Source organism: Dermacentor silvarum, chromosome 10 (assembly GCF_013339745.2).
Source record: "Dermacentor silvarum isolate Dsil-2018 chromosome 10, BIME_Dsil_1.4, whole genome shotgun sequence".
NCBI classification, from domain to species: Eukaryota; Metazoa; Arthropoda; class Arachnida; order Ixodida; family Ixodidae; genus Dermacentor; species Dermacentor silvarum.
In genome coordinates this window covers 42,150,723-42,294,901 of record NC_051163.1, presented here as the reverse complement: position 1 = coordinate 42,294,901, position 144,179 = coordinate 42,150,723, and the positions used below count along the sequence as shown (strand labels likewise).

General features: G+C 46.9%; 6 protein-coding genes across 8 annotated transcripts; 5 read left to right on the top strand and 1 right to left on the bottom strand.

The window, feature by feature from the left end:
• Positions 1 to 33,491: 33,491 nt before the first annotated feature.
• LOC119431485 (uncharacterized) lies at positions 33,492 to 45,812 on the top strand. The gene has a single exon (XM_037698965.1). It carries the CDS (start codon positions 33,492 to 33,494, stop codon positions 45,810 to 45,812), a length of 12,321 nt encoding a protein of 4,106 aa, XP_037554893.1.
• Positions 45,813 to 45,909: 97 nt separating this feature from the next.
• LOC119431484 (titin homolog) lies at positions 45,910 to 56,844 on the top strand. Of its 3 annotated transcripts, XM_049657548.1 has the most exons (4): positions 45,910 to 47,749; positions 51,191 to 51,346; positions 52,490 to 52,621; positions 52,910 to 56,844. In XM_049657548.1, exons 1-4 carry the CDS (start codon positions 45,910 to 45,912, stop codon positions 56,461 to 56,463), a joined length of 5,682 nt encoding a protein of 1,893 aa, XP_049513505.1. In that variant the 3' UTR covers positions 56,464 to 56,844. The 3 variants fall into 3 exon arrangements, with proteins under 3 accessions (XP_049513505.1, XP_037554891.2, XP_049513506.1); XM_037698963.2 differs by having other exon boundaries at positions 52,490 to 56,844; XM_049657549.1 differs by lacking the exons at positions 51,191 to 51,346; positions 52,490 to 52,621 and having other exon boundaries at positions 45,910 to 47,480; positions 52,785 to 56,844.
• Positions 56,845 to 57,383: 539 nt separating this feature from the next.
• On the top strand, positions 57,384 to 66,838 carry LOC119431483 (uncharacterized). The gene is made up of 3 exons (XM_049657878.1): positions 57,384 to 57,593; positions 61,797 to 62,177; positions 66,371 to 66,838. Exons 1-3 carry the CDS (start codon positions 57,384 to 57,386, stop codon positions 66,836 to 66,838), a joined length of 1,059 nt encoding a protein of 352 aa, XP_049513835.1.
• An 858-nt stretch (positions 66,839 to 67,696) lies between these two features.
• Positions 67,697 to 70,624, top strand: LOC125940896 (uncharacterized). Its single transcript, XM_049657552.1, has 2 exons — positions 67,697 to 67,975; positions 70,107 to 70,624. Exons 1-2 carry the CDS (start codon positions 67,709 to 67,711, stop codon positions 70,398 to 70,400), a joined length of 561 nt encoding a protein of 186 aa, XP_049513509.1. The 5' UTR covers positions 67,697 to 67,708; the 3' UTR covers positions 70,401 to 70,624.
• Positions 70,625 to 79,228: 8,604 nt separating this feature from the next.
• Positions 79,229 to 119,487, bottom strand: LOC119466516 (thiopurine S-methyltransferase). Its single transcript, XM_037727035.2, has 9 exons — positions 119,318 to 119,487; positions 119,009 to 119,107; positions 115,956 to 116,048; positions 114,005 to 114,134; positions 109,266 to 109,318; positions 105,140 to 105,214; positions 102,109 to 102,194; positions 96,222 to 96,267; positions 79,229 to 86,496 (listed from the first exon to the last, which is right to left on the bottom strand). Exons 1-9 carry the CDS (start codon positions 119,338 to 119,340, stop codon positions 86,493 to 86,495), a joined length of 609 nt encoding a protein of 202 aa, XP_037582963.1. The 5' UTR covers positions 119,341 to 119,487; the 3' UTR covers positions 79,229 to 86,492.
• A 9,293-nt stretch (positions 119,488 to 128,780) lies between these two features.
• LOC119466515 (zinc finger protein 64) lies at positions 128,781 to 129,755 on the top strand. The gene has a single exon (XM_037727034.2). The coding sequence runs from the start codon at positions 128,781 to 128,783 to the stop codon at positions 129,753 to 129,755; it is 975 nt and encodes a 324-aa protein (XP_037582962.2).
• Positions 129,756 to 144,179: the final 14,424 nt, after the last annotated feature.

Sequence of the window (144,179 nt, the reverse complement as noted above, 5' to 3'; positions counted from 1 at the left end):
AGCAGATTATAAAAATGGCATCGCGCCGCATAGCGGATGCGAGGTGGAGAGGATGAGTGAGGCAGGTGGTATTCGGAGGCGTAGAGCTGCTGCCGACGCCGACCGCCTTTCCCCGCGTTCGCGCCGAACACTTCCGGCGTCAGTGACTGCAGCCCATGCCTCTGGCGGCGGCTCGGATGATTTGTACAAGAGAACTGAACACTAAAAAAAATCAAATTATGAGGTTTTACGTGCCAAAATCAATTCTGATTATGAGGCACGCCGTAGTGAGGGACTCCGGAAACTTGGACCACCTGGGGTTCTTTAACGCGCTCCTAAATCTAAGTACACGGGTGTTTTCGCATTTCGCCCCCATGGAAATGCGGCCGCCGTGGCCGGGATTCGATCCCGCGACCTCGTGCTCAGCAGCCCAACACCATAGCCACTGAGCAACCACGGCGGGTAGAACTGAACACTCGTCGCTTCCGAATGACTGAAGCGAGAGCTATAGGGAAGCTGAAACCAAGCGTCGCAGAAGAGAACATCCCGAGTTTAGATTGAGGGAAGCCGAGAGTTCGCGTAGGCAGAGAAGCCCAGCACAATTTAGAATAAGTGTGTGGTTTGCGACTACTTTGCTAGGCTTTTCCCAGCTCCGCTGGGCTCTGGTGTTTGCGATAGCAGAGCTGCGCATAATTTTTCTCTTGCTATCACACGGCGAGCGATAAAAGGCGGCCAAATTAAGGAGTCCTTCTGATGCGGTTTTCGGGTTGGCTGACGGGACCCATAGCTCTTGCTGCGAGGTTGGTGAGCTCGTAAGACGGGAGCAGAATTTTGTACCGATGCCTTTTGCGATGCTATTCCTTTCCGCGCTTGTCGCACTGCGTCAGTGATGAAAGTGACGCTCTGCCAACGTTACCAATGCGATAAGTGGGCCGTGAATGGTGGATGACAAGAGCAGCACAGAATTGAACTGAAGACACCGCTGAATTGAAGACATTTTGTAGGTTTGAAACTATGCATGCACATACCACATTCCCGGTCGGCGCAGTACCTTACACCATCCTAATGATTAAACGACGGTGCTCACCAGAAGCCGGCTTGTCAAGCTTCAAGTCACCTGCATAGAAAAGGAATGCGCATTGATAACGCTTCGGTAAAAGACCCGATACCATGTGAAGATTACCTGTGTGGTTTCGCGCTAGATGATAAAACGACCATTCATCATGCACCGTTATGCGATGCGGAAAGTGTCTTAAAGTAGGAGCAAGCAACTTTAAGTGACGCGCAAGCGTGCATGCCCGGTCTGTGAAATCGGCGAGGTTAAGCCGGAGGCCGCTGAGCTGGAAGAGGTGAAAAGGACTTCTACTGTTGCGGGCAATACTTCCGAACCTTGCCACTGCTACGGCACTACTGCTTCGGATTACGCTTCTACAATGGGCGCCAGGGACTTTGCTGCTACTGAGACGCATCCCTGTTCTGCGTGTACTTCTGATGTTGTGAGGCGTCCAAATTGCTGTCCATGCTGTCTATGAAGAACCCCCTGCTATATACTGCTGTGACGACTGATATTACGTACCTCGGATACTACAGAAACGCGCCCCTACTTTCTGCGACCACTTCTTCGGTCTCAAAACGGCTCAGACGCTAGCCCGGCGCTAACTGTACTTCGAACGCTGCTGCTGCGACGCGTCCACTACGTCCATGGACCCCAGGTATGCCTCTGATGCAACGCTACTGCTGATACCCGGGAGTGCCCTTCCTACTATTGCTTCGGACCACGGACGCTGAGCGCTACAGCGCATTTCATTGATGTGGACTGGAACTTAGACGCTTCCACGACATTGACTGCTCGGATACTGAGGCTTAGGACACTGCATTCTTGCCGCGTTCCAGTGTACCCTACTCAAGCGCCGACCATGCTTTGTGGAATTCCGCCGCCTTTTTTTTTTTTTTTTGCAGACGCTGGGTCCACCACCCATACCGTGGGCACATTGGTGTCGCGTTTTCCAAATCTACGTGGAACTGGCCGGAGACACTACTCCTGATTTCAAGAAGAGGATTCTTCTTACCACCCTAGGGGTTGAGGACCTGCTTACATATTTCGAGCTCCAAGGGGCCCAGACCCAAGCCGGGAATTCCAAATATTCATCGAACGATGAGTACACGGACGAGTACAAGGAGACGCTAACGATGCCGGAGCGACACTTCGGAATGTAAGACACCAACACTCGAGAGACGCCTACAGTTCTCAGCACCTCATGTACTACAGGAGCCCTTACGAGTGCCGAGCGTCCCAAGGAGACGCCTCCGGGTGTCCGTTCGACTACGATTATTCCTCCGACACCGTCTCCTCTGACGCCGTCGACGACATAACACACAGCCAACAAAAGAGTACACTTCATCGTTACTATACTCGCGGACAACTTTCTGTGGCAATGAAGGGGAAGCTACGGAGGCAAAGCGCGAACAAATGAGAGCGCTTCGGAAAAGAGTTCCGCGTTTTAATTCATGTTGGTTTAGGCTGGGGAAGAGAAAACATACGCAGTTTATTAGCAACAGTTAAATAAGACAGAACACACCAGTGAAAGTAAAAGTTTGCTCATTTGGCGGCTTTTCCCTTCCGCGTCTGGGCAAATGCTAAACCGTCGCACGTGGAAGCTGCGGCGATTCAGCGTCTGTTCCAAGCAACCAAAAGCACTGTCAAACGCTGACGGACTACTTGGCGCGGTAACACATGTGCAGCATCCACGCGCCTGTACCTTTCCCTTCATTGCCACAGAAAGTTGTCCGCGAGTATAGCAGGTTCAGGTATATAGCGGAAAATGTGTATGACAAAGGAAGCAGGAAGGTACACATATCTGTTAAACTCCACCAACTCCTCTTCCGTCGTCCTCTCGCATTACTTAAGTCAGCTACGGCTACAACAACAATAATAATAATAATAATAATAAAGGGAAATATTATGGCAGCTTGCACGCAACGCCCAACTTTCCTTGGCATCAACATTAACTTGTCCTTGTTATGCCGTCGAAGGAATAACTAGTTCGCTGCGACCAGCAAGAACTGTGCCAATACATCAAACTAAGCCAAACTAAGGCTACAAAAGAAAGATATAACCGGTAGTTCTAGAAATGAGTTTCTTGCTACGCCAACGTTCCAATTTTCTAGTGCCTTCGCCTTAAGGTGCACATCTCAGCAACACAAGCCGGTACTTAACATTGAAGAGCAATTTAGCTTAACTGCAGCAAACCCGCGCGGACCGCTTAAGTGACGCACAGCTATTGAGGTAAGCAAATGAGAACGCTTGGTTTGCGCCAAGCCGTTACTGAACTGGCATGACGATTGCTGGTTCACGTATAATAGGGAGACAAAACGGGTATTTATGACCCAAGGGTCAAAACGAGAAAAGAACAGAGGTGTGCTTACGTGGAATCGGCTGGTTTTGATGCCATTGCACGAGACGCGAGGGCTCATGCTGCTGCTCCGACCCACGACAATGACGATGATAATGACGCAAAGGTAGTGGCACTCTCGATCCAAATAAGTCGCGAAGCTTCGGGCGAATCGTGGTTCAGAACAAATTGTCACAGACATGAACAAGGGCGGTTATGGGAGCAGCGATTGAAGTGCGACTGCATGAGGAGGGAACAAACATCGAGAAAGTCAAAAGAGTTTTTTTTTTAATTAAAACGAGACACAGTTAGATTCATTCAAGAAAAATAATATTCCTGATCAATTTTATATATGGTGGACGAAAAAATGAAAGATAGCTCTATTTTTCTTTATCATTATCCATGAATATCTTCTTTCAGCGCCCACCATAATACGCCGTTATCACTTGAAGCTAAACATTTCGACAGAATTACCTGTCTGGTTGGGAAAATTGATTAAGACTTAGAGATTGACTCCAACCAAATAAGGAAATTTACTAGCCCGACGTTTCGGAACCAATTCGGCTCCTTCTTCAGGGGGTATTCTTCGGAGGTGGCGGTGTGCCGCTTTTAAAAGGTCCATCGTAAGAAAGGAGTGGAAGGGGGAGAAAGCGTAAGGTGCGGAAACACTTGACCTGTTCGAGACAGACAAAAGAGGGGGTGGGGGGGGGGGGGGGGGGGGGGCTTCGGCGTCGCTGGTCGGCTGGGTTGACCGATGCTGGGCGCCCTTTAGTCGCGGGAATGCGTTGACAAGGGACAGGGGGGACGAGTTGTTTTGGTGTTGCTGACCTAGACTGACTTTCTTCCCTTCGTCGCGTCTGCAAGGCCTTGAACATACAAAGAGGGAAGGATGCCCTTCACGCGGTTTATATTACCCGCCGTGTTCTGACTGTGCCATGACTCCAGTAGTAGCCTTTTTCGCCAGTTTGTCTCTGTTTGAAGGATTTGGGTTTCTTGGAAAGAAATCTTGTGGTCGGCGTCTTCGGAATGTTCAGCGACGGCGCTGCGTATTCGGTTTAATGTTCTGACGTCATTTTCATGTTGTCTGATTCTTTCTTTTAGATTTTTTGGTTTCCCCGATGTACGACGCCGGACAGTCGGCACAGCTGATTTTATTGACCTTTTCATCGGGCGAGGAGGAAAGGGCGCGCGACGAGCCTTTCCTGCTCTCTGGCTTGTGCGAGCCGGCGCGGCGTGGCTTGAATGTATTGCCGGTCGCGCACTGCGGAACGATTCGGAGGTGTTTTAGCTAGTTCTGAGTGCAATTTACGGGATGTCAGTTCTTACGAGGTCGTCTAACAACCACTGTGTAGCCTTTAGGTGCAGCAGTAGCTACAGTATCTCTAAATTTCCTTTGGATGTGCAAAAATGCGACGCGCATCATCAGCCGCGGTGTGTGTATGTGTTGTGAACTATGCTGGTTGTATCGGTTTTCACTCGACGAAGAGTTGTTGTAAAACATTTGCATCAGCCACCGGCATCGTTCTCACGCATTTTAAGTCTAGTAGACTTCAAATTAGTATGTCTACGTTAGCCTCATGCAAGGCTGAAGGCTTTGCTAAATACAGCGAGAACTGCGGTTGGCAAGCGAACATGATACACACAATTGCTTCGCACTTAGATCGGCATTGCCTTTTTGCCCTGTAAAGCACAATAATACAAAGGGTATCGCATAAAGAGAATCCAACAGCTATTTGTATAAGGCCACAATTTCCGTAACGTGGGTGAATGCGTCGTAAATTCCTGAACTTACGAGACTGAAAAAAAAAAGAGTTCATATGTACTCCTTTTTGCGGCAAAAATAAAACAGAACACGGGATAACGACGCAATAAGACTCCGCATGGTCGTGCCGCATGCTTGGACCACTTGGACCATACGCTATATAGAACAAACATATCTAAAACACACCATTTAGTACTGCCTCGGGCGCTCGCACAGTCTGCAGCTGGTCGTTCGACCACTCGTAAAGTGTCATTCACACTGTACGGCACGCGGTTATTAGTAACTAAACAAATTTATTTGTGGGCGAAAACCTTGCCCAGCAAACAAGGCAGTCACCCAGAGTATATAAACATAACAACTTCAACGCTTGTCGAAGTAAACAACACGACTTTTTTTCAGCAGGACGGTACCCACGTTGTTGGGATCGTCAAATGTTTCGTAAGTACTCGTTGCAGCTAAACCAGAGCTTAGAATTACAGTGCTGCGAATGCTGCAGTAAGGTAACATTCGGGATACGAATTTTCAGAAGTACCTAACTGATATCCGAGGCTGATTGTAAGCTCGAACAAACGCGCACACCTCGCGCTGGGTGCTGCGTCCTGCCCTAACACCAGCAGTTACTCCAGCCACTTAATTACTTCAGACTTAAATTCCTTCACTACGACTCACAGGACCATTCCCCACGTAGAAGACGCCATTTCATGCTGAATAGACCGCGCGAGTGCGAAAAAATCCACCAGAAACTGCCGCCGAGCGTATATCACAGCATACAACACGGGCGTTCGCCCAAGCCAGCATGCCAACTGCCCATAGATGGCACCACTGCCTACGCAATGGCGGCGCCCATGAAAAAACGGTCTATAGACGACGCCTTGAGCTTTTTCTTTTGGTGGACGGTCTTTTGGTTTAGGAATGAGGATATTCAAAGTGTTCATTGGTTTATGCGCGACTTTGAGGCCTTCTTTTTTCAATATTCGGCTGAGAGCTTCACTGGTACCTTTGACGTATGGGATGGACACTCGTTTCTGTGGTCGAGGGGGAGTCAACGGTTGGAGGTCTCGTAGTTTGTTTTTTCTTTTTTGTTGGCGGGTTGTTTTTCGAATGAATTCCGTTGTATAGCCGTTCCTTTTGAGTTCCATGAGAACCGTTCTCCTTTCTTTCTTTTGATCTGATTCCAATGTGCAATGAGTTTCGACTCTTTTCAATAAAAAATTTACGACCGATGCCTTGTAGTTTGCCGGATGGTTGGATGCGAAGTGTAGGTAGCGGCCTGTGTGGGTTGGTTTTCGGTAGACTGAGAATTTTAGATTGCCGTTGGTTCGTGTAACTTGTACATCTAGGAATGGTAACGATCCGTTTTGTTCGCGCTCCGACGTGAACTGTATATCCGGGTCTATGGAATTTAAATGGCTCTGCAGGTTTTCCACTTGCGACTCCTTCACGATACAGAAGCAATCATCTATGTACCTGAGGAAAACTTTTGGCTTCGGGGAAAAAGTACTCAGAGCTCTGTCTTGGATATTTTCCATAGTTAGGTTAGCCATGGTGACGGAAATTGAGGCCCCCATGGGAGTTCCTTTCACCTGCTTGTAGTAGCTGCCTCGGAAGGTGAAGTAGGTATTTGACAGGCATAGCTGAGAAGGCGGCAGATCCCGTCTACATTCAAGGGGGTTCTCTCGTCGAGTGTGTCGTCGCGTTCCAGGGCATCCCTTGTTGCGGATACAGCTAACTGAATGGGTACTCTGGTGAACAAAGAGATCACATCAAAAGAGACCAGGCATTCATCATCTTCGAGGCGTACATTTGATATGAGCTTGATGAAGTGTTCGGGGTTGCGCACGTGGGATGCTGTCCTTCTGGTGAGGGGTGATATAATCTGGTGCAAGTATGTGTATAGTGATCGAAGTGGGGAGCACGAAAAGTCTACGATTGGCCGTAAGGGGATTCCGGGTTTATGAAGTTTTGGCAAGCCGTAAAAGGCTGGTGCGGACCCGTTCCTGCACATTAAATTTAGATAAAGATTTCGAGAATTTGGGTGGTTTCGGAAAATTTCGACCAGCGTCTTATTCAGTACTGATTGGGTCCTTGTGGTGGGGTCCTTTTTTAATTTTTCGTAGTCTTGGCTGTTAAGGAGGGTGGACGCCTTTTCCTCGTAGTCCTGCATGTTCAACGCGACGGTTGAGTTGCCCTTGTCCGCTGGCAGAATTACAATGTCCTTATCTTCTTTCAGTAATCTCAGCGCTCTTATTTCGTCAGACGACAAGTTTCTTTCTCTTCTGTAGTTGTTATTGCACCTTATTATGCCTATTGCTTTTAATCTGAGCGGTTCCCGCACTTTAGGGTCCAGCTGCTGGATGCCGCTCTCGAAGGCGGCGACAAGATTGTCGTGTCGAGATTGTCGTTCCTCCGCCGGGAGTGTCCCCCACTCCCCCACCCCCCACAGATGGCGCTAAGCCCCATGAACTTCCAGGGGCTTTATGAACCGCCCATGAACCGCCATGTTTTGAACGTGGGGGCTTCTATGGAAGCTTCGCTACCAGGTATATTTATCTTGCTAGTGTTGTACGCCTTGGAGGTTCCTGCTAAAATTAATTTGTATATATGGTGCCGCGAGTGTAAAACTTCCACGAAAATAAAAGAAATGTTAGGTTCGGATAATTCAACAGGCTAGGTCTAGGCTGCCCCGCTCTGCTTCAAAGGAGATGCAATCAGAAATAATCGCGTTCAATTTACCTGAAAACGCTGGGCAGTACCTGAATTTGCCTATTTTTCGTGCTTGCTATTTAAAACATTCTCGTGGTGCTATTTATACATTTTATCTCTTTCAATTTCCAAGCATTTCTTTTTCTAAAATGAGAAGCATTCTCTACGCATGGATCAATGAGCAAACTGATGGAAACATAAATAATATTTCGGTGAGAATGACAGAATTTGCAATGACTTAGAGTCGTTTCAAACCACAAGGATGGAGTTTAGGCAAATACATGTACTAATTCTTTTTCCCCCTCTGGCTGAAGCTTCCCTCTAGTAACTTCATTGTAGGGAAGTCAACACGGACGTCCACTGTTATGAATATGGTGAAAGATCAGGTGGCATAGGATATATTCAAAGAACTTATTTTCAAAAGTTTCATGTTTATTCTAACTTACTTATTAAGATAAACCTTCAAATGAAGGAAAGATAGTGAAGTGAATGAATAGTAGAAAAAGAAATAAAGCGCGCGAGTGAGCAGGTTCAGAACAAAGCCTGCATGCCGATTGCGAAAGAAAGCAATCGGACGCAATCCGTCGAGCGTACGTCAGCACCTGCAACCTCAACTTCAACATTATTTATTCTTCTAGTATACATTTGAAACGTCCTCCGGGGCTAAAAGCTGCTGTAAGCAGCTTGACTGCAGTACATAACAGCTATTACTTCCGCAACGTGCATAAGTCACAACACGATCAAAGAAACTTCGTTGCGAAAATCGAAATCCGTCACGGTTCTGAATGTTAAGGGGTGGGCCAATGCTGAACAAAGATGCAAACACACCCGCCGGCGTTCCGGGGGCATGCAGGCTTTCTTCTGTCGAAAGATCAATTGAGAGCTCTGCAATCGAGACGCTCAAAGCACACAGCGACATTTTCTTCTCTCTTCAGATTTTTTTTTTTTTGTCAGCGCAGCTGTTTATCTCTAGCCCCAGTATGCATCCCCCGCATGCATTCCTAGGGAGGGGAGGGGGGGGGGGAGAATACCCCCGGCGGCTTACGTCCGTATCACGGTGCGTGGACAGGAATGGAGACGGGTGAGGAAGAGGGTGCCGAGTGTGGCGACCGTAGAGTTTCTCAATAAATACCCTAGAGGAAAATGTGGCGCTAGCTTCTACGGGGGCTTCCTTGAGCGTTGCCTCATCCTACGTGGGAATGATGGAATGTACAGGCTTCGGATTGACTTCAGTCTTTGAACTAGTCGCATTTGCTTGCGGCACATTAAACGAAGATATATAAATATTTTCACGAAAGATTTAATTTTATTTCTGCAGTATTTTATATAATGAACAATACATTGCATAAGTTTATATGACTTTGAGATCGTAGCACGGTTCACCAACAGGGTAGTCATTGTTCTGCAATCCTGTTCCTGATTTCGCACCAGTGAAAAATTATTTATTTTTACAACAGCAACAACAACCGTGCATATGCTTATATAAAAGATACTATGCAAATATTTATGGAAATAATTTTATATTCCGAGAAAAGTGTTGCGCCTTTGAGAGAAATGCTACAAGTGTCCTCTGCTGTGATGCTTGCTCGCTGCGAACGCAAGAAAAGTGCCTTCATCGCAGACGGCAGCACTTGCAAACTGTCTCGCTCTTTCGAAAGGCTGCGTCGGCTGTCACGATTACTGAACGTCTTCGAGTACTTTTAAGCGCATCTGCTGCAGTGCTAGCTGGGACGCTTGTGGCCTCCTACACGTGCTTCATTATATTGTATGTTGACATACCGCTTCTTCTGAAGCGCGCGCCATCAGCTCTTATGTCGCGGCTTTGCGCATACCCGCTTTGCGACAGCAGACTAAAGCCAGGAAGCAGCAACCTTTCCTACCACAAGTAATTTCGTGTTCTCAAATGACCTCAAGCACTAATTTCAGAGCACATAAACGAGTAATGTTTAATGAAGTTCTCAATCTAATTTGATTGTCAAGTCACTAAAAGTACAACTATGTCGTAAACAAAATCGGTTATGCAAGCAGTCTTCGCATTGCACTCTGCATCACTAGTAGAAAAAAGTTAGTCGCAGGTTATTAAAACACCCAGCACATGTCTGCAGCTAAACTTTACAGCTTTAAGGCCCGTAGTGCGAATATAAGCATGTACAAGAAGCCAAAGAGCTGTAGCAAAGCAGTAAGTTGCATCTGCATACTGACCACGCAAGAAGCGACTGAACTAAACCTGTTAGGTGCAACGGTAAGAGACGGGAAGAGAGCAGTGTGGATCACAGTGCAAACGGGAAAAGTCGATATTCTGTTTGACATTAGGAGAAAAAAAGGAGCTGGGCAGGCTATGTAATGCATAGGGCAATAAGGCATATAACCGTTGGACCATTAGAGTTGCAGAATGGGGTGCCAAGAGAATGGAAGCACAGTCGAGGTCGGCAGAAATTTAGGTAGGGTGATGAAATTAGAAAATTTGTGTGTGCAAGTTGGAATCAGCTAGTGCACAATCAGCTAGCAATTGCCCCACAATTGGAGATTACTAGGAGGGGCCCTCGTCCTGCAATGGACATATAAATAGACTGCTGCTGGTGATGATGACTGACCACTTCCTGCCCTTTTTTTGTGTTGAATATACAGATTTCCCATTGACAATTCCATCCTCCTGTAAAAATGGCTTCAAGGCATGGGTCTTAGAGGCTTTGCCCCAACCAGACGTAATGCTCTGTGCTCGGCCCACTTCGAGCAATCACACTTTTGGGGTGGTCTACAAAGACGCTGACTGCGTGAAGGGGCAGTGTCAACTTGGTTTCAACCAGCCATTTACGACACAAGGGTAGAAGTATGTCTGTTTATTTCATTTCAATTTTTAATTTATTTTCACTGCATAGCAGGGAAGTGAAAGGTGTAGCAGATCCCAGAACACCAAAGTCTCTCTCACGTCCTAAAGAAACATGGAAAGAAATTCACAAAGATTGTTAGCTGCAGCAAAGATAAAAACTGAGATGAAAGAGTAAAAATTGTGAATAATGTTGCACAATATAAATGTTCTAGCAAACTATGGCAGTCCCTTCCAGTTCACAGTAACTATGATTTGACATGGCTGCGTTTTTGTCTCGAACTCACAATTTCATGCGAATGAACTCATCAGGGAAGAAACTGCCTGATGGGATCAAGAACACTGAAGAGTACTAACACAATTATTGTCCCCTTTTTTTCTTTGTAGGTCTATTCTAATCTAATAACCAAGGTATAAAGCTTCATTTCAACCCCTCAGGCACACAACCAATAATTGTAGGTTCCTTTGAGTTGACCAGTTATAAATACATGGCAAATGACATGTGTCTTCATACCAGTGATAACTTCACAGGAACAGCCTGTGTGAACTTGTGGGGTTTTAATCTAGTGATGCATGTGGCAATCACCGGACGAAGTATACACTGAGGCTGCATTGCCTCAGGGAAATATATATATATATATATATATATATATATATAGAGAGAGAGAGAGAGAGAGAAATGTGATTAAGTAATTTTGGGGGGCTGCTATTGCCCTTATGGCATACATCTCAGTTTCCTCGAGGCGGTAAATATAGATGCAGATATGCACATTAGACTACATAAATTTATAAGCAGGAACGCTCGACGATTGATCCCATTGCAAGATAAAGTCTGCCATCCGGGGACTTCATAACCGCATGAGAGCATCTGATGTTGCTATTATAATAGCTTGAGCGCAACACATTTCCGTCCATTATAGCTTGACAAGTGAAACTGTCCAATAGCGTAACTGTGCTGCGGTCTGAAGCTGGCTATAGCCACTCCTTCTGTTACACTGACGGAAGGTATTCCTTGGTGGCGCGCCTGTGGTGTTTGCAGAACACATATTTTGAACATGCCGCGTATCGTGCTTGAAGCTCGAAAGATGTGTTTCCAATTTAAGAAACATTACAAGCAGAATCTCCTGTGGCAGTTATCTAAATTATGCGTAAGCATTTGTCTATTAGTACGTACACACTTGTGTCACGTATGACGCCTCAAGCAAGCGAGATGGTAAGGCCACTCACTTCATGGTCACTGGACAGTGAGGCGTTAAGTCTACTCAGCACAGGCGCCTGCTATGACCCTAACTGTTGTGCTCTTCCGTCGTTCAGTTCCGGCTCTTTGGCTGAAAGCTGCTGAAATTTCTAGCACTGGCGAAATTAGGAGCATTAACTACATATTAGCCCACCTGGAAACGGGTATGATACCCCTTAGGTCTGATGATAGGGTAGTGTGCATGATTCGTGGTGCATTTTCTACCTCTAGATTTTTTTAATAAATACCTCTGGGCTGAAAGCATTCCCGAAGGAACTTCATTTTGTATCTTGGCTATAATGAAGACATTTCGGATACATTCTTTACAGACCCTCTATGGTGATATATATATATATATATATATATATATATATGCGATTCAAGTATACTCTATACTCTGCGATATATTCTGTTTTTATGTAATACTATTAAAGAGATACGGACACAAAAGTTGGCGGATGGTTTTTTGCGTCGGAACAAAAAAAAGCTCAACTGTTGAAAATGACGAATACAACAAGCTGCTTTGAAAAAAAAAGGAACGAGAAACATCTTTTTATTTTAGCGATTTTCTGTTGCACCTTGCCTCCAAGCGGCCGCCGGCAGGAGCTGAAATTTGACGTCATAACAACCACGCGCGCGCGCGCGGCCAAGGTCGGCCACGGCCGTCGCAGTGTTTCCGGTGGTGTCGGTACCTTGCAGCGTTTGTTTAACCTCTTTCGGCAATCTTCGCACGTGGTGCGTCTGAAACGTTATCCCCGTCGGCGCTCCACGCAGGTGGTACGTCTTACATGCGCCTTCCCGCGATCGTCGCTCGGTATTGACGCGTTCGTCGCGGCGGAAGGAAATGCCCAGACATTGCTGTTATAACAGCATCGTCGGCCGTTACACGCCATCGCACACGTTTCCCAAAGTCGAGAAGGAGCGTAAACTTTGGATACCCGCCTGTCAGCTATCACGCCAAGCCTGGAGACCTCTAAAAAAGGACTTCATTTGCGCGGACCACTTCGTCGACGATGATTATGTGACCAGTCCCGCTGTGCTGAAAAGCCTTGGCATGCCGCTGAAAAGGTAGCGACTAAAGCCTGACGCTGTGCCATCGGACTTCTCACGAAAACGCAAGGCAGAAATGATCAGTGGCGCGTTTGAAAAGAGGAGGCGAAAAGATGTCGGTACTGTTTTCGTTCACTTGTAGCCTTCTTGAGCAGTGTGAGGGCGAGGCTCGGACGAGATGCCCGAGGCTGGGCACGAAGGCAGTAATGTCTTTAAAAATGTTGGCAAAGCATATTAAAATAATAAAATGCTAGCGAGCGCGGCCCACGAGATCAGACACACACACACAGCTCTGCTTCTCCACAGGCAAAAACAGAAAAAACTGGGCAGAACGCCAGACAGGTGCTGTCTTCTGTCGGTCGGCTGGCGAAGTGGACGTGAGAGTCTCGGAGATACTGATACCTCACAGCAGTTGCTCACGCCGACGGCATAATTAACTACTATGAAGTCATCCACGCAGTGCTGAAGTACCCCGCAGCTGCCTTGCGTGCGTGTGCTCTTGAAAAAGCAAGTTTGCAGAGGAAATGACAATTCTTGCACAAGTGTCAGGCGCAGAGCGAAATCTTCGCGCTACGTTTCGCGAAAACCTGACTGGCACTTCCACGGCTGCCTGCTCTTCGTCGCTTGACGCGGAAAGTTCGTAACCGTAAGCGGTAGTATTTCTTGTCAAGTTGGAATGGTCCTCGTCTTCAGACGTGTACTCATCGCTGGTAGAGGCACAAGAACTCGAAACCATGCTCGCGATAGCGGCGTCGGCACGCTTCGAATGACCGCGGCCGGCCGGCTGACTATCCGACGAGGGTGTCGTGACGTCACGCCTTCCAACTCCCGCGGGTCGGGCGGCGAGGCGCGGGCTCACAAAAACGCCAAAAATAAAGCCATCATCTCAAAAATGAGCTAAGTGACTACGTCTTTTCGGTGTAACCACACACTGAGGATTTATTTTCAGCATTTTCGTAAAATTTTCAGACTTTGTGTCCGTATTCCTTTAAAGGTGTGTTGGAAAGTACCGTCAAAGTAACGGATTAGTAGTAGTAGTAGTAGTCAAACTTAATTATATTCAGAAACCGGACAGGCTCCTACCCCAGTCCCCAGAGGTGGTAGGGGGGTTAAAGACGGAGTTTGTCAAGCAGGGTGGTGCCCCTATTCCAAGGCCCCACTAGCACGCGCCATCCGCTCAGCTCGTTGGATCAGTCGTAGCTGATCTTCCAGGGCCGGACTAAAGCCCCTTGATGTTAGAAAGTAGCGACACTCTCCCCCGCGCGCGCGCTTTCCTCCTCAATTCTCCTCGGATTTCTCCCCCTCACCGGGCCGGCGCGGCGCTGAACCCTCCAGTGGCTCGCTGCAGCCGCATTAGAATCAATGCGCGCGCTTGTTTATTCGGCCCTTTGAAGCGTTGTACGGGAATTTATCCCTTGTGAAACTGTCATGACGAAAGTACGTTTCCGATAGAACGTCGTGACATTTTTTTTTTTTTTTTGAGGACGCTTCGATAAATACAAGCGGAAGCGCTCCGAAAAAATCATTACCAAGCAGTGGCTGAGCTGTTTACCTCTACGTCGCCACTTGGGTTGTCCGTAACGCGGAGGTGTATTGGGTGCATACAATATAATCAGCGTAGAGTATAAACGAGAATTTGGTTCGCAATCTTCGCTCTTAAAAGGCTCAGAGAAGGTAACCAAGAAGAAATGTGATAGTTTACTTAAAGTGAATTCGCCAAAATGAGTGGGCCAAAAGCCTTTGTACCAATGCCACTGTGCAAAATACGTGCTGTGTTTGCGAAACAGCCAAAATAGAACTTTACACACGCGCCTGTATTCCGTCACTATGAAACGACGAGAAATTAAATTCCATCACCTCTGGGAGTAACCTAAGTCTCTCTCTCTCAAAAAAAAGGCTGATTGCTTACACGGAAACCGCTAAGACTGGCACTTGATTATTAACTTACAGACTTCAAGATGTCAAGTTTATCAGAATTGAGGGAGATTGTCAGAAGCGCGTGGATTGTACTTAATGAGCATGCGCGAATAATACATAATACATAATACCACTTATCTGCCTATATATTGCGGTTCATGCCTTCGCAACATAAAGTACGCAAAGAAAAAAAATGCTCGCAGTATTGAAACTTTGGAAAGATACAATAAGCACGCAATAAGAGTAAAATAGTTCCTTGGCTTCATAAGTATCAGGCGCAAGGATCACACGCACACACACACGCGCGCACACACATACATGCACACACATACACGCACACACGCACGCACATACACAAGCACGCACACACACGCACACAACTACAAAATATGAGTTACAGGCATTAACTCACAAATTACATACATTTGAAAACTAACGCACGCACGAAAACACAAAAAGATTTGTCACGGCTCGAAGAGTCAACGAAAATTTCAGCCGACTCACTTAAAAAAAACTATATGCACAGTTATCGGTGCTCTGTATTGAACTGAACGAAGAGTCCGGCTATGCGAAGAGCATTAAAATCTCCATGCAACTTCATCCGCAAATATGAGGAAAGCTGCAATTCATTCACCTCGCAAAGAACGGCGTGCTTAGAAGGGGCGAAATCCCTTCTCCCGATGTTATGGATCCACTGCTTCCGACGCACGACATTCCGTTCACCTCGGGGGATATAAAATAAGGCTTGCCCTTTCTCTGGCCTGCTGCTGCATTGGAACGCGCAGCAGCAAGGCATTTTCACGGAGAACGAATGTCAGATTCCTACGAAAGGATGGAAAAACTTGGGAAACACACGTTCGGAGCGGCAGGGCGACCACCACTTGGACTGCGCATGACGGGCGGGAGAAACTAAAGGCGCCCGAAAGCAAGTTTCGCGCCGTTTTCGTGACGTCAGGGTCACCTGACGGGGTAGTCTCGCGCGCAGCAGCCATTCAGCGTGGCGGCTGCGCTGCCTCCGCGAAAGAGGGGGAGAAAAAGAGGAGGTTGACCGCACCGGCGAGGGCGTTGCGGCGTAGATCAAAGCGCGTCGCTACTTTCTAACATCAAGGGGTTTTAGGCCGGACTAGACAGCAGCGCCTCCCACGTTACACGTGCCGTTTGTTTCGTGTTCTTCTCCGTGTTGTGCACACTCCCACGTGATGTGAAAGAGTGTTGGTGTTGCTCCACACCACGGGCTCTGTATGCCGTGGGGTAGATCAGGTGGAGTGTGTGCAAATTTATGTAGGTGTTCGTATGTAATCTTCGCAACACGGTTGCCTCCGCAGCGCTGAGTTTGCCATGTGGGGGTGGATAGATCGTTCTATTTTCTCTGAAGTATTTCAGAATTGTTGCAAAGCAGGGATCTAGGGGTGTAGGGTCCTCTATTGGAGAGTCTGGGGCGGCACGGTGATTTGTAAAGACTCGAGCTGCCTCGTGCGCATGCAGGTTCCCAGTGACGCCCTCGTGCCCCGGCCACAGTTTGGATGTACTGAACCGTGGGGTCCCATCCAGTCCCGACAAGTATTCGGAGCGCCTGTGCTCCAACTTTGCCCCTTAGATAGTTTCTGCAAGCTTTCTGTGAGTCTGTGATTATCGTTAATGGAGCTTTTCGCGCCCAGCCCTCTTTTATTGCGAGCGCAATTGCAACCTCTTCTGCTGCTGTTGTAGAAGCACGATCTATTGAAGCGCAGGCTGTAATTTTCCCTCTACGGTCCGTGACCACGGCCACCGTCTTCCTTGCATCTGTCTGATAAGGTATTCATGTATTTTGTCATTTTTTCTATGTATTGTGCCCTAGCCGTTCTTCTCCCAGCATGCAGGGTAGGATCCATGTTATTTGGTATGGGGTTAACGTGTACCATTCTCTAAGCTCGTTGGGTATCTCATTAGTTTCTTGATGTTTTTGTATTAGTGCATCACGCCGTAACTTGCTTAAGACTTCTCTGCCTGTTGGAGTCTGGAGCAGGCGATTTTCTTGTGTTCGTAGCTGTGCCTTGGTTAATTCTTCAATCGTGTGGTGTAGACCAAGCGCCAGTAGCTTGTCGTTTGAAGTATTCCGAGGTAATCTTAGAGCAGTCTTGTAGGCCATTCTTATTATTTGGTTTGCTTTTTCTTTCTCATCCCTGTTCATGTTATGATAGGGGAGTGAGTATGTGATGCGACTGACGACGAGACCTTTTACTAGTCGGAGGGTATCTTGTTCTCGCATCCCCGTACGATTGATTGCTTTTTAGTAATTTTTCAGTTACTTTTGTAGGGCTGTTATTGGTAACGGTAGTGTATTACTTTTTCAATAAATAATTGTAATTGTAACCTGTTACTTTTTTTCCGTCATGTCCAGGAGTTTTGGAAACTGCCCCTTTGAATATCTGTTGAACTTCACCGCAATACACCAGTGCAAGTCAATGGGAAACATTTTCAAAAAAATATATTTCAAAGTATTGGCCGAGTTTCAGCAAGTTTAAATTAGCAATGCAGAGGGGTTACTTCCTTCTAATAACATGCGCATTCGTGGCACTTAGTCCTAACTTCGCTGCTGCTTTAAAGCAGTGTTTCTTTTTTTTTTTTTTTTTTTTTAGGCAGGCTTGTGCATTCGTTGGCACAGATTCGTTGCCTACACACCAGACTTGTACACGGTAATGCCTGGAACTTTTGTACAGTGCCCCTTCGGCAAACCAGATCAATGATTAGAATCCTGCTATCTGTCACAGGTGATTAAAGAAATATAAATATTCGTGGAAAGACCCAGTCTGTTACAGGCTTTTTAAGGGGAAATATTGAAATCCACCCGTTTTTTAGCACGAAAATACAAAGGAATTCCCATAAGGGTCTCTCGGGAAAGAAAGATCCGGGAGCGCGATTTTTTTCTTGAACAGCGAAGGCTTTCTTTCTGAAAAGCCCGTATGGCTTTCTTTTCTAGATCCTTGCTACAGGACGGGTGGATGTCAATTTTTTCCCTTTCATAAACTGGCTTCCACCTTGCGAGCTTCCGCAGAACTGATTTGCCATCATAGGCTTTTGTAACTAGCAATTTCCAGCGAGTTTGCCAGCAGTTTAGGACCAGAATGCGAATGCTGTCTTTAAAGCAAATAGAAAAATCGCTTTGTGTGACTGTATCCTGGTGTTCACACATTAAGTGGATTCCACACCGAAGCGGCATGTAGAACACGGAACTTGGTGGAAGACAACTTGTGGAGTGACTTCTGGTCCGGTCTATACGCCTAGGCCGGTATTTTGTAGCGATTCGTTATGCTTTATTCTATACTAGTCTTATCATCCACCGCTCACGGCCCGCAGATACCGTTGATAACGTGAGCGGAACATCGCTCCGACCACTGACCAAGCGCGAAAAGGCATTAGCATCGGAAAGGCATTGCCACAAAATACCGGCCCTGGAGTTTTCAATTCCTTTGTATTGGAAAAAATGTGGTTGATCCCTCTTATATAGGAATCGGTATAGAACACGAAAGTGAAACGTGTCTTCACAGAAGTAGTCTAATGTTTATTGCACATTGATATATAATGTCTATTGGTGTTTTGTGGCTAAAGCGCCCTTATGCGTTGATGCACCCACGCTGACGCCTGGTGGCACGTCTCCTCCATCACGACTACCAACGTCGATGACCATGAGCAACCGTCGTGCATATGGAAGCTGCACTACGCTGCACACGCTAGCACAACGCGAAAGACGAAGCACGTAACTGACACACTAATACAACGCGCAAGACAAAGCACGTAACTGAATCGTCACCGAGTCAAATCAGCGCGTACAGCGCGTCGTAATTGCAGCCTCCGCGATCAACTTCAGAAACATTTTCAGAGCTAATTGCGGAGGCCACGCTCCGCTGTGCTGAGTACGGTGAACGCCACCTTCGTTGGCGTTGGTAGTGCTTCTTGATGCCAGCGTCCCTTCGAATGCTGGCATCGAGGCGTCGTAGTGCTGAGACCACCGAAGCGTTCACTGTCGGTGCGCGTTAGTGTCATAATGCAGTACTTCTCTTTTCTGCTCGTAGGCGGCGGCACCGCCCCGAGCAAGAGCGCGGGTACACGGAGGAGTGTTAGATATATAAGGCGCGTCTGTGTAGCTCTCTGCAAATGCGTTTGTGGCGCAATGGGTTAAACGCTCGGCGATCTATCGTCGCGGACCGAGAGGTCATGGGTTTGATTTTCAAATTTTGCATGTTTGTGGAACTTTTTCTTCTGGTTTCTTTCTTTGTATTATGTTCGTGTACATTGTAAGCTGACGTATTTCCGTGACGGAAATACGTCAGTGAAGTCTTGGTGGACCCCGGCATAAAACACTTTCGTGTTAAAAAAAAGAAAAAAAAAACAATTACACCCTACTTTCTTTCGGTCATCATTACCGGCTTGTTTCCGACTGAATCTTTATTTCTTAGAACTTATACGGACGATATGCTAAAGTTCGCAACAAAGCTTTTAACGCATCTAAACCAGTTGGCACAGCTCCGGCTAATTACCACTCTTGAGGATAGCACCGTCTGTGTCCCTGTGTGTCTTCTTTCGTCCTGTCTTGTAATCGCACTACCGTAAACCCTCCAAGATACGTTAGCAACAAGCCCACATTGCAACCCTCTTGAGGATAAGGAATGCATACTCAAACGTTGGATGACGATGAGGAATGAAGGTAGCAGGAATGCCAGCACCTGTCCACACGCTGACGCATTATGTGTGATACGAGCTTTAGTTCCGTCATCTTGGTTGGGTCGTACGAGATGTGTGGAGATGCGCATTTGCGGGTTTTGCATATCGGCTTTTGGTTACCCATTGCGGAGTACGCGTTTGTAAGCAAAGTTTTACCCAGTCCGAGGCGCAATGTTGATAATGCTTTACTTGGTTATGCAAGGCTGACTTACAATTTTATTATTGCGATAGCAATCATATGGACACTCCAAGCGCATTTTTGCCGTCGCCGTGAGGTTCCGTATAAAGGCACTAAAACGGCGATAAAACCGTCGCCGCGCGCCGTACGCTGTGTGTGCGAGTGAGAGCATGCGAGCGTGAGCCGGCAGCCGCAGCTTAATCTCGCGCACGCGAGATTAAGCTGCGCACGCGCACGCGCCTGAAGCGCGTGCGGTCTTCGTTCGCGCGTGACGCCCGGGAAGGAGGCGACGGAGATGTTGGGAAGGGGGGGGGGGGGGGGTTTCCTCTTGCGACTGCTGCTGCCGGAGCTACCACGCTTATCTTGAAAGCGATCTGCGATGTGACCGAAGTGTGCACACGCGGGAGCCTCATCTTCAAAGCGATCTGTGATATGGATACAAAGTGAATGCGCCGAGTGCCGGTAGATTCGAATGCGCTGTGCTTTCGACGTTGCTTCACGCTGGCTCTCGCTTCAACGCGAAGGTCAATTTGCTCGCTGCCGCTGGCGCGCTTTCTCACTCCAGCGTTTTGACGAGTTTCCGCAGTCATCGAGCTTACCTGCGTGTTCATGCTTACCTGCGTGTTCATGCTTACCTGCGTGCGTGACACCGTGCTTAATGAGGGCAGCATTGCGGGCAAGTTGGTAGTTCATTACTAAGGTGTTATTGCGCAACAAAAGGACATGGACGGCAGAGAAGAATACACACACCAAGCGCACACACGAATACACACACCAAGCACACACCATGCGCTTGGTGTGTGTATTCTTCTCTGCCGTCCATGTCCTTTTGATGCGCAATAACACCTTAGTAACACCGTGCTTCTTTCTTTAGTTAGTAAACGAAGATTGACAATCTTATACGCCCGATAAAACTATTACCCTTACTTCGTATAGCTGTCTACTAATTTGCTATCGCAATCGATGCTTCGCTTTTCGGGCGAAACTGCGACTTTTTTTCATGTATTATTGGTTTCTCTCACATCTAGCTTCGATTACTTTTTCCTTGTTTTGTATTGTATTACCACCCGGTTTGTGGCCTATTCCCCACAGTGTGTTGGCGCCATTAACCAAGTAATTGTCATCATCATCATGCGTGAGCAAACGAGTGCCAATATTAGCTTCAATCATGAAGAAAAAATAAGGTGAAGGCCCCAGACGCACTAACGGATTTCGGTGAATACCGGGACTGTACCAAAGCCATGGGGAAGATTAACTATGAATGAGAAAATAAAAAGACAAACATGGGTACATCAGTGAACATACGGAAAAAGTGCACTACAAGTGAGAAGTCTAAAATGCATTGTGAAGTCAAATCATTCGATGCCGATCGGTGCTCGAAGCACAGTACTATAGAGGTGCGCGCGTTTTACATGCAGTAAGCGTGCTAATGTTTGTAGGATATAATTTATATGCCGGGGAGTCTTCACCCTAAAGAGAACTGGCTAGGACAACCGTCAGCCTACTGGGTCCCTATTTCGTAAGGTTTGTAAAGATGAAATGCATAGGGCAGCGCGGAGAATGAGAAAGGAAGAACGAGGACGACGAAGAAATTACACCGGGTGTTCCGATGGACGTAGTCTTTCTGCTTCCTTTCATTTGCACAGTCGTCGAAAACACTAACTTATAATGTATTATTGAAAAACTAAATTTTCCTTAAAGTTGTGGTAATATGTTGGGTTATTAGGGGAGATAACTCAGGTCAGTCAGTGAATATAGAATATGTGCCCTCTAGGGAAAGGTTTACGGCAATAATTTTTCAAGTTGGTTCCTTATTAGCAGAGATAGAAATGTTTGAAGTGTCGCGAACACATAATTTCAGGAGGCGAGCTTCACTCCCGACATCGACGCTGTCGCCACATGCCCCATCTAGCCTCCGCAAGCGAAATTCCTTCCCTGCGTTCTCCTATGCCGGAGCAGGAGGATCGCGTCACATTCACGTCACGTACACGTCCCGGTCCGCGCCTTTTTTTTTTTTTTCTTCTTCTTCTTTTTTCCACCTGTCGTGTTTTTGTAGCGCAGCGCACTTCCGGTTACGGTCTCGCATGCGAGCCCGCGAGCTGTTGCGTTTCTTTCGATTCGATCTGTGCACATTCGTGCGAGCTGTGCCCGATAACACCAGCTTTGTTGTCTGTCTGCTTCGGTGAACTTGATCTTTCCGTGCGCACACGTTTGGAGAGGCTGACCAGGCTCACGGATCCTTACCGCGATACACCTCGTTGTTGTACCGCTGACACCAGAGTAGCGGTATAAGTCAGTGCCACATGAACACTGAGGTAGACGCAAGCGGATCACACACCATGATCGCGCGCTGGGACACGGCAGAAAATCGCATAGTTTCGTTCCCAGCACGCGCGACTGCACGACGTGGGAACAAGCAGACGAAATGGAAGTACATCTCTCCTGCTACGGTACGAAGTAAAACAACAGATATTCGGTTTGTATGTTTTACTACTTCTCTAAACTTTAACTCCTCTATTGAAGCAACAAATGAAACAAATAACTGCTGCTGCCTTGAATTATTCTCGAAGTAACGTGTCACTATGAGTGACGTCACAGCACGGCCATGTACGTAGACGCACTTGGGCGATTGACGTCGACTCTCTCTGGCTGGGAGCGCGGCGGCCGCAAGGAGAATTCAAAGGCGTTTAGTCTGAAATTTAAGCTGTTCTCGTGGGGCATAGCGCTGTAATACTTTGCAGGCACAATCATTAGCGCGCATTGTATGCACTGCACGCTTAGCTCAAAATGGCCAGACCTGGTGAGGGGCCATCTAAGAGGTTACATACATAGATATCCAGCTGCCAGATACACCAAACGTGCATGAAGTCAGCAAGGAAGGCGTTGACTTCAAAAACGCCTTCATGCCACTTTGAGAGCACGGCATTTACTCTAAAAGCCCGTAGAACCGGAGCACCAAGTAGACGCTTCCCGACCTGCGTTAAGAGCACCATAAGTATGGGTAACCTTGAAGGTATCAAATAGCTCAAGAGACGGGACGTAAGGGGAGACGATGACACTTACGTGTCGTCTATCGCGCTGTTTGATCCCCGTCTACATGCAACAACTAGCCCAGTTCAGCGATGTCCATGGGTATTTTTACTCAACGCAGGACTGCTGATGTGGCACTCAGCCTATAATGCTGCCTAATCCATCTAAGTGTACGGTATGCCGCCATGCTTGTTTGGTTACAACGTTGCATCTCGTCAAATAGCATCTTTGCAAAGGTTGCAGTAGCAATCACGTACGATTGTTTGAAATGCAAGTTGACGCCTTATTGATAGGGTCCATATACAGTTAAAGGGACACTAATGTGGAACATTGAATCAATTTAGATTGATAAAGTGTTCTTGAAAAACTCAGATTGGACGCTAATAGGTTATTTAGTAGAAGAAAAAGCGATGACAAAAACTTAATTTTTGAATTTCGCGCTGACCCCCCAGGGCCAGATCGTCAGTCTGACGTCACAGATTGCAAGGTATACTTTTTTCGCATTTCGGCCATTGTGGTTGAGTAAAACATTTTGAAACTTTCTATAATCATTCTTTGTCCTTTTTTTAGAATACAACGTACTCCGTTTTTACGAATAAAATTTTAAGTAGGCCGGAGCAGACGGCGTCAAAAATCTATGACGTCATGGTGGGCTGGTGCGGGAACTTCAACACGGCGTCAGCCACCTCTCCTTTGTTTTTGCGTCTTGTCTGGCTTTTAAGCGTCCTCTCGCAGGAAGAGTGCCTTTTTTTTTGGTATAGAATACATCCACACAACGTCACAGATGAAGTTTTTTTTTTTTTTTTACCTTTTGGTTCACCAACATGGAGCCTAGGATGACGTCAGTGTATAATATTTACTATCCATAGGCGCATCATAGCCTTAGTTGCTTTTGCGCCATAAAACCTTACCTAACTTACCTAACCATCAAAGGCCGCCCTGCATTGTCTGCTATCCGCTCTACGTCGTGGACAACAAGACCAACTTGTGCTGGAAATAAGGCACCTTTGTCACCAACTGGCAGAAAAAGGACATGACATCACTTTTCAGTGGCTGCCAGGCCACTGCGGCATCATGGGCAACGAACAGGCCGATGAAGCTGCGAGGAGGGCTCACGAAAATGCTGTGAAGGAACCCATCCCGCTATCAAGAGCCGATGCAGTAACAAAGCTTCGCATAATCGCGCGTGATTCCACACGAGCCATGTGGAACACACCTGGTTTCCAACATACTCGACTGCACCGCCTGGACCCATCCCTCCGACTACGCATTCCATCTGGACTTCCTCGAATCGAGACAACTGCTCTCTGCCGACTGTGGCTTGGAGTATCCTTTACGAATGCTTTTGCTTGTCGCATCGGAATGGCCGACAGTGCTGCCTGTGATACTTGCGGCAGCGAGGAAACACTCCAACATATCCTGTGTCATTGTCCCCGCTACAGCTCCCAGAGACAGTCGCTCGTAACGGAGTTGGCACGCCTCGACGACCGGCCGCTTTCTGAGCAGACGATTTTAGAATGCCGACTGATACGGTCTTCACAGCAGAAGGCGACGAGGGCGCTACTGAAGTTCCTCCGGTCAAGCGACCTGTTTGAACGACTGTGACGCTCCTGAGTTCCTTTGTGTGTGTGTGTGTGTGTGTGTGTGTGTGTGTGTGTGTGTGTGTGCGTGTGCGTGTGCGTGTGCGTGTGCGTGTGCGTGTGTGTGTGTGTGTGTGTGTGTGTTTTTCTTTTCTTTATCTCCCTCTCTAGGTGTGTGCATTTTTCTTTATCTTTCTGTCTCCCCTTACCCCTTCCCCAGTGTAGGGTAGCAAACTGGATATTTACCTTCCGGTTAACCTCCCTGCCTTTCGCATCTCATTTATCTCTCTCTCTCTCTCTCTCTCTACCTAACCATCCATGGGCCAGTGAAAGCTTAGGAGCGGCCCCTGCCCTGTACCAACCGTGTTATAAAGTTTTCAAGCCGAGAGAGACGCCGGCAGACGCAACTGCTCGCCGTGCTAGTTCACGAACATGGCACCTAGGAAAGTGATCTGTTGTGACAGGGCAATTTACGAACGCAGTCCGAATAATTTTTTTCTCTTTAAAATCCCTTTAAGGTGCGTGCGTGTAACTTATCGAGTGTTGGTGCCAGCTTTTTCCGGGGTAAGCCCACCTAACGAAGATTTTTCCAACAAGTATGGCTTTTTGGGCTAGTTGGTTAGATACATCAGAGGTGGTCATATAGCGCTAAAAGACACGGACAAGAACGAGAGAACAGGACGAGCGCTAACTTTCAACACTCAGTTGAAACACTCAGTTGAAAGTTCTCTCGTTCTTGTCCGTGTCTTTTAGCGCTATGACCACCTCTGATTACTTTTCCGTATCTGAGCTCGTCTTCACCGCCTGGCCATTTGCCTGCGTGTGAGCGCGTCGTCAATGTCGCTTGAGTATCGCAGCATGAGCATTGCGGCCTTCAGGGAGGACTCGTGACGTCAGACCACAGCGCGATAGCGTCCTTGTGTAGCCTGCGTGCTTGGGGTGCCTAGAAAACTTCAAGGGGAACTGCAACGAAATTTAAGACCACGTAAAAAAAGCCTCGCTTTGGATAACGTGAAGATAAAACAGCCTCTGCGTAAAATTTTTTCCAGTACAATAGGAACAGACGGGTCGCGCAAATGTCGCAACGATGCACATATGCTCCACAGAAACTCCTTAAAAAAGTTATCGAATGCCCGCTCGCCGAAAATTACGTCGGATCCGGGACGCTGGGAATCACCGACACCCGCGGTGCGTTGAGATCACGGAGAGAGGGCAAGTTCTAGGCGTGACCTGCGAGGTTGCACCGGCGCGCCCATGCGTCGCTGCAATCTCGAAGGCCAATTCAGGGATCTACGTTATGTCCGCTAACCACCAGGTGTCCGTGTTGTCTGCTAAGATGTTGATTAAAGGCTGTTCCTAAAAACCACCAGCCCTGCACTTTGTCAAGGTTGTTTTCACAACCAATTTGCCGAAAGTGATATTCCATTGCACTGAGCACTCGGACAGCCAATATACGTATGTAGATCGGCTATCGGTGAAAGGAAGCGCCAGAAACTCCGCCACCTATGCTCCCAGCCGGAGAGTCGACGTCAACCGCGCAAGTGCGCCTACGTACATGGCCGTGCTGTGACGTCATTCACAGTGACACGTGACTTCATGAATTATTCAAGGCAACATCAGTTATTTCTTTAATCTGATGCTTCAATAGAAGAATCAACGTTTAGACGAGTAATAAAATATACAAACCGATTGTCTGCGTGTTTTTGTTTTACTTCGTAATGTAGCATGAGAGATGTACTTCCGTTTCGTCTGCTTATTCCCACGTCGGGTGGTCGCACGCGCAGAAAAACTTTGTCATTTTCTACCGTGTTCCAAGGCCGCTATCAGGCTCTCATCCTCTCGCGCTTGCCTCAGTGCTCGTGATTGTGACACTGACTAATACCGCCAATCATTTTTTCTCACGCAGAGCGCGCAATCACGTCCGCTGCGTGAAACGAGACAAACGCAACAGCTCGCGCGAGAGACCGTCACCGGAACTGCGCCACTCAGCAAAAAACGCGAGAGAGAGAAAAACTACGGTCTGCAATCCACCATGTGAAGGTGGTTGCACAGCGAAGCTGCAAACGACAACCAGAACAATTCTCTATTGCGACGTATAGCTTGGAATTACTCACAAGGCGACATTCACTTTCCCCAATTATTAGCCTAAGAGGTTTCAACGTTCTGCGACTTAGCTTGCGCCGCTACTTCATGCATCTACAAAGAGTTGACCACACAGAATGGAAATGCACTTAACCACACTTTCACCGCGCCTTGTATGCACGCTGTTTTTCAGGAGTCCTCACTATGCGTGTCCTTCCGATAGCACGGTCACAACATAAATCATTTGCTAGGTGGGTTCTTCTTTTACATACGAAAATGTAGCTACGTCACTCCCTGCTTCGTATGCTACAGTTGCCGCTTCTCGGCAGCTGCCGCTTATGCAACTGTAATCCTAACCGGGAAACACTTGCAGCGAATGCATGCGCGAAGACGAGCTTTCTGGTTCTTATCTTTTCTTTCCCCCGCACGGTGGGCGCAGCCTATGCCGCGGATGCATGGAGGCGAGCGCCGCCCGAATGTTTGCCTACGGTGACGACAGACGCATTCGGAGGTAGAGCTATACAGTTGCGCTGTAAAAAACTAAGGCGTGGCCCATGATGTACTTGTCACGCGATCCTCCGGCTCCGGTATGGCAGAACGCAAGGAAGTAATTTCGCTTGCGGAGGCCAGACGGGGCAAGGGGAGGCAGTGTCCATGTTAGCGGTGACGGTCGCCTTCTGAAAACATGGGTTCGCGGCACTTCAAATACTGCTATCTCTGCTATTAATGAACTCTTCCGAAAATTCTTGCGGTGGAACATTCCTTAGAGGACACGTAACAACTTTCAGCGTGTACCCAAATTTTGTTATGTGGCCTGGTGAGGGGCGCCTTAAGGTCCCGTACAAGAAAATCGTCTATGGCAGCGTAAGCCTTCCCGTTCCTGTGCAAAGTAAAGCTCCTCAATGTAAAAGTATCGCCATTCCTAGATCTTGCCGCCACCGCGCTCACCCCGGCGTTTCTCCTCGCCGCCTCCTACCGCCCCAACCTCCTCCTCCTCCCCCCCCCTCCCCCCCTTTGGCCAATCCGTGTCACGTGGAAGCACGCGATGCGCTTTTGTATATACATATATTTTTTTTTTTTTCATTCCAGCTTGCTCCGACTGCCATTCTCGGACCTGTGCGACAAAATAGCTGTACACACAAGCGGATCAAACGTGTTAGGGACAAGAACTCCGTTGTGATGGCGTGCTGCTGGGCCTTCAGTTGCCGCAACCGACAAGGCGAGAACAAAGGACTTTTTTGTTGTTGTTGTTTACCATCCGGCGAGCGCAAATGCAGGGCGCGATTTAAGTTTTCCGCGGATTTCCTCTGGTAGCGCTTTAGCTGTCGTCTGCTACGGCAGGTCCGACGTAGGCGTGGTCACTGTCGAGATCGGGCCTCGATCGCGCTGGCCGCGCCGAGCGCGACAGTGGAACGGAGGAGGAGGGAAGTGGTTGGCGATACTTTTTTACATTGAGAAGCTTTCGTGCAAAAGAGTCGAGGTCCTCAAGGATAGTGGCACACATAAATCTAATTTAAGGCGTAGCGGTATGTCTATGGTTATTTTTCCTAAAATATAAAACCTTTGACAAGCAATAAAAAAAATTACACCATCTTCCCGAGGGGAATCATGGGCTGATGCGGAGCATCACGGTCGTTATAACGGCGTTAATTACGTTGTTATTACGGTGTTATTAACGTTGTTAACTTGGTGTTATTACGTTTTTATTACGTGTTAACTGGCGTCGGTCACCATCACATCGCGTGAACGCCGTGCTGCTGCTCGACGTTCTCGAACCCACGCTGCTTCACGTTGCCGAAGCTCAGGATCCGCTGCTCGACGTTCACAAACCAACGCGGCTTCCCGTTCTCGAAGGTCGGGTTCCGCCGCTCGCTTCGTACGTTTACGTTGAACTTCACGGTCCCGAACCTCAGGTTCTGCTGCTCGACGTTCACGAACCAACGCGGCTTCCCGTACTCGAAGCTCAGGATCCGCTACTCGACGTTGACGTTTCGAAGCGGCTTCGCGTTCTCGAAGTGTGGAATCCGCTGCTCGACGCTGACGTTTCGAAGCGGCTTCGCGTTGGCGAACTTAATCTGGATCCGCTGGGCGTCGCCGACGTTTACGTTCTGCGTCGCGAGCTCTTCTCTGCGCAACCTTGTCTTCAGAGGTGCTCGCGGTTCTGTTAATGAACTGGCTGCTACTGTTTGAAGATGTGCCAGACAGTTCGTTGACATATTCGTTGGCGTCCATTCAGCGCATCGGACGGCGCAGCGTGACTAAACCGAAGCAGCAACTGAGGCAGCGGCGCATCCAACGGGTTTATATAAGCAGCTGGCGCGGAGAGTAGGAGAGAGAGAGAGGCGCGCATGCGCGCGCTATCGCACAGGTGGCGGATGAAGACACGGAGGGAGAAGCGCGGGATCGAACAGATGGCGTGGAGAGGGGGAGAGGAGGAGAGAGGAGTTATCGCACAGCTGGCGTGGAGAGAATGAGGAGAGGTGCGGACGGACGCCGACGCCAACGACGCTGCGGGACAGGCCGCCGCTATAAGATGCTCCGCATCTAAAAAAATCTGAGGACACCTAAGCCCATCTTGTGAGCTGTGAATGCAAAAGTTCTAATGTGAAATGGGACGCCGCTGAGCGATCCTTGGAATTTTGCGCTGCGAGTAATGTACCATAGCGGTACGCGTTGCCCGAGCCAGAAAGCAGCGGCAGCCTGTGATGTCCGCGCCGCATGCCACCAACGTCCTACGCAACGGGAGACCGAGGAAGCAGCAACGACCATCAAGGCCGGCAGGCGCGCGCCGCAGCTAAACCCAGCAGGGGTGAGAGAGATGGACATACGGACCGCGCGCCGGCTTTCGAGAGTGAGAGCGAGTGTGACGTGCGGTCGAGGCAATACCCTTTTCCCTCACTCAACTCCTGGCGCGCTACAGTGGCTCGGCGCTGAGCCGTGCTCCCTCAAGGGCTGCAGAAGATAGCGCCAACCTTTCCCTTTCCCTCAAGAACCACTTATCATCATCATCCGTAGAGGCGCGTTCGTGACGTGGCGTCGCAGCCAATGGCAATACGAGTATAAGATCCGTTTCGCCGCTACAGGTGACCGACGTCGGCTTTTATGGGCGAAGCACCTTATGGTAGAGGCTTCTCCGTCCGTCCACGTTGTCCGTGCTCTTGCATGGGCCGATCCCGGAGGTGGTGCACAGCCGCGCCAAAAAAAAAAAAAAAGTGGCTCATTTCGAGATCCCATACTAACGAAAGCAGACGTCCTTTGCTTTACCGAAACGTGGAACGCGAGACCGCACATCAGTGGATTCTTCACCGTCGTCTGCACAGAAGAAGCAGAACGTTCGGCGGGTGGTGTTGGGATGTACGTGAAATTCCCAGAGACCGCGGTGGATCTCGACCTACCATAACGAGCCAATCTCACAACGGCGAACACGCTGCAATAAAACTATCCGACGGAACCGTCGTCATGACAGTGTACTTGGCCCCGAATCTCTCCCGAGGCAACGTAGAAAAGTACATCGATCTATCCATGCGCGAATACGAAATAAAGTTCAAGAACAACCCCTTCGTACTTGTCGGAGACTTCACCGTAGACATCACGGACAGCGACTGGCTTGTGCAGTATATTACGTCTCGATACGCTCTACGATGCATTTCGTATGACTGAAAACAGCCAACAATCACCAGGGGAACGTGCATTGACCTTGTCTTTGCCAACTTCAGGCTAGATCCGATCCAAGAACCATTGGCTCTACATTTCACGGACCACAAAGCAGTGATAATGAAGGGAAAACGGAATCGAGAACTCAACACGACATACGAGTTATGACACAAATGCAACATTGTATATACTGTACACACGCGTTGTCTTTCATTTACATGCCCGAGTTGGCAATGTCGTGAGTGATTTACGGTAAGAACGATCCCCAGTGCATCGCCCACTGGTCATGATTCACTTCGTGGAGATGCGTGTTTTTAGCTCAATGGGGCATTTAACGCTTTCGCATCAATTGTGATTTATTGTCTGATCTTGCCAACAAAACGAACAACTCGGTGAGGGTGCCAGACTAGGGCCGGTAATTTGTAGCGATGTCTTATGCCTTATTCTATACTAGTCTCATCATCCACCGCTCACGGCCGGCTGATCCCGTTGATAACGTGAGCGGACCGTCGCTCTGACCACTGACCAAGCTCGAAAACAGTGAAAAGGCATTAGCATCGGAAAGGCATCGCCACAAAATACCGGCCCAGCTCTGTGTACGTAAAGGTTTAGAAATTGTATTCGGCAACGTTGTGTAGTGCTTTAGACATCGGGTGTTCGCGTTTGACAGAGTTTACTGTTCCACGGAGGCGAGAAATGTTGCAAATCTAAGCAGCTTATTAGAGACGGGGCACAAAACTCATGCAGTATCATTTGTCTCCAAAATCTAGCCTCCATGTTGTAAGCTGATGAGAGCAGGATTCGATTAACCGTATCGTTCAGGGAAGCGTACCTTCACCGATGAGTCTGCTTTCAGAAATTTCGCAAAAGCTTTCAAAAATTTCGTTCAGAAATTGTCCTCAATGACCATCCACCTAAACCAATCTAATCAAACCGAAAGTATGGGGCACTAAATGATTTGAAAGCTCGCAACATCTGCGAGTCACCAGAAACAGTGAGGGATTCGCACAAAGAGAGAGAATCCGTCGCGAGCACTGCGGAACGTGTCAATGAATTAAGTTTACGGAGGGTTAAGATTGGAACTAAAAAAACAGCAGGGCATCCATCCTTTAGAGATTTTCTTCTTTTTTTGCGCTTGCATGGCCAAGCGGCATAACGTCCTAATGGAGCTAAACATAAGCGTGCAGGCCCGTTCCATGGAGATACTGCAACATTGACAAGCAAAATGTGTCTTTATCGGTGGTTATTAGTGGCTTTTATGCTATTAGCGATCTATCTTATGCTTAGTGCGTAATTGTCGCTAATTTGTTTTATATAATGATTATTGAGAAACACAGCACATGAGTGACGCGTACCTAGTGGCCAACGTTGGCGCCAATGGAGAGAGATCATTTTAATGGCGCAAAATTGGAGAGGTCGGCCTGAGTGAAGTGCCTCTGGCCTGCTACTCCACGCTAGGCGTTCATTAACTAACAGTGTCACATATCCAGTGACCCAAATTGGCGTGAAAGAAGTTAAGCGTGGACATACACACACACACACACACACATATATATATATATATATGTGTGTGTGTGTATATACATATATATATATATATATATATATATATATATTGCGAGACAGCTGTTCAACCTCAACGGTTTATTATGCAGGCCGCGCGCTGAAGCGAATGACGCTGGCCATGATGATGAGTATATACAGATGAAGAAGATGAAGGGGTAATATAATGCTCACACAATATATATATACTTATATATATATACATATTCCTCCGGTGACCGCGTTTCACCTTCTAACAAATGTTATCGCTCAAGGCAGGACTCGCCTGCGTGTATTCTTCTTCTTTCTGGAGTTTTAGTGCCAAAGCCAGTTCTGATTATGAGGCACGCCGTAGTGGAGGGTCCGGGATTAATTTTGACCACCTGGGGTTCTTGAACGTGCACTACAACGCAAGCAAACGGGCATTTTTGCATTTCGCCTCCGTCGAAATGCGGCCGCCGCGGCCGGGATTCGATCCCGCGACCTCGTTCTCAGCAGCACAACGCCTTAGCTGACTGAGCCACCACGGCGGGTGACGTCCCTGCGTGTATTGGAAGTTTCTCGAATGTTATGGATGGTACTATTCGCTGACTGTTGTCACCGAACGTTGTGTAATCTGACTGCATGCATACGCAACGCGCATTGTGTAGCATTTTCTGGAAGACACGCGGACACCAGCGATTACTATGGCACCTTCGATGACTCATGCATAAATGTCGACGCGCTTGACCCGGAGATCATATTTTTGACGACCGCCGAATGTGTTCGCCGCTGTCGTTGTTCTTTGAGTGTAGTCTATTTTTGTGGGCACAAGTTCGCCCAATATAAAGCTAGTTTCGTCATTTACAGTATTGCTGCTGTTTCATCTTCACTACTACGCTACAATACATACACATACATACATACATACATACATACATACATACATACATACATACATACATACTACATAATACATACATACTCATACATACATACATACATACATACATACATACATACATACATACATACATACATACATACATCATACCATACATACATACATACATACATACATACTACATACATTACATACATACATACATACATACTACAGACATACATACATACATACATACATACATACATACATACATACATACATACATACATACATACATACATACATACATACATACATACTACATACATACATACATACATACTACATACATACATACATACATACATACATACATACATACATACATACATACATACATACATACATACATAAACATGCATACATACCGCAAACTGAGTGAAGTTCCCGCAGAATGCTAATGGCATTAAAATTCCGCTGGAAAGTAAGGTACGAATACACGAAAGCTAGCAGGAAAGAACAAACAGGGTATAGGAGAAATTTCCATACTTCGCTTTGTGAAGCGTCAGTGGCAATTCCATGCTGTGGGCAATGTCCTGTACTGTCTTCTTTGTCTTCGCGTCTTGCTAGTTTCAGTTAAAAGGAATGCAAGCAAATTATTCCTGCTACTTTACTCGTTCTCTCCTTTCAACGCCGCACTAAACATGTTCTTCCACTCTGACACTTTTCGCTTGACTCTTTTCGCTTGTTTTGCCACGCATAAGGGCGGCAAAACAGAACATGGCTTAAAGAAGAAAAAAACGAAGCAGCTAAGCCCGCTTGTCCCAAACAGTGGGCTGTGGCCCCCAAAATTAACCCCCATGCTGGGGTCCCTTAACGACCCCGGCTCAAAATTCCGCGACTCAATTGAGTTTTGACGAGAAATGTCACTACCTCCAGCAGGGTAACCAGGGCGTTCCTTCTGAGTGCAAACAACGGCAGCACCGACAACCATGGCGGACAACGAGGACAGAAAATCGGGCGGTACCTTCGATCAGAAAGAAAAGAATGCCGAAGACAACGCCGGAGCCACTGAGGACGCGCCGCCGAGGAGCACCAGGGAAGCACTGGGCAAGTCAAAATCCCTGCCCGCGCTGGAACGGCCGAGCGCACGCAACAACACACGGATCAGCCAGTCCGAGTCGAGCTTCATCGCGTCGCTCAAGCAGCGCAGCGTTGTGCCCGAGGAACGCACGGTAAGGAGATTCGGTGAAATTAAACTGGTGCGGACGCTCTCGCAGCTGGTCGGCTCCGAGCACAGCTTCGTCGAGGAAGAAGGCGCCGAGGGGCAGGAGGCCGGCGAAGCTCCAGGGGAGACGCAGGCGGGAGACACACTGTCCTACATGGACTTTCCCAGCACTATCGGCACCGACACCAAGCTGGACGCCGAGCTCAGGCATCCCGTGCGCAGCGCCGAAACTGTGGGCGAGGGCAAGACCGAGGACGCGCTGGTTGTGACGAGGCTCCAGGGGGAGGCGACCGTCGCACCGACAACCATGGAATCCAGTGTAGGTGAGCCCCAAATCGCTAAAGTGCTTTCCGATCTAGAGCGCGAAAAGAAACCCGTACTCACTAGCGCCGACGAGGTCACAGTGTACACGTCGTTCTCCGATTCGTCTGCGCCCAAGCGGGAAGCAGACCACAAGTTGCCTTTCCCAAGTGAAGGCGCCGAAGAAGAAATGGCCAAACTCACCGCCCCTGGCACCTCCCGGCCGGATGTCATCAAATCCGCAGAGGAGGCGCACAGACCGGTGCCCTTCAAGACTCCCGAAGAAACAACCGCTGGTTCTGAAGTCGAAGACACCCTCGTCGAACGAGCAGGACTGGATAAGCAAGTCGAGGAGTTGCCGTCGAAGACGATGACGCGCGTCGAGACTGTCGAGCCTCGCGGAGACTGGGAAGGGCCCGCCGGAGAAAAGACTGAAGAGGAAACGGCGCTCATCAAGCACCCTCCAAAGAGACGCGTCAGCACGCAAGTGTCTGAGAGCCAGGCATCTGAGTGGCGCATCGTTGAACGCCCCGTACCGTTTGGGAGTGAGGACCAACAAATACGAACGATGGACAATCAGGTATTGCGGGCGACCGAAGACCACCCTACAATGGTTAGCCCGACAATTGCAGAGATCCTAATGGAAGTTGAGCTTTCGGTCGAATATGAGATGGAAGGACTTCCGGCCGTGAAGGAACCACATGCCATGCAAAAATCCGAATCCCGAGAACTAGCTGAGCCTTTTCCAACCTCTGTCGTTGATACAGCAGAAGGTCCAGCATTAGAAAGACAGATTCCGGAAATTGAAGCTGCAGTTACCGAAGCAACGACAGCTGAAGTAGCGAAGAGAGAAGAACCACTGCCTCCAACAGTCCCTGAGCCTTGTGAAGCACTCAGAGCAGCTCCCGGTGTACTTCAAGTAGAAACTGTAAATACGAAAGATGGAGCACTGGGGGAGACAGCACTACAAGAAATCGATGCAGACAAACAGCTGTCATGCGTTAAGTCAACGCTAGCCGTTCAGCCCTACCCAGATGAAGCTCCACCCATAGCATCTTACGACGAAACCACACCCTACATCGAACCACTTGCTCCTCAGACACTGCTTACAGAAGCTCAAGAATTAACACAAAAGCTTTCAGAAGGAAAGCTGATGCTCCATGAGGCCGGAGTAGAAGAGGTGTCAAAGGTAGAAGCAATACCTCAATCAGACACAACACTGCAAGTTCGGCGCCGTTCTTCAGTCTTGCCTCTAGCAGAATTGAATGTACCAGGGTCTCGCAGAAAATCGTCAGACAGAGCGACAGTGGAAGCTGCTGAAAAAGAGCCCTCATACATCGACACCACACCATCCCTCGAGTCTTACGCACAAGAAGCACTGCCGATACCCCCTTACGAAGAGACCACGCCCTACATAGAATCGTTTCCTCCTGAAGCTCTCGATACAAAAGATCAAGAATTGAAGCGAAAACGTTCGGAGGGTAAAGTGGTCCACCGGGAAGTCGGGGGTAAAGAAGAGATTACAAAGGTCGAACCACCGTCTCCATCACTCACCACATTAAAAACGAGACGGCGTTCTTCAATCATGCCTCCAACAGCTGCGGTTGTACCAGGCTATCGTAGAAAATCTTCAGCCAGAGGAACAACAGAAGCTGCTGCAAAAGAACCATCATACATCGAAACTACACCATCGCTCGAGTCATACCCACAAGAAGCACTGTCTATGCATTCTTACGAAGAGACCACGCCCTACATAGAATCGTTTCCTCCTGAAGCTCTCGTTACAAAAGATCAAGAATTGAAGCGAAAACGTTCGGAGGGTAAAGTGGTCCACCGGGAAGTCGGGGGTAAAGAAGAGATTACAAAGGTCGAACCACCGTCTCCATCACTCACCACATTAAAAACGAGACGGCGTTCTTCAATCATGCCACCAACAGCTGCGGTCGTACCAGGCTATCGCAGAAAATCTTCAGCCAGAGGGACAGTAGAAGCTGCTGCCAAAGAACCATCATACATCGAAACCACACCTTCCCTCGAACCATACCCACAAGAAGCACTGCCTATACCCTCTTACGAAGAGACCACGCCCTACCTAGAACCGTTTCCTCCTGAAGCTCTTGTTACAGACACTTCACTGCCAGGTCGGCGCCGTTCTTCAGTCCGGCCTCTAACAGAATGGATTGTACCAGGGTACCGCAGAGTATCGTCAGACAGGGAGGCCGGAGAAGCCGCTAAAGAAGAGCCATCATACATAGACACCACGCCTATCCTCGAGTTCCACACACAAGAAGCACCGCCAATACCCTCTTACGAAGAGACCACGCCCTACATTGACTTCAGTCTTGCTACAGATGATGCAGAACTGAAGCGAAAGTATTCAGAAGGTAAAGTTGGCCGTCACGAGGCAGGAGCTGAGGAAGTGGTGTCAAAGGTCGAACCATCGCCTCCTTCATTCACCACATTGAAAATGAGACGCCGCTCTTCAATCATGCCTCCAACAGCAGCGGTTGTACCAGGCTATCGCAGAAAATCTTCAACCAGTAGGACAGTAGAAGCTGCTGCAAAAGAACCATCATACATCGAAACCACACCATCCCTCGAGTCATACCCACAAGAAGCACCGCCTAAGCCCTCTTACGAAGAGACCACGCCCTACCTAGAACCGTTTCCTCCTGAAGCTCTTGTTACAGACACTGCACTGCCAGTTCGGCGCCGTTCTTCAGTCCGGCCTCTAACAGAATGGATTGTACCAGGGTACCGCAGAGTATCCTCAGACAGGGAGGCCGGAGAAGCCGCTAAAGAAGAGCCATCATACATAGACACCACGCCTATCCTCGAGTTCTACACACAAGAAGCTCCGCCAATACCCTCTTACGAAGAGACCACGCCCTACATTGACTTCAGTCTTGCTACAGATGATGCAGAACTGAAACGAAAATATTCAGAAGGTAAAGTGGTCCCTCACGAGGCAGGACCTGAGAAAGTGGTGTCAAAAGTCCAACCATCGCCTCCTTCATTCACCACATTGAAAATGAGACGCCGCTCTTCAATCATGCCTCCAACAGCAGCGGTTGTACCAGGCTATCGCAGAAAATCTTCAACCAGTAGGACAGTAGAAGCTGCTGCAAAAGAACCATCATACATCGAAACCACACCATCCCTCGAGTCATACCCACAAGAAGCACCGCCTAAACCCTCTTACGAAGAGACCACGCCCTACCTAGAACCGTTTCCTCCTGAAGCTCTTGCTACAGACACTGCACTGCAAGTTCGGCGCCGTTCTTCAGTCCGGCCTCTAACAGAATGGATTGTACCAGGGTACCGCAGAGTATCCTCAGACAGGGAGGCCGGAGAAGCCGCTAAAGAAGAGCCATCATACATAGACACCACGCCTATCCTCGAGTTCTACACACAAGAAGCTCCGCCAATACCCTCTTACGAAGAGACCACGCCCTACATTGACTTCAGTCTTGCTACAGATGATGCAGAACTGAAACGAAAATATTCAGAAGGTAAAGTGGTCCCTCACGAGGCAGGACCTGAGAAAGTGGTGTCAAAAGTCCAACCATCGCCTCCTTCATTCACCACATTGAAAATGAGACGCCGCTCTTCAATCATGCCTCCAACAGCAGCGGTTGTACCAGGCTATCGCAGAAAATCTTCAACCAGTAGGACAGTAGAAGCTGCTGCAAAAGAACCATCATACATCGAAACCACACCATCCCTCGAGTCATACCCACAAGAAGCACCGCCTAAACCCTCTTACGAAGAGACCACGCCCTACCTAGAACCGTTTCCTCCTGAAGCTCTTGCTACAGACACTGCACTGCAAGTTCGGCGCCGTTCTTCAGTCCGGCCTCTAACAGAATGGATTGTACCAGGGTACCGCAGAGTATCGTCAGACAGGGAGGCCGGAGAAGTCACTAAAGAAGAGCCATCATACATAGACACCACGCCTATCCTCGAGTTCTACACACAAGAAGCACCGCCAATACCCTCTTACGAAGAGACCACGCCCTACATTGACTTCAGTCTTGCTACAGATGATGCAGAACTGAAACGAAAGTATTCAGAAGGTAAAGTGGTCCCTCACGAGGCAGGAGCTGAGAAAGTGGTGTCAAAAGTCGAACCATCGCCTCCTTCGTTCACCACATTAAAAATGAGACGCCGCTCTTCAATCATGCCTCCAACAGCAGCGGTTGTACCAGGCTATCGCAGAAAATCTTCAACCAGTAGAACAGTAGAAGCTGCTGCAAAAGAACCATCATACATCGAAACCACACCATCCCTCGAGGCATACCCACAAGAAGCACCGCCTAAACCCTCTTACGAAGAGACCACGCCCTACCTAGAACCGTTTCCTCATGAAGCTCTTGCTACAGACACTGCACTGCAAGTTCGGCGCCGTTCTTCAGTCCGGCCTCTAACAGAATGGATTGTACCAGGGTACCGCAGAGTATCATCAGACAGGGAGGCCGGAGAAGCCGCAAAAGAAGACCCATCATACATAGACACCACGCCTATTCTCGAGTTCTACACACAAGAAGCACCGCCAATACCCTCTTACGAAGAGACCACGCCCTACATTGACTTCAGTCTTGCTACAGATGACGCAGAACTGAAACGAAAGTATTCAGAAGGTAAAGTGGTCCCTCATGAGGCAGGAGCTGAGAAAGTGGTGTCAAAAGTCGAACCATCGCCTCCTTCATTCACCACATTAAAAATGAGACGCCGCTCTTCAATCATGCCTCCAACAGCAGCGGTTGTACCAGGCTATCGCAGAAAATCTTCAACCAGTAGGACAGCAGAAGCTGCTGCAAAAGAACCATCATACATCGAAACCACACCATCCCTCGAGTCATACCCACAAGAAGCACCGCCTAAACCCTCTTACGAAGAGACCACGCCCTACCTAGAACCGTTTCCTCCTGAAGCTCTTGCTACAGACACTTCACTGCAAGTTCGGCGCCGTTCTTCAGTCCGGCCTCTAACAGAATGGATTGTACCAGGGTACCGCAGAGTATCGTCAGACAGGGAGGCCGGAGAAGCCGCTAAAGAAGAGCCATCATACATAGACACCACGCCTATCCTCGAGTTCTACACACAAGAAGCACCGCCAATACCCTCTTACGAAGAGACCACCCCCTACATTGACTTCAGTCTTGCTACAGATGATGCAGAACTGAAGCGAAAGCATTCAGAACGTAAAGTAGTCCGCCACGAGGCAGGAGCTGAGAAAGTGGTGTCAAAGGTCGAACCATCGCCTCCTTCATTCACCACATTGAAAATGAGACGCCGCTCTTCAATCATGCCTCCAACAGCAGCGGTTGTACCAGGCTATCGCAGAAAATCCTCAGCCAGAGGGACAGTAGAAGCTGCTGCAAAAGAACCATCATACATCGAAACCACACCATCCCTCGAGTCATACCCACAAGAAGCACCGCCTATACCCTCTTACGAAGAGACCACGCCCTACCTAGAACCGTTCCCTCCTGAAGCTCTTGCTACAGACACTGCACTGCAAGTTCGGCGCCGTTCTTCAGTCCGGCCTCTAACAGAATGGATTGTACCAGGGTACCGCAGAGTATCGTTAGACAGAGAGGCCGGAGAAGCCGCTAAAGAAGAGCCATCATACATATCAACCACGCCAATCCTCGAGTTCTACACACAAGAAGCACCGCCAATACCCTCTTACGAAGAGACCACGCCCTACATTGACTTCAGTCTTGCTACAGATGATGCACAACTGAAGCGAAAGTATTCAGAAGGTAAAGTGGTCCCTCACGAGGCAGGAGCTGAGAAAGTGGTGTCAAAAGTCGAACCATCGCCTCCTTCGTTCACCACATTAAAAATGAGACGCCGCTCTTCAATCATGCCTCCAACAGCAGCGGTTGTACCAGGCTATCGCAGAAAATCTTCAACCAGTAGGACAGTAGAAGCTGCTGCAAAAGAACCATCATACATCGAAACCACACCATCCCTCGAGGCATACCCACAAGAAGCACTGCCGATACCCTCTTACGAAGAGACCACGCCCTACCTAGAATCATTTCATCCTGAAGCTCTTGTTACAGAAGATGAAGAATCAAAGCGAAAACGTTCAGAAGGTAAAATGGTCCACCGCGAAGTCGGGGCTAAAGAGATTACAAAGGTCGAACCACCGCTTCCTTCACTCACCGCATTGAAAACGAGACGCCGTTCTTCAATCATGCCTCCAACAGCTGCGGTTGTACCAGGCTATCGCAGAAAATCTTCAGCCAGAGGGACAGTAGAATCTGCTGCAAAAGAACCGTCATACATCGAAACCACACCATCCGTCGAGTCATACCCACAAGAAGCACTGCCTATACCCTCTTACGAAGCGACCACGCCCTACCTAGAATCGTTTCCTCCTGAAGCTCTTGTTACAGAAGATCAAGAATTGAAACGAAAACGTTCGGAGGATAAAGTGGTCCTCCGGGAAGTCGGGGTTGAAGAAGAGATTACAAAGGTCGAACCACGGCCTCCATCACTCACCACATTGAAAACGAGACGCCGTTCTTCAATCATGCCTCCAACAGCTGCGGTTGTACCCGGCTATCGTAGAAAATCTTCAGCCAGAGAGACAGTAGGAGCTGCTTCAAAAGAACCATCATACATCGAAACCACACCATCCGTCGAGTCATACCCACAACAAGCACTGCCTATACCCTCTTACGAAGCGACCACGCCCTACCTAGAATCGTTTCCTCCTGAAGCTCTTGTTACAGAAGATCAAGAATTGAAGCGAAAACTTTCGGAGGAAAAAGTGGTCCTCCGGGAAGTAGGGGTTGAAGAAGAGATTACAAAGGTCGAACCACCGCCTCCATCACTCACCACATTGAAAAAAAGACGCCGTTCTTCAATCATGCCTCCAACAGCTGCGGTTGTACCCGGCTATCGTAGAAAATCTTCAGCCAGAGAGACAGTAGAAGCTGCTGCAAAAGAACCATCATACATCGAAACCACACCATCCGTCGAGTCATACCCACAAGAAGCACTGCCTATACCCTCTTACGAAGCGACCACGCCTTACCTAGAATCGTTTCCTCCTGAAGCTCTTGTTACAGAAGATCAAGAATTGAAGCGAAAACGTTCGGAGGAAAAAGTGGTCCTCCGGGAAGTCGGGGTTGAAGAAGAGATTACAAAGGTCGAACCACCGCCTCCATCACTCACCACATTGAAAACGAGACGCCGTTCTTCAATCATGCCTCCAACAGCTGCGGTTGTACCCGGCTATCGTAGAAAATCTTCAGCCAGAGAGACAGTAGAAGCTGCTGCAAAAGAACCATCATACATTGAAACCACACCATCCCTCGAGTCATACCCACAAGAAGCACTGCCTATACCCGCTTACGAAGAGACCACACCCTACATAGAATCGTTTCCTCCTGAGGCTCTCGTTACGGAAGATCAAGTATTGAAGCGAAAACGTTCGGAGGAAAAAGTGGTCCTCCGGGAAGTCGGGGCTGCAGAAGAGATTACAAAGGTCGAACCACCGCCTCCTTCACTCACCGCATTGAAAACGAGACGCCGTTCTTCAATCATGCCTCCAACAGCTGCGGTTGTACCAGGATATCGAAGAAAATCTTCAGCCAGAGAGGTAGCAGAATCTGCCGAAAAAGAACTGACATACGTCGAAACCACGCCAACCCTCGCGTTCTACCCGGAAGAAGCACCGTCGATACCTTCGTACGTAGACACGACACCGTACACAGATGGATATCCTCCTCAAGAAATTCCCACAGATGCTGTGAAACTGCAGCCGAAACCTTTCGCTAGCATGCCCGAACTTCGAGAAGCAATGCCTGTCGAAGAGCCGTCCAAGCATGAAGCGATGATTTCTGCACCACTTTCAAGGGAATTGCAGCATCCTTCCTCTGGTACGCCGCCATCGACCGCCCTTGTCTCTTTGTACCAGTATAAGTCACGAGTCGAAGAGATAATCGAGGGACCTGTTGCAGTGAAAGCAGAAGGTGCCATCACTGAGTTGATAGCACCTCAAGTGCCAACTACTGTAGATGCAGGCGCCGTAATAGATTCGTACGTCGGAACCACGCCAGCCCTCGAATCCTTTCGACAAGAAGCTCCGCCCATTCCCTCTTACGAAGAGACGACACCCCACATCGAATCATTTGCCCCTGAAGCTATTGCTGCAGATGATCTAGGATTGAAGCGAAAACAGTCAGAACGTAAAGTAATTCACCATGAGGCCGGGGCTGAAGAAAAGGTATCAAAAGTCGTAGCGCTGCCTCCCTCGGCCGCTGCATTTAAAATGAGGCGCCGTTCTTCAGTGATGCCTCCAACAGATTCGGTTGTACCTGGGTATCACACAAAATCTTTAGCCAGAGAAGCAGCAGAAGCCGCTGCAAAAGAACCATCATACACCGAAACCACGCCAGCCCTCGAGTCCCACCCACAAAAAGCTCCGCCTAAATCTTCCTATGCGGAGACATCTTATATTGAATCTTTACCGTCTGCGTCTTCCGTGGTAGAAGCTAAAGCGCTTGGACTCCCGGTATCTGTGGAGGAAGGGCCTGCACTTGATCTGCGCAAGGTGTCTTCTGTCGTTCAGGAGTGGGCTCTGATGGAGATAAGGCCCCCAACTGGCACCGAAATCACCGAAAAGAAAGAAACCCGGCTCGCAGTTGTTGATCGCGAGGAGGTTGAAGGACGTGTTGTGCCGGCCTTTCAAGCGGGAGAGTCAGCGGAGGGGTCTTTGGTTGCTTTCCCTACGTCTGCTCAGGAGAAACCCTCCACGGGTGGCATCTTTTCGCACGTCTCAATGCCGTCTTCTCGCAAGCGGTCGCGGCAGGTGAGCGATGTTACGGGCTTGAAGCACGCGCAAAGGGCCACGCAGCAGGGAGGAGAGGAAATCACAGTAACTGTGCCCGATTACGAAGCTGATCACGAAGAGCTGCCGTCAAGTACTGGAACACAGTCTTCCCAGGAAGAAGAAGAGCTCGGGAAGGGCGTGAGGAAGGAAAAGGTGGCACTAACTCTCTATGACGAGAAGGCACCAACTGTTGTTCTGGAGGCGAAAAAACATGCAGAAAGGCTTGCGCCAGAAGAAGCACGTATCAAGTCTGTCGTTTTGAAGCCGGAAGTGAAGGAATCACAACCGTTTGTGCCTATGCCAGAGGAGGCATCGTCCTTAGTCGAACTTGCACAGCCGCTCGTCCTCAGGCCTGAATCTGTGATGACCCCAGCAGAGCAGCCGCTTTCGGCAGGTGAGCTTCTGCCATCTACTCATCAGGTCGTATCTGGAGAAAAAGCTGTGGCAGAATGGAAACCCGCAGCAGTCATCTCCGTTACGCCTGAGCCGGCCGAATTGTCCGAAAGCGTTGCGCGCCCTGTCGCCGAAGAAACATCAAGAATTCCTGGCGAAGTCGTTGAAGTGGGAGAGTTAGAAAAAGAAAGGCCTAAATTTGCGCCCGTACCCAAACCGCCAGATTCTGTCTCCGAGCTCCCGGAACAAGGCGTTTACGCGACTGTGATCTCTCCTAAACGTGATGAACCCCTCAGAGTTTTTGCGGGGATACATGCCATCACAGAACCTAAAAAAGTGCCGCCTGCTGGTGCGATAGAACGAACGCATGACATTTCGGCACCGTGGTCAACAAGGTCGAGCGTCGCTGCCGCGGAAGAGGCTTCCAGGGGCCGTGCGGCCTGGGAGAAGGAGCTGACCAGAGCGGCTGGTGCCGACCGCCGAATTGAGCGTCTCCACGAAAAGAAGACCGCCAAATACTCGGTCATTATCAAGGATGGACAACCGGTGAGAAGCATCTCCAGCTCGTCGGAGTTCACAGAACCTGTAAAAGAAGACTTCACAGATAATCTGGCCTATCAATACGTAGCCAGCGAGGAACAGGTACTGGAGAGGATCGTCACACTTGGCGACACCGCGCCTACTGCCGTGACACCTCACCCGCCCTCGGACAATCAGCCTCCCGGAGCGGGTACCAAGGGTGATGCATCAGGACCCCATACATTGCCACCAAGACCAGATCGGTCCGAGCCCAAACAAAGAGAAGAACCGCACAGCGAAGGGCCCACGTCCGAACCGGAATTTGAACGGAAAGAAGCAGCGCCATTCACGAACGTTCCCGATGAAATGGTGGCCGCATCAGTTCAAGCGGTGGTACAGGAGGACAAGCAGGGGTCATCGTACGAAATAGGTATTCCAATCGACGAGCAAACGGAGTTTCCTACGATGAGAGAGGACCTAGAGAAGGAAGACCAGCAGCCAGAGGAAACGACGGCGGACGCTGGTTTTGAAGAATTTTCTGCTGCAGGCCACGCAGAAAAGGTCCCTAAAGCCGGGCAAAGTACTGTGGAGTCTTCGACAGCTTTGGAAAGCAGCGAGCAACCATTGGCACTTGAATACCTTCCTGCACAGGTAGACACACATGTATCCACGACCCAGACACCTTCTGGAATGCCTCTGTTAGCCCAGCTTGTTAAGATGCAAGACGAGACAACATTTGAGCCTGAGAAAGATGTACCGACGATACAGGCTTTCGAAAAAGATTATATGATCCCCACGGCGAGTCAACGGTCTGACCAAGAAGAAGCTCGTATATTGACCGCAGCGCCAGAAAAGATCGCCGTGGAAACGACAAAGCTCCAGAAGCTAGAATCTGGCCCTGAGCTACCTCAGATAGAGCACATTTTTTCCCGGGCAGCTGTAGTTGAAGAGAAACCAAACACCGATACTGAGCTGACGGCACTGGTCGTATTACCTCAGCAGAAAGTAAAGGACGAAATACGCCACGAGGAAGCCGCTGGTCAGCCTGACATAACCACTGCCACCGTTCCGGAAAATGATGTCCTTCGGTACGCTCTGATCGAGCAAAACTATGTCGAGCCTACGTGCCCTCCGCAACCAGTAATTGCAGTTGAAGATGAAATACCGGCGCTAGAAGCAATCTCTGAGAGGGCTCAACCACAGCTGGTTCAAGTACCTGCGCACGCGGAGGCTCTTGCGGAAGCTGCATTATATGTTCACCCGGCGTTAACGGAGCCTCAAGAACGTGCAGCGTTCGGTGAAATAACCACTATAGCTGAAGTTAGACAAAGTGGTTTAGAGCCCACAAAAGACACGCCGCAGGTTGACGATCATGCCCCAGTGCAGGCAACAGAGGGAGAACGGAGGGAGCTGCGACCAACGATTGCCGAAAGCGAAGAATTCAAAATATACCAGCCAGCCGAGCTAGTACTTTCCGAAGTCGTTGAGAAGCCATCCCAAGCCTTGGTTCCCCGAACGGCGCAGAAACAGATGAGTGAAGCGCCGAGTATTGGTGCCGCAGACGTAGAAGCCACGAAACAGCAAACTGCAGCAATACTTTTCATCGAAGCGCCAGCTGGAGTTACAGCAAGCCGGTCTGAAAAAGAAGCCCCTGTAAAACAAGTCTCTCCGGTGGCAGCCGAAGAGCAGATGAGGTGCACTTACAGAGAAGCACTTACAGAGCCAACTTTTCGGCCAGCCATCACAGGACCTGTCGAAGAACCAAAAGGCGAGGTTACTTCTGACACTATCCCGTCCATGGAACGCATACCTGGGGCACCAGCAGCGGTTACTACCGGCGCACTCGTACCCCGAATCGAATCTGCGCTAGACGTCCACGCTACTCAGGGCGCCGACCTAACGGCCACTCAAAGCGAGCGCTGGTCAGTGCAAGCGCTGAGAGCGAGACCTTCCGTACAGCCAGGAGGAGCACTGGCAGGCGCTGCTCAAGTTAAGGAAGAAGTCACTGCTGAAGACTAACGCACGTACATCATCGCCTTCTGGAGCAGTTCTTCTGACAAACGTCCCACAGAAAGAAGAGGACGAAGAAGTCAGTGAAGAGCCTAAAGCTGCCACCATGACGCCCACGATTCCCGAAGCCAGACCGCTTCTAGAACCGGATACCGGAACACACGGTGTTCCAGCGGAAAAACAAGCGACAGAAGGCGCATCATTGTCTTACGCACAATCCGAAACTGCAGCTCTAGAAGAAACCAGGCATAAAGATCGCGAGTCTATTGGGGAAAGGCTTGCAATTCAGCACCACACTCCGGAAGCCGATACAAAGGAAGTGAAACTTGCAACCGCCAGCGTTGCGGCTGTTAAGGAAGAAATAGCAATACATCAAGTTGCGCAAAAAACTGCGCAACCTCTCGCACAAGTCACAATGCCTGACGCATTAGTAGTTGCGATGGACAAAAAGTCGGGATCTGTCATTTCAGTTACAGAAGAACAGGTTACTGAAATCCCCGACGCTCTGTCTGATATGACGCCCGCCACAACAGGAACAGTCCAATGGGTTACCGATGACGCCAAGTTCAAAAAGCTCCAACACCCGACGACCGATAAAGCACCGGAACATGAATTTACGCCATTAACCGAGCAACAAATCACCGAAATGCTCCAGATTTGGACTGAAGATCAACTACTGTTGAAACCAAGCCACGCAACTGCTGTTACAGAATCAAGATCAATGTCACCGACTGAACGAGCGCAAAGACAACAAGGTTTACAGGCCTTAGAGGTACCCGGCATAGAAGTCAGGTCAGCGGGAGACTTCAGCTCTGAAGGTGCTGCCGTTCTTGTTGATGTTGAGGACGTGGACGAAGAACACGAATACCACGAGGAAGTGCGAGAAAAGCGCTCGACTTCAATCGCATCCATGCTGAGAGAATCGCCAGCAACTATAATGGCACAGCTAAACGTCGCTTCATCAAAGCCTGAATCGCCGGCCGAAAGAGAAGGCGAAGCAGTGTTGGAGCCCAGATTTCACACGCCGAATTCGGAAGAGGAACTTGACAAAGCCATGATTGCAGGTGCCATCACGGATCTCTCTACATTACCAGAAGAAGTTACCAAATCTCTTACAGACATCACAGAAGCGACAATCACAGGACCCCTTCCAGCGTTACGTCAATCCAGTGCCCCAGACCTTCAAGGTTTCCAGGAAAGAGAGCCGGAAACAGCAGCACTCAAAGCGCATGATCAAATCGCGGAAGTATCCACTGCTGATGCGGTCGCTGAGAAACCACTTCCGGCAACTCTTGCAGAAAGGCCGTCAAGTGGTCAAGCCTTAGAACCACCTTCCGAAGACGCCACTCTATCATCTGCGCCTTCCGCGTACATCGATACTACACCATACATGGCAGCGTGTCCAGTGGAGCCGGCTCCAATTGTAGCTCGACCAGAAGTGGCTGGTTTGCTACAGGAAAACATCGTCGTAAAAGCAGGACCTCGGGTTGAGCCCCCGATGTCTGTATCGACGGCCGCTGGTAAAGAAGAGAGGGAACCAGAGCCAGCAGTGGAGCCAGCTCCAATTGTAGAGCGACCGGAAATGGTTGGTTTGCTGCAGGAAGGCATCGTCGCAAAAGCGCCTCCTCAAGTTGAGGCACCGATGTATCTGACAAGATCTACTGCTGAAGCTGAGAAGTTACCCGAACCAGCAGTGCAGCCAGCTGTAAATGTAGAGCGGCCGGAAGTGGCCCGCTTTCTACAGGAAGACATCACCGCCAAAGCGCCTCCTGAAGTAGAGGCCCCAGTGTCTATAACGACTGCCACTGCTGAAGGTGAAAGGAAACATGAACCGGCAGTGAAACGAGGCCTAATTGTAGAGCGACCGGAAGTGGCTGGTTTGCTACAGGAACGCATTACTACGACTACGCCTCCTAAAGTTGAGGCTCCAGTGTATCTAACAACAGGTACTGCTGAAACTGGGCATAAACACGAACCAGTAGTGGCGCCAGCTCCAATTGTAGAGCGACCGGAAGTGGCCGGTTTGTTACAGGAAGACAGTGCCGCGAAGGCGCCTCCTGAATTAGAGGCCCCGTTGTCTATAACGACGACCACTGCTGAAGGTGAGAGGAAACATGAACCAGCAGCGGAGCCAGCTCTAATCGTAGAGCGACCGGAAGTGGCCGGTTTGTTACAAAAATACAGTGCCGAGAAAGCACCTCCTGAAGTAGAGGCCCTGGTGTCTATAACGACGGCCACGGCTGAAGGTGAGAGGAAACATGAACCAGCAGTGGAGCCAGCGCTTATTGCACAGCGACCGGAAGTGGCTGGTTTGCTAATCGCTACGACTACGCCTCCTGAAGTTGAGCCTCCAGTGTATCTAACAACAGGTACTGCTGAAACTTGGCATAAACCCGAACCAGTAGTAGAGCCAGCTCCAATTGTAGAGCGACCGGAAGTGGCCGGTTTGTTACAGGAACACGGTGCCGCGAAAGCGCCTCCTGATGAAGTAGAGGCCCCGGTGTCTATAACTACGGCCACTGCTGAAGTTGAGAGGAAACATGAACCAGCAGTGGAGCCAGCTCCAATTGTAGAGCGACCGGAAGTGGCCGGTTTGTTACAAGAATACAGTGCCGAGAAAGCGCCTCCTGAATTAGAGGCCCCGGTGTCTATAACGACGACCACTGCTGAAGGTGAGAGGAAACATGAACCAGCAGCGGAGCCAGCTCTAATCGTAGAGCGACCGGAAGTGGCCGGTTTGTTACAAGAATACAGTGCCGAGAAAGCGCCTCCTGAATTAGAGGCCCCGGTGTCTATAACGACGACCACTGCTGAAGGTGAGAGGAAACATGAACCAGCAGTGGAGCCAGCTCCAATTGTAGAGCGACCGGAAGTGGCCGGTTTGTTACAAGAATACAGTGCCGAGAAAGCGCCTCCTGAACTAGAGGCCCCGGTGTCTATAACGACGACCACTGCTGAAGGTGAGAGGAAACATGAACCAGCAGCGGAGCCAGCTCTAATCGTAGAGCGACCGGAAGTGGCCGGTTTAATACAAAAATACAGTGCTGAGAAAGCACCTCCTGAAATAGAGGCCCTGGTGTTTATAACGACGGCCACGGCTGAAGGTGAGAGCAAACATGAACCACCAGTGGAGCCAGCGCTAATTGCACAGCGACCGGAAGTGGCTGGTTTGCTAATCGCTACGACTACGCCTCCTGAAGTTGAGCCTCCAGTGTATCTAACAACAGGTACTGCTGAAACTTGGCATAAACCCGAACCAGTTGTAGAGCCAGCTCCAATTGTAGAGCGACCGGAAGTGGCCGGTTTATTACAGGAAGACGGTGCCGCGAAAGCGCCTCCTGATGAAGTAGAGGCCCCGGTGTCTATAACTACGGCCACTGCTGAAGTTGAGAGGAAACATGAACCAGCAGTGGAGCCAGCTCCAATTGTAGAGCGACCGGAAGTGGCCGGTTTGTTACAAGAATACAGTGCCGAGAAAGCGCCTCCTGAATTACAGGCCGCGGTGTCTATAACGACGATCACTGCTGAAGGTGAGAGGAAACATGAACCAGCAGTGGAACCAGCTCCAATTGTAGAGCGACTGGAAGTGGCCGGTTTGTTGCAAGAATACAATGCCGAGAAAGCGCCTCCTGAATTAGAGGCCCCGGTGTCTATAACGACGACCACTGCTGAAGGTGAGAGGAAACATGAACCAGCAGTGGAACCAGCTCCAATTGTAGAGCGACCGGAAGTGGCTGGTTTGTTGCAAGAATACAGTGCCGAGAAAGCCCCTCCTGAATTAGAGGCCCCGGTGTCTATAACGACGACCACTGCTGAAGGTGAGAGGAAACATGAACCAGCAGCGGAGCCAGCTCCAATTGTAGAGCGACCGGAAGTGGCCGGTTTGTTGCAAGAATACAGTGCCGAGAAAGCGCCTCCTGAATTAGAGGCCCCGGTGTCTATAACGACGACCACTGCTGAAGGTGAGACGAAACATGAACCAGCAGCGGAGCCAGCTCCAATTGTAGAGCGACCGGAAGTGGACGGTTTGTTACAAGAATACAGTGCCGAGAAAGCGCCTCCTGAAGTTGAGCCTCCAGTGTATCTAACAACAGGTACTGCTGAAACTTGGCCTAAACCCGAACCAGTAGTAGAGCCAGCTCCAATTGTAGAGCGACCGGAAGTGGCCGGTTTGTTACAGGAACACGGTGCCGCGAAAGCGCCTCCTGATGAAGTAGAGGCCCCGGTGTCTATAACTACAGCCACTTCTGAAGTTGAGAGGAAACATGAACCAGCAGTGGAGCCAGCTCCAATTGTAGAGCGACCTGAAGTGGCCGGTTTGTTACAAGAATACAGTGCCGAGAAAGCGCCTCCTGAAGTAGAGGCCATGGTGTCTATAGCGACGACCACTGCTGAAGGTGAGAGAAAACATGAACCAGCAGTGGAGCCAGCTCCAATTGTAGAGCGATCGGAAGTGGCTGGTTTGTTACAGGAAGACGGTTCCGCGAAAGCGCCTCCTGAAGTAGAGGCCCCGGTGTCTATAACTACAGCCACTACTGAAGGTGAGAGGATACATGAACCAGCAGTAGAGCCAGCTCCAATTGTAGAGCGACCTGAAGTGGCCGGTTTGTTACAAGAATACAGTGCCGAAAAAGCGCCTCCTGAATCAGAGGCACCGGTGTCTATAATGACGACTACTGCTGAAGGTGAGAGGAAACATGAACCAGCACTGGAACCAGCTCCAATTGTAGAGCGACCGGAAGTGGCCGGTTTGTTGCAAGAATACAGTGCCGAGAAAGCGCCTCCTGAATTAGAGACCCCGGTGTCTATAACGACGACCACTGCTGAAGGTGAGAGCAAACATGAACCAGCAGCGGAGCCAGCTCCAATTGTAGAGCGACCGGAAGTGGACGGTTTGTTACAAGAATACAGTGCCGAGAAAGCGCCTCCTGCAGTTGAGCCTCCAGTGTATCTAACAACAGGTACTGCTGAAACTTGGCCTAAACCCGAACCAGTAGTAGAGCCAGCTCCAATTGTAGAGCGACCGGAAGTGGCCGGTTTGTTACAGGAACACGGTGCCGCGAAAGCGCCTCCTGGTGAAGTAGAGGCCCCGGTGTCTATAACTACGGCCACTGCTGAAGGTGAGAGGAAACATGAACCAGCAGTAGAACCAGCTCCAATTGTAGAGCGACCGGAAGTGGCCGGTTTGTTACAGGAAGACAGTGCCGCGAAAGCGCCTTCTGAAGTAGAAGCCACGGTGTCTATTACGACTGCCACTGCTGAAGGTGAGAGGATACATGAGCCAGCAGTGGAGCCAGCGCTAATTGCACAGCGACCGGAAGTGGCTGGTTTGCTAATCGCTACGACTACGCCTCCTGAAGTTGAGCCTCCAGTATTTCTAACAACAGGTACTGCTGAAACTGGGCATAAACCCGAACCAGTAGTGGAGCCAGCTCCAATTGTAGAGCGACCGGAAGTGGCCGGTTTGTTACAGGAAGACGGTTCCGCGAAAGCGCCTCCTGAAGTAGAGGCCCCGGTGTCTATAACGACGACCACTGCTGAAGGTGAGAGGAAACATGAACCAGCAGTGGAACCAGCTCCAATTGTAGAGCGACCGGAAGTGGCCGGTTTGTTACAAGAATACAGTGCCGAGAAAGCGCCTCCTGAATTAGAGGCCCCGGTGTCTATAACGACTACCACTGCTGAAGGTGAGAGGAAACATGAACCAGCAGTGGAACCAGCTCCAATTGTAGAGCGACCGGAAGTGGCCGGTTTGTTACAAGAATACAGTGCCGAGAAAGCGCCTCCTGAATTAGAGGCCACGGTGTCTATTACGACGGCCACTGCTGAAGGTGAGAGGATACATGAGCCAGCAGTGGAGCCAGCGCTAATTGCACAGCGACCGGAAGTGGCTGGTTTGCTAATCGCTACGACTACGCCTCCTGAAGTTGAGCCTCCAGTATTTCTAACAACAGGTACTGCTGAAACTGGGCATAAACCCGAACCAGTAATGGAGCCAGCTCCAATTGTAGAGCGACCGGAAGTGGCCGGTTTGTTACAGGAAGACGGTTCCGCGAAAGCGCCTCCTGAAGAGGCCCCGGTGTCTATAACGACGACCACTGCTGAAGATGAGAGGAAACATGAACCAGCAGTGGAACCAGCTCCAATTGTAGAGCGACCGGAAGTGGACGCTTTGTTACAGGAAGACAGTGCCGCGAAAGCGCCTCCTGAAGTAGAAGCCGCGGTGTCTATAACGACGATCACTGCTGAAGGTGAGAGGAAACATGAACCAGCAGTGGAACCAGCTCCAATTGTAGAGCGACCGGAAGTGGTCGGTTTGTTACAGGAAGAAAGTGCCGCGAAAGCGCCTCCTGATGAAGTAGAGGCCCCGGTGTCTATAACGACGGCCACTGCTGAGGGTGAGAGGAAACATGAACCGGCAGTGGAGACAGCACTAATAATAGAGCGACAAGAAGTGGTCGGTTTATTACAGAAAGACATCTCTGCGCAAGGGCCTCCTGAAGTTGATGCTCGAGTGTATCTAACGACAGCTACTACTGAAGCTGAAAAGGAACTCGCACCAGCAGTGGAGCAAGCGTTAATTCTTGAGCGAAAGGAAGTGGTCGGTTTACTACATGAACACATCGCCGCGAAAGCGCCTCCTGAAGTAGAAGCCGCGGTGTCTATTACGACTGCCACTGCTGAAGGTGAGAGGATACATGAACCAGCAGTGGAGCCAGCTCCAATTGTAGAGCAACCGGAAGTGGCTGGTTTGCTACAGGAACGCATCGCTACGACTACGCCTCCTGAAGTTGAGGCTCCAGTGGATCTAACAACAGGTACTGCTGAAACTGGGCATAAACCCGAACCAGTAGTGGAGCCAGCGCCAATTGTAGAGCGACCTGAAGTGGCCGGTTTATTACATGAAGAAAGTGCCGCGAAAGCGCCTCCTGAAGTAGGGGCTACGGTGTCTATAACGACGGCCACTGCTGAATGTGAAAGGAAACATGAACCAGCAGTGGAGCCAGCTCTAATTGTACAGCGATCGGAAGTGGCCGGTTTGCTACAGGAAGACATCGCCGCAAAAGCTACTCCTGAAGTTGAGGCTCCAGTGTATCTAATGGCAGCTACTACTGAAGCTGAGAAGGAACTCGCACCAGAAGTGGAGCCAGCGCTAATTCTTGAGCGACAGGAAGTGGTCGGTTTGCTGCACGAAGACATCGCCGCGAATGTACCTGCCGAAGGTGAGGGCCCGGCTGAGAAGGAACTCGCACCAGCGGTGGGGCCGACGGGCACTGCTGAAGCTGAGAAGGAGCCCGAAACAGCAGTGGAGCCAGCGCTAATTGTAGAGCGTCCAAAAGTGGCCGGTTTGTTACAGGAATACATCTTCGCGAAAGTGCCTCCTAAAGTAATGGCTCCAGTGCATATAACGACGGCCACTGCTGAAGGTGAAAGGAAACAGGAAACAGCAGCACCTAAAATGTCTGATGAAATCACTTCCGTGATCACTCAGGAGCCACAACAGGCGACGATTCCTGAAAAGCCTCCAGCCATCGAACACCTAGGAGAGGAAAATTTAAAACCGCCTTCCGAAGGCGTAATTGCGCCCGCTGCCCCGTCCTTGTACGTCAAGACAACAGTGGCGTATCCACTCGAGCAAGCGCGAATTGTAGCTCGACCAGAAATGGTTGGACAGTTGCAAGAAATCCCGGAAGTTGCTACAGAACCAACTAAGATGAAACTACTAGCGTTAACCATTCTAAACCCACAAGAACCTGTCGAAGCGCCTAACGCTGCCACACTTGTCGAAGAGGCACTGCCGTTAGCCATTGCTACGGACTCACGGTTAGCTATAGAGCACAAGCCTGTCGAACAAACTTGTGGTGAGGCGGCCCCCTTTGTGCGGCAGTATGCGGAAGAAAGCACACTGCCGGCTATTGTTGCTGTAGATGCTAAGCGACGAGAATCCTTTACGCGGAAGCTTTCCGAAACAGCTGTTGCAGTTGTCGAAGAGGCACAGCCATTAGCCATTGCTACGGACTCACGGTTAGCTATAGAGCAAAAGCCTGTCGAACAAACTTATGCTGAGGCGGCCCCCTTTGTGCGAAAGTATGCGGAAGGACGTGCACTGCCGGCTATTGCTGCTGTAGATGCTACGGGACCAGAATCTTTTACGCGGAAGCTTTCCGAAACAGCTGTTGCAGTTGTTCTTGAAAAACTTCCTTACTCAGAATTTATGCCTATTTTGGAAACGCATCCAAAAGAGGCCCCGTTGTCAATTATTTCTCAGCAATCTCCAGCGCCATCAGACGTTTTGCCTGAAACGCACGAAGAGATGCCTTTGCCGCAAGTCTTGCCGAAATCACCGGCTGATCAAGCTGCGGCTGCGACATTTGCTCCTACAGAGCCTGAAGAAATACTTGCAACAAAAGCCAATATGGTGTGCGCACGAGACGTGCTCGATGAAGAACAGCTTCGAAAAGTGGTGGAAGAATCCATGTCACTATTGAAGAAGCCCGTAGAAGCAGTTCCGACATTTTCACAAGTAATCGCAACTACTTATGAAATAGTCCCAATGGCTGATGAAACGCGAGTACAAACTGCCGAAGAAGCAGTTCCCGAAATTCTGCCTGTTTCGCTGCCAGGAATATCGGTGGTGCAAGCGCACACGGAAATGAGTCGTGCGGGAGACACGCAATTGGCGATTCCCGAGATAGAGCAAGCTCCGGCAGTTACCACGGAAATGCAGGAATTACGATTAACACCCGTGTCGGCAAGGGCCGAAGAGCCGATCGAAAAACTTTCGCAAGGGATTCCCGCTATGCCGGCTGTGGAGCCTCATTCTGGACTCGCGTCACAGCTTTCTCAAGTGGAGCCAACGTCCTTAGCGGTTGCAGGAGCAAAGGGATCACTAGCCGTTGCGAAGCTAGCCGCCCCGCATACACAGCCCTCTGCTGCAAAACCGGAACTCACTGAACAGCCTCAAAAGTCACTTGCAAAGGAAGAACAATTGCCGTTCTTGCCTTCCCCTGAACCCACTACCACAGCAGCCTCACTCGATATAGCAGAAGCAGCGCTGCAGTCGGCCATAAAGGTAGTAGAAGAAAAGGTTCGAGAAGCGGCTGCAGCGGCTGAACGCGACGCAAAGAAAGTTGAGGAGGAAAAAGAAGCAGCGTCAGTTACCGCCGTGTCCGCGCCACCGATTGAAGTCGTCGAATCCGTCAGTGCGATCCCCGGAATAGAACCAACCCAGCCCGTCGGTCAGCCACTTTCTGGTTTAATCGACGACATGCGAGCCGAGGCTCCAGGAGTTAGTGAGTCTGAGTTGGCCATAGCCGAAGCGCTCAGGGCATCGAGGGAAGAAGCTCGCATGAGAGAAGAGCAGCGAAGGGCCCTCGTTCAAGGAATTGTCGCCGAAGCGGTTCGACCCCAACTCGAGCAGCACGAAGCGGAGGTTGTCTCACTCGAGAGCCTGGCTCGACCGCTCATCTCCGAACGCGAAATGGACCAGGCCCAAATATCAGGTACCGTCCTTCCGCCGTCGGAGACCAAGACGTACGCCGAGTTCCAGAAGTCGCTGAAGGCGTCCTCAGCTACGACTGTACCGAGAACGGCCGCCGTGGCCTTAAGACGCTCGACGCCAGACCACGCAGTCGCTGTACCTGACGCCGAACCATCGAAAGGGCACGCGGATATCGGCGAAAGTGTGACTGTGATCGAACCAGCACTGCAGCGGCAGCTCGGAGAAAAAGACAAGGAAGAGATCCGAGAGCTAGCAGTGGCCGCCGTCATGGTGGCGGCCGCGTCTGCAGTCGTGAACGCGCAGCAGCAGCGTGAGATATCTGCGCTTCAAGAGCCCTCGGAGACGGGTTCCATGGTCAGCGCCCCCTCCGAAATACCAATCGCATCCACCGTCTCGCGAGAGATCCGGCAGAAGATTACCGGCGAGCTCGAGATGTTGCCGAGCGCATCACGCACCGCACTCGTCGCCGTGCTCGCCGCCCAGCCCCCGCGGGAAACCGATGTGCCCAACGCCATCGCGGGGCCGCCTAGCACCACTTCGACCAGCGGGAGCACGGAGGACGCCGGCAGGCTTCGGCGGGACTCGAGCCGAGACCGGTCGGAGGACTTCCGAGTGCCGGAGACGCTGGTACCCGCGCTGGACGATGAAATTCACGTGCCGCGACCGACTTCCTTCAACGTTCCCGTCATAAACATCCAGTACAACTTCCATTTCCCGCAACCTGGCTCCCCCGGAGCCCCTGGTCGACAGTCACCGCCAAGCCCAGAGCAATCCATGGCTGCTCAGGTGCTCCAAGGAGCGCTGGCACAGCAGGGAATGGCGGGGCACATTCCGGGCCGCCACATTCTCTCGCCCGAGCAGGCAGCTCTCCGAGAGATGACCGAACGGCTAAACCGAGTTGCGCTCCACGGGTCGGAGCCTTACACCGGGCGCCAAAGCCCCGGTAGGGGAACTATGTTCCGACCGCTTCCCAGAAAGCCCGTGCCTCCCGTACCACCGCTTCTGCCTCCGGGCGACGACATGACAGCGCAGGAACGCAAGAGGGTGTGCGGGTTCCGCTTCATCGTGTGTTTGCTAGCGTTCCTCATGATAGTCTTCATCCTACTCTACTGCCTCGGTCTTATAGGGAACAAGCGGTACTTTATGTATTATGGCTGAAGAACCGCCGCCGCAAGATTCTGGGACGTAAAGCAAGTTTCCCCTAGACGGCGACATGCCGTGAGACAAAGCGTCAAGCTTCGACGAAACGTCGCTTACTGAATGGTGCGGAAGGTGTCAGATGAGCACCGATGAAACGCCTCGGAAGCGAAGCTCCCTTAAGTTCATTATCACGCCTTCAGTTGCCCACCAGCGTGCTTCCACTCCACCCGGGAGACCCAGAGGAAAGTCGCCAGCGTCTAGCCACGGCGAAACCCGGATTGAAACCTGTGCTGCAAGGCTGGTGTAGAATCCAAGCTACAGAAGACCCAGCCTCGAATCATTACGGCCCGTGCATCGGTGAACAGCCATCACAGCGGCAGAAATAAAGTTTCGACGTATTAAACCGACACCTTCAAGGCGCTTTCTTTCATTCTTAATCACATCAGCGTTCTCCGTGTGTGTTGGCAGTCTGCATGCACATTACTTGACAAATTCGCAAAAATTTCGACACGCCTAGATCCCGCTCAAAGCTGCCTACGACGCTCTTGTTTCTGATAAACCTCGCCTGGCGTTTATGAAAACACATATGTCGCAGGCTGCATTTGTTTACCTTGTTGCGGGTAAGTGCCAATGCTTGGAAACATCATCTTTCAGGCAACTAGTCAAACGAAGAAAAAGACGGCCGCTTTTCGACTGCGCGGACATAGATTTGCGTTTCTTTTAGGTATTCTTTCCTTTCTCGCTCATTCCTAGCAATCGCCTTATGACAAAAACGGCCCATTAAAAATTGGAATTATCGTGGACTTCGTTGCAGGGCAAAAGGCATACTCATCATCATCGACACCGACCATCCGTCCCCACCAAGGTCGCGCTCACGAGCTCCCAGCAGAGACAGTGTCCTCCGACCGATTGCATCTGCGGTCTGAAGACTCTGAGCCATGCTGGAAAAGGAGTTCTGCACGACGCCCACTATTCACGAGTACGAGTTCGCCCACTACCGGCACCAGCACCGCCTCCACGGCGCCGCCGACGAGGACAGCTCCTCGGCCGAGCCGAAGCCCGGCCCGCAGCTGGTGGACCTGCGCGGACGAGCCGGTGCCCTGCCATTGGGACTCGTACCACCGCCGCCTTGTGGGACCGAGCAGCAGGCAAGTCTCCTGTTCTCTTGAACCTACGTGGTCTCGAACTGTACGCTCTCCCAAATCTAACCCTCACGTTGAAAAATCGGTCCTGACTCAGCAAGTTCTAATGCGAAACATCATTTACCTGATTCCTGCTTTTTTTTTTTTTTTTGCAGTAAGCATACATCGTGTACTACTTTGCAGGCAACGCTTCTTAAGGTGCGCTACTTAACGTGTGCGGTCATAGAAGTCTCCCTTCGCGCGTTTCGCAGTGCAGTCATTTTCGATCTGCGTCGCTTTTCACAAAATATCTGCTATAGTTCATATCTTACAACTGCAACTTGTCAATCAATAAATCAATCACTCGATCAATCAATCAATCCGTCGAATTGTTTATTTCAGTTTTAAATAAAAGGCTGGAGTTGATAGGAAAGAAAACATGTCTTCACGACCTCTTTCACAAGCCTCAACAACCTATGGACGCGAAGTCCCGTCAAAATCCATATTTGTGCATTTTTGTGCTTTCTGCAAGTGGCGTACTATATGTTTGGTCGCGACTGCTACCGTTGCGCGTTCGCCGCTGGTCGCTGAAAGGTGTCACTCCCCATGTTCGGTCGTAAATGGGTTCAGATCTGCGATTTTGTGCAATAATTAAGTCGTATTGGCTATAAATGTACGAGACCTATTACTGTATCGAGGTACATGACGCACACATTTATTCTTTCATTTGCTCCGTACTATTTTTATGTCACCAATGCGAGTGCCAGGGACATCTCTCCAGCCTTCTTAGCGTTGCCTTCCTAGCGTCACCTTCTATGTATGAAGCTATTCCTATCACATCGCACCACACTGGGCACCAACTCCGTTTGGCCAGTTGCTGCCGCTATCACGTGGTGCACCCGGTACATTAACACAGGGAAAAGGTTGTAGCGTTTCTTCGTTGGACTACAATAAAAAAGTCGCAGTTTCGCCCGAAAGGCGAAGCATTAATAGCGATAGCAAATTAGTAGAGAGCTATACGGAGTAAGGATAGTAATTTATCGGCTGTATAAGCTTGGACACATTCGCTTACTAACTGAATTAACAAGCATGGTGTCAGCGCGCACAAGCAAACATGAATAGTTCCTTCTAGACGACTGCAGACAAACGCTGTCAAAACGCTGGCGTGAGCAAGCGCAGCAGCAGCAGCGAGCGAATGTTCGTGCGGTCTATCGCTTCAACGGAAACTGAGCGGCGAACGCACAGCGCATACAAAGCTATGAGCCTTCTGCAGATTGCTTTCAAGATGCGGTGCGGGCGACCGCCGCAGCCGGTCAAAGTACAAGTACGCAGTTGCAGGCAGAGTAGAAGCCGCCCCCCTCCCTCCCGCGCTGCCTTCCCGCTTTCCTCCTTTCGCGTGCGAGACTGTCGTCAGTTGCCGTTGCACCGTTGGTGCCGCAGCACAACGTCGCCCCCCCCCACTCCCTCCCATCCCCCCCGGCCTTTCGCGGGACGGTCGCGTTTGCTCTCCGCCGTGCGTTCGCTCTCTAAAAACGCGCGTCCCTCGCGCGCTTTCACTCGCACATACAGCATACGGCGTGCGGCGGCGATTTTATCGCCCTTGGACTTTATACGGAAACTCACGGCGACGGCGAAGCCGACGGCAGAAATCCGCTTGAAGTGTCCGTATAATTGCTATCGCAACAATAAGCTAAGAATATCGATTACTCATGAGTACAGTGTACTAGAAGAACCCCTATTCTAGTACACTGTACTCATGAGTCATTCCTAATACGCCGAGCTTGATGCCTCAAAATGCTGATTTAACACTTTCAGCTCTAGTGTCCTTAAATGTGGACAAACCACAAAGGCTGATTCTGATGCCACACACAAGTAAAAAGAAACAAAAATAAAGGTTGGACACACGGACACAGCTCGCAAGACATCTCCATCAGCACACACATCAGTCATCGCGCTAACAAACTTATTGGAAACAACCGAAATAAAAAAAACAGGGAGGATAACGTGTTCGGCTTGTATCAAGTAAGGCAATTCACGGTATTTTTGTTCCCTCGCCGCTGCTGTTGCTGGCATCCCGAGAATTAACCCAAAAATTGGAGGACGCTTAAGCTTCGCCTTTAAAAGTGCGTTATCGGGACCCGTTCGCATCGCATATTTCTTTCAGTAGGCTTCACTGTTACACAAAACGTGGGAAAGCCAGCTTACAAAAACCAAGCTTACACCGATCCCTTTGAAGTCGGCTTCACTTTTAAACAGAAATGAATTGCTGGGAAGACGTTTTTCCAGGGGCAATATAAGTCGTCTTACAATAAAATGTGAAGGCCCTAGCACCTTTTTTATTATTTTAATAATTGTTTGCTATTGCCCCGACGCGCGCACGTGTCCAAAACGCATTATGCAGGCCAAGTCCCAATTTGACCTGCCGAGGATGCGAGCGCCATCTGGATAAGATTTTCGCAAGTAGCCCACCCGAGCGCGCCGCTGTTGGTATGGTAGAAATGCTGGCAAAAGGGTTTTCTGTTAGAGTTTGAGAACAGAATTGTGTTTTCTCGTACATTCAAATAACAGTCCGACGCCACCTTGTCTGTAGGCTATGGTTAAGTCGTGCTTTACAATTTTTCTGACAGATTTCACTGTGAGAAATTCAATATTTGTTCACCTTGCACCACGCGGAGGGCCTGCGCGGTCGGGGTGTTTCGGGATTATTTTCTGCGCCACGGACGCCGACGCCGGATTTTCTACTACACGGGGCCCTTAACGCTATCGCACACAACGCTAACGCTAACGAACACAAACAACGAGAAGAACGTTTGTGCTGTCCTTCTTTGTCTGATTGTTCGCTTATTTGCACTCTCAGCCCATGAAAGGGCCGTTACAGGAGTGGAAAAGAAACACAAGATACAAAATTTTGCTACATGTCGAGCGAAAAATTACAAGGCAGTACAAGGGCAGTATCTATAAAATGAAGTGACATGCCGTGAACAAAGACAAAATACACTTGAAAACGACAAGAATACATGCCAAGACGCGTTCATACCAGAGAAGGTAGTCTCTGAACCAGTCGTAAAAGCACTGACGGAGGAAGGTATGACGACTGAACTTGATAATTCATTCCATTCTTTAATCACCCTGGGAACAAAGCTATATTTGAATGTATCATTCCGCGTAAGTGGCGGCTGTATGTATAAACAAACTGTCTTTGTCTAGAGTGTTGATCTGAGGAAATTTTACAGAATTCCGTTAAATATACTTTTAACCTGTTCTTAAATAATTAGAAATAGACATTTTAATCGATCCCGCTTAGTTCTGAGTTCTAAAGCGGAAAGGTTTGCACGATGCATAATTAAGTATGAGAGTGCATGCGCGCTCATATTTGTTAAATGTGAATCTGGAATCTGAATCTCGTTCTTGTTTTGTACGCGTTTTGTCTGACTGCATTTTAACTTGAATCCCTACCAACTTTCTCAGCATTCAGAGCGTCTATTCGCGTAACGGCTCCAGGCATTGTGTCTAGCTTGTCGAACTTGCTAGCAACAACACACTTAAGCTATACGCTTACGTGAACCCGACGAAGCCAGGTCACATCCGCGTGTCGGGTCTGCATCCAACAGTAGGGCTCACGTAATGGCTAGCAGGTCGAGTCGATTGAGCGTCGAGGCGACTTCTGTCAACCCTCGTGTAAGAGGCGCCCTCAACTCACCCAACCCGCCGAACAGGATGCAGGTAAATGCGGTCGGGTCGGGCTGGGCCAGCACGACTTCTGACTCGAACCACCCCTGTCGTGTTAGGCAAGAGAAGCCACAAAGAACAGCGCTACCGACACAGGACACAGAAAAGATGACACAGAAATCATGTTCACGATATCACTACAAGAGAAGTGGCGGAAGCGTTTCACATGATAAGAAAAGGTAGTGGCTGTGTTAGCCAGCCTTCCGTACCCTTATCTTCTAAGGAAATGGGCCTGTTGACCAGGGGTGAACAACAGTGTTAATCTCACGCACGACCACGAGGCAAAGTTTTTTGAATGACAAGTGATTTTATTGACAATGAGCATGCGCGCAAGCTTAATGTAAGGCTTCAAAATGCAGATGCGTTTTTCAATGAACGCAGTTGTAAGTCAGCGTCGGTGTGTGTCCACTCTCTTTTCTGTGCCCTGTGTCGGTAGCGCTGTTCTTTAAGTAACATGGAAAACCACCAATTCGCCCAATCTGCCGTTCTTCTTAAGAGAAGCTATACAGCCCCGTTTCGGCGCTCCACGTTTCCCAGGATCAGAGAGGACGCTCCCACCAGGCTTCGTTCGCCACCGAAGGCAAGGCCTCGGCTGCGACAGGCCAGGATCGTCGCACGCCCCGGGACTCCGAAGAACCGCCGGACTCCGCCTTCAGAGCGCCTGGACCGGCTGGCCGCATCAGTCCCTCGGGCGTGGTCATCGAGCCGTACTACCTGGGCGACTCGGTGACGCAGATCTCGCCGACGACGTACTCCTTCTCCCGGAGGAGGCGGGCAGTCTCGAGCGGGCCGCTGAGCGAAGCGGACCTGACTGCAGTGGCAAGGAGATCGTCGTCGACCACCACGTTCAGCGAGGAGGACTTTCAGATTAGCTACCACAAGGTGCCGCAAAAAAATCAAGTTATTTCTGATTGTCACGTGGTAGTGACGGTAACTGATCGGAGTATGAGTCCCGAATCGAACTCTCTAACGAAAAATGCATTCTGGGGTTTTACGTGCCAAAACCACGATCTGATTAAGAGGCGCGCCGTAGTGGAGGGAGGGAGGGAGGGAGGGAGGGAGGGAGGTGCAATACTATGCACCACCTGGGGTTCTTTAACGTGCACCTAAATCTAAAAGTACACGGTCGGTTTCGCATTTCACCCCCATCGAAATGCGGCCGCGAGGTGCCGGGATTCGATCCCGCGGGCGTGTGCTTAACAGCCCACCACCGTAGCCACTAAGGAACCACGGCGAGTTTAACGAACAAACTTGCGCCCAGAAGAAATAAAGTATACCAATCGAATCGCAACGATAGCGACCGGTACAGTCCTCGGTAGTGGAAATTTGATGTTACGGCAGTAACGGGGGTCATGCCTCCACTGTTTATGATTGTACCACGGTACATTCCACATTATTTGCTCGTGCTGCCTCGCATTCGAGAATGTATGGTAGCATTCGCTTCACACGCACAATTTGATTAGACCAGACTTTTTCGCTACAGAATTCGCGACAACATTCAAGAATTCTTTTTGAATGCGTGTAGTAGGCGCTACTTGTGACGATCGTTTGCGCATGCCTTGAAAGACAGGAACCGTCAGAAAGCAAGACAATGTACGCATGAAACTATTCATGCTGCTGTAACAATTTATTTCATGTATCTATTCTTAGATAACACAGCATTTATTGGGATTATTGCGGTAGTGGGAAAAAACAATAACAATACATTTCGCCATAAAAAAAGTGCAAAGCCTTATTGTACTTGTAGGATGTACTTGTAGTTAGGTATTCAAAAACTAGATTTTCTTCAAAGAAAAACACATTAAATGGTAAACACCTGGCTGTACCAGGTATATCATGGTAATGTGCAAGAGTTCTACAGTAAAATAAAACTCGTGCTCATGTTGGAATGCATACGAAGCGAAGCCTACGTGAAGCGGGTAATTAGATGCTTTGATTACAGCTAACGGAGATGCGCACGATTTCGTGATGACCGGTGTATGCACAGAACAGTACGCCACATATCAAGCAGCGTTTAGCGGTTCTGTACCTCGTGTGCCACAGTGGGACTTACTCATTTTGGAGAATTCGCCAGGGACGGGCACACTCCCAGTGACACACACCGAATGGCTATATCCAAGAAAGTAAACTAAATTTTTAAAAATGAAATATAATTAGCCATTCTAGCAACAGATCGATGTGCCTTAGGGATATCTATCTGCCTACGTTTTATTTTCGGTTTTTATGTAGGAATCGTACTTACTGGGATCTCCCCATTCTGGAGAAGAGGACAAAAGCTTAGTGGACAATTCTGAGTAGTTAAATCAAAGAAAATAAAGTAAATAAAAAAATACGCTGAATATAGTTTGCCATTTCATAAACATATCAGTGCGCTTTAGAGATGGTTGTGACCCGGCATTATATTTTAAAAGTTTTAGGTACGTAGGGAAGTTCATTTTTCGTTAAGCAGAACATAAGTGTGAATACTTGCTCACCCTACAAGTTTTATCTAAGCCCATTCGCGGGTACTTGCACATAACTTCTGTGTTTATATCCACAAATATATTCAAGGTAAATATATACGTGGTAGCGAAGCTTTTATGGAAGCCCATGCGTTCAGAAAACGGCGGTTAATCAGCCGTTTTGCGAGGCTTAACGCCATCTATGTGAGAAGGGGACACTTCTGGAGAAAAATAAAATGGAAGTCACGCCATATCTGTTTTCAAAAAAAGTGACGTCATTTTTGCCATTGATGCATTTATCTTTTCCTTCTTTCTTTCTTTTTTTTGTGTAGTCTTGTGGTCAGAGCGGTGTTTTTAAACATACCGCAACACGACAGGAGTCTGCTGTGGACTAGGCATTTGAAATTTAAAACCTCATTGTATGGGTGCTTTAATCGATGCCGGCTTTTTAGATCTAAAGCCTTATAAACTGCGAACAAGGGTTGCGCGAATATCAAAATTTTCGAATACGAATACTTGGCTTCGAATATCGAATAATAATATACACGTGCATTTATTAGCAAGTTGGGTTAATGCGTTATGTTGGAACAATTGAATTACATTGTCAATGCTAAAAAACTAGACTAATAAGCCGTTATACTAAAACATTCTGTATTTGGCTCATATTAACTTGCAAAATTTTGTAATTCGCACTTGCTGTCCTCGCCAGCCTGTGCCTCGTTATACCGCGTGAAATGCCCGTAAACGCGGAGGCATCCGAGGCTGTGCCAGTCGTCACTCATCGCACTTGCTGTCAAGCAATAAGCTCGGTATTAAGGGTGGCGCTGCAAAAAAAAAAGAAGAAGAAAAGAGACAAATTCAAAACCCTTCCACTGTGTGAAGATGGAAGACCAGCGAAGCTGTTGGTTTTATTTAATTGTATATTTTTTAATTGGTTGGTTGCGTTAAAAGGTTGAAAAGACACAACACATAACTTCGTTGCGTCGCCGCGCGCCGTATGCTGTATGTGCGAGTGAAAACGAGTTTAGGCGACTACATTCACACCACCTTGCACCATCGGCCGCAGCACGTTGGGCCGCTGCGCGTTCGGCTTCTCGTCGCTTTCGCATCCATTCGCGCTGTTGAGCGACCGGTTGAAGGCGCGCTCTTCTTCTTCGGAGCGAGCGACACGGGTCTTACCCATACCGAGTCCAAGAGGCGACCGATGACGTCGCTAGGGAAATGGCTATGTCAAGAGAGAATGAGACACAGCTATTGGTTAGTAGACTATTACGTTTTGTCACTGACGTTTCGACACGCATCGTCATAGACTAGTGTTTGGGCAACAGCGTTCATCGCTCCGGCTCATTGTTTTTGTCTCCTTGGGTCCCACGTGTGACAAGGGCAGTTCAAGGGCGCCTTACAGGACCCCGAGCCCACAGGGGCATGTGCCATTGAGCTTGGACCCTTTCTGCACTATCACCAGGATCGGCCCACATTTTTTTTCTAATTGTTGTTCTGCGTGTCGTTTTGTCCACGGACGCGATTCTCTAGAAACTAGCCATATGCAGCTCCGCTGTAAAAAAGATGTGCACCCTCGCTGTCCGCAAACCCATGCCCCTTGCCACTGAAGCTTTCCCGCAAAGTTTAGAGGCTCAGGGGCTAAGTGCACTTTACAGGAGAAATTTCGCTAGCAGCATGAAATCGTCACAAAATTCAGCACAGTGTCGCCCCAATATTCTTACATTAGATAGAAAGAAATGCTAAAGACCGTGTTTCCTCCCGCACAGCCAGCAATATATTCAATTTCATTCGAATATTCTTATCCAACCGAATATTAGAAAATCTACGAATATCTGTTTTCCGAATCGAATACGATTCGGAAAACAGATATTCGATAATATTCGAACTTTTCGAATATTCCACACCGCTACTGCGGACTCGTGTTTCGTGGCAATTCAGTTAAATGTATGCATTCTGGCATTGCGCTTGGTTTCGCTGCAAGAATTAGTACTCTGCGCGTTCGTGACTGGCATTAGTTGAACCTTCATTAATATTTCTTGTACAGCTGGCTAAGCACACCCGGCCACGTACCAAATGTTTTTGCATTATTTCCTTGTTTCTCAGGTATTTAAGGGGGCTCCAAAGTGCAGAGTGATGCTCCACATTGCTAGTTAGTCCGCGTTGCACCAAAAATAATTCATATTTATGCCCCAATTTCTGACAATAGTTGAATTTTATTGGTTGAAAACTATCAAACAAGCAGTACATGCAGTACATGCAGCATTGTCTCATCGGTGAATGTTACACGTCGATAGCCGCCTCACCCGTACTTCAAACTTTCGCTATAATTTCATTTGAAAAGGCGTGCGAGGTATGCAGTACGCCACTTTCACTTATATTTATGCTCCTGGGCTGGCACACACCTGGGGAAAATTATGGCTTTAAAGTACGTAATTAATTGAAGTCGGAGGAGAATTGTCCAGAGTTGGCAAAAATTGGACAACGTGAAATAGGGACGACACGAGTGCTTTTCCTGTCTCCGTTCCACTTCGTCAATGTTTGCTCGAGGGCAGAACGAATGTGAAACCAGCACCCTCGAGAGATCAAACCACACAAACATCACCCCTGCATCCTTTCTTCTCTCACCGCAAGGTACTGGACAGTTCGGCAACCTCCTGGCTGGGCGAAGGCGAAGACGACGACGTGTTCGGCAGCACGCGGTCCCGGTACAGGCAGCGGCGCGACGCAGACAGCGTCCCGTCGGTGGAGCTGCCCTCGATCCGGGCGACCCACAAGACCAAGTCGGAGCAACTCGCCTCGCGAGGCAGCGGCGTCGAGGACGTGGCCGTCCAGCGACCGCGCAGCGAGGACCTCTCGGTGCACATCCGCGAGACCCCGCGGACCACCCTGGGCGGCCACCCCGAGGCGTCCATCGTAGGCGGCGCCCTGGGGCGCATGTACCAGCCGTCCAGGATCGACTCGGACAGGCGCGCCATTAAGACGCGCGTCGGCTTCGGGTCGTCTCCTGCAGGTGCGTTGTTGGGCGGCGGCTCATCCGATGCAATATTCGCGGCGGGCACTGACGTAGAACGTTGCAGGGTTTGGGTACGGTCTAGTTAGTATGCCATTGCAAACATGACTTACAGCGCATACATAGACAAAGCGTCGGCAAGAATGCCGAAAGACAAGCGCTGACTTCCGACTGAAATTGTATATCGAATAACATGCATATATAGCCAAGACACCACGACAAAAGTGCCCCCTCCACGGCGAGTGCTTGCTCATGTTGACTTCGTGTTTCGGAGGGGGCGCTTTTAAAATTGCCGCGCGACTGGCCGCTCGAGGCACTTTGCGTGTATTCGCGGGCTTCTTTCACACTCGGAAAAACACTTTCATGTAGCACGTATTAATCAACAGAAAGTTGTAGCGGGAGTTTCTCATTTTCTCATTTACACTTCGCATTTAACTATATTATTTGAGACGTTGATTCATTAATTAAGACTAATTATGCAGTTAGGCAGAATGCAAAAACTAATCTGAGTACCTCCAAGCGACAGCAAACAACATTACCTTGGTTCTGTCCAGCTACGTAGCATTTGCACATTTTTAACGTTCGGCCCAAGCTTAGTGAAACAACCTGTATACTTTCCTCTGAGCCAAGAATGTTCCTCTAAGCCAAGAAGGGGGCTTGCTGCACGCTCGATACTGTCATCAGACAGTATCTCCCGGGAAGAGGCCCTCCCCCTGGATTCGACGGTGTCTGTCACTAACGCTTCAACGCACACTAGTTTGCTCACTGCGTCAGCCGAGTGGGTATAGCCTTTCCAATATCGCGGCAGACCTACACGTACCGCATGTGCTTCTTTCGGCTCGGAGTAGACCACATCTGACTGGCGCCGGCTTCCAGGCCTTCCGCAGACAACCCAATCATCGGTGAAGGCTTGCAGCGATGAACGCGGCCCAGAAGCGACTCCCAGTCCTCCGCCACCGATGACGCCGCCGCCGCCACCCCCGCGCATGCCTCCCGTCGAAAAGCCGCCGCGAGGCAATCACCACCATCATCATCAGTCGTCGGCAGGCCAAGGCGTGCCTCGCTCGCCGCCCGCTGTCAAGCCCTCAGAACCGGAAAGCCCTTCCGAGGAGAAGCGGGAGTCGGGTAGTCCGCCCCCGTCGATCCTGCTCCAGGGCAAGGAGACTGCGACGGGTCGGTCACGCTCACGGTCGCCGAGGGTGACGAGAATGTCTTCGTTCTTGCAAGTGAGTGACCCGATGCGCCCACGCTAGAGGTCAGCTGCCACAAAATTTTGGACCGCGTAAAAACTGCATAGTTTAAGATAGCGTAGACAATAGAGGAGGCTCCCGTGAAAACTTTGACGTTTGATGGACGAGCGGAAGCGTCACGAAAGGCTGACGAGAATAGTCGCCTTTGAGACCGAAACTGAAAAAAAAAAAAAAAAAAACACGACCGCCATTACGGTTCGCCCGAAGTGACGTATGAGTTGGAGAGCGCGGCACCTCAACGTGACCTCCGAGATCGGGCGGCGCGCTGTAAAATCTCTGAGGCGGCGTGCCGAGGATTATGTCATTGTGCCGGCCACCAGGTGCAGGCGTCGTCTGCTTCAAGGCTGCTAGCAAGAAAACTATGCGATTACCAACCCCGCGGCTTTGCCAAGGTTGCTTTAGTGGTATATGTTAACTCATTTGTAACCAACTTAGCTAAAGTGAAATTTCCTCACAGTTTGACTTTAAACCGAAACTATATCGGGGGTGCTATTCTGAAGTGTTGAATTCAGCCAAGCTTTCATTTCGAACCAGTCAGAGAGCACGTAATCGCCTGCTCAACCAATCCGGGCAGACAACTGTGGCAAATTTGACAATATTGCTAAATTTTACTATGTCAACAAAAGCACCGAGTCGTTCGTGATTTCGCTCATCGCTTTAATCAATGTTTTTGCTTTGGTCGTGAACTTGGCGTGTAAATCTGTACACGCACCGTCTTACGGTATTTATTAATAAGCAAACGAATGAAAATTATTACCGTCCTTTTTTTCGGCGTGGCGTCGACGCTAGGGCTGCCTGCCGTCTAGGGAGCACTTTCCCGCAAGAACAATTCAAATTTGTTTATATAGTCATTCCACGCCAACTGTTCCAACCATGGCACTCGAGAAGTCATTTCTTAAAAAAAAAACTACAAAAACATTGCACATATATAAACATTACTTGCACAGCATTTTCCCAAAATATTTTGAGCGGCCAAAGAATTTTGGGCACGTGAGGGCCATTTGAATTCCACGAAATGGTGGAAAACCAGGTGCGAAAAAAACAAATTCCCCAGAAATCGACCGTTATACGCATTCTTTAAATTCTGCGTTTTTGCGTTGTCCGAACATTGTCTTTCATTATAAAACAGTCTCATAAAATAACTTTGCTTTTTACTTCTTATTACCGAGGTGGAAATGCGCGAATTATAGCGTTTTTGGAGACCTTTTCAGAAAAAACGGTCAGGGAAGAAAACCTGAAATTACTTTTATAGTACTTTCCCCAAAACGTACTACATTCTAAAATATTATCTAGAAAAGACACGCGGGCTTCTGTTTGCAATTTCGGTTTTCACGCCCTAACTAAGCTTGATCGCCGCAAATCTCGGTGGTGGCGGCTTGATGTTTTGCAGACGCGATCGCCACCGTGCAATTGCCGTAACGCGATCGTCTGCTTCCGAAGCCCAAAACTAAATGATGGTTCACCGGGTTTGGGCGCTGCAAATAAGCGCGGTGCTCATATCAATAGCGATCATTTGTGTATTTGCAAATTACTATTCTTATGTACGCCGTAAGAACAGCTGCAAGTTCAAAGTCTGCACACCCTTCTTTCTAGGAGACTCTCTCTCTCCCATCAGCAGCAGTGACGTCACACGCGTGGCCCATCCGCGTCAGAGGCGTACGCGCTAAACTGCCTTTGCATATTTAGCTGCTCAGCAAGGAGATACAAAGTAAAGTGAGCGGGGTCGCGACGTAAACGTAGCGTCGCTCGATTATGAGAAAAGGCGGGTAGAATGACGATCGCGGGTGCTCGTCCGGTCCGTGGGAGACGGCCTGAGCTGCCGGGGAGGGTGTCCTTACTTCCTTGCACCACGGCCTCGCAACATTACGTCTGCTCGTACCTCGGCTATTACTAAACCGTTTCTTGATATTCCTTCAGTAGAATGTTCCCTAGAACACGCTTTGCAAGTTAGAGGCCAAAATGCAGTTAAGCCTAATGCAGGTAAGCAGTCCTTCAAGTAGCTACCACTTCCGCGGGATTTCACTGTGGGCTGTATATAAATTCAGACCAGCCGGCGTCGTAAGTACGTCCCACATGGCTGCCAACTTAACACCGCACCCACATGCAGGCGAGGAAAGTTCGACACGAGCTCGGGTCCGGCAGGAAAACTCCGTCGCCGCCGCGGTCGATCGCCACCGACGACGACAACGATGAGATCGCTGCCGCCGAGTACAAGCTCGCCATCGTCAGCACCAATCGGGCGACGCCGGTCGTGGCTGGCACGTTGCGCAACCAACTCGACAAGGCGGTCCAGGTGCACATACGCACGCTGGACAAGCGTCTCGTCGCGTGCAGCGTCCTCGCCGGTGTGCTGGCGGTGGCGCTCGTGGCGGTGGTGCTGTTTGCTCTGCTCGACAGGTGATTTACGAGGACCGCCCGCTCTATAGAGTGATGTTCGCTGGATGCCGGAAGCACTCGCCGACGGCTCGCTCTCTACGCTGCTCGACGGACGATGCCACACATAGGGTCGCCTAGATTAAAAAGTAATGCCGCGGCCTACCTGACGCGCACTGTATAGGTGCCCGCTCTGCTATTGAGTGTGGGAGCGGCCTGCGCGCTATTCTTCAGTTGGGCCTAGCGCTGCTAATAAATACGTCGCAGATTACGAGCATATCTCGCACTTGTCACCGCCTGCCTTTTTCCTTCGACTTCGAATCCCCTCCCTCTTTCTTGTTTAGTGTTAAACTCCAATGAAAATGAGCTCACCCAACCTCACGACACTGATGATTCTAAAAAACAGTGTATTGCTCTCAGCGAGGACTTCAGTCCCATCACGCGCAACATTCAAAAAAAGAAACTAAGAGAGTTTGGTAAAAACCTGCGTAAACCATATAAAGTTGGGTACAAGAAACTGCATGTTGGCGGCAAATCCTACGGTTATAATGACTTGAATGACAGCGTTTTCGAGATCGGTCCCTCGAATACCGCACCAAATTCGCACGGCACATCCCCTCGAGCACTTCACTCTGGCCGTCTTCTACTAACCAAAGACTGATAGGGATACGCGAGGGGAAACGGCGCCACTCGTTCGAAATCGGAATTTTCTATTTGATATACTATTATTAGGAGTGTTTTCCGCAACAGGGATGAATTATGCACCCTGATAAACAACCTGAAAGCCGATCTAATTGCTTTAACTGAAACGTGGCGCAGCAGTAAAATACTGAACTCTGAATTGTTTCATTGTGATAAAAGGTACGTTGTCTACCATAGTGACCGCACTGATAGAATAGGGGCCGGTGTTTTACTCACTATCGACGAGCGTTTTGATTGCTACTGTATACCAATCATTTTGAATATTGAATCAGTGTGGTGTTGCCTGAATGTAGATTACAGGAAAGTGATTGTTGGCATCTGTTACGTCTGTTACGTCTTTCTGCGATAGCTTGCATGACTGCTTAAATCAAATCAAATCATGGTTCGCTATCCCAATGCCAAAATCGTACTTAGGGGGACTATCCTAACATTGTTTGGTCGCACACGTGCCCTTTTTCTAACCCACCGACCGCTGAAGCCAACCAACCTATCACCACCTGCATGGATTTCAGTTTAACACAAATAGTAACCTCACCCACACGTGTTACTCCGACTTCTTCTTCCCTTCTATATCTAGTACTAACGTCATCAGAAGATACCACGTCACCCGTAATACATATGCCGGGCCTGAGCAACCATGATATCCTGCATTTAACATTCGATTTGTCGCATGCACCATCATCAAAACGCTCCAAGAACATTAGAGACTATATAACAAAGCTAATTTTCCAGCCATTAATAACGAACTGGGCTCCTTTTTAGACATTTTCTTACCAGGTTATCTCGCGCACTCAGTGTAAACAAACAGGTGTATGTTCCGCAATAAAGTGTCCGAACTGATTATTCTTCATATCCTTCTTTGGCGCCTGTACTCCAGTAACCAAGCTCCGTGGTATAACAGATATTTAAATCGACTTTCTAACAAAAAGAAGAGACTTTTTTTGAACTGCAACATATTCACTAAAACATGCCCCCTGGACAGCATACAAGATAGCTGCCTCACCATATTCACGAGCACTAAAGTCTACAAAATATTTTTTTTAATGTAACCCTTGCGAACATTCTAAAGACTAATCCAAATGTTTCTGGAGTATAATTCAACCAGGCAACACCAATAAAGTGTCATTACTTGCACCCACTGGCAATCCTGTTCCCGATCACCTTTGTGCTACGGTACTAAACAATACTTTTGTCAAATCGTTTTCTTCCTCCAACGACACCCAACGGCCCGAGCTTTAATGCGCAATCATTTTGTTATGGATCCCATCGTATTCGACATGCATGGCTTCATATCTATTATCGACAATTTGAAACTAACATCTTCTAGCAGAATTGACGGCATTAATAGCAAACTTTTACGGAATGCCAAAGAACATAGTTCCATCATCCTGAAATGCATTTTCTCGCAAACCTATCAAAATAGTGTACTACCTAAAGACTGGTTGACTGCAGTGGTCATACCTATATATGAAACGGGTGATAAACAGAATCCATTTAACTATCGACCCATATCTCTCACATCGATACCATGCAAAATAATGGAACATATAATATTTACTCATCTTGTTAATTTTCTTGAGGATAACAGTTTCTTCGCTTTAACTCAGCATGGCTTCAGAAAGTTTCTCTTTTGATATTCAACTACTTTCCTTCACTAACGACTTGCACTGCTATTTGGACTGCGCCTTTTTCAACTGCCTGCATATTTTTTTTTTTACTTTGCTAAAGCAATCGACAAAATTAACCATTCACTGCTTTTATACAAACTAAAAATTGACCCTGCAGTTCTTAACTGGATTCGTGCATTTCATTCTTCTCGTGTTCAATTCGTCACCAATATTGATACTAATTCCCCTACTGCACCAGTTGGCTCTGGGGTTCCTCAAGGATCAATACTGGTTCCCCTGCTATTCCTAATTTATATAAATGACAATTACCTACGGCTATTACGTCTAGAATTTATTTGTTGATGACTGTGCTTTATCGTAAAATAACTAATGATTCAGATATTCACTCACTCCAGGTCGATCTCAATAGCATATTTGATTGGTGTCATATTTGGAAAATGGAAATAAAAGTTAAAAAGTGTAAGTCTATGAGGATTTCTCGTTCAAATACAACTTGTCCAACTTATTTTGTTCACAGTCAGCCCCTTGGAAGTATGACATCCTACCGGTATCTCGGTGTCCATATAACACTCGGTCCTGGAAATTACATACAGAACATATAGCATCTGAAAGCAAACAAAACCCTGGGTTACCTTCGAAGAAACTTTTTTTCTTTCTCCATCATAACTAAAATTATTATACACCACCTATGTACGACCACAAATGGAATATGCTGCATCTGTATGGGACTGTGGACAGGTCACACTAGCACTAATTATGGAAAGTGTGCAGAATTGTGCAGCTCATTTCATCTTGGCTAACTATCATCGTTCAGCTAGCGTCCCCCAAATGAAAACACTTTTTAAAGTCGTCCCAAAAGCTACCCGCCAAAAGCACACCCACATTATAGTGTTCCGTAAGATTTTCTATCATAACTCTAATCTTCGTTGCCGATGGATTCAACCAGCACCCTTCATTTCTCATCGCCGTAATCACCAACAAAAAGTAGCAGTACCCCATAGCAACACAGTAACATGTGTGCAGTCATATTTTCCAAGAACTTGTAACGAATGGAATTCCCTACCCGCATCACTAACGAGCATCACTGATATCATTCAATTTAAAAAGGTCCTTACGACGATTACCTAAGTACCGCTTTTGTGTTGTGTCGTGTAAGCGTGGGTGTAAGTTTACAGGGAAATTGAATGCGTATTACTGGGAAGCACATCGTGGATTTGTACATTTAGTGGCTCAAGTATTGTTTGCACAAATATAATCTGTGGTGTATGAAACCTGGGCGAATGAACGGGAGAAAAAAAGATCTGAATAGATGAAAATGATTTGTGGACGCCTTAATGATGATTCATACAGTCTTAAGAAAGTCTGGACAGTCAGAAGGCGAAATCGGCATAAAATGGGTGGGGTTCTCGCTTCCAGGTATAACACAGCATTTGCAACGTATTTTGGAAGTCCTAAGCACAAAGGTAGTGCCTCTCGTTCTAATAAAACTAGTATTATCAGGTTGCGTGGTAGCACAAGTGAGATTAAAACGCAGCCAAATTCTAATACTGGATGATTGTACATTTTATATGCCGATAAAAAGTTATTTTCTTCGCATACCAGATATTCGATTGCTCAACTCGCACAACATGCCCATTGCACGAGCGCCCTTTGTCGCAATATATCCAATATACAGCTGCCAGTTACGAGATCCATTATAAATAACTCCAAGGAACTTGAGTGACTCTACTTCTGGGATATCTTCTAAATGATGATTAAGCGATATGTGTACTGGGTCTCTAATGAGAAAAACAAGAATAGCACACTTCTTAGTATTCAGGTTTAAATGAAAGCTATCCAGCCAGCCTTCCAATTCCCTTAGATACGACTGGAATGTTTGGTAAAGGGAGTAAATGTCACTAGCCATAGCAAAAAAAAAAGCAATGTAGTCAGCATAAACGTAGGTTCTGACACCTGCATGAAGGGGATTTGGTTCAGTAAAACATTAAATAATACTGGTAAGAGTACCAGTCACTGAGGCACACCTCTTTTTGTTAGGCCTCCAACCACACATCTTCTTCTTAGTTTGTTTCTTAACTGCACTGTCAGGAGCTATATAGGCCTGCCTTCTTTCTTCTTTTTTTAAAGTACGAAGCACTTTAGGGCCCGGGCTGTCCGCGTTGGCGTCCGTCGTGATCACGCTCCGCACATGTGCTCAAAACAAGTGCAGAGTTCATCAAAACCGGTTCGAAATAAACTAACATGATTCAGAATATTTAAAATACAGGTATAATTAAACATTAGGTGCATAATTAGCAGAAACGCATTGATACCCTATTCGAAAACCCAGTATCCAGTGCCCAGTGCCATGCCTGATTATGGGCCCAGTGTCGCGCGCTGGATACTGGGACGCTGGCAAGGCGCGGCATACTGGGAGGCGCTGGGCGCGGGGTACTGGTGCGAAATGCAGCTCTACAGCGAGAAATACGTGGTACCTGGCTACCTTATATATTTTTTCGAATACAGAAAGAAACAGAGAACGTTGTAATGCAATAAAAAAAAGAAAAAAAAGTAAAACAAAAAATCCGCCAGGATTCGAACCTCCGCCCTACAGATCCCAATCCCAGTATCTTACCGCTACGCCACGCTGATCCGTGATGACCTCTTCATATTTTGCCATGTCAACGCGCAGACACATTTGTCGCTTTGCGCAGACGTCTCGCACAGACATGGTAGATGCGATATCGCCTTCAACTAAAACTTACGCCTCTATCAAAACGAAAAAGTTGGTGTCCGTATTGCATAGTATGCCTGGAAGTGCTGCAACACTGATTTGCTTTTGCGATTGGTATATTAACAACGAAAAAAGCCTTAAATGAACCGCCGACCCGGAATGTACGGGCCGTTACTGCCAATTTTGACAGCCGTTTCTTATTCTTCGCGCAAAGGTAATGCAACATTTCCATAGCTCAACAATGCTTTTCAATCAACACGTATGTTTAGGCCCATATCTCCGTAAGAGAAATGGTCGGTTAATGCGGCTGACAGCCTTCGGCGACAGCACATATAGGTATGTTTATAACGTCATATCGGTGCTCACCGCTTGTTGTGCTGACACTGTACACACGAAAGAATGGTCTGTTTAAAAACACCGATGGGAAAGGTGAACTACAGAGTGATTTATCCTCGTTAGACTTGTTGATTCCTCAGCCCAGACGGGCCGATAGAGTGTAGACGAACTCGGCGGGCATGTACGGTAGGCTTAACCTTCGGTTGAAGCGAACGATCTCGGTGTGGGTACCGGGCGGATGCGACAATGTTTGTGATTCAGAACCTTTTAACTATTATTTTTAGTACAGCAGGGAAAGTGGAAGCGCACGAATCATCACAGCTTTGTTGTTGGTGCGATAATATCAATCAGCGGCAGGCTTTCTGAGGTCCGTTCGAACGCGGCTGAACGGCTGCTCGGTTTTGTGTCGACTGTACAACACTGCGACAACTTGCAGTCATCCATTGTGTACAAACTACTAGAAAACGAGGCGTTATCTGCGTTTGCGTAATTTCGTTCACGAATACAGCTATCTGCACAGTCAAAAGGGAAATGCACAAAGCGAAAGTGATCTCAAGTGTTGCGTATGCATGGGCTAGCATCATGCACCTTTATTCCAAGCTGCAGCACCGCCGACACGAAATAGACATTAATGATCCCAACTTATAGCACTATATTTAGGACAGGAGATGCCCATAAAATTGTATCAAGCATTTAATATTCAACAGCGCCTATACTCCGGCAGTGTGGCACAAACGAAACCAGCGCAGTCTCCAGTGCGAGCCAGCGAACTCCAGCGCGTGTACAGCGCACACCAGTGCGCCCCAGCGTCATAGCAGTGAAACCAGCGTCTTGCCCAGTGTGACCCAGCACTTCTCCAGCGATCTCACCAGTGTCGCAGTGACTCCCAGTGACTCCCAGCATGCGTCAGCGTCCCCAGTGCCACCCAGTGTCAAAAAACGCGCTGGTTTCACACTGGAAAGACGCTGGTTTTTGCAATAGGGTAGCGGTTCTGAAATGCCAGACTGGTACCAGCGCAGTGCAAGAGAGTGTGCCACCACCCCACAAGCACTCGATTGCTCCTCCCTCCAGTGCTACTCCAGCACTGGCGCATCATTGCTTCACACTTCCCCAGGTTTCATGTTGGTGGAGCTGCATTAGCGCTGGATTTGAACTAAACAAGCGCAGGATTTCAGCAGAATTGGAGCTACACTAAGCGCTGAATTTGAGCAGGACTTGAGCTGGATTGGAAGTGCATTTGAGCTACATTCTGCAACAGCAAGGTGTTGCCACAAATTGTCGGACCGCAGCCAAAGCCAATAGCTGCGCGCTGCAACCGTTTCTTGCGAGTTTCATGCAACGCGCCGCTTCATTTTTCTCTCGTCCGTCTGCTGAGGACTTCAAGCCTAAGACAATTTTTTTAACAGCCGAGTTGTTTAAGCCGGAGGTTGGCCAGTAATGGCCTCGTGCACTACTGATGGCGGCGCTGCGAACGGTGCTACTATGACGTCAGAAGGGGGGCCTCGCCTTTGTCGTCTGCTAAGCTCAGGTTTGAATAACTTCATTTCCATGCTTTTGCTCGCGCTCTGAATGTGTGCTCGCGTAGCATAGCGCTCTACAGTTACCGTCTGTATTTTTTATAGTGTTAGTTTTATTATTTCCAGCACTATGAAGACAACAAACCTTGTATGTTAAATGTAGCTGCAATGTGGAGTGATTCAGCCAGCACAAGAATTATGGGAAGTACATGGATTTGCCTAACCTTCGTTCTTCTGGCTTCAAGCGGCTTCGTGACTTTATAATTTCAACGAAGTACTGTGTAATGAATAATTAAATAAACGTTATTAAAACTGTCTGGCGGCAGGATTCGAACACAGGACCTCTAGAACAGAAGCCCAATACTGAAACCATTACGCCACGGACAGATGCATCAACAAGCGGCATAGAACGCCCTTGTGAATTTCTCGCAGGCAAGTAAGCGCATTGAAATGCTTGGCATGTTTCGATTTGGCCACCTCAACAGGCTGAACTGCTGAAATTAGTAGCAGTTGTGTGTGTTCGCGGAGTATTCTGCACATAAAAAGGTATACATTGCTCAGAAATTTAAGACAAAGCGTCTAGTAAACAAAGCTACAGGAGCGTCTCAATCGGCAAACTTGAAGACTAGACAAATCCATGTACTTCCCATCACTCCCATGGTGGCTTAGCCATTGCAGCGCCTGAGTTCCCTTTAGTTAGTATTGTATAAAGCTCTATGGAGGTGACCAATGGATGCGTTACCACGTCATCGAACATGGCGGCGCCCATGGAATCACTAAGAGTCTATGAGAGGGATTGTGTGACATGAGAACGATAAGTACAGCAAATAGCAGTGATTGAGATAATGACATACACATTTTCAGGAATCGCTCGTTGAACACAAATTAAGCTTTCGCCTTCATATTGATATTGTAAGTATAAACTTTTAACCCCTTACATCGCATCGTGGCTCATGCTAGCTAGACAAGCCTGTGTAATGTACCAGGTGAGCTAAGCCGAAAGAATTGTGCGGCTCCGGTGGTGCCTACTGAGAATACATTTAATCAGGAATGCGGAAGATACCTGCAAACATTTTTTTAGGGGCGAAGCTCCTTATAGCGGCACCCGTTCCGTCCCCGTCGTAGTAGTAGTAGTAGTGTGTAACCAGTCTGAGAAAAATGAGAAAAAAATTCCGAAGTTGTATCCGTAGCGCGGAATCGAACCAGGAACCCCTCGCTTCCGAGCGCGCGGCGTTAGCCCACTACGCCACGAAGCGGACATGGACAAACGCACCACGATGGCTATAAATACCCAACATTAACGAAAGGCCGCGTTTCTAGCGCGTTTCTAACGCGTTGGTGCTAGCGCGTTACGGCCCGTGTAAGAAGCTGGTGTAAGACGCTGTGGCCTCTCCACCTTACCTTCAACGCGTTTCGAACGCGCTGCCCAAAGCGGTGGCAAGTCAAGTTCAAGTCGAGGAGCGTTTATGAATACGGGGGGTATACTCTCTCAGCAGTCATGTGATGGCGTCGGCAAACGCGGTGCACGTTCCGGCATGTGTAAATGGCTGCGTAAGACACTGTGGCCGCTCCCCCTTACTAGAGAGTACTGCACGTTTCTAATGCGTTTGTGCTAGCGTCCCCTTAAGCGGGAGATCCGATGATTCCCTCCGGAGCTTCGCCCACTCATCATCATTCACCTCGTGGATCTGCTGTCATTTTTTTTTACATGCCTTTTCTGTAATGCAATAAAACGATCCTACAACCCCAAAAACATGCTGTAAACACTCTATATAAAACCTTTTGGAAACTATTTGAGAAACTATTAGATCATCATTACACTTCCTTCTTAAAAGTCAAACTTCACTCAGTTGCTTTGAATACAAAACACATATTCAATGAACTCAATGCGTATAGAAAAGACGTGCAGTCTTTTCGCCAAGGTCAGTACCTTCTTTGAAGAAAACACATACAGAAGTCATCGTGTGAACCTTCTGTTTATTGCACTTAAGTAACTTATTCATTTATTTACAAAAAAATGTGGCCTGTCTTCAAGAAGACAGCCAAGGCAGTAAACACTGAGGCTACTACAAAATACAACTACTAATAAAGGGGCACTGAAACACTCTTTGAACACGGTATGAAGACATTCCCTATCTCTGGGCAATTCTCCTGTGAATATGCGAGTTAAATACTATTCTGCTGCATGCAACGAAGAACCTACAATCTCACATATAATAGATCACTTGCTCTCGCCTGCAAATTTCGAGGCTCACACTCCTTTTCCGCCTTATCCAATGTTAGCGATTATTACATTACTGCAGACATTATGGGCAGGAGATGCCAGCAACCATGCAATCGTTTAGGGCCATAATTACACACAAGCAACAACTCGCACACGTACAAACCCTTCAAGAACTGGTAAAGCAAGCAGCGGTTGGCGTGTCCTGCCTATCTTTGGTGCTTCTGGGCAACTTTGTTGGACACTAAGCTTGACAGGTTACCATTAGTGTACCGCGTCAAGCAAAAGAAAGGAAATAGCTATAGAGAGGGCATAGGCTCTCAATGGTGTCCCAGCTGAAAAAAAAGATGTATTTGGTTGAGGTGAATGGGGAAAGTAAACATGTCACGTTGTATCACGGGACCTCCTTCTATATATACATCTCTTGTAATTCTTACCTCATTGCTGACAGCAGTAAACTGATTCTGAATATTAAGTCTGTGTCAAGAATTTCTTCGAGAACATATTCCTTGAAAGACATCGCATTCATTACAGGGTGTCGCTCAGGTTTTAACAGAACATGTTTCAAGGCCCCTTTAACTAAGCTCAGACACTTCTACAATCAGTAAGTAGCAGCTTCCATACTGCAAAAATGGCATTGGCGAAAGTTTCACATTTTCTATAGTATCGCCTTGTAGCACATCAAAACTTTGGTCTCAGTATGAGGAACCTGTGCAAGAATCCCTGACAGTATATCGTACCATATTAGCAGTGCTAAATGGACGGTACAAAGAATGTAAAATACACCACAGGGCACGCGCTGCACGTCAACTTGTTATGAAAGGATTATGGGCTCATCAAGGCTGAAAAATGTGGCAAAATGGCACGAAAACAAAAAATGTCACCCGTCATGCATCGTTGTCCCAGTCCCATTGTGCGAAAATACATCTAGATGGCGCCATGTACACAGCGGTCCACTGTTAAAGGGAACGCCGGAGTTCCTGGCATTTGTGACTAGATTGATCTATAATCAGATAAATGTCGCCCTACACATCAGCAGCAATGACACTGCCGTCTTTTGTTCACTTTTTCGTTTCATAAAGAATTGCCCGCTTCAGAAAATTGCATAGTTAATAATAATTTATATAATTATACATATATACTATGCATTAGTGCACATAAGATGGCCACTACACACAGAGAAATATTCTCTAATATAGCAGTGCCACAAAGAGATGTCCGTAAAAAGAAGTGTCATGTTTGTCTTGTAAGTTGAAACGGCAAAAATATCTGTGAGGTATTTTGCCTCGTCAAATTCTCTTTCAGCTTCATAACAGCTGGCTAGTAGTGTGTGACCATGCAGTGTCTGGCCAACTTTAAAAACGCGTGGACAGCTTGCTTCACGACGATCCAAAGCACAGCATCAGACGACCCCATTCGTTGCCTACAACGCTGACTGCGCCTGTGTGAAACTCCGTGAAGCCACCCACCGGTGGTGGCACCGAGCAGACGCCACAAGCTCCGGTGTTCCTTTTAACAGTGGACTACTGTGTACATCACAGCGGCGGCTGGAGAAACGATCACAAGCCACAGCACAAGGAAAACTCTGCTGCGCAAGCCGAGGCAGAATGAAACCATGCTAGACAAGTTGTTTTCATAATCAAATAAACCGTTTGGTCAGTTTGTCACCCAAATGTAACGTGGCGGCAGCAGTAGGAAGCACTCCATGCAAGTAGAAGGCAACAAATGCCGGCAATGCAGTGCCTCCATAAGCGCAAGCCGTCAACAATTCCAAACATTGCTACGCCAAGATGGATTTGCCTACAGTGTCCACACTTCAGGATGCAGCTCTGCTCAACCCATTCGTTGTCAAGCTGCCAAAAAAAATTGATTACGGTGACCACAGTGGCGGAAATGGTGGTTCATAGAATCATCTCCAGACTAAAGGAGCAAGACAACATGACGCAAGTAAACACATTCATCTATGCTATGGTTCGTGAAGACGAGACATTCTAGCCTTGCTGAAGCTACCCTGCATTGGCCGTGTTTCGTAATTAGGCCAGCAACACTGTCCGGCAGGCAAAACGTGACCCGAGGCTATATATTCTCCTGCCCAATAAACTGCGCCCTTTTCGGTCCGTGCTATGAGCTGTGTCGCGTCAGTCCTTTACATATTCGATACCAAAAAACTCAACCACAATGCAGTGACACAACTGTTCTGGCAAAACATATGGTGCCTTGCACGAACATTCTCTGCAAGCACCATATGTAGTCTGTGGAGAACAGTGTCGAGTTCGTCACTGTTCTCCACAGATTAGCCAATACCTACAAGTATGACCGGTAACAAAAATTGACTCGTGACAGGCTCGTTGTTGGTCTTACTGACACACAGTTAAGCGAAAAGCTACAACTTAACACTGAGCTTACCCTGGAAGCAGCCATCACCGCTGCTTGCAATTCACAAACAATCAAATGGCAACAAAAGGAACTACGGCTACAGCTACTGCCAGTTGCAGCTGTAGACGCCAAGCGTGGCTCGCAAAGAGCAAATGGAAGTCAAACCAGTATTCTGAGACTGCGCCTTCATGATGCAAGTAGTGTGGCTCAACAACGCATTCACTATTACATGCCATGTGCCCAGTGAATGGCAAAACAAGAGGCGTGTGTAGCAAAAAGGGACACTTTGCTACCACACGGTTATCTGCGCCAAAAAGCCAAAACAAGAAAGGCACACACCAAGCTGCATTAGAAGAGGTCTACTAGGGATAACTAGCAGACCAGCAAGACCCTGGGCCGTGCAAGATTGGTGTGGCCGTCAATGGCTTACCCATGAAGTTCAAGGTAAACAATAGTGCTGACATGACAGCTATGTATACCGACAAGATTCTAGATGAACAAGTTATGGGCAACCTGATCCAAAGGAAAAGTTGCTTGGACCTGGCCGAACCAGCATAGTAATTGCTGGATTGTGTAACACAACCCTGCACTAGGATGGGTGGTCAGTGCCAGGGGGAAGTTTATATGATCAACGAGCTGCACAATGCACTTTTTGGACGTCCTGTAATAAAGTTCTAGATTTCTAGAGGCCACCTGACTCAAGAAGTAAGGTCAGTGACCCAGCCTGAGTTTCTACCCCAATCTGACCACAGGCTTGGGCCTCCTCAAGACTGAACGCAAGATATCGCTGCTCTCTGATGCCAGCCCATGCGCAGTTACGCACCCGAAGTGAGTACCTCTACTCCTGTTGCCCTGTGTCAAATGAGAGCAATAAACGAATGCATGCCTGGGCGTCATCAGAAAGCCTGAAGAGGCCACAGAATGGCACGCACCTGTGGTAGTTGCAAAAAATCAAGGAAGCGAGCATCACATCTGTGCTGACTTCAGAGGGTCGAAAAAGAACATTCTGCGAGAACTGGTTGTAATGCCCACCGTCGAAGAATGCCTGGCCAAACTTGCTGGATCTACATGGTTTAGCAAGCCATTAGCAAGCTCCAGAAGTACACTACCTTCCTGACACCATTTGGCTGATTTCAGCTCCACTGATTGCCTTTTGGAATTTTCACAACACCTGAACTTTTCTGAAAAGAAATGCGGAGAGTGCTAGAAGGCCTTGAGGGCCAAGCTGGTCTGCAAGATGGCATGATCCTGTTTGGGCACACGACGGACGAACATGACACACGACTGCACCAAGTACTTCAAAGCCTGCAAGAAGCTTTTTCGAGTTCATGATCTCGGAGATGAGTAGTGCTTATTGCCTGTTCCTGCAAAACACTATAAAGGTTCTTGAGAATGTGAACCAGTGTTTGCAAGCACAGGCACGTCAGATCTATGCACTGTGATCTCACCTCCTTGATCTTTTTGAAGACATTCGCTCCAGATTTGTGAAGCCCTGCTGCATTGAAACAGCATGAAACTCGAAATTTTAGGCAGTTGAGTATCGGAGCAGAAAGGCTAAAACAACTATAAAGACGTGGTTGTTCAGAAAGAAACCAGGTCTGTCATTGCCAAGCTTAAGCAAAAGCATCAAGGAATTTTTCAATGCAGTTCAAGAGCGCTTCGTGACGGCATGTGACTACATTCACCCAAAGTTTCCATTGAAAGATGTTGCACTGATAAATGCAGAGGTTGTGGAACTAAGAGCCGTTGACAGAATGTCCTTCCAAAAGGTGCTTTTCTTCTGTGGAGCTTTGCCCAGCCATGTTGGACCAACAACAGCGTCAGTCCAGAATGGAAGCTCTCAATACTCAAGAGATGGAATTACAGCTACAGGCTTATGACATGTTTACGGTCACACTAAGGCAAGAATAAGTTATGCCCAGTGGAGGGCTGTATGGCAGCTGAGAGGTGCAGATGGGCTATGGAAGTTCAGCCGAATTGATGAGTTGATACTTGGCATTCTGTCAGTACCACACAGCAATGCTGAGTGTGAGTGGCAGTTTAGCATTGTTTAAAAATAAACAAGAACACAGTTCTGCTCGTCCATGTGTGATAAGATGTTGGGACATGGATTTCTAGCAAACTGCTAGAGCATTGGACATCATTACAGCGAGACACTAGAAAACGAGTTTTTGAAGCAGGTAAAAATGGCTGATACATAGCCTCTTGCAGAAGTGAGTTGCGCAACAAGGACAACTGGGACGACATTTGAGACCACATAAAACACCTAATTTCAGGTAGTGCAGACATAAAGCAGTCTCCATGAGAAATTTTACGATTGAAATACAAGCGGATGCGTTACGAAAAGCTTGCGAAAATAGCTATTTCTGACACCGAAACTAAAGAAAACGCCGCTTCTACCACTCGCCTGAAGTAGTGCGCGACTGAGAATGCAAGGCTCCTCGGCATGACATCCGCGATAACGTGGCGCTCACAGCTCTGGGCCGCACACTAAGAAAATCTCGGATCTGGTGCGCTGGGACATCTACTAACCACCAGGTGCATGTGACGTCTGCTTGAGTGCAGTTTAAAGGCTGCTAATAAGAAAATCATGCAATTCTTGGCCCTGCATCTTTGCCAAGATTGCTTCAGTAGTATAGATTACTAATCTATAAGCAATTTAACCAAAGTGAAACTTCATTGCAGTTGGCCTTTAACCAGTGTGGCTTGACCTTCTGTTGCTCTGCATTATGTAAATAAATGTGCAATTTAGTCATATTTGCGTGAATTTATTATTATTAGGGGCGAAGCACCTTAGGGCCGAGCCTTGTCCCTCATAGTATGCTGTCCGTAGCTCTGGTTTGCATGTATACTGTGTATACCAGAGCATGTAAATGTGTACTGCACACATGTACAGTATATATATGTATGACTATATATATATATATGTATATGTACAGTATATGTACGCCAAGCTCCGGCTTCCAGTTCTGGCTCCACTTCCGGAACCAGAAGCTGACTTCCGGTTCCCGTTCCGGAGAACGCTTCCAGTGTTTGGCCCGAATGATCCCCCGGTGCTTCGCCCACTCATCATCATTCACTTCGTGGATATGCGGTGATTTTTATTTTCACTTTCCTCAGAAAAGCGCTCATCGCTTAAAATATCTCCCCAGTTAGCTTTCTCTGAACATGGCAGATATGTTTCTGCCATGTCATTATTATTTAAATAAACGCACAATTTAGTCATCTTTGTGATAATTACTATTACTTTCACTTTTCTCAGTCAAAAAATTACACCATCTTCCCATAGGGGAACCCTGAGCAGTATGCGAAGCAGCCATGGGGTGGACTCAAGGTAGTTTTATCAGCTGCATAAACTTGGACATGCAGCAGCACCAGCAATGCGCAGAACTGTTGTCGACGCCGTCGACGTTTTGCCCGCGTTTGCACCGAATGCGCGCAGCATTGGTGACTGTTGCCGGTGCCTCTGGGGCGCCTACCGTCGCGTCTCTAACCTAAGCTGCTTCGCATTATCGCGCGCGGAGCCGCAGGTGTTGCCATTCGTTGCGCAATCTGGAGAGGAGAGGAGCGTCGGAGAGGAGGAATGCCGAGAGGAGAGAAGAGGGAGGAGGGAGGAGAGGAGATGAGAGAAGGGGGAGGAGGATGCACATGCGCAGTAGGGGTGTGGACGCCGCACGGCGGAGGCTGGGAGGGAGGGAGTGACATAGCCCCGACCATAAGATGCTTCGCATCTAAAAAAAGCACATTATGCTTAAAAAGATCTCCCCTATTAGCTTTCTCTGAACATAGCAGATATGTTTCTGTCAAGTTGTTTCTTTCCATGCTGCTCTTTGCCACCAGTTAGAACCCTGCTACATCTAAAACTCCTCTTCAGTAAAAATTAGCTTAGCTACAATGCCCATCATGTGTACTCTACATTTAATGTCATGTACTTTTAGCACTGTTAATGTACTCTACTATTCAAGCAACCAACTTTCATTGTTTTACACAATAACTACACTACTGCCTGACTTTGGATTTTCCATTGGCGACCCTTTAAGAAACACTGAAGAGAATCACTACACCAGTTGTTTCAAAACACTAATTTGGTTAATTTCACAATAACAATTCGATTACTAGAAGAGAAAACTATGGCCAAACTTCAATATCTATTTTTAATTTCACACCCAAACCCCAGCTCGAGAACATTAATATGAAATCACATGTTCTCAAAACTTGCTAATCTAATGGTTCCATTAGAACACAATGTAGTCCATCTTTACCTAGAAAAAGTCAACTAGGACTTTGACAACATACATCCATGACATCACTGGTCACACCACTCAAATCTCGTTCGTGCGTCTTTTCTGGCTCGTCAATCTTCGTCCCACGATAAGAGTGGCTTTTCTAGAATTGTAGAAGTAGTTCACTAATACAGCTGAAGTTATTTTCCTCTTTTGCGTCCCTTTAACGAGTTGCAGCAATGAATATAGTTGCTGCTTCAAACTTTGGCACTCCAGTAAAGGTGACCAGAATGGCATGCGACATCGCTCAACCTGTCCCGTGCCAAAGGGTCTCAACGATGCTGGAAGAGATGTGAAGGCGCTTCTCCTCCTCTGACTGCATCACCTTCGTCAACGTCATAAAGTCACCTGCAACAACAAAAAAAAGTGCAAGAACTTCTGGTGCTGTAGCCTGATTAAACAACCAAGTAAGCGCATGAATGAAACAGATGTCAGTTTACCGGGTTAACATGAGAAATCAGACAAATTTCAGATTCACTGTATTGCACCCTGCGAAAGAGGCAATTTGGAGCAGGCATCGAAGGCACGCATTCTTTCCCAATCACGCGCAGCGTAGGATTGCAGCTGCAGAATTACGGTTCCTAGTAATCGCATCTATACAGCATTAATAAACCATAAGTCGGCATACCCACTAACAAGTACAGGGAGTAATACTCCTTCCACACTGATTTCGCAGGTATGAGATAAAGCGTTAATGAGTAACAAAGGTTATAAACAGACGTCAGTACGAATAAGAGTTAGTGCAGACAGAAAGGAGTGCGAGTGGGAGCCAGTAAGTGTGAATGGAAGTGAATGCGAGTGAGTGCTGGCGAGTGTGAGTGAATATGAGTGAGTACAAAGCCTACAAGGATATTGGTGATTTTAATAAGTCACAGGGAACACAAGCAACAACTTGAGTGACACTATTGGTTTCCACGAGGAGAAGGGAAACTGAGGGACTCGATTTTTGTTATTCACAACCATATTTCATTTCACTTATTTTCTCTCAGGGCCGAGGCATTACAGAGAGGACTGGATAGTATCAAAACAGAAAACAAAAACCCATTTTAGCAGAGTAGTAGGGTTACAACAAGTTGTTAACAAGGTCTTTTTTGAATTCGTGGGCACTGACAACTGAAACAATGGAAGCGCAGGTGTGAGAGGTGTGATCCAACAGGCCATGAAACTAAGGAAGGCATAGGGGCAATTAACTGTGATTGAAATTGAAATGTAGGAAATAATGAGGCATAGGGAAAATGAAAGTGCTTAAAAAGATAACTTGTCGAAGGTGAAAACGAAGCCCACAATTTCCGCATTATACGTACATTGCACTACTAATTGTGCTACGGCGACAGCCATCAACCTGGCGACTATCTTGGGTATTTATGTGTACTAAATCTAGCCCTGGAAGTGTTAGCCAGCACCACTCAGGGCTATGACAGGCAGATATGCTCGCCATGGCTCGTGCCTGGTCACACAACTCGGCACAACAAGGCATGCGCCAAGGTTCACTGACGCCGTTAATCGAAGGTTGCCGTTTTACTCTATTCTGGTTTTACTCTCTGGTGATATCAAAACTGCACACTAAGTATATAAGCCTTAGAGTAGTGACCTTTCCCAGATGTTATCGCCGTTGAGATTTCGAGATGTCCGGAGTCCAATGCAATAACTTTTCGAGATAAGGGATGAAAAATGAAAGGAGATGACACTGCAGTGGGAAAATTTTGTTTACTTGAGCAACATTTCTAAATATCAGTTTGAATTAATGAAGGTTTACTGCATCCGTGTTTCTTATGCTGAGCTTTGACTCTTTATTGAACAGTACAGACACTGTAAATTAGTCAGATATAGCCAAACTGTAGCCAAGCACTGATTATAGATTGATGCCATTCAGTCAGTGACTGGCATGGTACGTGTTCCTAGCTGCCTTCCAGTACGTCATTAGCTAGTATGTCTTCCTGTACTGGCTCGCTTGTAATTTTATCATGTTTCCCTAGAGCTAAAACAGCACTCTGCGCATCTGGTGATAAGTTGTTCCTGTGTTTCTTTACTGTAATTGCCATAGTGCGCCAAATACGATCACCTCTCAGTTGTTTCTAATTTACAAATTCTTCAGTAGAATCGATGTCCAGATCTGAACAGCACTGCATGTATAAAATGATGCAAATAAGCCTTTTTTCTTATTGCGATAGCAATTATATGGACACTTCAACCGGATTTCTGCCATTGCCGTGAGGTTCCGTATAAAGTCCAAGGGTGATAAAATTGTCGCCGCGCGCCGTATGCGTGAGTGAAAGCGCACGGGGGACGCGCGCTATCACGAAGAGCGAACGCACAGCGGAAAGCAAACGTGACCGTCGCGCGAAGGGCCGTGGGGGTATGGGAGGGAGGCGGGGCGACGCTGTGCTGCGGCACCAAATGCGTATCTTGGAACCGGGCGGAAGGCGAACTGGCCACTCAATCTTCCACGCGAAAGCAAGAAAGAGGGAAGGCAGCGCAGGAGGGCGAGGGGGGGCAGCTTCAACTCTGCCAACAACTGCGCTTGTACTTTGCCCGGCTGTGGCGGTCGCCCGCACGGTCTCTTATCTCCACACGGCTCTGACCTTTGTATGCGCTGTGCATTCGCCGCTCAGTTTCCATTGAAGCGATAGACCGCACGAACCTTTGCCCGCTGTGCTTGCTGCCAGCGTTTTGACAGTCGTTGTCTGCGGTCATTCAGTGTGATCTATTCATGTTTGCTTGTTCGCGCTGACACCACGCTTGTTAATTCAGTTAGTAAGCGATTGTGTCAAGTTTATGCAGCCAATAAAACTACTATCCCTACTCTGAATAGCTCTCTACTGATTTGCTATCGCAATTGATGCTTCGCCTTTCGGGCGAAACTGCAACATTTTTTTGAGAAACAGGCTCCCCTCAGCCTTTATCAACAAGAAAATACTCAGTATTCAACTTGTTGTTTGACGGTAATTTTTCTAGAAGATTCGCACTAAATTAAAAACCTTTCTATTCAAACGACCCTAGCAATTTCCTCTGTAACTAGAAAACCACAAACATGCCTCCCAGGGATGGCCTGTCTTGCTGCATGTACTTTTATATAAATAATAGATCTTGAAGCTCGCACAAGAAAATGTGTAACTGCTTCTATAGTCTTTGTGTCCAATCAGAATTTTCAGATGTGAATGAAGCGCTGTCCTGTCTGCAGTTTCTGCTGTTTTTGTGTGTACTGGTGCACTTCAAGATTTGTCTATTATGAACATGAACCAACTAGCCTGACTTGCCATCTTAGTTTTATTTAGCACATTCATTATGTGTAACATTTTAAATGTGAAGCATTTCTTGGCAAACATTTGCTACTTTGACGGTATCTATATATCTATTTATCTAGCCACCTACGTAAAGGTGCTCTCAGAGTCGTTTCGTTAACTTGTTATGTACCAAAATTGGCATATTATGACAAGAGTATATGACGAACATAAATGATATGTCATGACATGAATGTCATGACATGCGTGTCATGTAGGTCATGAAACAGCCGCCTACATCTTGGTGCTCTCATGGATGTTTCGTTAACTTGGTAGGTACCAAAATTGGCATATTATGACAGGAGTGTATGACGAACATAAGTGATAGGTCATGACATAAATGTCATAACATGCGGGTCACGTAGGTGATGACAACGACCAGCAAAAAAATTAACAGACACCAGTGAAATGGGTTCGGACATGGGTGCTAAGTGAAGGAAACACTAAAGAATGCTGGTAGAAATCATAGTCATGAACATGACTCAGCATAAATGACAATGACTCAGCGAAAAAAGATTTCACACTCAAAAACCACTGAAATGGGCTCGGACGTGGTACTAAGCAAAGAAAACACTAAATGATGGTGGTAGGAGTCATGAGCATGACTCGGCAAAAATGACAATGATTCAGCGAAAAAAAGATTAGCACTCAACAACCACTGCAATGGGTTCGGATGTAGGCACTAAGTGAAGAAAACACTAAAAGATGATTATAGAAGTCATAATCATCAGCAAGACTCAGCAAAAATGACAATGACTCAGTGAAAAATATTATTACTCAAAAACCAATGGAGTGGGTTAGGATAGCGTACTAAATGAAGGAAAATGCTAAAGGTTGATGGTCAAAGTCATAGTCATGAGCATGACTAAGGCTTTCGCCTTAAGGTCTCTTAGGTGTAGCTAAAGAGACTCCCAAAGACTCGTGACATAAATGTCATGAGTGCGTGTCACGTAGGTCATGAAAGAGCCGCCTACGTCTTGGTGTTCTCATGGTCGTTTCGTTATCTTGATAGGCACACTGTTTGCATAACATTGATTCCCACAGGGTGTGGGATCTGCCGGCTTTTTACCATGCAACAGTACAAAATTTGTATTTTTGCACCAACTTGTTTTGCATGTAATATGTCTAGACTCGTGCAAATATGAATTTTCTTGTTCGAAGTGAAGTCGAAGCGAGTGGTAATTAGTGTCAAATAATTTCAAAGAGAACAGTTCGAATAGTTGTGGTACTTGTAAAAAACTTTGACGTAAGAGCCAGATGTTAAGGAATCTAAGAAAAGTTGGTTCCTTACTTGCAAAAAAAGAAACAGCTTAATTTCTGGAGTCAGCTTATTTTCAAAGTACCATTATTCAGATATTTTCATGCAAGAATGCAAATTCTACATTTCTTACAACTCCAGTAGCACAATAAATTTGTTTACGGGCTCTTCCTCACCGCTGTGCTTGATCACAAATTGATTAAAAATGTTGTGGTTGCTGTGTTCTCTCATTGTGCACTTTTACGATGCTGTGAAGTGCAACCTTGACAGCATGAGCTTACCCCATTCCACATTCCATTCTTTAAGCGCGCGACAAACATGGTAGGCACGCCTACCACTTTTATGGTCCTCAGTCTGGCCAATGCATAGGATATGGAGCCTGATCATCGATGAGCATCAAGTTTCCCATGACGGTCTGCCGACCCCTGCCATGCCTACCTTGGCTGTTAGGCCTAACCGGCTGTTAGGCTTAACCAGCTGTAAGGCCTAACCCGCTGTCAGACCAAGCCAGTATAGCCACTGCAAACATAGTGGTGAGACTGCCTAAAGTCAATTTGGAGCCATTTTTGGAGCAAGTAAAATTGCATTTTGGAGCAGTTTGGAGCTGACTAAATTTCATTTTGGAGCAATTTGGAGCAGATAAAATTTCATTTTAAAACAGGTTGCAGCAGGCCAATCTGATCTTTGATGGAATAATGAAATATGGCAGCGCATTTCAAAACCACGACGAAACACACAATAAGCCAACACGAAGCGCATAGTAGAAGTGCTCTTTGTAGGTATCGCGTACTAGAATATGGAAGAGTGGGGTGAGCGGCGGCATGGCACACGCTTTGCTGCAAAGCCGAAAACATCGGTGGCACTGCGATCGAACTACATAATCCCGTTCTCAAGTTATGCAGTCCAATCGACATGGTAACATAATTTCTGGCTCACCATATGTCACCGCAAACCCAGAGAGTCGTAATCAACCCTGGGCTGCTATGACGTAAAACTATTCCGATCTGTTTTTATTGCGATAGCAATTACATGGACACTCCAGGCGCATTTCTGTTGTCGCCGTCGGCAGGATGTTCCATATAAAGTCCCTGTCGCCGCACGCCGTAGGCTGTGTGCGCGATGAAAGCGTGTGAGGATGAGCCGACAATGGCGCAAGGGAGGAAAGCGGGGAAGAAGCGTGCCGTCTTCCATCGCATGAGAGGCGGGGAGGGGTGGTTCTACTCCGGCTCGGCCATGTGGGCCTTATCTTGAAAGCGATCTGCGATGGGGAGAGTGAGAGTGCTGATAGTTTCGTGTGCGATGTGTTTTCACCGCTTAGTTCGTGTTGAAGGAAGGTGCAACTGCCGCACTTCCTCACTCCAGCGTTTTTACAGCGAGTTTCCGCAGTCATCGAATGAGATCTGTTCATGTTTGCATGTCCGTGCGTGAAATCATGCTTGTTAATTTAGTAAGCGAATGTTTGCAACTTTATACGGGCAATAAAACCACTACCCTTACTTCGTCTAGTTATTGCAGTCGATGCTTCGCCTTTCGAGTGAAACTGCGACTTTTTATTTCAAATCCACCATTAGCCCTTCGTGATAGGTCAAAATGACTCAGGCCTAGCCCATACAGGCATAACAACAGATTGGAAATGTTTTACGTTATACTGGCTCTGGGGACAGACGCCCGCCTGCTGACACCGCTGCAGCGCTCACCTCCCTAACCTCTCGTTAAAGTCACTGGAGCCTGAAAAGTACTGCAACCGCCGGAGCACGTGCCAGCAACACTGTGGCTGTTGTTGCCAGATTTGGTCCACCACGTCTCTCGGGCGGCGGCAGCTCAGCTATCTGGCTTCGCTTTGAGTGGTTTATATTATCGCCAACGACAGATATTATCGTCCTTTACATAGAAGATGAGACGGTGCATCTTCTATGTGTGTGAAGCACTACAGATAAGTACAATTGGAAGATTTTTACAGGCATCAAATTGCATGAAGCGAGACCAGCGACAGGACGGGCGCTCGAGAGGCCGGCCTTTCATTTGTTTTCCTTCCCGATAAGTTTTGTGCTCGTCGGGAAGCTACCCAAGGAAAATGCCTAACTGCATAATTAATTAAGCAACATTCCTCGTGTTTTAAGCATTTTATACGTCGCAGGCATACGTGAATCTCAGGTTTGTTTACACTGACTGTTTTACCCTCGTAGCCAACTCTCAGCTATTCAACACGCTGCGGAAAACGCGAGCAGCTCTTCCTCGGGTTTTCTAGGCTTGCTACAGTGAAAACCAGCACGATGGTTGTCGCAGTGGGTCCTGTAAAATCCACAAACAAAACTGTGCTTCACTTAGCTAGATACAACATAAATTACATGTACTAGGAAAGTGAAGCATTCACCTGCGCGCCCCCCGTTCTAAATGCAAAACGAACCCAATGCTCGTGTGTCACACAGGATTTTTTTGGCTAACTAGGTACCAAGTGCTCCATCGTTTATAAGCATGGATTTAATAGCTTTTGAATGTGGCTACTAATATACCCGCTCTCGAAATGATTGATACAGATCGACTTCTACGAAAATAAATGGTCCCTGACTGCTGTACAAGGAAACGTATGCTAAAACAGAGTTATTCAGGTCACGTTCCCAATGTTTTAAGCAGTAATAAACAACAAGACACGAGAAAATGTATATTTTCTTGGTCAATAGATCCTTATTGTAGGTCGATAGATCTTTATTGCAGTGGTCTTTTCACTACATTGTCATTTTTTACACAGCCACCCGCATTTCGACACTCTTTGAGTGGCATTTTGCTCAGGTCTGCATATTCCTGAGCATCTCCTCGCCTTGTTTGCGCAAGGCAAACCGCAGTCTACAAATCAAATGTGTGAAGGAACATCTCGATCACAGTAAGGCATTTACGCAGATCGACGATACCACATGGCTTACCAAGACGGAGGCTCTGTCATTTGTCACCTATGGCTCGGAGTAGCTTTTGCCAACGCGTACTTCTACCCTATCGGTATGGCTATAAGTCCAGATTGTGAAGTTCGCGGGTGCAAAGAGACGATTGTGCATCGTCTGTGTGATTGTCATCGTTTTAGTGCACAAAGAAAAGTCCTAAGCACCACGCTCGACAAGATTGACAGCCGTCCCCTTACAGAAGCCAGAATTCTTGGACCCTGGCCCCCACCGACGTCGGTGCAAACTGCTTTAAAAGCGCTAGTGTGCTGTTTAAAAGAAACATAAAAACTATAGAATGTGAGAACTGATGAGTTCCTCTTTCTTTTTTTAATCTTCTCTTGTTTTCTCATCTTTCCTACCTTTACCCCATCCTCCTGTGCAGAGTACCCAACTGGACACAATCTGGTAAACCTCTCCGCCTTTCACCTTTTGTTTTCTTCCTCCTCCACGATGATAACACAAAGCTTCTCAGCTTTGCGATATCATCAAGTTCACCTGGTGGGGGTAAAATTGTTGCACTTTATTCGGTGCAGCCAGATAGCAAGGCGCTTGCTGTCGCTATTTCGGCTTAATTGGTATCGTGAAAACGCTTTCCTGGACTCCCGGCGGTTGCTGCACCCGAAAGCGCAACACCCGGGCATTTCCTGTCCTTTTGTTTTAAGTCTACAAAAGTTACATATCCCCTAAATTACACAAAATGAAAATTCCCACCTCGTCGATGGCTCATACACGCGACGTTTGCGAGAGATGTATTTGTTTGCTTGTCCACCTCGGCGCGACGTGGACCATCTATCATCATCAGCAGCAGCCTATATTTTGTCCACTGCAGGATGAAGGCCTCTCCCTGTGATCTCCAATTACCCCTGTCTTGCGCAGGCTGATTCCAACTTGCGCCTGCAAATTTCCTAACTTCATCACCTCACCTAGTTTTCTGCTGTCCTCGACTGCGCTTTCCTTTTCTTGGTAGCCATTCTGTAACTCTAATGGTCCACCGGTTATCCATCCTACGCATTACATGGCCTGCCCAGCTCCATTTTTTCCGTTAAGGTCAACTAGAATATAGGCTATCCCCATTTTTTCTCTGATCCACACCGCTCTCTTCCCGTTTCTGGCCATCTAGCACCTGACGGCAACTGACCAATTGGCGGCACGGCGGCGAAGAGGAAAGGGCTGCGGTACTTTCCAGGTTCCAGTGACTTTACTTCTAGTTCGCTCGCAGCACGCTCAGCCTATCTTTCGTTGTTTTGCGCCTCAGCTAGCAAGCGCCACGCCATTAGGCCCACTCAACCGCACTCTATACATCTAAATACAGCCGCCCTGGCCTTTCCGACAGCAGCGACAACAGGCGGGACTGCCTCTTTTCAGCCTCTTTTCCGAGAACGAATCCACTCACTGTTTGCGGCCACTGCCGGAGCACACATGACGAAGTCGTTCCGGCACACCGTGGCGCAATTTCAGTAAATTTTCTGTGTTTGGTGCAGTTTCACACAGAAATTAGCGTGTGTATCAAAATGGCACAATTGGCGCAGGAGTCCCACACCTGCAAACGTTTCAATAACTGAGCCGGTGCAGAAACCAGTAGGTGACTGTAAACAAATTCATCATTTGCCTGTGTTTTGGCTATAAGCAGTGCGATGAGACTTGCTCACCAAAACCGAAGCTGTCAATTAAACATGATTTAAAATTTATGACATCTTTGTGAGTATAACATGCACCCCAAATTTTTACACGTTATCAATAAAATTGGAGCACGGGTTGTATGCGAATTTCAACTTGAGGTGTGACTTTATGACAGCACGAATTTCGTCTCGAGGAGTGGTTTCATGGCAAGCATGGATTGCTCTGCCGTAAAACCACCTTTAGGGCAAATTTCTCCGCCATCAGAGTCACCGACGAGGTGGGAAACAAAACTGCTGGCTGAAGATACGACGCGGATGATTCGTGCATCCATGAATCGTAACTGTTTTACACATATTCGGGTATATATGCAGTTATTGGAGCGAGTTTACGTGTGGACTTTTCTTTTCTGTATGTTGTATCAGGGGTACAGCTTATACGCAGAAAAATATGCATAGTCGTTGATTTCGAATACTGCAAAAACTTTGCATAATGAAATTTAAGCCGAAGTAAATATCGAATAGCATAATATTCAATCGCATATTCGAAAATAATGCATGTGGCACAAGCCTAATATGTCATGTTTGTGCCCTTCCTGAAGTGCACTCTAGCCTTGGTATAACAAACAGATAAAGCGAATTATCAGACAAATAGTAGTACATATTTTCAGGCTGGATGTGCCTTCGTTAGAACGAGATTCTACGGTAACCCCTATGGGGATTGGCAGTATGTATGAAATTAATAAAAATATACGTCAGCATATGTAGACTAGGCCATGCATTGACCAAGCCCACTGGTTCCCAACACACTGAATGCTTGGTAGCTGAGTGACACACAAAATAGGTAAAACCTCAATCAGTGTTAGTGAGGAGCAAGAACTCTGGTAGGGAGCTTTTACATGACAAGAGAAAAGGCTCTCTCTTCAAGGCAGTTGTCAGCTAGCAGTGTCAAAGTCTAGAACAAGTGATAAGATATACTCACCAAACAGCTTGACTGACCTCATCATCTGGTACGCTCCGAGGGAAACCTGCAGAACAGACATACTTTCACTTTACCTTACGCAACAGGTAAGCGACCTACTACTGGCCTCCCTACTGATCTGATAATATGTCATATTTTGTGCCAGAAAAGCGAGAAACCTAATACTGCATCGAATTATGTGACACACACCTATACCTTTCTTTCCCATATGACTCGTTACTTTATGGTTGCAAATGTGAGCAGTTTCTCTAGCCTTCGCAGTGTTGCCTGCTACGCATGAAATGAAGTATAGAAACTAAAGGGCTCCTGCAAGGTACAAAGCCCTCTCAGTGATTTCCTGTTACCACTGCCCTATGCCAGCTAACTCTGTCCTGTGCCTACAGATTTTCAATATCACCAGCCAATTAAGCTTCACCACCTCTCCCACTGAATACGTCCTCCCTTAGCACATCCCGCTGGCTGAACAATCCACCAGTCCTCTGTCCAATGCATGACACAACCTGCTAAACAACACTTTGTCCTTTTAAAAGAGTAGTGTAGTGTCATCGTCATCGCCATTGATCACCATCATGCGTCATAACACAGTCACAGCTGTTGTTAACTCAGCTCGCTAGCCACAAGCGAAGTAGTTATCTAATAATGTGCCTGGATGCCGCAGTTGACATTCTGCTCGCCGATTCACCTTCACCTTCCTAAATAAATGTTGGGATGACAGCGCGCCTCGTTGGCCATTGTCCTACCAGTAGTACTGACATGAAGTTTTCAATTTGTCATTCCTTTTTTTTACATTGGATGAACGCCCAAGCCCTTTAAACCCTTGAAAGAAACACTGCCAAGAGTCAGAATGCCCTAAATAATTTACTACAATACTCATTTATGTAAACCGGTTTTGGTTTTGGTACCTGGGAGGTACATGAATCACAACATCCCGACTCACTTGGTTTCTGCGATCACTACGACTGCCACACACGAGTGCTGTCAGGAGAAACGCACAAATCTTTATAGTTTTTACTGTGATAACACTTATTCCAACACTTGAGGTGCATTGCTGTTGGCGTCGGCATTGTCATGCTGACCTGCTGTTAACGACACATGCGCAGCCCATACGTGGAAGATTAGAAGGCCTCCAGAGACGAGAAATACGTTTGCTTCCAAAAGCAACGAAGCCAAGTGGATGTAATCAAGCGCCACTCAATCGGCTTTGCCAGAACCAGGGCATTCTGGCTACCACAGCTTTTGTGAACGCTGCATGCTCACAGATTAGCATTCCTTCAAAGCACCACGGTGTACGTACCGCACCGTGGTGACCATGAAGCTAAATTCATGCAATACTTTCCTTTAACGTTGATCAATGCATACGGTTTTATCTTATCTCTTGCATCATCGAGGTGTGACACCTGCAACACCACTAGCTTGCTCATAACAGTGTTCTGAGGCACCTACAGTGCAATGCTGACTGTTGCTATCACTTCCTATATTTCTCCTTTGGTCAAAACTGACAATTTTGTATTTAGCTCCTAGAACGTTCTGTTGAAAAGTTTTTCTAGTGTAATTATTTAAAAATTAAATTAGGGAGTTTTACATGCCAAAACAATGATCTGATTATGAGGCACGCCGTAGTGTGGGACTCTGGAAAATTTGGACCACCTGGAGATGATACTTTGTAGCGCAAAAACTCAAAACAAAAGATAACAGTGAGAGGCGAGAGGAAAGGAAATACGAGCACTACACGTCGACGCCACAATGCAGGTCGAAAGCGTTTGCACATTAGGATGAAGGTGAGTCCCAGATGATAGAAAAAGGGGCACCTACTGTATAAGAAATGTACTTCAGAATAAATCTTTAACGTGCACCTAAATCTAAGTACACAGGTGTTTTCACATTTCACCCATGCACTTTCAGCCCCTTAACTGTGCATCAAATAGCGAAAAAAAAGTGCGAGAATTATGTGAGTACAATAGAACCTTGTTGATATGATCCCATTTCACACGATTCCCGGTACCAAAGTTCACTAATGAGCATACAAAAAATGACCCAATACAGTTAAGCTTGTTTTTTACTGGTTAATACATTCCCAGGATACACTATCTTTCGGCACCACGTTCAGTACATCACCAAACTGTGATCGTATGATCATTTTCCAGCTGCCAGATCCCACGTAAACAAATAAAGTTGCAGGGCACGTGTGATCGAGAGAAGTATGCGCCTGCCACAGCAGCTTCCAAGCAGTACTCGCCCAAGTCGCCCATGTCACCTGAAAATGCAGGGCACACACTCGGTTTTCTCTGCCGGCGGTACCAGAAAATTTTTGGGCGGGTGGTCGCATACCACATTCACAGCTATCGCCACCAAACCTATTGCGATCTTCACCTATCTGTTTCACGGCGCATGTGCCACTGCAAACGTACTGCACACTTTTAATAGGTGATAACCCAAATGCGCCACAGCTCCCTGCTGCAGGCGGCGCAAAATGAGTGTCCTTTTTCGCTCTGGCAGCATCGTACTATGGCGTAGCCCCCCAGCTCAATTCATCTAGGTTTCCCGTCGCCATGTTTAAATGCTATGCGACAGAAAAACAACAAAGCACGTCTTCTGGCAACATTGCATTCTGCCGTAGCCCAACAGCTCCATTTATTACCGGTTTCTCATAAATACGTCATCATATCCACATTATCATCGTAAAAACAGTTTTATCAAAGTTAATTACCATTTGCCATTTCTCGCACCTGGAGGCTACCTTTTCAAATGCCTAATTCAACAGCAACTGGTCAGGTGTACTATCGATTTCAGAGTATAAAATGCAATCATCTGGATAAAGCATGATCTCAACATAAATTTGTTCCCCAATATCATTAATAAATAAAAGAAAGTGCTTCTCTGCATTCAATGCAGGATGATAACCTTAGTCCTCTGCATTTGCTCCTCTCACAATTATCGTGTCGTCAAAAGCTTTCGGCAAGGCGATAATAGTGCGGCTTGGACCAGTTCATCAGTGGTACCAACTGACCACCACACCCCGATTTTTATGTCTAGAAGAGCATTTTTATCAAGCCTAGATGTCAAGAAGCTGTGCGCCGTTTAGGGCACGTTTCAGATTTGTCGCAACCTCATTCCTGCAATTTCCTTTTTTTACTTAATGCCTTTGCAAAAGAAAGATGGCCTCTGTAGTTCTATTCACAATGCCCAAGAGAAGTTATATGTTTCTGCAAGACCACCATGCATTTTCTGAGAAACCAGCGCCATGCAAATGTTTTTTTTTTTTCCTGAACTTAAAAAAAACTTTGAACTGGTTCGAACTGTTACAATTTTTGCACCGTGGCTGAACCTGAACCGAACGCGGAAAAAATTTCGGTTCAACACCCAGCTGCTGACACAGGCAAATTCAAGGAGCGTGAACGTAAGATTGGCCAACGCCGCAAAAACAACCACGCATGTTGCAAGCCCCCTCAAGCCCTGCCAGTTACAAGTAACTCGTACAAGTAAACGGGCACACCAATTGTGGCTTCCAAATTTATAGACGCTCTTGTGAAAATCTCAGCACTTAAGCAACATTGCCAAATTGTAGAGGCCTGAAACTTAGGCAGGGGCAAACAGGGAGAGGGAAGGGAGGAGAGCTTTAAGGCCATGAAAGCAAAGAACACTGAAATAAACTTAACTTTCATAACTCCACAGGATAATTTCGCGTAATTGCAATCAGTTGCACCCGCTCATATTTAGGTGCTTAAACCTGTATTCTCTTAAAGCTCCTTTCCTGACTCAAAGACTTTGCATAAAAACTCAAACGAAGGCGCACATAGAACTTTACAACAGTGAGCGTTAGTTTTTTCTAGTACATGCAGCGTACAAGTTTTGACAACTCTAAACGTGAAAATTCTTCGAAGTCAGACATACATAGGGCATTGATCTTTTGTGGGCTAAAAAGCAATCAAAACTCTTCTTCAAGTACACTTAGCACTTATACAGAATTAGATGATGAATGCTGCCATAGTTGCATTCTTGGTAAAGCAGGAGTAGCAAGTGACAGCAAGCGCATTGGAGAGCAAACGCGTCGTAGCATGCCTGTGCCGAATAGTGGCCCTCTGCGGCTGTGATCGCTCAGGCGGCTCCCTCACCTCTGTTCAGTCCCCCTGTGGAAGGCGCACTTCCCAGTATTCTAGTACTCTACATATGGGTTCATTTTGTGTTCGACTGCAATCTGAAGTGGTATTCTTAAAATTAAATTATTTGGTTTTACCTGCCAAAACAACGATCTAATTATGAGGCACGCCGTAGGGGGGGACTCTGGAATAATTTAGAACACTTGGGGTTCTTTAACGTGCGTCAAAATCTAAGTACAAGGACGTTTTCGCATTTCACCCTCATCGAAATGCAGCCGCCATGGCCGGAATTCGATCCCGCGACATCGTGCTCAGCAGCCCAACACATGTTCATAGCCACTAAGCAACTGCGACGGGTAGCGGTCTTCTCAGTCAATCACTTTCGGAGATACTATCACTTTCCCAAGAGTTGGTGCAATTTGGCACAGGATGCGTTGGCGCATGTGGTGCACAGTATGCGGCCACCAGCGTTTCTAGCGCTGCGCCGAACTCGCTATCTGCACAGTACCAGAAAAACTGTCGGCCACATACTCTGACAAGTCTAGTACAGAGTCACATAAAATCTCGCAAAAGTGACAGTAGTATCTCTAAAGGTAATCACACGAAAATACCGGCCCTGTGTGCTTGGTATCTGCGGCCAATGAAGCACAAATGGTAATGACGACGCGCTGCTTTGATTATGAAAGCTCTTTTTTTTTAATCCCTTCTGTGAAGGTCAATTCTGTACATCTTGTTTTTTTTTTATAATCACGAACGTGGGAGGCAATATTTTTCTTTTATAAATCGGGGGCATGTTGCATTCAGGCACACTTTTATTTTCTTAGTTTAAACCCGCGATAATTGGGTGTGCGATAATTAAACCCGCGATAATTGGGATTTGGGAGAACACTAGAATGTAGCAGCACAAAGGCTGTAGCAGTGCAAAGAATGGACAAGGACGTGAAAAGCTTGGACGACACAGGTGCCTCCAGGTGAAAGACAGTGTTTGTGTCAAACCTTTCACGTTTGTGTCCATTCTTCGCACTGCTACATGATGTTCAGCTGGATAGGTTTCTGCAAGGCCGCAGAGGCAAGCAGTGGGATGATATTTAGCAGTGTTGATGTGCATGGGCAGGCAGCTGTCTTTGTCACACTTTAGTCACGCAGCATGGAGTGCACCTACATCAGCACTTTTTATCATCAATAGAACTGCTGTTCCAGTAATCTGCTCAAACTGTGTTTGTGTGGTATACAGTGGAATCTCATTGATACGATCTTCACCGGAACCAGAAAATAAAATGTATCATCCGAAAATGGTATTATCCGAACATAATCGTATATAAGAAACATAAATAGTATATAAAAAAAACGTATTATCCCAAAAAACATATTATGCAGAATCGTATCAACGAGATTCCACTGTATGCATTACCCCCGCCACCAGAACGGACACGTGAAGAGTTCTGGGAGAAAAATTCAATGCTATTGCCATTAAAGCACATGCATGAAAAGAACGGGGAGACACTGCTGCAGTTGAGTGGTTTATTCCGACTGAGCAGAGCACCCGACGTGGAAAACACCTGCCCGAACAATCGTGGGGCTGCAATGTCTGAAATGTCGTTCAGACACCACTCAAATACCACTCAAACGCTACTCAGATGCTGACACAGTGCCCGGCACATTTCTTTAGCGTGCCCAAGATTGTAACCAACAAGACATGACACAGCACGAGAAACACGCCCATAGTGATGAATAGATGACAGGCACATACTACACAGCAAAATACAAAAATGACGGACCAAAGAACTGACCTTTGAAAGATGGGTCATCATACACGACTGTGCAAAGTCCGTAGGAAAAACCAGGTGACAGAAGAGACTTGATAACACTTGCATACCTGCAAAAGTCGACAAAAAAGAAGTGCGCAGTGCAACCCTTCTTTTTGAAGCTCTGGTCTCCGTTTTCTAGTACAAACTTCACAGCAAGAACTTGAAAATCAACATGTACACTGCACATGCAAATGTTCTCAATTAAGAAACTCTTAACAGGAATGGAATGCTTACAATGCCTGCTAATGTGTGGCATCTTGTTACCGTTAGCTTATGAAGATGGCTAATGAAATAGGATCACTGCAGCGCTCACTGCAGCAAACCGAACCTCAAAACACATGAAGCCATTGAATAACCTCACGGTGAGACTGAAAATAATTCTTTTTAACTCTATTTAACTCCAAATATACTCCATTTACCAATCCCGTGAAGTACAGTGAAGGCTATGGTTCACATAAGCCAACCAGAATAAGGAACTACGAATAACGTTCCTCCGCTGTCCAATGCCGATCGCACGTTGCACGATGCTGACTGAACAAAAGCTTCTCGGGGGTGCAGCGGCGCACAATGAACAAGCCACTTTACTTTACCCCTTCTCAGAAAGACACAGCCAGCTCTCATTGCCGATTGGCTAACGCGAGCCCTAGCTTTCAGTTCATTGCACGGTGTAAGTAAGACAGAGTACAGTTGACTGGTTCCAAAGCTACGGCAGTGGCACGTTGCAGCCAAATCAAGCATGTCAGTCACACTATCTACTGCCTAGAAAACCAGAATTCATCGTCATCATCCACTGCATGACTAATACCTCTCCCTGCAATCTCCAGTTATCCCTGTCCTGTGCCAGCTGACACCACCCTACGCCTTCAAATTTCCTAGTTTCATCATACCACCAAGTTGTATGCCGTCCTCAACTGTGCTTGCATTCTCTTGGCGCTCATTCTGTAACTTTAACGCAGCGCAGGTTATCTGCCCCCGTATCACCATGGCCTGCATAACTCCATTTCTGTTCCTTAAGCTCCACTAGAAAACCAGCTAACCCAAGTTTGCTCTAAACCATACTGATGTCTTCCTGTCTCTTAACACTATGCTTATCGCTATTTGTTCTAAATGTAGGTGCTAAATGTTTCTACTTCACACTACTTTTACACTTCAATTGCCAATGAATGGAATATTGTATTCATACACTCACACAGATATTACTAATGACACTCAGCAATGTTAATACGACTGCATAAATATGGCTTTGATGAGTTATGTCTGTAAGATGCAGTACTCATGCTCCTGATATCCATATAAGCAGTATAGCCAACAGTATGATTCAACAAAGCACCAATTGGCAACAAAGCACAACAATCCACTTGCTGCTCATGTTGTTGGAATTGTTCAGAGCCTACCAGATTCCTGTAGAAAAAGATCATAATTTATTAACTCCTTTGGCCGTACACATACTTTCATCAGGTCAGCTCAAGCCTGTTCGGCTTGTCAGGCTATACACTGCAGTCGGTAACTGCGAAGCAATATATCGTACATTTTAACACAAGGCCCCACATTAATGTAAGGACTGCACCCTTAAATTTGGGCCCTAATATTAAAAGAAAGAAAGCTTTTCAATAATTATATATGTAAAAACTGTACACCCCTTCCTCATCGCACACTTAGTCAGCTGCGGCAAAACTGTGTCTGCACAGTTCTCACTCGCCTTACACAACCACTTACTTCATGCCAGAAGTGTTTTCGGCTGTGCCTCTTTCACAGAATATTTTATTTCAATCCACGCCTCAAAGAGAAGTTCCTCCATCAGCTTTCGAACGTATGACCTTGTACTGATCATTTCTAAAAAGTTGGTGCGTTTCTTTGTCACACTAATGCTTATTTCAACTCACTTGCACCAAAAGCTGCAGAAGAGTGACACCAACTCCCTGCCTCCATCACTGCCATCTCCAACTCCAAGTAATTCAATACAGCCACTAATACTCGTACATGTCCTTGTCCTTCTCTGTAAAGCTTTCGGGCAACTTAAATTATGAAAATAAGCAAGTAAATTATTTATTATTGAAATAGGTCTGCATTGACAACAGTGCAAGCCTGGAATACTATCACAACATGCTCCAGACAAATTCTTAGGTCAATGTTTCTATGCACTCCAACTTATAACACCCATTCCATGACCTTATCACTTATCAGACTGTCATGAACAAGAAGAGGAGGAACCAAGGGGCCCAATTTTTGTTAGTCACGACCGCATGCAGCCAACAAATAATGAAGCTAAGGAAAGCGTAAGGGAAATTATGTGTTGCTTTTAATTGAAGTGTGGAAATGATAAGGTAAAGGGAAATGAAAGTGGACAAAAAAACAACTTGTTGTCGGTGAGGGCCATACCCACAACTTCAACTGTCATGTTCCCCATGAGACACTGCTGCTGCTAACGCGAGTGCTTCGATGTCCCGGCACAAATGGATGAGGTGTGAAACTTCACAGGAAAAGTTCCCAGTTTTGACACTAGTGACAGTTCTTTCTTTTCAACTTTTATACTTCATTTAATCATAGTCATGAGGGCACAACGATGATCGTTTCCCAATGCAGATGAGACACAGCTGGGCAACTTTGGTGAGTGAGCAGCATGGCGTTAATAGCTGTTAGCAAATGCATCACAACAACAACACGGCGGTGATTATTTTTTGTTATGCATGATCAGTTGAGGCCAGGAAACCACTGGACAGCTGTCACCTGGCATGACTAGATTTCAGTCACATCAGCGCCAACAGCTTTCGATGGCAATTTAAAGCTATCATGGGACACCACACGGTGCACAGACCCAAAGTGCACCTAACGGTGCAATAAACATGAGAAGACAATGCAGCTGTTCTTTCATGCACTTCTGCTCAGCTAGCCTTTGCATTCTGAGCTGATAAAAAAAAGGGGGGGAAATGCAGTCCAAAAAGCCACAGCCACATTACGATGTGGAGCTTAACCCGATATTCGTGCACACGCCTCTCTGTTGCCTCAGGCTTACCTCGGACGCTCGTCATCGTTGACAGCTACCAGGGCACCCCTGTCCCAGACAATGTCCATGGTTCCAGCACAGTCCCTGCAATAAAACATGGCACACCATGAAGGTCCTAGTATTACTAGGAACTGACAGTTGGTACAGCTTCAAAACTGGCAAAATAAGATAAACACGCTTTTATCTTTTTTAACTCTTCAAAACAGAAACGGTATGTATGTGTGCACATCTAATAGTCGGCAACAGCAACGACAGAAGCTAAGTACCCAGAGGACCTTGGAGCATTTCTTGCTTTCGATATGATAAACAAACCTCATCATCTCATAGGCAATGCTCTCATCGGTATCTGGGCCAAACATGATTCCTCTACATGGCTTTGAGAGTGAAAAACTTGGCTCGCAAGGCCACCTGCCCCTTCCTTGAACTTCAAGAAATCCCTGCTATCATTCATGCTTACAGCGATACATTGATAAACACGACTATTGGCCGGATTTCTTTAGACCTCACAGCTAAGCAGTGCCTCCGGCAAGACAAAAAATTAACCAATTCAGGAACTGCCAAGGAAGTGGTGACATCTGATTGTGGGGAACAAAAAAACTCCACCAGTGGCGTCCAAGATCAGGCAGCATAACAGAATTATCTTAGAGGTTATGCCCATAATAAAATGGAATGCAATGATGCACGGTGCAGTGCAGGTATCGCTTCACATAAGTACATATCGTAAGAAGCCAACAAACAAAGATGCCAAGGTCAACATAGGGGAAATTACCTGTGCTTATTATTTGAATTAAAGAAATGACAAATTAATGGAAATCAAAGTGGATGAAAAAACAACTGGCCGCAAGTGGGACACAGACCCACGTCTTCGCATTATGCGTGCGATGCTCTTACCAATTGAGCTACCACGGCGCCATTTTCCCATCCACTTTCTGGGGTATTTATGTTTCGCTGCAAGAACTAAACCTACAAGTGTTAGCCAGCACCACCGCTCATGGCCTTGACGGCGGATGTGGAACATCCTTTCTACTGCAGGCGTCACGTGGACATGATGCCTGCGTTTTCTTCACGTTTTTCTCACGTACACATAAGTAGAGCGGCAGATTGAGGCACTGTCAGTAAGAACAACGAAAAGACGGAGAAGGCATGAAACAATGGAAAGAGTCGTATTTGACTGCAGATGATTCCATTGATTTGAAAAGCATTAAAAGTTATTAGCTATATTAAAAGAGCATTAGTTTTAGTAGTTATGCACTAAACTAATGCGCGGAAATCAGGAGCGTACTGCAACAAGATAAAATCCCAGTTATGCAAAAAAAGGTTTCTAGACATTTAGTTACCACAGCTATCTCAGCTTAAAGAAGATGACGAAATGACTGTAAAAATTCTATAGTTGTCAGCAATGTATTTCTCGACTCTCAAAGACCACAGTACAGGGACGTGTGTTTTTCTTGTAAAGTCGTAGAAAAATGATTTTGCACTTATCGTTGCTTTGTTTTACTGAAATATTACAGAAGGATCACATTTTTTTGTACCGATAATTCAATGTAACATTTGGCACAGTTACATGCCTGGTTTTAAAGAAAAAAAAATGCAACGTTGCCTACATCTATAAGAAAGCCATATCTGCTGCCAAAGCAGAGCTAGCTCGAACTTGGGTCGCTGCATGTCAGCAGCAGTAGCTGATCTGAGAGGGTTGCTGCATGTTCCAGAGGAGCAGACAACAACTAACCTATATCACTAACTAGCAAGCTATTAGAACACATCATGTACTCACACCTAGTTAACTTTGCAGAAGCCAACTCATTTTTCATGCCATGTCAGAATGGTTTCTGAAAATCACTTCTTCTAAAATGCCAGTTTATTTGTTTTACAAATGATCCTTCCTCCAGTGTTGACAATGGAGACATCACTGACAACACATTTCTCCATTTTCGCAACGCGTTTGACCTTGCCTGTCCCCAACTACTTCGTTTTAAACTAAGTAACTTAAACATCGACCCTATCATTATAGCTTGGATTGAACATTTTCTTACTAAAAGAACAAAATGCATAACCACTAATGACTGCAATTCCTCCTCTGTTCAGTTCACTCCGGCGTCCAGTTCTTGGACCCCTTGTCTTTTTATTTCGTGTCAACAATTTGCCAATGTTTTTCAGTCACCTATTAGGTTATATGCTGATGATTAGGTAATTTAACGTGTAATGTCCCCTGGCTCAGATTCTTCTGTACTTCAGTCTGACCTTAGCACGGTCACTAGCTGGTGCAGCGTCAGGCAAACGTGTGTTAATTCTAAAAAACGTAAATCAATGAGAATATCTTGCAAAGACAAAGCACCTCCTTCTAACCTTCCTCTATAACACTGGTGGTTCGGAGCTATATGAATTAACTTGGTATAAGCATCTAGGAGCGCACATAACTGCGAATATTTCCTGGCAAACTCGCATTCATTATGTAGTCAATAATGCTAACAGAATGTTAAGCTGCTTACATTACAACTTCCCAGGAGCACCATCATCACTAAAACAAACACTGTATAAAAGATTTGTACGCTCCAAGCCCAAATATGCACTTGCAGTGTGGGATCCAAATGACAATATTTTATTATACAAACTGAATCTGCACGTTACCATATGTAATTATTCTTGGCTTTCATGTGTGATCCTATGAAAGTATCCTTACACCTTCCTAACCTTCTCTTATGCAGGAAAATGTCCTATTTATTGTTATTTTATAAAATCTTTGATAATGCAGCACTGGAAGAACTACATTGTGAGCCATCGGATGTTTCGTCACATTTCACAGCAAGAAAATAGGCATTCCTTTTGTATCCGTTCAACCTGAAGACAGTGACTAATTGGAACTGCCTGCCTACCTTCGTTGTGAACGTCATTAACATTTCTGTATTTAAAGCTGCCGTCCATCACTACTGTATGCTGTAACTACTTCATCATGTTATAGTGTACATGTGATCTTTCATCGCCATTGCCTTCTGTGACACCTTCAAGCATTGAAAGTATTGGAATAAATGCAATAAAACGGTCAGTGTTTGTCGGTGCTCAGTGAAAGAAGTGCGCGGGGGTTCTTTTACAATTGGACCACCTATGTGAGTGATCCCTCCAAATCAGCGATGGCCCAGTGGTATTCCGAAAATGTGTCATGTCACCACTTTAGTGATGATTGGGCCACAATGTATGGCGAGCACGTGGCGAAATGCTTCGTGGCGAAACAGGCGTCTCGTCACTGGTAGACGGAAGACAGCAGGCCAACGTGTCGGACACCAGCAATCAAGGCTCTAAGGCCGTCCATGGAGCTGTCGGCAGACCGTTGCCCTTGGACAAGGCGTTCGCCAGCACGAGTACTGCAGCTCGGTGCATGGCGTGGCCTGCTGTGCAACTCTTTGTCGCGAGCATTGCGGATCGCGGGCAAGGTGTCTCCTTTGTCAGCTGTTCGGCGGAGCACCGTTCATGGCCTGGCTAATGGCCGCATATGCGCCAAGCACTGCGGCTCGCGCGCAAGCTGTCTGCTGGGCAGGTTGACCATTCCTGCAACGGGCACTGTGGCTCGAATGCAGACTGACTGTTGAGCGGTCGTCTGCAGTTCGTGAAGAGCCATCTTCTACCCATACCTAGTGTATTACATACCTAGTGTATTACACGTCTCATGTCATGTGCCGTAAGGTTCTGTGTGCTTGTAGTTTTTTTTTTGTAGTTTCGTAAATGTAGTTCGGATATTCAATCATGAGTCTGACTGCTTTTCTTGCATCCTTTTCCTCATCACGCGGCACAACAACCAAGTGTGACGAACGCCCTCGTAATTTTCTTTTACACACACATACTCAGCAGGATCGCTAGTATGTGTACGCGCAACGTTGATGCCAGTAGCTGAAGGCAGAACGCTGCCTTGGCTCTACTGCGGAACTGACCTTGGGGAGCACGATGGTGCATCTAATTGGCTTCACCACTTTTCCAGCCAACTACACGGTACGTCGCTTACATCTCGGAAAACCTTCCAAACCTCTGTGCATGAGCTGTGTATATGTCTTCAACATGGGTGCAAATGAACCTCAATTGTCTCTATAATTTCTATTGCAATAAAATCAGGAAATCTTCACACTGTAGCTCATGGGGAACTCACCTGTTGAATTCGAATATGCTGCAAACAAATATCTGCAAACGGTGGTCTAGAGTCTGCAACAATCAGAACAAGAGACACAAAAACTTATTTTGCTGAAAAGAAAAAGAAACATGTAAATAGGAATCATAATGATATCGCTGCTGGAAACTGGTAGTCACATTTGGCCATGGTAAAATTGGCTATTAAAGACCTAGATTAAACGCGATATCTGCCATTAAAGCTCCCAGGCAAAATTGCTCGTGACTCGTACACAGATAAAGCAATATGAAAAGTCCCCTTCACCAGCATTGATCAATCATTATAGCGCATAGATCTTGAGAAGCGTTACATTGGTTGGCAAGTACACCACTGTCTAAATCAAGAAGAATTGGTAGAAACTCACCAGTCAATTAGGTTCACTCATTTCAGTGACATCACAGCAGAGGCCAACTTTTTTCAACATCAGTTTCTTTTGGAAATTTGACAGAGCCCACAGGCACAGATGGAACGTGCAGTGCTGTTTTGTAGGCAGAGCTTACATTGAATTCTTAGGCTGTCACCAAGTACAAATACTTGGATACCCTTAGAGTACTATCGCACTTTGCCAAAGATTGCAAAAGTGTGAACCCGACTGAAAACTGCAAAAAAGCTTAATTAGAATTTACGCAACATGTTACAGCAAATGTGAATTCAAATACAAGTATGATACAATGGTGAAACTGGCTACATTTCAAGAGACACGTCACGCAGCCTGATGAGTATGATGTCTGGAAATTATGTGTGCCCTCTAGTGCTTTCGCCAAAGAAGTGGAAACAACAAGCCATAAGATTGGATGCAGAAGTTTAAGTGTACTCACTAAAGAAAAGGAACAAACATATATTGCCTGCGTCTGGCACCGCTACAAACTGAAACCACAAGAAACAAGTTAAGTTAAACAGAAATGATGGGACACTTCTTACAATGCATGTACAGTCGTCGTCAATATGAAAGAGAATACCTCATTTGTTTCAGATGCCCTTAGGGGCCAAGCACACATGCCATCTATAAAAGTGTTCAGTGATCAGTGATACTAAAGTTCAACAGGAAAACTTACTATTATGTATCAAGTTCCCACATTTGAACACATGGACCACGAGTTACTGTCGTTTTCAAAAAAATCGCTGTCCCCTTTCATATTGATGACGACTGTACACTGCTCGCATCATGTAGACAGGCATGCTTGAAACTGTTGCATTTCATTATGATAGCATTTTAGGCAGACTTTACACATTTTGTAGACATCCGTGTGGCAAAAAATGTGGGTGTTCCCGAGGGCAGTGCAGTATAACACAGCATCTGAAAGCACTAGCTGTCACAAGGGAAGAATGCGAGAGACTGGCGTGTGATGCACGCGCCAGATGTTTCAAAAAGCGACTTTGGCACAAGAGAAGTATGCGTGCGTACGTGGTCTAATGGTCTGAGCATTGGACTGAAGAGCTGGAAGACAAGAGATTCGATCCCACCATCGATCACACAATTCTTTATACAGTAAAATCTTTTCATAATGAAGTTGAAGGGGACTATAACACACTTTGTTATACTGACATTCAAAATACAGTATAGACCACTTATAACGTAACCGCTTATAGTGCAGGACCGTATAGTACGGTCTTTTCAGACTCCCGTTAATTTTCCCATAGCACTCCATGTATACGCATACCACTTACAGTGCAGCCGCGTGAGACGAAATACCGGTTATAATGCGGCTTCCGCGGGAAAATCTCACCGACAAGGGCGGCAGCGAGCACGCTTCTCAACAAGGTGTGTGCTCCTGGCCGGCGTATGCATTATTCAATGCAATCAAACTCTCGTTAATTCGGACTTATTTCGCCGCACATCGGTTAATTCGGACTACTTTCAGAGCTCGGTGAGCAAGGAGTGCCGGAAATGTGCGACGCAAAAGAGCAAGAACGGCGCTAGCGTCCAACCAAAACGAAGCGGCGGAGTCCGCATCGCCACAGCCATCAGTTGAAATCGTACGTGAATGACAGCAACGCCGGAACGCTTCATGCTTATTTGTGTCTTTAAAGCCTGTATTCTTGCGTTTACCGCCGCGCATAACACCGCGTTGGCCACGGGCTTTCGTAACTGCATAGTCGTCATACACGATCGCATCGATAGCGGCGGCGGTTTTCTCCGCAGCGATTGTGGCGAGCAGTAGTTTCGTTTTTACTCGGTAAGCGCGTCGGCCGCGTGCCTAAAGAACTGCATAGTCGCCATCGATGATCGCATAGATAGCGACCGCGGTTTCGACTGCAGGTGTTGCAGCGAATGGTAGTTAATTCATCCAGACTCGGTGCGTGTGTCGGACGCGTGCCTTCAGCACCGCAAAGTCGCCATTCATAATCGTGTCGATAGCGGTCACGGTTTTTTTTCCGCAGCGGTTGCGGCAAACAGTTGTTTCGTTTTGACTCGTTGCAAAGCTGTCGAGCTTGAGGAGCACCGGCTACATCACGATTATGTTTTTGCCAGCTCACTGGCAAAAACGTAATCGCGATGTGCGCGCGATAATACAAAGCGTGTCTACATGATTGGTCTACATGTTTTGCATACGTACAGGGCTTGAAAATCGTTGTTTTGGTTATAGTGCGGTACCACTTATAGTGCAGATATTCGCGACTCTGGCGACTTATGTTATAAGCGGTCTACACTGTACATGGTGTACTACAGCCAAGAATTTATAAAAACTGAAATACTTCGTTATACTGAAAATTTCTTTATATTGAAATTCGTTATATTGAGGTTTAACTGTATACCGTTTCCTTATAACGAGGTTTGAGTGTAGCATTATAGGCAGACTTCACCCAGTTTGGAGGTACCTCAGAGAAAACTCTAGGTGCATCTAGTGTATGCAATCATGCTACAGTGTGCCCAAAATCACAAAATAGATGAGGTATAGAAAAATCATTTTGATAAATGAAGCTTTGTGTTCAATCTGGCAGCGTTCGTGACAGATAGTATGGTGAGAACTTACTATAGTGAACACTGCTATGATAGCCTCTTGTAAAAGGGAGCCAGTAGGTTGAATTGTCATGGAAACTAAATATAGTTTACACAATAAAAGGCCAGCTTAGTGCACCTTCAGAAAGAAAGCAGGGGCAGTATTCTTGTTTGTTTTAAAACACAAATAATTTTTGTGAGACTTTGAATGACCAAGCACGAGACACATTGGTGCCTACAGACAACAGCACCGAGCATGCTGTCTTAGCCCAGGGCCACGAACACTGTTGCCCATAGATGCTGAGACGTCCACAGTTGGTCATTCAAAATCTCGCAAAAGTGATCGTCTTTCAAAAATGAACGACTGAGAATACCACCCCACACTAAGGTTAATAGAACAGCTCCTCAATCATACCAGATGCAAAGCTCCACATAGGCCACCTGTTTCAGGAGTGAGGCACCCTGACAGACAAAAGCATGGGGAATCAGCCAGTTGTTGCATTATCTATGAACAATGTAACTACAAAACGGCACCAATCTCTGCTTTTATCCTCCCATCTCCTAATAAGAGGCCAGTAATCTATCTTTGCATTATTCAGTTTGTGGCCCTTAGCTTCTTCACAATTCCCTTTATTTTCCTACAAGTATTGGGCCCATACTGTGTGATCCCTCGTACAATATAGCACACATTGCTTTTAATCGTTGTCAATTTAACTCTAAAGCTATTACCTTACATATTCATCCCAGATATGAAGTCCAATGCATGTGACTGTATGAAACTCATTTAAGCACGTTCTTGCCATTAGATTTCGTGAGAATTGATAGCAATTTTATCTGGACTGTTGTCATCACAGATGGTGTACATAATGACAACCAAACTTTCGGACATGCCACGTCTCACTCAGACTTAAACCATGCCACCACCATCTCTTCACAGAACCAATGCATAAAGCCATAATGAATCTTGCTAGATTTCTTGGACATGATGCGCACGCGATGAACACAGGACTCGGTATCGTCCAACTCTAGGCAAGAACGAAGATGGTACTGGCAATAAACCGCCGTGGCACAGGAGCGAATGCGAAAGCTCCTCTTACCACAACAGTGCGTTGGACCAGCATTACTTTTTTTTCCGGCTATACAAATGCTGCGCGGCAGCTGCAAAAAAATCTTCATCAACATAGCATCAAACTATGACTTTAGAAGCTAACTCTCAAATTTAAAGAACATTTTTTCTTTTCATTCAAAATTCGTTTTCTTAGACTGCCCAATTACCCCAACATTTTATTATGGCCCATTCTGCATAAGAAGAATCGGTTGGCAACTATACTTTTTTAATGCGAGGTAGAACTCAATGTAGATATAACGAAGCGAAGTGCCAATTTACTGACTTCGTAATATCGAGGTTTAACTGTACTCAAGCTAGATAGGCATACAACTTGTGGGGACGCTCGACTCTCTTGCACCCCCTTATGTTGTTTCTACCACATGGTTTCACATTTCCTATAATGCGCCTTACCCGAGCAACTAAGCACCGCGAGCAATCAGTGTAGTTGCACAATAGTATGCGAGATGGCGCAAGTGCTGCGCTGCTCAAGAGAACCGGAAGGAGACTTAAAGTAGATCAATGGTGATTAAACAGGAGATGCCACCGGAGCCACCGTTTCAACAAGTGTACATGTTTTTGTCAAGACTGTAGCGTAGACAAGTCGAAAAGTTGGCTTCAGTGATGTACCTTTTTTGAACACTGCTGCTCAGCAGCAGGACAAGGCTTACTTACACGGAAGACTTTACACTTCAGCTCGTGGCAGGTCGTTTCCTCGCAGGGAAGGCCGTTGTCTGTGAAGAATTCACTGGCTGATCTTTCTATGTACTCCACGCCGATAACATTGTGAGCACGACCGTAGAACCTACAGGAAAACAGCCACGAGATGGGTGCAACAGTGAATCTGGAGTCAATTGCCTAAACGAATATTAGACTACATGAGGCCACCAGCAGTGTTGCCAGGCTTGGCTATTTTGTGTCAAAGTGACCACTTTTTTGACCCTGCTGGCTCAGAATTTTAGCAGCCCAACGATGATGCACACCAATCACTTTAAAAAAAATCACTTGTATAGACTATATCAAGTGATGCTTGAATTCATTATAGGCAAGCATAACAGTAATGCAATCATTTGGCAACATTAACCTTTTTCTATAAAGGTTCTCCTCCCAGGAATGTTTTTGAGGGGGGAGAAAGGAAGGTAGAGATATGAAAAAAAAATGTCACCAAATTTGAGTCGCTCTCTTATTCTCTCTAATTTTAATTATTGAGAATAGCCCCACGTGAGTTCAAGAAAAAAGGCTCTATACTCCTAGAAAACACAGAGAGAACTCCATTGCCAACAGAATACTCCCGGACAACTTAATAATATTTTGTGCCAAGGTGGCTACTTTTTAGGCCTGCCAGCTGCAAAAATATTGGCCTTTCTACTGGTTGGCTACTTATTCATTCCTAATGAACTGATTTCCAGTCATTGCATTAGTCTTAAAGAATTGCAGTTTCTGCTGAATCCCTTACAACTCTCTTGAGGACCCCTGAGGGTCCCTGGAACCACACTCCAAGAGCAACAATCATGGATGATATTCACACCAGCATGCACCTCGTTCCTACACAAAATACCACTTTTGTATGTTCTGTTACCCAACACTACAGTCAACTGCGCAACTTATCAATGGAACAAAAATAATATGTGCAACGTTAAGAGACAGGAAGGCAGCGGTGTGGTTTAGCGAGCACCCGAGGATAGCCGATACTCCAGTTGACATTAACCCTTTCAGACGCCAACTGGTTGTGTGGTTTGAAAACTTACTTTCACCGCATTTCTTACATCTTCAGAATCATGAAAAGCTTACAGCTGCAGAACTTCAGAGTTTTCAGTTCTTCAGTGAGTTATGTCAAGTTTACAGAAATGTGGACTCTGTGTGAAAAACTCATTGCAGGAACATCAGATATGCGAATGTCAACTATTTCACGTCCACCAGGCTTGAAAAGCACCTATCCAGCCACTCGAGAATTATGACTGGAACAACACATTGTGAAAAACTTGACAGAAGTGAACCCGCTACATACAATGATATGCTCACACCAAGCAAAATACCCAACCATGTACCTTCATATTGGTTTACTAAAACAATTTGCCTCGGTAATTAAAACTTGCAGCACTATTTTAATCAGAAGTGTTTCAAGATGTACAAGACACATTTCAAGTACCCTTACTTTAATCAATGCTTTTGTTGTTGATGCACTATCTTGGTGTGCACAATTGTGTACATAGCGTCTGAAAGGGTTAAGAAGAAATGGAGTTGGGTAGGCCATGTAATGCATAGGGTAGATAAACGGTGGTTAATTATAGCTACAGAATGGGTAGCAAAAGAGGGAAAGCGTAGCCAAGGATGCCAGAAAATTGGGTGGGGTGATGAACTTAGGAACTCTGCAGGTGTAAAATGGGGTCAGCTAGCACAAGGAAGAGGTAATTTAAGATCACTTGCATAGGCCTTTGTCGTGCAATGGACACAAGATAGGCTGGTGGTGATGATTATGGCCAACCAATTAAGACAATGCCACCATAAAGCGGTGCCCCCACTGTGGTGTCAAAAAGAAAAAAATACACATGCTGCGCAGATGGAGCATCCAAGCTATTCATACATAGGCAGTCAAGGAACAGAGTGCACTAAACAAGAAGCTCACCATAACAGTTCATGGGCCTTTCCACACAGTGGAATGAACACGCGGGCATTTTGCTTTCCAGCCAAGACCAGCTCTTGGTGTTGGTCCAGGAGCCTGTAAGCATTGCACAGTGGCGCGGTAAGAAAAATGTGTCAGCACAAGAGCAAGTCTCTTCTACGTGGAAAAGATTCTTCGCAGGACTAAGGAGCACTGTGATGTGCTTGATCCTTCCATCGGAGTACACAACGCAATTCACCTTCACCATAGCACACCATTACATCTACCCTGCAACTCGTGCCACAACACGCCACAAAAGATATCTACATTTCGTACTAGTCCATGTTGTACTCAGGATCACACGGCAGTGTATAAGTGAAAAATGGCCTACCACAACAGAGAAACAAGAAAGCTTTTGGCAACAGCCTCACATGCATTCTGGAATACCCTACCCCTTCCTCCTGGAGTAGGTACAGCAGCATTGAAAAGAAACCTGAATCCCTTGCCTCCAAAAACTAAGCATTCCTTCTTTTCATCCACCCTGCCTGCTATGCTACATAATACATGCTAAACAGTTCTGACAAGTCATCAACCCGAAATCTTGCCCACCGATATCACTCTGTGATGATCTCAAATTGGCCATACCGCAGGAGGACGGTGCTGAAACACTAGACTCGACCTCCTTTTCTATGTTTACTGAAGAACTCATAGGCAGCCTTCCCAATAATCCCCACTCTGACCACCATGTGATGCCTGGTAACACATTTGAAGCTAACGCCGTTATAAAAATGTGTGCCTCAAACAAACATCACCGGCTGGAATCAACAGCATAAATACAAGCAATACTAAATAGCCACGAATATATTTCCGGTGTATTTTTATCGCACATTTTACAACATTCCCTTTTGATCGCTACTGCACCTCATGATTGAAAGGTTGGCAAAATCATTCCTGTGCACAAAAATGGCCCCCAATCATTGCAAGAAAACCACTTTAAAAAAGACAAGTGCCCCATCAAAACTAATGGAACACATAATATTTTCACAGATTATAAAATTCCTAAATATCTGTTGATTTTTTCCCCTCGTCCAACAAAGATTCTTTAAGTTCCTCGTGTTCTAACCAACTAGCCTTATTTGTTAACAATATCAGATCCAGCCTTGATATCACTGTACCCGTCAATGCACTCTTTTTAGATATTGAAAACGCTTTGGACAAAGTTGCTCAATGACGCTGTCTATGACGCTGTCTATGCATTTGAACGTTAAGCCCTCATGCTAAGTTGGGTGCGCGACTTCTTTGCTAATCAGCAACAGTTCATGTAGGCACCAGCTTTTCAAGCACCAGTTTTCTCAGACATGTCCCAGGGCACGAAACTGGGTCCCTTACTTTTTCTAGTTTACATATAAACAATCTGTCTAATAACATATTCTCTAACATTGGTTATTCACCAACGACTGTGTTATTTAAATGCAACAGCATCAATAACAATCATGACTTTGATAAATTTCGAAGAGATCTGCATCCCATAGAAAAATGGTGCCACATGTGGCTGATGACCCCCAACCCAAAGCAAGCTGCGCTAGTTTCCTTCCACCACCAGTTCTCGTATTCCATACCATAGTATACCATTTATGGTTCCTAGATATCTTTCTTACACTCATATAAATATATCGGCATCTTCTTACCTCATGATAAGCAGATGCCGTCACACATAAGTACCATCATGAATGATGCTAACTGTACCTTTGCTTATTTACGTCGTAACTTGCATCACACCACATTCTCTGTAAAAATTCTTGATTACCAAATGCTCGTACAGCCAAAGCTCGAGTACGCCTGCACCGATTTGGGACTCCCACCGGATTAACCTTTCAAGCATGTTGTAATCAATCCAAAATTGCGCCGCGAGGTTCATTTATTCAGATTACTCTTATCCTACAAGCATCACAGCACTACAAGCCCGGGTCAACCTTCCTTGTCTTGAATGCCACCACAAAATCTCAAGACTTTCCATTTTCCACAAATTTTATCGCTCGTCAATTAACCACTCTGTCCTTACTTTCGCGCACCGACTATCGCTTCGTAGAAGTCACTAAAAAGCCGTTCATCCTCCACGTGTCTATACTTGTGCACATCAGGGAATGCACTTTCGGACGATCACTTTTGATGATAGTATCGCTTTCGTGTGACAAAGTACACAGCGCATCGTATGATTTGAGCAGTTTCGCTCAGCCAGCCAAGCAGCGCACACTGAAAGCTGACATCTCTGAAAGTGACCATCCGTGAGTGCAACTCCTATTTCTTCTCCAGACCGCAACAGACTCAAACAACTTTCCAGCCGATGCTGTGAATCTCATCGCCCCTGATAAATGTGAAGCAGTTCTAGTGCACATTAAATAGTGTTATGGCTCACTCATTCTTTCCAGATGTAACCCAGCAAATTGAGGCCTTTGTATCTAGGTAATATCAAGTGAGCAAACTTCTAGTAGTATGTACAACTTGCAATTTTTTTTCATTGTTTCACCCTTACCGCCTAAGTTGGTGCGTACAATTTTCGCTTTTGTATATATTTTTTGTGCTAATTCTTATGTACGGTCATGCTTATATATTCCCTTATTGCATGTTCTGTATTTGCTGATTGTTTGCATTTATTTTTATTCATACTTATTTTTGCGTTTTCATAGCGGCTGTTCCTCCCCTTCGTGTATACCTCATGCAAAACCGCCAGAATAAGGGTACCTGAGGTACTTAAATAAATAAGAAAATAAATAACGACTGGTGTGCTTCAGTAAGCTACACCGCAATAAAGATGTGTACTGCGGTGAAGCATACAGCAATACTGACCCCCATCAATAGCAAATAAAAATGGCATCACGTGATCGGCCAGCAGCTGTTCACAGTGTTAGAACAGCGAAAAAAGAGCCACCAGCCAGCAAGCAAAAGGCACCGAGGTTATACAAGAGTGCGCCATATGATCTCAAGCACCGTTTTCAGACAGTCGCGCTTGAAGAAGAATATGGGAAACAAATTTGACCGGTATGTAGCACAGCCTCATAGCCTGCTTGTCTACTCACCGATGTATGCCTTGCGTCTGCCAAGGAGTATCTCCGGTTTTCCAACGGCTCGACCAGAACTCTTTCTGATCCCTGGCGTAGATCACAGGTTTCTTGCGACTGAACAAATGATCGTACCGTTTAGTGTAACGGCAAGTACAAGCGTGGAAGCTCTTTTTCGCGTACAGCGCGCTCGCCTGCACTTACAGCTAAATACTATTTAGGAAGAACGGTAAACAGCGTCGCGAACAATCGCTGCTTCGCAACTCTCCGCACAAGCTGTCAAAAACTCCATTGAAGCATCGCAATCATGATCGGAAAGAAGCTCACCTCGAGCTCCAACGATGGCCCATAGTGGAATCGGGCTCTGCGGAACGACTAGAACAATAAGACTTTGAGCGTAAGGAGAATGACCTCGTTTGCCGTTACCTCATGTTATAAAAAGCACGCGAAACAATCGTGAGAACTGATACCGCAGCCCGAATAGATAGCAGGAGGCCGCCATATTTTTGGAGACCCTGCAAGCTTTGATGATGATAGTTACAAAGAAACTTGTTTCGTTTTCGGACCTGTTGCTACTCCGAAATCGCATTGCGACGCATGCATTTTGTCGCTCCAGTCACAGCATGTGAAACAGCTCAGCACGTTTTTGCAGTCCAAGGTATACATAATGCAAGAGCACGAGTACGGCGGTAGAAAAATTCGATTCCGATCAGACTCGGTCGCGATCGAAATTGTGCGTGTGACACTCGTATAACGGTCTAAACAACAAGAGGAAAAAGGTGACATTAGAAAGGGAAAGATTAGGTAAATTAAATATAAGCAAGTAGGGAGATCTGCATGGACGGGAATGTACTTAAATAAAGTCAAAAGTAAGCATGGACAATGTCATCAGTGATTTTATTGACATTTATTGAAGTCGAGAAATGCGTTTGAAGTTAAATTCAACCGTTTATGAAATACTTTTTCCGCAAAAAGTACTTCAATGCGTTCAGCAGATGCGGATTTATTGGCAATCAAAGGCGGTGATCCCGCTTCTTCTTCGATTCTTGCGCTGCAAAATTGCTACATTACCCCAGCGCGCAGTTCAAACATGATTTTGGATGTTTAATTGCGTAGAAGCCACTATATTTCCGATTCTGGCGCCTACGATGCGCCAAGCGTAAAGTTTTTTTTCCAGGAGCTTTAGCCAAACGCGGTTGTCCTCAGCGAGCTGCAGTGCGCTCAACCAGTTCAAACCCCTCAAACTTCCTAAAGCAGCGACACGCAGTGGCGCACCGACAAGGGGGGGTTGTTTAACCCTTTGTTGTTTAGCCTGGAGTTGTTGTTTAACCCCTTCTCTTTGCTTGCGCCTGTGAGTATTGCAACTAAGATGTAAGACGCGCAATCGTCTGCATACTCGCCAACTTGCGCAAAAAGCGAATCTTTTTGCGAATTTCCCGTGAAGAAATTGAAATTAGTGCTGTTTAGATGGTATTGGCAAACTGTCAACCCCCAGGGGGGGGGAGCCCCCCTGGCAGAGATCCTGGGTGCGCGCTACTGGCGACACGCTTTGAAGAATGCCGCCTCCTCCTCGCGCGCCCTGGCCGACGCCGCGTACGCCGCGTACCTAATCACTATAGGGCCCTCGCGCCGGCTTCGTTTGTTCACAGTCGAGTTCCACCGCCATTTCCGCTTGAGAAGCATCTACCGACTGACCTAAGTTTTGTGGCAAGTGCGAAGTCACTTCACGGCATTTTTCATCACCATGACCTGCTGCTCCTTCGGATGTCAAAATAGTACATTCAAGACAAGAAGATCTCGATACCGCCCATTAAGCGTGACGGAATAAAAAGTATGACGTATTCATCGAATTGGGAGGGAGAACTTCAGACCAACAGGCTCCACACGACTATGATGAGCATCACGGCACCGCCGACCACGACGGCGGCGAAAATGCGGCTGGAGTGTCCAAGTATTTGCAAGCGCGTTGCCTGTCGCCACACTGAAATGTCTCGCGACTGAAGCCATTCATGGCTGCTCGTACCGCTAATGCAACGTAAAGCGTCCTGTTCCTGCGCATCTGATATTGGTTCAGACGTTTTGGGACTTCATCCACGCGACTAAAATTACTGACCAAAAGGTCATGCGATATCACTTGGTCGCGCGAGCTGTGCACGTCGGCCCGGTGAGAATGAACAATTATTATGTCTTTATTTGCTGCTCTGTGCTGCACTAAGCACATAGACACACGTATACATACACTTGCTTACACCAGCATATATTTACGTACATATACATACATACTACGAACGTACACATATACGTATACATTTACGTACACATGTTCACGTACGCATTTACGTACATATTACGCACATACAGATAAGAAGCCAACATATATTTATATTTGATCAAAATATCCCCCCCCCCCCCAAAAAAAAAAAAAGAAAGAAAAAAGACGAGCGAAACACAAACGCCAAAAAGTAATCGCAGGAAAAGGTTGCTTCGAAACCGAAACCTCAACGACTGACACTGTTTTTATTGGGTCAGGACTATCGCCATCGGCGCAGTTGGGCTGTTTTGGTTTTGGTTCACTCTGGTAGGCAACCGCACCAGTTGGTTCTTTATTCTATGACCACGCTGGGCATTCTGTTTTGTACAAAGGGCACAATTTGCAACGCACTGCGGTCTTCAGATTACCTGCTTTATTTCCCGGTTTAGCTTCTCGTCGATTAACGTGATTCGAAGATATACATCATGGTGAAAAGCTTGCGGATCGCGCTAACGTCAGTCCAGGTGATTTCCGCATTTTTCTTTTCCCACAAACCCGCGCATTGCCCTGCTGCGCGGCTATCGTCGTACGAGAACTTAGCATACCATAGCGAATGAAGGATTTGTGAAGAAAAACATTGGGTTATGAGGCCTGTGTTGAGGCCGCAACAACCACTGGGATAGCTTCGCTGTGATCAGACGCCACAAGTGTCTTGCGATTTGCCATGAGGCCATGCCAAGTAAATGCCCGGAAATTAACAAGCGAGGGTTCAGGATTTTGTTGTGTTGGTGTTAGTGCGGCCGGGACTCTTGCATGATGCAAGTGCATAAATTTCTGCCTGCTCCGCTGGCAGCATGTAGACTTGCTAGACGCGACAGAATATAGCGGTTCATTTCGTCCCAGACCATGTGATGATGCCATTTGCAGTTTCTCAACTTTGGCTGGCCTCCAATATCTCGTTGCCTTTTCGCAAACTTGTTTATTCGCGGCGATCACGTAATTTCTGCTGTGGTATAGTAAACAACCTTGCTGGCAATTAACTTTTTCCGTGTATTTACCTCAAGGTATATTCGTAGTAAAAAAAGTGAGCAGTATTGTGGTTATGTTGCTGAGACGTTATTTCCATGCAACAGTTGCTGTGCATCTTATCGGCAACATGCACTGGCAGTTCACTTATGCTGACATTTTCCTATTGTAAAAGTTCCGTTTGCTTTGAGAAAACGACACATAGAAGGCTGTACTGGAGCGATTTTATGAAACCAATTCTTTTTCGTTTTTTGACGAAACAATATGTTTTGTTTTTCATTCATTCAAACTTCTGCATGCAATTTGGTCCACTGTTCAAAGGAACAATGACGTAAAGCATGTGCAGTATGCACGAAAGTCAGTTCTAAGGCAGTTTTGGCACTTAACTTTATTATGCGTGGTGTAGTCTCGGGTCTGATGGATAACTGTCTGACCAAGTGAAGTCATAATACAGCATTGATAAATTTCGTCACAGACCAACAAACTATGAAATTGATGTTTCACTACCCATATGGGAAATATGTTCACAAGACGTAAAAGAAAATGGCTATCGCCGAAACATTTAGTGTACTCTTGAATATGTGACGAACTGTCTTTGCATAGACGGGCAAATTTTGCCGTCTGTTATTAAGTCTTGGTGTAAAAATCTTAATGCCATGTGTTACGACAAAAATGATGTAAGATGACGTATTGTCTGCAACTGATTCAATTAAAATGTCGGGGTGTTCTTTATGTAGTTGTTTCAGTGGCACAGCCTTGTATGTACAGTAAAGGCAACACACAAATGTAGAGCACATGTGAATATTTCATTGTACAAACTACAATTTCGGCTTTGCAGCATACTACTTCTGTTTGTCGCAGGAGTCATGAGGGAGGTAGTGGCCGGATACTGCACCAGGGAGGCCAATTCCTGTTCTGGTGAGGGAGTGACTTTGTTGAAGCTTAGTGAGCCTTCCTAATTTGGTTGCACCTGGACTATTATAGCCCCACTAGCTCTTGGCGATATATTTTTTTTGCCGGTGTCAGACGCCACTCCATGCCTGAAAATGTTGTGGACTGGAGGAGGATTCGAACTTACGACCTTCAGATTAGAAGCCGGGTGTTCTACCTCTGACCCACACTACCACTTTGCCGTAGACAGGGGTAATTGGAGATCACATGGAGAGGCCTTCGACTTACAGTGGACATAAATATAGGCTGATGATAATGATGATAATAACTTCTGTTTTTCGCACTGGCAACTTTGTTACACACCCATGCAATGCATTGGTGCAGCTAAGTGAGACCATCAAATTAGAGTGTTTCCTTCAACAGCTGACCGCACTGTGCATTGATCTCGTTTTGGAACTGCTTTTTTCTGGCCACTTTGAAAGACTGCCACAATTTTGGCTTTAGTCTTGCAAAGTAAATGTGCATTGCAAGGTTTTTACTCGTGTTTGGAAAGGGTGGGAATGGCTTGCCAGGTCTTCACACCTCACGATCACTGTACTATATGCATATGATGAGGCCAGTTCATTATTCACCATGCTTATAATGCAATATTTCTGTACTTTGTTGTTTACATGCTTACTGTTCTTTGCACCTCTGTGTTCACTAGTCATTTCTTATTATTTTGGCCATAAGTCAGTCAGAGTAGGGTTTGTTGCCCATTTTCTCTTGAACATATGTTGCTGTTCATTAGGTGCATGTTTCATATGTTTCGCTGTGTTCCTGTGTCCATTGTGGCAATGCTCGCTATGCTTCTACTGTTACGCTAGTCACTGCTGGGTAACATGTAATTGGGGTCCTAGTGCAAAGAACCAGCTGCATCATCAATCAAAATGATTGTGTTGCAAAACAAGATCATGCTGTTTTGGTATCAAATTTTAGTCCACAAATGAATGCTGCCATTTTTGCAGTGTGCAGTAGAGCACTGCACGGGCCCGGGCCGGGCTCGGGCTTGAAGCCACGGGCCAGGGCCAGACTCGGGCCCGCTGATTGAAGGGCCTAAATAGGCCTTCGAGCACACACGACCGTTATGCATTGCATGGTTCGGTGCATTCTGTGCCAAGCTGAAGTGACACGTGCAAGATGACTGTCATCATCATCATCAGCCTATATTTATGTCCACTGCAGGACGAAGGCCTCTCCCTGCGATCACCAATTAACCCTGTCTTGCGCTAGCTGATTCCAACTTGCACCTGCGAATTTCCTAACTTCATCACCCCACCTAGTTTTCTGCCGTCCTGGACTGCGCTTCCCTTCTCTTGGTATCCATTCTGTAGCTCTAATGGTCCATCGGTTATCCATCCTACGCATTACATGGCCGGCCCAGCTCCATTTTTTCCGCTTAATGTGAACTAGAATATCGGTTATCCCCGTTTGTTCTAAGATCCACACCACTTTCTTGATTGTATATCTTATCACATGACTATATCTTATCAAAGAAAATAGTAAAACAGATGAAATTCTCATTTTTAACAGCGGAGCTGTTTCAGCCGGGCCTAATGTGTCCACTGAATCCAAAAATGTGGGCCGATCCTGGCAGCAGTGCAGAAAGGGTCCACGCGCAATGGCACGTACACCTGTTAACTAGCGAAGCTGAGCCTGGATAAGTCTAGCTAAGAATGGTGGTGACTAATTGCCTATCGATAGGCAATTGATAGCCAATCAATAGCTAGTCGATAATCGATCAATAAATTCCCGAAAAATGCTGGGGATGACTTGGTAGTGCTTAGCCTAGCCCAAATACGTGGCCAGTACCTTACGATAGCCAATCGACAGTCAACCAATAGCTAATTGATAATGAATCAATAATCAATAAATTCGGATAACTTGTTAGTGCTTAGCCTATCCCAAATACGTCGCCAATATCTTGCAATAGACAATCGATAGCCAATCAATAGCTAATCGATAATCAATGAATAATAAATAAATTCCGGGAAATGCTGGAGATGACTTGGTAGTGCTTAGCCTATCCCAAAAGCCAGGACTAGCTAGGTGCCCATCATCTCCGCTGTCTCTTTAGCATTGCGCCGCCAGTGCAAGCTACGCAAATTTTTTTGTTCTTTTCCGCAAAACCGAACATTGTTTCCGCATAAGGAAAAATAAATTATACAAAGAACCTGTATAAACCATTTCTATGTTACCGCTTTTGTGATCGCACTATTACCAGTCTCGATACTATGGCATTATTTTAGCGCTAAGGCCAGTTACTTTTGTGCTTCAATGCATAAAACAGCGTTTCCCTCAAAAAGTTAACTGGAACGCCCATGCATTTCGTCGGACACTTTGAAAATTAATATCTCGAAACTCGTTCAGTCCTGAGAATTCATTCCAAGTGGAACGCCTTGCGAACTCAGCGGCTATAATTCGTAGATTGAAAGATGTGCCGTACAATAATTAATTAAAAAGTTAATTCGCGTAATTATGTTAAATATTCAATTAGGCGTTTTGACCATCCATTATGCCATCCGTGTCAGAATTAGCTTGGAACTACATAAAACAGTTAGCCTCCTTACAGCGTCGTGGCATTAATGCGAACACAAGAAATCCTGAGATATGGTCAATTCCATACTTCAGAACACTCTATAAGCATCAGTCGTTAATACATTACCTACGATTCACTTTGAACAGATACCAAAATGGCGGTAATTTCAGTAAGAAAGAACTCAGCTGACACTTTGGTCGCTTGTAATGTATCTGATGTGATTATTATTCTGCCTTTGTGTATGGTTCTGAGTATATAATGTAAATCCTGTTTCGTTTTCTTAGCAAATGTTGATCTTGTAAAATTCAGTGTCATGCTATCTTGTATAGCTGGTGTTTCGTTATTTTGTATAGCTAGTATTGTTATTGTAGTGTTGTTTAAAATGCATTCTGTTAAAACTTTTTCCAATTCTGTTAACTCGCCGTGATGCAAATATTGTTTGTCTTTCCGTTCATAGCTATTTCGTTTATGAGGAATTCCAGCGACAGCTGGAAATATATGTGAATTATTGTGCATGTGTGCACACTGTTTGCTGTACTATTGCCTTGCCTGGTCTTATGGGTCACGTCAAGCTACATATGTAGCTTTTAGTCCAAAATGACCGTCCAGCATGTAAGCTGGACAATAAATTGATTTGATTGATTTCGTCGGACACTTTGAAAATTATTATCTCGAAACTGGTTTAGTCCTGAGAATTCGTTCCAAGTGGATACGCCTTGCGAACTCGGCGGCTATAATTCGTAGATTGAAAGATGTGTCATAGAATAATTATTTAAAACGTTAATTAGCGTAATTATGGTAATTATTCAATTAGGCGTTTTGATTTATCGTGGAAGTAATGGCCGCCTCATCGAGTAGTTTAGATCAAGGATTATAACTGTGCTATCTGCCACAGGCAATCTTTAAAAATTTGGTTCAGCTAAAATGAAACGCCCTGTATACTTGCATGCTGAATGACATCATAAAACCATATCGTACAAATCAAGGTAAGTGCATGCGCACCACCAGAAAAATAGTAGCACAGGCAATGGGCCGGATTACTGATGTTCCCGTGGGAGAAACAAAGATTGCGGCCTTTTATTGCTTATATACTGCAGCTGATTAAACCTCGAGAAGGTGAGGTTGACAGATACCGTACAATCTGTAAGCAAAAAAAAAAAGAATTTTTTTCTTACAGGCCGGGCCTGATCGTGCACGCGCGGGCCCTAGCTAAGCTTTGTAATGAACGCCCGGGCCGGGCCTGGGCTCAGTAACACGGGCCCGGGCCGGGCCCGGGCTGGTCTCGGTCATGTACGCCCGGGCTCGGGCTTTGTATTACGGGCCTGGGCTGGGCTCGGGCCTCGTAAAGCGGGCCCGGGCCGGGCTCGGGCCGAAAAATCAGGCCCGTGCAGTGCTCTAGTGTGCAGCATAGATCGCCTTCCAACATTGTGATCTTACTGAATTGATTATGATAACATCATGCATGCGTTACTGTAGAGTGGGGTTGCAGGTGACCCTTGGTGTTGTGTGCATCATCATTTTCCACAAACCACTAATGTATTGTGGTAAGTGCTCACATAATTTAAGCAATGAGCCCTCTTCATACTCGTATCAAAACAGAGTAAGCAAGCAGTTGCACATGGTAATATGAGCTTCACCTTGCAGGCTGCTGTGCCTTGCTTAAGTGTTTGGCTGGACTTCCTCAGTGAGAAATCTGTAGTTCTTTCAACATTGGTCTTCTGTGCACTCAGAGATTCAATGAACCCTGCTAGTAAGGTCATCTGACTGCTTTGAGTTTCCATTTGTGATACAGTTTCCTAAGATCACTTGACGCTCACTGCAAGGGTATTTCACCTGCTCAGTAGTTCTGCTGGCTCAGTTACTATGATTGAGATCACCACAAAATGCCATGTGGGACTGTAGTCTAGGGAAAACACATGCTCTTGTTAAGCAAAACAGGAGGTCACTCTACTTGTTGCTGAAAGAGAGCCCAGTGAAATCTGATGAAACCGTATTACGTTTCTTTTCTTCATATTCACTAAAAGAGTCTTAGAAGCAATTCCCCCCCCCCTCAGTGTCCTAACCAGGCGATGTGCGAATGAAGTAAAATCTACTTACAAGTGTGCTGCTTGTTAACTCCACATAGTCTCAACTTGATGAAAGCAAGTTTATCCAGCATGACATTACCCAGCATCATTGTGTTGGACATTGCTTGTGAAGGGGGGCCACAGAACATCACCGGAAGCATTGGAAGACTTGCAAGCTCGTACTTAAGCGTTTAAGATTACTTATGCAGGATGCCATGGCATGAGAAATGCCTCTGGGTGCTGCCGTTTTACTTGTTGCTGCAAAGGCACTGCCTCTCGTAAACATGAACCTTCTTTACATTGTAGGACACATCAAAAGGTGCACAAGGGTGTATAAAATAATATGGAAAGTGCTTTTTAAACAAAGTGCACCTTGCAGGATTTCTCACTAAGTGCAAAGTGCACATAGTGACAGCCAACTTGCACAAATTTGTGATTACAGGAATGGCTGCAGTGTTAGCACCAGAGTTTTACAGTGTTGTGTCATAGCATGCAGCTTTGCTCAACTTTGTGCCCATTGAAAAAAATGGTCTCTTTCGACGGCTAACATCCTGTTGTTTTCTTTTTCTTCACACTAAATCACACTATTTTATTTTTCCACAGTATCGTGACACATTTCAGTTGGTCGTCAATCCCTATAAGCAACAAAACCACAATGTCTGCGACAAATGTCCTCTCACCGTAAGGTTGGACACTAATGCTTACATTTTTATGCTTCTGGTTGTCTCCCACAACAGGTGCATTCCCAAAGACTTGTAACGAGGAAGCAGAGGAAAGGACACTAAATCACAAGCATTTATGAGGAACCTGCCCTAGTGAAGTCACCGTGCCTTCACCCACACACTTCAGCATTGACCATGCCTTTATAGCCCCGATAGAGAAGAAAAGGACACCAATCCTTTTTTTAAAAAAGAAGGCAGCTCCAACTTGACGAACATGCCAAAAAACTGTCAAGAATGGATTGACGACAAATCAGGCATGGTCAAGAAAGACGACGACGTGCCTTCGCCCTTCCCCATTAAAGGTTACGAGAAGCACACAGTTGGTGCTCAGGAAAGCGAGTGCCACTTGACGATACCAATCCAAACGGAGTGGATACAGAATGTCCAAGTAAAGAAAGAGCCCATTGAAGATGTTCCATTTTCACACCAAGAGGAAGGGTGCAGTGTCGAAGTTGAACAGCCACTCTTGAAATGCCAAAGCGAAGCTGAATGGAATCATGGCATTCCTGATATAGCTGAGCAACCTCGGGAAGACTTGAGGACTACACCATCTACAGTAAAGCTGGAAGAAGGGATGCAACAGTCTGACAAATGCAGAGTGGACGACGAAGAGCAAACTTCGGATGTAGAAGGCAGCAAGTTCTTCAAGCTTGCCCGCTGTAGTGATCTTGACCATGGTGTGTCACTGCAGGCTCGAGGCTCCGAGCCCATTGAAAGCACTGCAAGTCCGTCAAAGCTGGGGCGTCGCCGCAGAACCACGCGACAGGCTGTTGGCGGTACATCATCAACCGCCAGGGTGCCACAGCATCTGCCACAATCTTCTCGCTCTCGCTCGAGAGATGGCGACGATGTGGCTGCCCAAGAGTCTCCGGAGGTGCGTCACCGCTGTCCGCACTGCAATATCGCATGCCCCGATAAGAGCAGCCTGGCCATTCACATGCACTGCCATGAAGGTGTCGGTGACAAGCCTCACTGCTGTCACCTGTGTCCTGCCACATATGCGGATAAGCATCATCTGAAGTCCCACCTGCAGCGGCACTGGGGGATAAAATCGTGGAAGTGCAGTGACTGCTCCTACGAAAGTTTCACCAAGCAGGTTCTGGAGATTCACATTCGTCACCGGCACAGTGGCGAGCGACCATTCAAGTGTGACCTCTGTGACATGGCATTTGCCTCTCAATCCAGTTTTATGGTAAGCACTTTCTTTACCGTCACTTCAGATGGATATTGAACACGGAAGCTTTTGACTACATGCAGCTCCCATTTGACTGTGCTAATACACATGATAAAGTAAAAATTTGTCATATTGTACTTGCTGAACCAATTTGAATGAAGTTTGTTTGGATCACGACCGGCTTTATAACTTTGCGACCTGCTCATTTCGCCACCTCCTATGGCAGTGCGTGTCCGTGGAAATATTGCGCGACTCCTCTGGAGGGACGGCGCGCTGCAACAGGTGGCGCCACAACTTACCCTCCTCATAGTGTCTCCTGTCGTACCCCACCGCAGCTGCGTGTAATCGTTGGCGACCTTTCAGGTTGGATAAAAGCCCAAGGCTTTTTAGCACACAGCATAAGGACGCTATGTGTGTTTATTTAAAACATGTTAAGCTGTTAGTGGTAATATTTTTTTTTTCAGAGCAGCAGTTTTTGCATTTAGCAGTTCTGGTAGGGAGCCGCTGTGGTGCTGCTTCCTTTTTTTTTCTTTTTTCAGCTCTTGCAGCACAGCTGCGAAATGTACCTAGCAGCATTGTAGGGTGAAGCGCCACTTTTAAAGTAAAAATCGCGGTTTGTGCGCTTCCTAGTTTGCTGTATTTAGAAGCGTTCACCCGATCGTTAAATCAGTTGAAACAAAACATTCGTCAAGGAAAATGACTTTAAAAATATGATCACACAAGAAAAGTTTGTTTCCTTGACATGATTTATTCCGAGCCTGCAGGAATCATTAATATTGTAACAAGGAAAGCGAGAAGTAAAATAGGTATTTACAGGAGCCTATATACGTGTACAACAGGCAATATGGTGAAATCCACCCGTGAGCCCAGGCATGCCTTCATTGTCTTCCTTTCGCTGCATTCTCATGCGTGCGCTTTGGTAACGGTCCCCTGACACAACCCCTCAGTGGCAGGAGCACCGACTCGGTGCTGTTTAAGGACACGAGAGGCAAGTAACAAGGGGATGATGGCTAAGATTCACGGACATATTACGGTTTGAGCCATACAACGTGCACAATTTCACGTTGTGGGCTTCGAGTTGACGATGGCGGTAGTTGGAGGCGTTGTTTCATAGGTGAGGTCGGTGACTTGCAGAAAAACATGGTAAGACCCTGTATAAGGCTCGAAAGTTTTTCAGAGAGTCCGACTCGACACGTTGGAATCCAGAGGAGAACGAGGGAACCTTGTGGAAAATAGTTGAGCCGGCGATGCCTGTGGTATAAAGCTTTCTGTCTTGCTTGCGATGTGGCTAATCGGTGGCGAGCATGCTGACGGGCGTGATCGGCTCGAGCAATGGCGTCGTGGGCACATCAGTGGTGGCAGACGAATCAGAAGGCAGCGTGGTATCCATGGGTAAAACTGGATCACGGCCGAGCAGCACATAAAATAGAGAAAAACCTGTGACATTATGGCGTGATGAGTTGTAGGCCAACGTCACGAATGGAAGGTTAATGTCCTAATCGCGGTGATCCGAGGACACGTACATCGGCAACATGTTCGTGAGCGTGCAATTTAAGCATTCTGTTAGGCCATTAGTCTGGGGATGATAAGCGGTGGTGAGCTTGTTGGATTGGGCACGATGTAAGAATGTCGGCGATTACTTTTGAAAGGAACTGCAGGCCTCTGTCCGTAAGAAGTTGTTTAGGGGCGCCATAATGAAGTATAACATTGCGTATCAAAAACTCAGCGATGTCAGATGCACAGCTTGTAGGGAAGGCGTACATGATCGCATACCGTGTGGCGTAATCTGTTGTGACAGCGATCCATTTGTTCCCAGAGTAAGACACTGGGAAAGGGCCGAGCAAGTCGACACTGACGCAGAAGAAAGGCACATACAGGATGTCCAGGGGTTGAAAGGGACCACTATGGGAAATGGTGGGCTTCTTTTGGCGATGGCAGAGCTCACACGAAGCAGCGTACTGGCGCACCGACCAATGCATGCCATGCCAGTAAATTCGTCGGCACGAGAGGTCGTATCTACGAGCAACGCTGAGGTGGCCCGCCATGGGTACGTCATGAAGTTGAGCAATGGTGGTCGGCCGCAGCTGTTCTGGAATAACAAGCAGGAGCTCGGGCTCTCAGGGAACACACTGCGATGGTACAGTATTCAGTCCCGGAGTAAAAACATGCGGAGGTCGGCATCTGAAGGCAAAGACTCCAGCCGTGCAATAAGTTGTTGCAGTGCGACATCACGCCTTTGTTCATCGCCAATATGATAGAGGTGCAAGATCTGCATGACATAGGCTGTTGTAGTGTCGCCGGAGTCACAGTCGGATGGGTCAACCAGGTGACTGGATAGACAGTCCGCATCGTGATGTAATCGACCAGACTTGTAGATGATGGAATAGGAGTACTCCTGCAGCCGCAAAGCCCAACGCCCGAGGCAGCCAGTTGGATCTTTCAGGAATGAAAGCCAACATTGGGCATGGTGGTCCGTGACAACGGAGAACTGTCGGCCGTAGAGGTAGGGTCGAAATTTTGTGACGGCCCAGACAAGAGCGAGGCATTCCCTCTTGGTGATGGAGTAGTTATGCTCGGATCTCGAAAGAAGATGGCTGGCGTAAGCTATCAGTCGGTCGTGTCCATGCTGCTGTTGTGCTAAAACAGCGCCTGTGCCATGACCGCTTGCATCGGTGCGGACCGCTGTAATGGCAGAGTCATCAAAGTGAGCCAGAATAGAGGGTGTCATGAGCAGGGTTATCAGCGTGGTAAAAGCTGAAGCTTGTGACGGACCCTAGGAGAAATGCATGTCTTTCTTAAGAAGGTCGGTAACTGGCTCGGCGATAGTTGCAAAATCTCACGAAACGACAAAAATACGAGCAGAGGCTAACAAAACTGCGAACGTCATGGATGGAATGTGGTACAGGGAAATAAACCACTGCACGAACCTTGTCGGGGTCTGGCCTGATACCTGATAGTAATTTCGCGGCGACTGAAATTGCATTTGGAGGAATTCAACTGCAGGCCAGCTCTACGGAACACATCGAGAACCACTGACAGATGCGGCAAGTGACTTGAAAAAGTAGATGAAAACACGACGACATCGTCGAGCTAGCATAGGCAAGTGAACCATTTCAATCCCCAAAGAAGGGAGTCCATCATGTGTTCGAATGTTGCTGGGGCATTGCACAGACCAAACGGCATGACCTTGAATTGATAAAGACAGTGTTGTGAACGCGGTCTTTTCCTGATCATTATCCTCCACTGCAATTTGCCTATAGCCCGTACGAGGGTCGATCGAGGAAAAATACCTACCTATGTAGAAACAGTTATGCAGGTCGTCAATTCGCGGGAATGGATCAACATCCCTTTTAGTGACCTTGTTTAGGTGACGATAGTCGACACAGAAACGCCAACTGTTATCCTTTTTTACGAGGACAACAGGGGAAGCCCAGGGGCTGCAAAAAAGCTCAATCATCTCCTTTTTGAGCATCTTGTCGACTTCTTCCTGAGTGACGTTCAGTCACAGGCACTCGATAAGGGCACCGATGAATTGGGCGAGCATCACCAGTGTTGATCCGGTGTGCTCCTATAGAGGTTAGCACAATGGCCCGCCATCAAAATCAAATATGTCCCGGTGTGACATTGGCAAGCGGCGCAGATCCTGAAAGTTGGACGTGGAAAGGTCAGATGCTATCATTTTATTGATGTTGTTGGTTATCTTGAACTGTGTCTTGGACAAGGAGACGGCAAGGCGGTATCAGAATCAATAGCAAACTGGGCGTGTTCTTTAAGGGCAGATACACTCGCCAGTCTGATGCCTTGTGGCGAGATTTGTGGAATGGTGCCGAAGTTCAAAAGAGGAACTTCGTGCGGTTTTCGGCAACCGTCACAACTGGATGCGGCAGGGCTACGTTGCGCATAAGGATCACGTCTAGCGTTGATGATAGCACGTAGTCGCCGTCAGGTACCCGTGGAGTCGATGACAAAGTAACGTACGGAGAGGCTTTCAGCACCAGCCGAACAAATTCGACGGAGCACAAGTGCGCGAGTGCTTTATGGGCAGCATCTTGGGGCAAAGGGAGTTCCAACGGTAGGAGACCGGCGAAACAATCGATGAGGGCTTAGTGGGACGACAGGGAATCATTGCCAAGAGTTAGTCCGTAAGAGCACTACTTCAGGACGGTGAACAAAAGTGGCATTGTGTCCAGCGATGCTCACGCAGGCGATGCACATCCCAACGACGAGAGGTGTACTGCCGTCGGCGACTCGTACGGCAATCGAAGTAGCAGGTGTGAGCAATCTGCGAAGACAATGACGAAGGTGCGAACTCATCACTGATATATGTGCGCCTGTGCGAATTAGCGCCGACACTTTCACACCTTCTACTTCAACGTCCAAGCCGCCCTCCTCCCTCACCAGTTGTGGGCACGCTCAAAAGAGGATTTTCAGGTCAGGCAGGTGATGCAGCGGCACCTCTGGGCGCTGCATCTTTTAGTTTTCCGAGAAGCGTCTAGTGGAATTAGGCAATGGGGACCGACGAAGTAGTGGGGAGCGTGACCGACGATTACGTGGCGACGGGGAACGGCTGGAACTCCGTGCAGGCAAGGTTGCGTCATTATGATGCACTTGAGAGCCCTCCCCAAATGTTGGGTATCTGGCATCCTGGCGGCTGTTGGTTAGGAAGGACCGATACGGTGGATACGTCCGATTGCGGCAGTGGCGAGCAATTTGGCCAATCCCACTGCAGTTGAAGCAGATCAACCTGTCAACATGTGTACGCCACTCTGTTGGGTCGTGATATCGGCAATAAGTCGAAGTTGGCTCCCAGGGTCGAATGGGCGACGGGTCCACGGCCACACGACTGAATGCACAAACAGCCCTAACACCAGTGTCCTCCAACTCCTGGCATACAACTGCTTGAATTAGCGCTATGCTTGGTTGAGATTTGTGGTTGCGGCTATGAAAAACAGTAGGTGAAGTGGCTTCTATCTTGCATTGAATGATGTGCACTACGTTTTCTGTTAGAGGAGCTTGGCGAGGCAGCAGGGGTTCCTCGCAAGAAGTAGCGGCGGTGTTAAGCAACCGGATGAACATCGACTGGATGTGGCTACTCTTGCTTGCTCAAACCGCTGACACTCTGCAGCAACGTCAGCCACTGTGGTGCAGTTCCTGAAGACGAGTAAATTAAAAGCATCACCAGCGATTCCTTTCAATATGTGGCCAACCTTGTCCGATTTCAACATCTTGTCATCGACCTTCCAACAAAGGGCCGAAATATCCTGAATGTAGGTAATGTAGGATTTGGTACTGGTCTGCACTCGAGAGGCGAGTTCTTGTTTCATGGCGCTCTGACGACCAGCTGGCTGACAGAAAATCTCTCGAAGCTTCTGCTTGCAAAGGTCCTAGCTTGTGAGCTCCACTTCATGCGTGTCGTACCACACGCGAGCTGTGCCTTGCAGGTAGAATACAAGGTTTGCCAGCGTCAACGTCGAGTCCCAGCAGTTGGAGGCACTGACGCGTTCGTACCAGTTAAACCAGTTGTCTATGTCGACATTGCCAGTTCTGGTAAACATGCTGGGGTCACGAACTTGTGCTAAGATGACTGATGGTGTTGCAGACGGCAAGGCAACTGCAGGTGTCTCACGTTGACTATCCAGTAGTCTAGTCTGTGTCGCCATTGCCTTCGGTCTCACGAGTAGTCCACTGTGGCGTTCTGTGTTGTCCTGGCGTTACCGCACACCTCCACCAAAATGTAACAAGGAAAGGGAGAGGTAAAATATGTATTTACAGCAGCCTATGTACGCGTACAACAGGCAATATGGCGAAATCCACCCGTAAGCCGAGGCGCGCCCTCATCGTCTTCCTTTCGCTGCATCCTCGTGCGCGCACTTGGGTAATGGTCCCGTGACAATATTAAAGTTTCAGAATCTTCCGCGATTTTGGCTTGGTGTTAATTATCTTTCGATTGGTGTGCTCCTCTGCTAAATCAGAAGTGAAATTTGCCGAAAATGGCCTCATGAACTTCTGGACGAGCAGTCTTAGCAGGGCTAATCTGCGAGGCTGTCCTTTGGGCACACAAACAACAGATTCTTTCGATGTGTGATGGCTTTGGCCCCCTAAGAAGTGCAGGAGCCACACTTAATGCAGCATCTTCCAGGTGGCTGACGAACCCCACGAATGAAAACGTAGGATATGACAGCCCGCCGCGGTCCAAGCCTGCAACGTGGGCAGTGGTGGTGGACTGATAAGCTGGTGCCCGTAAATTAATGAGGCAGCCCTCGCATTCAATGCAGTGCTGCGTGACTCTGACCAAGAAGCCAGCAATCATTGCCAGCGTGCTGGCTCGAAGGCATCACTGAGGGGCACCTGCAAGAAAGAACGCAGATTTGGGCTTCATGAAGCTAATTCTGGAAAATGCTAAATGGTAGCATTTCAGTTCCAAAATCACTCTTGAAAGGCACTGCCGCGATCAATTGTCAATATGCTCTTACTTCATGGAATGTGTAAATTCGCAGCGAATTCGAGACAGTGGCTCAGGGGACAGCGGCCTGCAGAAGTGACTGTTCAGCAATGCTAGCTGCAGAATGAATGCTATCCCATCCTCATGTTTAAAGCCCCTGCTGTTAACCCCCTCATTCACAGACCCTAATCATTTTGTGTCACCACCTGAACTCGCTGTTCTAGATCAAAATCTCTACTTTTTTGAGATTCACGGCAAGAGCATAAAAGGCTATTGCCTTAGCTTTACTTGACGATGTTACTGTTTAATGCCAGGCATTACAGCTTTTTCGCGCTCAACTTAGAAACTGCATGTACACTTCTAGCATACAGAGCCTAAACTATTATGGGTTGTCCCAACACTTTGCATACTTGGATAGCGCTTCAGCACAGTGAGATGAGGGAGCAGAAGCTTCCTCACATCGTTGTCAGAAGAGGCCTTAGCAGGAATGGGAAACAGCTTTGTAGCCTTCCCCAGGCCCACCATGCTTCCTACCTTGGCACTGGACAAAGCGTGGATGATTCCAGGGACCAAGGTCTTCTGCAGTGATGACAGGGCTGCGTAGGCGTCGGTTTGGTCGTTCGACCCATTGAACTGCCTGACTGTGGAAAAGAGCGACCCGACATCATCGCTTGAGAACTTTGATGTCAGCACACAATGAAATCCTGTCTTCAAGAGGAATCTCGTGCACAGCACTGTGGACATGCTGGTTACTCTCAGTGCCTCATAAGTCTCTTTGGACAGGAACTCCATCTTATACGTTATGGCTTCCTTCCATTCGCTGAAATACTTCAGAAAGTCATTTTATAGCCATGAAAGTCTGAAAAAAGAAAGGTTTGTAGAGTAGTGAAATAGAGCGTGTCACAAGAAAAATGCCAAAAGCCTCTTCAATAGCTGTTACTAAAGAAAAAGCGGTTTCCATACACCAGACGTTAAAGTGTATTTAACTTTACCAATTCACGCATTCTACAGCAAAATAGGGTCCGCATGAACACTGCTTAAACTATGACACACCTTTCGTCATCTGGACTGTGAAATTTTTTATTTTTTTTTTATTTATTAATACTGTGAGCCTTGACAGGCTCTTACAGGAGTGGGAACAAAAAATAAAAAGTACAGATTGCAAAGAATACATAAAAAGTAAAAAAAAAAAGCTTAAGCAGTACAGACTAACAGGAAAGGGTACACATTAGACACTAAGTTTGTAATAAGGACTGCAAGCGGCTAACGCAGTAAAAGCATACACTAAAAAGAACTGCCATCAGCATACAGATGAAAAGCATACACTCCGTGAGCAGCGCTTTTTTTTTTTTTTTCTACAACGGCGCAACTTGTTGATTAAGAAATTTTTCAATCTTGACAGAAAAAGCGTTAATAGATTCTGAGGACACAATGTCGCGTGGCAGTTTATTCCATAATTCTATGACTGACGGAAAGAAGGAATACTTGAATGTATTACAGCGGGAGATAAATGGCCTGATACTCTTGTCGTGGTTTGTTCTGGCTGAGCGCTGGTATGGTGGTTTTAGGTACTCTTGTTTCCTTATATTAATGTTGTCATGATAAAGTAGGTAAAGAAACTTTAAAGCAGCAACGCGTCGGCGAATCGCCAAAGTTTGAATGTTTGCCCTGTTGCGTAGTGAGGTGATGCTGACGTCACGTGAGTACTGCGAATACACAAACCGAAGAGCTTTATTTTGAATTCCCTCCAGTTGATTAAGAAGGTAGATTTGGTGCGGATTCCAGATAATACTGCCGTATTCAAGGATTGGCCTTACAAGGGCCTTATAACTTGCTAGCCTAGCTTTGGAAGGTGCCAGTGCAAGTTTCCTGCGAAGGTATCCCAGCTGTCTATATGCTTTTGTGCACGTCTGTATAATGTGAACATCCCATTTTAATGTGTTTGTGATGGTAACACCCAAGTATTTAACTGTATCGGCTTCTGTTGCATGTAAGCCCATTAGATGATACGCAAATTTTAACGGTGCCTTTTTTCGAGTTATACACATAGATGAAGTTTTTGCTACGTTAATTTCCATACCCCATTCTTGACACCATCTGGCAATGTTTGTTAAGGAGGAATTAAGTCGTATCTGGTCATTAACCGTGCGTACTGTAGTGTAGATGACGCAGTCATCTGCAAATAATCTTACTGTTACATCAGGTTCAACATGAGAATGAATGTCGTTAACAAATATTAGGAAAAGAATTGGACCGAGCACAGACCCTTGTGGAACACCGGAGTAGACATCTAACTCTTCAGATTGAGTGTCATTTATTTTAACATACTGACTGCGGTTTGAGAAATAGGCGGCTATCCAGTGTACGTTAGTGTTAATCCCGATATTCTTAAGCCTGTCAATTAATTTTGGATGGGGCACCCTGTCAAAAGCTTTGGAAAAGTCTATGAATATTGCGTCAGCTTGAAGTCTCGAGTTAATTACTGTAGCAAAGTCATGCGTTATTTCGAGGAGTTGAGTTACGGTAGAAAGACCTTTACGAAACCCGTGTTGTTTGGGGTAAAGTAGATTGTTATCTTCTAAGTAGGAGGTAATTGCTTTGCTAATAATATGCTCCATCATTTTACAACAGCAACTAGTGAGTGAAATCGGTCTGTAAGTGTTTACCAGCAACTTATTACCTCCTTTGTGAATCGGGAGGACCTTGGCACGGAGCCAGTCCATCGGAAGGGTGGCTGTTTGAAGCGACGCTACAAAAATTGTATGCAAAAAAGGAGTTATCTGCTCTGCGTAACGCCGAAGAAAAACATTTGAAAGATTGTCAGGACCTGGAGATTTTTTGACGTCAATCTGTAGCAATAAATTAAGTATTCCTTCTTGAGTTACGACTACTTCAGACATTGATAACGGGGGATCCGTCATAGTTTCATTTTCTGTAATCGCAGGGGTACGTGTAAAAACGGACTGAAAGTATCTGTTAAATGTGTTGGCGACAGTGTGAGCGTCACCAGTTATAATTCCATTTACGTCGATCTGAGTCACGTGGTTCTCAGGCCTGGATAGGTAGCGCCAAAACTTTTGTGGGTACTGTGTCATAAAATTTATTAGTGTCGTTGAAAAGAAAACATCTCTTGCCTTCCTTAAAGCTGTTTTGAGCTCACCAGAAAGTCGGCGAATATCTTCAGGATTACGTTTTTTCTTCCGCATCCTTTGTAGTTTTCTTTTTAGGTGGATCACACTACGCGTAATCCATGGGTTTCTGCGTTTTGTACGTTTCAGTAGCGTGGGAACGAACGTTCCCTCACAATATGTTATTATGTCTTTCAGTTTAAGCCATAGATTATTCACAGTACTATAACTTTCGATTGAAAAGGTTTCTAATGCTACTTCAAGGTAGTCGATGATGCTGACATCGTCAGCTCTATTGTAGTTTTTAACAGCTACACGTGATTCAGGAATTGGTCCGCTAGCGCCTATAGTAACTGTTAGCAGCAGCAGTTTATGATCTGATATGCCCTCTTCGAGTGTGATGTCGGCTGTTAGATGATTAGAGACAAATGCAAGGTCTAGTGTTGAATATGTTTGCCCTTGAATGCGCGTTGGCTCTGTGACAAGCTGAGATAACGAAAAACTAAACGCTAAGTTCAAAAGCAGTTCAGAACTACTAACATCTCTACTACCGGCTGTGAACGTGCTCCAATCAATAGTCGCGAGGTTAAAATCACCAGTAAGAATTAGTTTAGTATGATCTTTCAACCTGCCACAAAGGAAGTCGTGAATTTTCATTATGTAGTCGTCAGACGCGTTTGGTTTCCTATAAATACCACCAATAGTACGGGTGACTCATGGACATATACAGTGCACCACACACTTTCATGATCTGGAATACCTTGCTCTTTGCGAAAAGGTAAGTCCTGCCGTACTGCTATGGCGACTCCGCCCCCGCGACTGTCGCGGTCGGAGCGAAGAAGAAAATAAGAGGGAGGAACTATTTCTGAATCATGAATATCAGCGTGCAGCCATGTTTCCGTTATGACGGCAATGTCAGGAGAGTAAGTTAGCAAGATATCTTCAAATTTTTCAGCTTTATTAACAATGCTCCTTGCATTAAAACATACTAAGGAAAGTGAATTTACAACTACTGCTCGTCATGTGTTGTTAGCACTGGACTTCCCGGCGTCATCGCGACGTACGCTGCTCAAAGGTAACCTGCAGTTCTGCACGTCATTCCATAGATACAGTTGATCGTTCACTTTAAGCTTATCAAAAAGAAGTGTTACCCTGTCACCAGCGTCACGTTCTGCTTTGGATGACTGCCAAAGTTTCCTGCGTATGTCACGTACTGAGGCCGAGAAGTCTTCTGATATAGATATCGAACTATTTTTAAGCTTCTTGCAATTACGAAGAATGGTCATTTTTTCGTTGAAGTTGTAAAACCTTATTATTACAGGCCTTGTGCTCTTCTCCTTCTTTTTCCAATACGGTGTACACGCTCGACTGATCTCGATTCTACACCGAGTTTGTCCTTGAATACACCGTTAACTACCGCTTGTTCTAGAGCTTTACTACTTTCATCGCTTTTTTCTTCCAACCCGTAAATAATAATGTTATTCCTACGGCTTCTGTTTTCCATGTCGTCTATTTTCTTGCTCAGGCTCTTGATATCTTTGATCATTGCGGTGACCTGCTGTTCACACTGCTCCAGCTTTTCATGATATTGTTTAAGCGATGCAAGAGTAACTTCAATTTCTGTCAATCTAGATTGAACGCCATGCAATCCCTTTTCTAAAGTGCGCTGCGAAGTTTGAATTTCCGTAACCCCTTTTAAGATCTCGTTGAGCGTGTCTGGGCCTGGATTTTCCTCGATGTCACCACTAAGCAACAACAGCGAGCGGACAATGCGGAAGCACTCGTAAACACAACACAAGATATACTCAGGGCCTGGTAGCACCACGAAACAAATAGCATCACTTTTGTGACACTTAGAAAATAGATATTTCTTTCTAACCTGTACGAGAAGAAGAAAGTGGTTTTTCATGGCGTCCTTTACGGTGCCACCAAGCCCACTGAAGAGGGCCTGTGCTTGGTGCGGCCTTTTGTACGCTTCGTCCGATGTCGCTGCTGTCACTGGTTGGCCGAAGGGACGGCGCAGGTGCGGTGTTGTGATCGTTCTAGATGCTTGATCCACAGACGGCAAGATTGTCGTTGTCAGCCGTGTTGATAGCCCAGTGGGGTGGTGCTCATGATGATGCAGGATAGCCAGCGTTCCGGAATCATGGTGCCGAACAATCGAAGACCGGTCGCAGTTCCGAGTGGTCCCTGTCAGTCCGAGCAGCGTCTGTACGAGAAGAAGAAAGTGGTTTTTCATGGCGTCCTTTACGGTGCCACCAAGCCCACTCATGGCATCCTCATGGCATCTCTGCTGGTCCAGTGAAGAGTGGTGCTCTTAATATTGTGCAGCACGAACCATTTGTCCGCCAATTCCAAAAATTCCACCGTCGGCAGGCAATTCTGCAAGCCAGGAGCTCCAAGGCTCTGTCCATGGTGTTGCAAAAATCGCAGGACTGTGGTGACCTAAACAAGAAAGCTATCACTGGTGTCCATTCTTATATTATATATCATCCGTTCAGCAACCGTTCTTTTCCATTTAGCGCATGGATCCTTCACACAGACAAAAAATATGCCTGCATACTTCACCTGAGGTGAAAAAACTTGGATAGCCCTGCCTACATTCATTTTTTTTTAATTTGACGGCCACAGGTGATTTGTGGTAAGGCACCCCACCAATTTGAATGCGCCCTGCTTCTCCCGGATCTTGTACGGCAGTCTGTGATGGGGCAAAATGTTAGGGGCGTAAAATTTGAATGGCTGAAGTAGAAAGGCTCGTTTTGTACCTTAGAAAGTCTGGCAGGATGAGTTGTCCCTTTCTCTTGAATAATCTCTTCACTTTGAGAAACTCGGACCTGATCTACTTCAATATGTGACAATAGTCAAATGGAAGGAAATGCTCACGACCTGAATCCAGAGGATGTCTGGAAAAAAATTATATTCACAGGCATTAGTCTAGCTTAACAAAGCAACACCAATAAATTATAAAGCACACTTATGGCAAGAAACATGTTGCTTTTAGTGAAAGTTCTAAACGACATGTTTACAATGTTGGCATATACAGGTTTGAAAAACCAATACTTACTCAACAACAGGTTGTATGGGGCCACCCGACAGATTGGAAAAAAACTTCGAGTTGGATCTGTGGTTATCTCCAACAAGGCGTACAACTTTGAACCACGCTTCTTCCACACATTGCATTACCTTCAAGGCGAGAAGCTAAAGTTGCTCTCCTGCTTAGGCCTTTGTAAAGTATCACCTCACAGGAAGCCTAAAAAAATCTAAATTTGCATTTAAATATGACTAAATATACATAGTTGTTTTAGTTTAGCTAAAGAATTGCTAACATAGATGACCTATCATATACAGCTGTAGTGGGTTGACAGTCCCACATACACGAAGCACAGGAGATGAGTTGCCAGTTGGTCTTGCTGTCCAAATTTTGCCTCTGCACCTCCCAGATCGACAAAGCCATGAGCAGCATCTGTATGCTTTTGGTAGCTGGTGCCTTGCTTGAAGGACATTTCGTCCATCACCAGGGAGCCACAGCGTGCCTAGAAATATTAATTTTCAATTATGACTGAACCTTTCTGATAAAAACTATAAATTTTACCTGCTCAGAGTCTAGCTTTGCCTCCATATAAAGGTGTTGCTTTATAAATGATGATACCACTTCTCTAGTGCATGCGCCAATATACAATGTTGACCAGCTTGGCAACGACAGCACCCCAGTTTCACGAAGCATGTTTTATGCAGATGGGGACATTGAATGCCAAATCGCACAATTGCGGATAGTTTCTTCACACCTGCGACTGTTCAGTTTGCTCGGAAATGACAGTTGTTCTTGGAGGAAGAGAGCTTTAGTGTCTTCTTCTGCGCCTTTTCCTAGAAGAGTAATGATATGCACAAAGAAAATTTGCATAATAACCTAACTACTCAAGTTCTTAACACCATACGTACCTGAAGAACTGCTAAATTAGATTTCTTCATAACTTCTTTCTTTTTGGCCTGCTGCCTTAGCACAGAAAGTTCACACTACAGTTCATCTCTCTTTTTTGGTAGTCTTTGGCATTTTCTCTTAAGTGCACTGACTTGCTTCAGAAGCCTTGTCATACGTGGAAATGTCAGTCTTGCCTGAACACAACTGCAGTCGTTTTAGTGGAAGTGGGCTTAGGAGGAGCATCGCGGCAGGTCTGAGGAAGAACAAAATTAGCAGGAAAAATCACTGATGCTGTCAGCTGCTGGCATCAAGGAGACTGCTGGAACTTCTGCCATAGTGACTGAGTTCCCAGCTAAAGAGCCATCACTCATATCTGCATCCAGTCTGAAACAAGAACATTATTCAGAATGAAATTAAGGAAAATTAATTGCTGTCTTTTGTATTTTTAACGCTATTGAATCGAACTGAAACTTTAATGAAGAAACTGAATTGTTAAAAATAGAACTTGCCTTGCTGTCTTGGCATCTCTCCCTCTGGACGAACCTGGTTTCGCATCTTTGCGCTTTAGTGGACGCCTCTCTTTTTTCGCCTCCTGCTGCAGATATGTCGGGTACTGGGGGAAAACCGAGGGCACAGCGGCTGGCTTCAGCTTCCTTATCTTCAGGCCTTCTCTGAAATCACCTTCTTTGAAGTGCAGACTGCAGACTTCACTGCGGTCACTAGGAGTCCATGGGTTTTTTTCCAGGTCCTGCAAATTTCCGTCAGTTGTAACAAGAGCGCGAAAAGAGCCTGGCGGGAGCGCTGATGGCACGGAACACATTTCCTATGAAACGTCCAGCGCTTGCAAGGCAGGGCAAAGCATTGCATTAGACAACACGTGCGCTTCGTTGTTTTGTCCTGTCTTGCAAGCGTTCCTTCATGACAAATCAACTTTCGAGTATGAAATTTCGCAGTTCAAACTACAGTGTAGACCGCTTATAACGTAAGTCGCC

Excerpts from the sequence above, each read along its gene's own strand:
- LOC119431485 (XM_037698965.1), top strand. The coding sequence starts at position 33,492 with ATGGCGGACAACGAGGACAGAAAATCGGGCGGTACCTTCGATCAGAAA.
- LOC119431484 (XM_037698963.2), top strand. The coding sequence starts at position 45,910 with ATGACGCCCACGATTCCCGAAGCCAGACCGCTTCTAGAACCGGATACC. Across the intron at positions 47,750-51,190 it reads TCCAGTGTATCTAACAACAG|GTACTGCTGAAACTGGGCAT; the intron begins GTACTGCTGAAA and ends TTCTAACAACAG. Across the intron at positions 51,347-52,489 it reads AACGACGACCACTGCTGAAG|GTGAGAGGATACATGAACCA; the intron begins GTGAGAGGAAAC and ends CCACTGCTGAAG.
- LOC119431483 (XM_049657878.1), top strand. The coding sequence starts at position 57,384 with ATGCTGGAAAAGGAGTTCTGCACGACGCCCACTATTCACGAGTACGAG. Across the intron at positions 57,594-61,796 it reads CTTGTGGGACCGAGCAGCAG|CTATACAGCCCCGTTTCGGC; the intron begins GCAAGTCTCCTG and ends TCTTAAGAGAAG. Across the intron at positions 62,178-66,370 it reads TTCAGATTAGCTACCACAAG|GTACTGGACAGTTCGGCAAC; the intron begins GTGCCGCAAAAA and ends TCTCACCGCAAG.
- LOC125940896 (XM_049657552.1), top strand. The coding sequence starts at position 67,709 with ATGACGCCGCCGCCGCCACCCCCGCGCATGCCTCCCGTCGAAAAGCCG. Across the intron at positions 67,976-70,106 it reads GAATGTCTTCGTTCTTGCAA|GCGAGGAAAGTTCGACACGA; the intron begins GTGAGTGACCCG and ends ACCCACATGCAG.
- LOC119466516 (XM_037727035.2), bottom strand. The coding sequence starts at position 119,340 with ATGGGCCATCGTTGGAGCTCGAG. Across the intron at positions 114,135-115,955 it reads AAGGCCCATGAACTGTTATG|GTTCTACGGTCGTGCTCACA; the intron begins GTGAGCTTCTTG and ends GTTTTCCTGTAG. Across the intron at positions 105,215-109,265 it reads AGCATATTCGAATTCAACAG|GGACTGTGCTGGAACCATGG; the intron begins GTGAGTTCCCCA and ends GTTTTATTGCAG.
- LOC119466515 (XM_037727034.2), top strand. The coding sequence starts at position 128,781 with ATGGTCAAGAAAGACGACGACGTGCCTTCGCCCTTCCCCATTAAAGGT.